General features: G+C 42.4%; 1 protein-coding gene and 2 pseudogenes across 10 annotated transcripts; 1 reads left to right on the top strand and 2 right to left on the bottom strand.

Moving 5' to 3' along the window:
* Positions 1-37,643: 37,643 nt before the first annotated feature.
* TJP2 (tight junction protein 2) lies at positions 37,644-122,503 on the bottom strand (the record flags this gene model as incomplete). Of its 8 annotated transcripts, none has more annotated exons than XM_079705677.1 (23): positions 37,644-38,587; positions 39,842-39,927; positions 41,896-42,225; positions 43,419-43,529; positions 44,699-44,911; positions 46,135-46,235; positions 52,621-52,831; positions 53,246-53,325; positions 54,076-54,171; positions 54,802-54,989; positions 55,836-56,046; positions 57,371-57,479; positions 61,229-61,379; positions 62,440-62,506; positions 63,950-64,083; positions 64,189-64,297; positions 65,838-65,991; positions 66,917-67,020; positions 71,242-71,905; positions 78,067-78,169; positions 79,335-79,459; positions 82,216-82,269; positions 122,444-122,503. In XM_079705677.1, the coding sequence occupies 23 exons, from the start codon at positions 122,501-122,503 to the stop codon at positions 38,422-38,424; spliced, it is 3,627 nt and encodes a 1,208-aa protein (XP_079561803.1). In that variant the 3' UTR covers positions 37,644-38,421. The 8 variants fall into 8 exon arrangements, with proteins under 8 accessions (XP_079561803.1, XP_079561802.1, XP_079561805.1 ...); XM_079705676.1 differs by lacking the exon at positions 122,444-122,503 and adding an exon at positions 90,977-91,048; XM_079705679.1 differs by lacking the exon at positions 43,419-43,529.
* On the top strand, positions 72,450-73,361 carry LOC307055063 (hypoxanthine-guanine phosphoribosyltransferase-like; annotated as a pseudogene). The gene is made up of 2 exons: positions 72,450-72,815; positions 73,052-73,361. The product of its transcript is annotated as a hypoxanthine-guanine phosphoribosyltransferase-like (transcript).
* On the bottom strand, positions 75,480-76,750 carry LOC307055014 (UDP-N-acetylglucosamine transporter-like; annotated as a pseudogene). The gene is made up of 2 exons: positions 76,337-76,750; positions 75,480-75,976 (listed from the first exon to the last, which is right to left on the bottom strand). The product of its transcript is annotated as a UDP-N-acetylglucosamine transporter-like (transcript).
* Positions 122,504-143,977: the final 21,474 nt, after the last annotated feature.

Below are 143,977 nucleotides of genomic sequence, written 5' to 3'. Positions count from 1 at the left end.
TATTAGGCATCACCTGGTAGAACGTAGAATCCCAAACTTCCAAAGAAACAGCCTAATAAAAACATAATCTGTTTTTGGTAATTTATAAGATATATTTAGAGCTTAAAAAACGGACTCGCCTTTGTAAAATGATTTTTCTTAATAGTCTACCCTTCCCTCGGAAGAATTCTTATGTGTTGAAAGTGTTCGTATACATAAAATGATAATAGATTTTTTTTTCAGGTTAAGAACCAGAGCAGTGTCGTTTTGCAGCAAGACAGCCTCTGTATTAGGCTTCTCATTTTATCAGTAAGGTGAGGGTATTTTATATCCTCCTGTCCAGTAAACCAAAGGAAATGTGTATCCGTTTTTATGCTCTGCTTGCAAAGGCTATATTTATTTTGGTCATTACTTACTTCAGCCCACAGTGTGATGCACTGCCAATGTGCATGTGTTTACATGTACACTTTTTGAATAATTAAAGCACCTGTGACAGGGAGATCAGTTCGGTGACCACCTAGAGGGGTGAGATAGGGAGGGTGGGAGGGAGATGCAAGAGGGAGGGGAGATGCAAGAGGGAGGGGATATGGGGATATATGTATACATATAGCTGATTCATTTTTATACAGCAGAAACGAACACAACATTGTAAAGCAATTATACTCCAATAAAAATGTTAAAAAATAAAATAAAATAAATAAAGCACCTGTGATTAATAGTCCCAAGGACTTCTTTTACAGACTCCTCTTGAAAATAAACTTCAAATCCTGGAGAAAAAAATGGACCTGTCTTTTAGAATAAACATTTAAAGTATGTTGTTTCATGCACTTTAAAACATTTTACAGTACATATTCTTAAATTGCAGGTGATGTTAAACTGAAAGCTTCTTGTGTGCTAGTTTGTATATTTTATTTTATGCACAAGCTTAAAGGTATTTAATTTTTAATATTCTACTATATTGTGAAATATAAAAAAGTCTGATTGAGTCTTGGGAAATTCTGTCAGCTTAACAAATCTATTCCTCTGGTCAGTCCCTGACACCTGAAATGTACCGTCAAAAATGTATTCTTTGGGTCTGGGTAGGTTGGTGCTAGAAGTCAGATATCCTCTTCCGTTGGATGGTTAATGGCTGGAAAGGGAGAGCTCCAGGGGAGCTGATAACCATCTGTTTCTTGCTGTGGGTGCCAGTTACATGAGTGAGACTCATTTTGAGAAAATTTATGGAGTTACATTTTGTGCAGTTCTCTGCATTTTATATTTAAACACTTTAAAGTATTTCTAAGTCCTTTATTCTTAAATTTTTTGTCTATTTCCCTATACAGAAATGATGATAGCCGAGGGTAATTAAAATCCATAGATAGTTTTATCCAATAGCTTTACTTATTTTTTCAGGCCACTAAACGTTTTTCAAAGCTGCTAATTCAGAGTTGTTGTGCAGTAATTTTATTTTATGTTGTTGTTATTGGCCACATTTATAGCTGTGAAGATTCTTTTTCATAAACACAAATCCATAAAAAATTGCGCCAACCTTTAAGATTATAACAAATAGCACTCCTGAGTATTTGAGCTTTGACTTTTATAATCCAAGCTTGACCCTTTGCATCTGCCAAGCAGTTGCTTACAATAAGTCCTTATTTATACGTGATCAAGTTGAGTTGTATGTAACTAAATTCTTATATGATGATTCAGAGCCATTGATTTCAGGTTGGCTTTAAAAAATTAAGTGAGGATTTTGGAAAACAGTCTGGCAGTTCCTCAAAAAGTTAAACATAGAATTATCATTTGACCCAGTAATTCCACTCCTAGGTGTATACCCAAGAGAAGTGAAAACATATCCACATGAAAGCTTGGACACAATTAGCTTTATTCACAATAGCCCAAAAGGTAGAAGCAACCCAAATGTGGATGAATGAATAAACAAAATGTGGTACTATGGATGAATTTGTTTATCCTACATAAACAAAATGCAGGATAGCCATGCAATGGAGTATTTTCAGCAATAAAAAAGGGTGAAGTACTGGAACATGCTACGACGTGAATGAACCTTGAAAACATCACGCTAAGTGAAAGAAGCTAGTCACAAAAGACCATATATTATATGATTCCGTTTATATGAAATCTCCAGAGCAGACAAATCCATAGAGAAAGAAAGTAGATTAATGGTTGCTTAGGGATGGGGGCAGAGGGGGTGTATTAGACGATTGAATTGGGGGAAGGTTATAGCTAAAGGGTCAGTTTACTTTTTCAGGTGAAAAAAAGCTTCTAAAATCTATTATGGTGATGATTGCATAACTTTGTGCATATACTAAAAACCATTGAATCGAACACTTTAAATGGGTGAATTGTATCTCAATAAAGATTATATGTGAATCTATCTTTATGTCTCAATAAAGCCCTTACCAAAAAATATTAAAAATAATTAAAGAAGAACACGTGGAAAATTTGACCAGGCATTTCATTATGTAGGTCAAAGTTCAAGGAAACAACGGTTGTAGTGTATTGTTGGGTGAAACCCAGCTGCCAGCTTTCCTCAATATCAAAGCCAAATCCGAGGAGGAGAAATTTCCATCAACTCTTCCCTTCCCTGTACCTCATTTTCCACTCCCTGAACTCAAAGACTTTACCTCCCAGGAATTCAGGTTCTCTCACTCAGGTTACACTGGGCACTTTTTACACAAACTCTTCAGTTCTTCCCACCATTCCTCAGAAGCCCCAATGTGTCAGCGAATTACAGGAGGTTATTCCCCATTAGAGTGAGAGCTGTTGCAGAAACTCCTCAAAACATGTTCCCTGGCAACCTGCCTCCAGTGCTTGCATTTTACGAGGAGAAGAGCTTCTCTGAGTAAGGCAGAATGGAATCTAGAAGTCCTCATTTAATATGGCTACTGTGGAGCAGCTTCGCAAAGTTTGGTCCAAGGACTAAATAACCACTCCGGAAGCAGGTCAAAATGCAGGCTCATGGGCTTCCTCCTCCTGCACGGAATCTGACACTCTGGAGAGGACGGGGAGCCTACATTTTAACAAATTTTTAAAAAATGTTAATGGATGGTAGTAGCCAGACTCGAGAATCTTTACATGAGGGATTTTTATATGAGAGGGGACTAGAAGTGGCAAATTAGTTGGAAGGGGAAGGCAGCGGATTTGGCTTGAAGACAAACTGAGATGTAAATATGTTGGAGGGAGGAGTTTGGCTGGTCCCCAGGCAGGCACTGGTGATTCTAATGCACAGGAAGGACTTAGACCATTGGGTTCTAATGGAAAGGGGACTATATTAGGAGCCAGACATCCAGGGCCCTAGCCCCTCCTCCACTCTGTGATCTTTAGCAGCAAGCTTTTCTAGCCTCAACTGCTTCATCTGTCAACTGCATATCTGTGATGCTTCATCTGCCTGAGGCTGGACCATGTAATCACATGGCATCCCCAAGGCCTGCATTTTGAAATTAAGCCATTCTCATCACCATGATTTGTCAGGTCACCAGTAAGAGAGCAGAGACCAAGAAAAGCAGGTGAATTGGGGTGCAGAATGGTAAACTTTCAGACTCAAAATACCCAGGCAAAATGAAAAGTCCTTCATTCTAAACTTTAAGGCCTCCAGTTCCATGGTCTCCTGTTTTTCCACGAGGTACAATTTTGTACAAGGATTGTGTCCAGGAAATGGAATGGCAGCTTCCATAATAACAATTCCCTTCACAAGGAAAGAGCTATGGAATTTTTTTTTTTTTAATTGAGAGAGAATGGAAGAAAAGAAAGTAACCCTGAGCAGAGCTGGGCAAACCAGGCACCCCATTTTTCTGAAATAATGGTGCAGACTGGTTGTTAAGGATTTCTAACGCCACCGGCCCCAAGACAGACTTATCTGTTAAACAGAAGGGCTGCAGCCATACTTTTCACATTGTTGAAATTAAATACTGAAGAGCTTCTTATAATGCAAATCTCACAAAATACAATTCAAGTCAACTGCCATAAAAATTACTTATGGCTTATAACTTTCTAAGGGAGATAAGCTGCACAAATATATGTAATAAAGTGTGTTTTATAAGTGTGTGTGTGTGAGAGAACTTGTGTATTTGTGTGTGTGTGTGAAACCTTGTAATACCAGAGCTTCCTGCAGGTTCAAGTTTCTGTATAAGTCAAAGCTGTAATTAATTCATCTTTGAGTGGAGACCATTCCTTTGTTTTAAAGAAATCTCTTGAACAAGACTTTTAGTTATGCAAATGTGAAGCCTAGAACTTTTAGGAACAAAGATGTTTAGGAAAATGCTGTAGGATAACAAGGTAGGCTGTGTTTGCCAGATGTGAGCAGAGTTCATATCCTCCACTAAGGGGCTCTTGGTCTGGGGTGATTGTCAGACTCACCAGGGGAGCTTTAAAAATATATCCAACTTCTCCCTCACCTATTCCACTCATCCCACGTCCCTCCTTCCCCTCTGGAACCACCTCTGTATAGATGAGGAGATTAAGAGGTACATACTTCCTGGGACTTCCCTGGCGATCCAGTGGTTAAGACTCCATGTTCCCAATGCCAGGGGGATGGGTTCGATCCCTAGTCAAGGAAATAAGATCCCACATGCCACACAGTGTGGCAAAAAAAAAAAGAGGTACACACTTCCAATTATAAAATAAATAAATCACAGGGACTCTAATGTACAGCACAGGCAATAGTCAGTAATATTGTGATAACTTTGTATGGTGACAGATGATAACTAGACTTATCATGGTGATCATTTTGTAATGTATAAAAATATTGACCAAACGTAAGGTAGATAGATAGTGGGAAGCAGCCGCAGAGCACAGGGAGATCAGCTCGGTGCTTTGTGACCGCCTGGAGGGGTGGGATGGGGAGGGTGGGAGGGAGGGAGATGCATGAGGGAAGGGATGTGGGAACAGATGTATATGTATGACTGATTCACTTTGTTATAAAGCAGAAACTAATAAAAAAAAATATTGAATCACTATGTTGTACACTTGAAACTAATATTATGAGTCAATTGTACTTCAATAAAAACAAAAAAGAAATAATTAATTATATATATGTAATTTCTAAGCCCCCAGTTGCTGAGATACTGATTTATGAGCTGTGTGTTGGGGTGAGGCCCAAGCACATCTATTTAGTAAAAGTTCCCCAGAGGTTGGAGATGCCCTCAAAAGCTATGTCTCAGAGACCAATATACCTTTCCATCTGTGTGCGTGTGTATGTGCATGTTTTCTTCTTTCTAGCAACTATTCACAGAAAACAAAACCTTGGGCCCCCAAAGAGAGTCAGAGGATGGGCGTTCCTGCCCATCAAACCAAAGGAGAGAGGACGAGAGGGATTTGGCCTGGGCTTCGTACGGCCCATGTAGACGGAGCTGTGGATGTCCCCACATGTTGGGTTTTTCAAGACTGACTACCTATGAGAAATGTACAGATTCACTGGATTTAAAATGCATTAGCCATTGACCTACTGAAGACCACTTGGCCATCCAGGGAGAAAGAGGTGGGGTCTCCCCCGCATGGAGAGGGCACAACTGCCGTCAGTCATCCTGTGAGAGGATGTACCTGGGACAGGAACTGAGAATGAGGAACGTGGAGCTTAAGATGCAGGAAAAGGAGCAACCTTGTGCTTTCTCTGAACCTCCTCATAACACTAGCTACTGGTCTTGGCAGTCCGCTATGACCAGGCTTTGCGTGCGTTATTTGGAATACTCACATCTCTATGAGGTAGCTCCTTGGCTGAATTGAGCCAAAACAGAAGAGGAAGAAACGAAAGGAAAACTATTCATCTTTGGGCCTCTTGTGCTCATAGTCACTGTTTGTCTCTCAACAGTCCATAGCATGAAAATAAAGTTGCTCTCCATGAAATGGTATGATACTAAGTCACTCTCCCACCTCTTCTGATTTGAGAAACAGGCTGCCCTTGATAGCAGATGTGACTTCTGTGCATTTGAAAGCCTTTCACATGCTTGCTTGCACACATTGCTCTGATTTTATAAATTGGTATCTAGACATACATCCGTCTCTTATCCCAGGCTCATTTTTACTTTGGGGCTTTTAAAAGTGCTGTTCCCGGGCTTCCCTGGTGGCGCAGTGGTTGAGAGTCCGCCTGCTGATGCAGGGGACACCGGTTCGTGCCCCGGTATGGGAAGATCCCACATGCCGCGGAGCGGCTGGGCCCGTGAGCCATGGCCGCTGAGCCTGCGCGTCCGGAGCCTGTGCTCCGCAACGGGAGAGGCCACAGCCGTGAGAGGCCCACGTACTGCAAAAAAAAAAAAAAAAAAAAAGTGCTGTTCCCTCTGCCAAAAATACTGTTGCATGCTTACCTCCTTGGTGCCCAAACTACGTAACATGTTCCCAGGACACTCCTACTCACCCCTAGTTACAGAATGGAGCGCCTTTGCTCCGGAAAGTTGTCCTTGACACACCCACGAGGGCCCCCAGAGGCCAGGTAAGGTGAGCCTGCTTGGTGCTTTCTTTCACTCTCTACTTCCCAGCATGGTCTTCGCCACACCATATGGTGATTGCCTGACATCTTGTCTAGATTCCTGTCTAGACTCTGCATGTGGGAGACACTCCAGAAAGGTAGCTCATATTTTTGTGGCATGGTCAAGACAGGATCATTCTGGAAACACGGGAGGACTTCGGTTTCTGCTCAGCACTGGCAGTGATCTTACCAAATGAAGAGCCAGCCATGTGTGCCCTTCTTGACAGCTCTCAAGACTAAGTCCACCCAGACCATCTACCAAGTAGCAGGTTTGGCTATGAAGGAGTTGGCTGTGTATTTGTTCAGATTCTTTCCACCAAAGCTCAACAGGCTAATCCATACCAGTTTGACTAGAAAGGGGATGTAGGGACTTCCCTGGTGGCGCAGTGGTTAAGAATCCGCCTGCCAATGCAGGGAACATGGGTTCGAGCCCTGGTGCGGGAAGATCCCACATGCCGCAGAGCAACTAAGCCCATGTCTCACAACTACTGAACCTGCATTCTACAGCCCGTGAGCCACAACTACTGAGCCTGTGTACCACAACTACTGAAGCCCACGTGCCTGGAGCCCATGCTCCACAATAAGAGAAACCACTGCAATGAGAAGCCCGCGCACCACAACGAAGAGTGGCCCCTGCTTGCCCCAACTAGACAAAGCCTGCGTGCAGCAACAAAGACCTAAGACAGCCAATAAATAAATAAATTAATTAATTAAATTTATTTTTTTAAAAAAAAGAAAGGGGGTGTATTGTGGCCATCAGAGACAAGAAACAGGGATGCAACCTGCCAGGACCATCTCTCTACCTCTTGTCATTCTACCAGGCTTGTGTCCATGACAGCAGACATGGCTACAGGAACTCTGGCATCTCATCTTTCTAGCTTACATCCAAGAAGAGAAAAGTCCTCCCATCTCTCTAGCGAGGAGAGTCCTTAGAAGGATCATGATTGGTGCAGCCCAGCTTCTCTGCCCATTCTTTGAGCAATCCCTGAGGCCAGGAAAATAGAGCACCATAACCGGCCATCTTGGGTCACATTCCTACTTTAGTTTAGGAAGTAGGGTCTGTGCTAGGAATGGAGAGAGGAGGGACTGCGCTAGGCAGACAGAACAAGTAGCTCCCATACTGCCATACGAAACCTCGCCACAACCCATCTGGTTGTCATTTTGGTTTGCCGTCCGTCCTTCCTGCAGCAAAACCTTCACATCACGCCTTGACAAGCCGTCTCCCTGGTCACAGGATGTCTTAGGGGCCCCTACTCCCTGCTGATCCCCAAGAATAAACTAGCATACTGTATTCGCTGGACCTTTCCATGGCACTCTAGACTCTAATTTGGGGGACAGTGGGTCCCTGATGAAAGGAAAAGAAGATACTTGATAACCACATATATTCATCACTCAATGCTAGAATAACGTTGTGAGTCAAACAGCCACACAATTTCAGCATGGAGCCCCATTTCTTTTCTTTTTTTTTATTTTTATTTTTGGCCGTGTTGGGTCTTCATTGCTGCACACGGGATTTCTCTAGCTGAGGCAAGCAGGCGCTACTCTTCGTTGCAGTGCACGGGCTTCTCATTGCGGTGGCTTCTCTTGTTGCGGAGCACGGGCTCTAGGTGCCCAGGCTTCAGTAGTTGTGGCTCACAGGCTCTATAGCACAGCCTCAGTAGTTGTGGCGCAAGGGCTTATTTGCTCCACGGTAGGTGGGATCTTCCCGGACCAGGGCTTGAACCTGTGTCCCCTGCATTGGCAGGCGGATTCTTAACCACTGCGCCACCAAGAAAGTCCTGGAGCCCCATTTCTAAGCACCAGCATACAGCTCAAGACGAGAAAGCTCTATTGAGAATCAAAATATATGTGTACCTTTAGGAACACTGCCTTTTAGAATCATAGAGGATTATGTCTCAAGGATAATTTAGTCATTCTCTAAGGCCATGATTCCCCACCTGTAGCTCAAGAACCACTTGGACACCATGCCTTATCTGAAGACTGAATAAATAGTTTCATATGGATATTTTTCCAAATGTACACAGGTATGTTCATAATTAATAAAATAAAGTCATTAAAAGCATAATGACTCCAGGATCTAGGGTTAACAGATACTAAAAATAGCTACTGTCATATGATTTTCTGAGAAATACTTGAACTTTAAAAAAAAGCTCAGACAATTCAACTTCTAAGTATAAACACTAAGTAAAAGAGAAATGAGTGCTTATTGTCCAAACAAAAGATGTGCACAAGCATGTTCATGGCAGTTTTTTCATAAGAGCCCCAAGCTGGAAACAATCCAAATGGCCATTAACAGGACACTGCAGAAACAAAATGTTACACCCATCTAATGGAACACTACACTGCAATGAAAAAAATAGCTACTGCTACTCTCAATAACATGAATAAATCTCAAAAACACAATGCTGAGTGAAAGAAGACAGGCACAAAAAAAGTGCATCCTGAGAATTCCCTGGAGGTCCAGTGCTTGGGACTCCACACTTTCACTGCCGGGGGGCTCAGGTTCGATTCCTGGGTGGGGAACTAGGATCCCGCAAGCCACACGCTGAGACCCATAAAAAAAAAAAATGGTGCATCCTGTATGAGTCCTTCCACATGAAGTTTAAGAGCAGACAAGCTTAATATATGCTGATAGAGGTCAGATGGTGACCTTTGCCAGAGGGGAGGGTGGTGTATTGGGGGTGGAGGGGAATGGGGGAAGACGCATAATAAAGGAAGCTTCAGAGACACTGGAATGCTCTACATCTTGATATGGGTGATAGTCTCAGATATATACATACATAAAAATTCATAAAGCTGTGCGTTTAAGATTCGTGTATATCTCTGTACTTAGTTATAACAACCACAACAAAAAAAGGTCAGGATACATGAAAATTGGGTACTCACTCATTTTAACACTAAACATTAAATTTTAATTAAAATTTTTAAAGCAACAATCTGATCTTCCAAGAGGGCTTGACCTAGATGACTCACTCAATAGAACAGGTCTCCTGATCCCCAGCTCAGAGCTGTTTCTATTATGTTACACTGAGGTACTGGGTCAATGTTGTACACATGGGGGCACAAGTTCTGTTCCAACCCGGGCAGCATGGTGACTCTGGGTTTATATAGTCATCCTCAAACCTGGACACATTATGTGGCATGAAGTTCCTTGGGACACCCCTGAGGACTCAGTGGCAGTGTGGTTTGATGAAGGAGCTCAGGATGGCGAATCTAGACATCTTGGTCTTATTGGCCTCCTTACTGCATCAGGGCCTTTGCACTTGCTGTTCTATCTGGAATGCTCTTCTCCCAGATATGTCTTGTTCCCTTATTTTATTCACTTTTTAGAGAAACCATCCCTGACCTTCTTATCAAATGTGGCACTTCCCCTCCTCCTTCACTCCCTATCTTCATATTCTGGATTTATTCCTGGTACTTAACACCATCTGACATTACATTGTTTATTATATCCATGGAGATATGACAAATGTAAGCTCCACGAGGGACTTTGTGTGGAAGAAGTCTATATTCTCATCTCCTAGAGCAGTGCCTGGTAAATAGGAATCAATAAACTTTTATTGAATGAATGAATGAATGAATGATCTTTGCTTTTTCTCTCACTTGCTGTGTGATCTTAGACAAGTCACATCACCTCAATGAGCTTCAGTCTTTTCCATTAACGAGGGATGGGATAGAGATGGGGCGGGATTTAGACTGGATCATATACACGGTTCTTTCCAGCTCTGACATATAATTCTAAATTCAAGCATGTAGAATTTCTCTCTTCTCCAGGTGCCTTGGTCTCCTTTGAAGAGGAATATCCTGATTACGAATCATCTCAGTGGGAAACTACAAAGAAAGGTGTGTGTGTGTGTGTGTGTGTGTGTGTGTGTAAATGAAGCTGAAAGACAGGCCAGGGCCCCACAGCCCTGGTGTCAGGCTACCTGCCACCCACATATCAGGTGTCCCACTTGTGGTTGGCTATGTTATGTGTCAGCCTCAGAACTTAGCCCAGAGAGCAGGAGCTGTGCTCCTCTTCAACTCATAGGCTTTGCAGCTTAGAATAGGACTAAGGATGAACTTGGCTATGACAGACCTCTGAGGGGACTGATGTAACTAACAACCAAGCCATCTTTGCTGGCATGGAGTGGGTGAGTGGAGACCTAAAGTGGGAGTGGGGTGGGAGGCAGTGGTGCCTGGTTTTCAGTGTTCTTGGAAGTGTGGATGGATGCAGCCTGGGGAAAACCTCTGAGGACCGCAGAGGCCACTGATAATGGGCCTTATAAACAGAGACCCCCAATGGCAACACACATTGGAGGGGTAGACGCTGCACTTAACCAGAGTTAAAACTGAAACAGCTCCAGGAAACAGTGGGTTATGGAGCAACCTTGCAGGACACTAAAAATCAGAAAGAGTGAGAAGACAGACACTGGACACTCATACGTCTCATGTTTGTGCAGATCTTTCAGTCACATCATCTCATAATACACCAACAACCATGCTGGGTAGTAAATGCTCACTCTTTAAATAGAAGAAGAACTTGAGGTTCAGAGAGATAGATTGATTTCCTTCAAGTCAAACTGCAAAGTCAAAGGAAAAACCTAGGCCTCTGACTTTTAATTCAGTCTCTTTCCCAGTATGCCACAGCACTATTTTGTGCACAGCATTACTGATGATTCAGAAAACATGGGAGAGGGCCCACAAAGAGCTGAATTAAGGAAGCCATCTTCAATTCTCTCTGTCCTCATTTCCAGGGGCTGTTCCTTGCTTTACCACAGCCACGCGCTCCCAGTCAGGGCTGCCATGTTCTTGCCTGACTCCACCTCCATCTGCAGATTGGGTCTGGGGCAGGCACTTGATCTGAGGGGACCCTCCAAGCCCCACCCCTCAGGACCACACTTGGTTGGTCCATTTCAATAGAAAGACCTCATCACTGTGGCTGCAAGTCAGACAAATCCATATGAAATGTCCAAATAAAAAAGTAAGCTATCCCTCTAATATTTCCTGAAAAGATGTTTGATCAACTTCAGCATCTATTTCTCTAAGTGAAAGAAGCCAGTCACAGAAAACCATATATTAGGGCTTCCCTGGTGGCGCAGTGGTTGAGAACCTGCCTGCCAATGCAGGGGACATGGGTTCGAGCCCTGGTCCAGGAAGATCCCACATGCCGCGGAGCAACTAAGCCTCTGCACCACAACTACTGAGCCTGCGCTCTAGAGCCCGTGCTCCACAACAAGAGAAGCCACCGCAATGAGAAGCCCACACACCTCAATGAAGAGTAACCCTCGCTCGCTGCACTTAGAGAAAGCCCGTGCACAGCAACAAAGACCCAACACAGCCAAAAAATAAATAAATTAAATAAATAAAAAGTTTTTTTTAACATATATTATATGATTCCATTTACATAAAATGTCCAGAAAAGGCAAACTTATAAAGAAAGAAAGTAGACTAGTGGTTGCTCAGAGTTGGGAGGGAATGGGGATAAAGTTAAAAGGTATGAGGTTTCTCTCTGAGGTGATGAAAATGTTCTAAAACTAACAGTGGTGATGGTTGCACATATCTGTGAATATACTAAAAACCACTGAATGGCACATTTTAAATGGGTGAATTATGCGTATGTGAACAATACCTCAATAAAGTTGTTTAAAAATCCATTTGTGATTTTTAATCTCTTAATAAAATAAATGGCATAATTTCTTAACATATCTATCTCAAATCATCATCAAGAACATACAAAACAGTTTCACTGACTTTAGGAAAAAATTAAGAATGTCCGTGTTCCCCACTTTCTAGCTAAGCAATGACAAATATTTGAAAAAAGAATAATTATTATGATTTCAAATACATGATTTATACCTGGACAAAGTAGGGTAACCTTAAATATCTGGAACATGAAAGAATAAAAGAATCTGTCACATTCAAATATCCTTCAAGTTAAATTTTAAAAACTACTTAAATAGCATAGGCTCCCATCAGTTTTGAGGCTGGATGGAAAAAAGACATTTTCGTACGCTAAAATCAGATAAGTGCAAATCCAATCAAGTAATCATCTGGGGTGGGACTCCTGGATTTTATGAGCGGGCAGAGACTCAAGTATTTGGATAAAGTGAAACCAGCTAGTGGTCTACATGACCCACATTTCTTTTTTAAGTTTGGAAGTCATATCACAAAAACCAAAAAAGGCAACCTCAACATGACAGTGGTGTGGGTGAGAAGAAATGCCCTGGACGTCTGCAGCTCCAGGCCTCAACACAGCCTTCATTTCTAGTCTTAAGTAATCCCAGTTAACTGAGATGGTACCATATCTCACCTAATGTAAGACACCATTATTTTAAGTATCATTGAGAAAGACTACTGCCAATTAAGGGCCATTGATTGTAAGACACATCCCAATTTCAGAGACATTAAAATGTGGAAGAAAAAAAAAAGTGCATCTTAGAATAAGATGAAATTTCCTTAGTGAATGAACATCTTTTAACCCTGGAAGATTAAGAATTAAATATTCTGAGCTCTCTGAAATTCTATTAGTATTCCTTAGTGAGTACCAGGTTTTAGTTCTGGGAAGATTTAAATTAAGCATTAAAAAATTTAAGGGGTGGACTTCCCCGTGGCGCAGTGGTTAAGAATCCACCTGCCAATGCAGGGGACACGGGTTCAAGCTCTGGTCCAGGAAGATCCCACATGCCGTGGAGCAACTAAGCCCGTGCACCACAACTACTAGAGCCTGCGCTCTAGAGCCCATGCACCACAACTACTGAAGCCCACGTGACACTACTACTGAAGCCCGCATGCCTAGAGCCCGTGCTCCGCAACAAGAGAAGCCACCACAATGAGAAGCCCTTGCACCACATCAAAGAGTAGCTCCCGCTCGCCACAACTAGAGAAAGCCCGCGCGCAGCAACGAAGACCCAATGCAGCCAAAAATAAATAAATAAAGTTATTAAAAAAAAATTTCTTTTAAGGGGATCAAAACCATGGTATTAATACTTTGGTGTTTAGAAAGACTCTAAATAGATTTGATATCCTATATGTTTGTAATATTGAAGAGAATTTGTTCCATTAGAGTGACAGTCTTGTAACTCCAGTATAGAACATTCAATTGAATAAATTAGACTTAAGATGTTTTGTTGAAATCCTACCAAGTTCAGGCACAGAACTGGAACACTTATGAGAATTTTAGGTTTCCCTTATTTATAAGGCTAATTTATTGCATTTCTAAGAGTTATTTAACTCTTCAGGAAGATTGCCTTGTTTGGTCAAGCAATTAAAATACTTTAAAAGAAAATCAAATATATTAAATTGATAAAGGATGTTTGAAATGTTAAAGCAGTTTCATTAACTGAGTTTTCAAACAGACCAAATGATATTTAAAGCACTTAAAAAGTGATTGTTAACAACTGCAAGATGATAAGTAGAATTAAAAGTTCTGTAAAGAACAAGAGCTATAATACATTGAGAACAACTTGTTTAAACCCAAACTAAACTTCTGAAGAGTCTTTTTTACAAATAAAATCCACCCTCAGTGTTACCAGAAAGCTTGTGCTGACTGTCCAGAGGGGCACATGACCCCCAAGTGGTCAATCAGAGATCTTACCTAGAATTTTTTCACACTGGAACTGGGGAAAAAGTCTCTGGTGTGAGCTTGGAGTCCAGGGTCTTTTGAGCTGCCCATAGTCTTGTGGGCTTCGTGGAGGAACCCAGCCTGCATGGAGAGTGGAGATGATGGTCAGAGAGAAATGGAAGTAAGACCCAGAGAAAGAGCAAGAGTGAGAGCGAGAAGAGGGGGCAAGGGTAGAGAGGAAAGGAGAGAGCAAAAGAGAGAATTGTCCTAGTGGCATTCAAGTCCTAGTTCCAGCCATTCCTCAGGACCAGCCGCACCTCAGGCATCCTGCATTCAGGGTCTTCAACTCTTCCTTCCGTTACATGAGGTATCTTGATATCTTTCCAACAAAATCGCCTTTTCTGGCTACTTTGATTTAGATTTCTCCCTCTGGCAACGCAAACATTTCAATATTCCCAGGGACCTTGACAATTTCAGGTAAGAGCTATATAGCAGGAGAACCCCAGCTCACAGAGGGAGAGTTGTGTCATAGTCAATATCACCAAGTTGTTAATAAAATGAAGAGCCTTGGGAAATTCTGCAATAAGGAAACTTGTATTTAAGCTGCTTGTCGTGTACAGAATATTAAACTTCCACAATACACAAAAATTACCTCATAAACCTAAGTGTAAGAGCTACAACCATAAAGTCCCTAAAAGAAAACATAGGAGTAAATTTTCCGGACCTGGAGTTAGGCAGTGATTTCTTAGATATGACACCGAAAGGACAAGCAACAAAAGAAAAAATAGATGAATTGAACTTCATCAAAATTTTAAAAATTTGTGCTTCAAAGGACACCATGAAGAAAACGAAAAAACAATCTGCAGATTGGGAGAAATTTTTCACAAATTATACATCTGACTGGTATGCTAAAGAACTCAATAATAACTCTTACAACTCAATAATAAAAAGACAAGGAACTCGATTTTAAAATGGGCAATGATCAGAATAAACATTACTCCAAAGAGGATATACAAATGGCCAATAAGCACATGAAAACATGCTCAGCATTGGGCAAAAATCATAATGAGATACTACTTCACACCTACCAGAATGGCTAGAATAGAAAAGACAGGCAATAACAAGTGTTGGAGAGAATGTGAAGAAATTACATTAAGAAAAGCTGTGAGGGCTTCCCTGGTGGCGCAGTGGTTGGGAGTCTGCCTGCCGATGCAAGGGACACGGGTTTGTGCCCCGGTCCGGGAAGATCCCACATGCCATGGAGCAGCTGGGCCCGTGAGCCATGGCCGCTGAGCCTGTGCATCTGGAGCCTGTGCTCCGTAATGGGAGAGGCCACACGGTGAGAGGCCCACGTACTGCGAAAAAAAAAGCTGTGAAAGAATCATACGGCATGAATGTATGTTACAGGTACAACCCAGTTTGTTGTATAATGAAGACAGAAAATAAGCCATTACCACTTAGATAGTCCTATCCTCCCCTCTTTTATGTTAATAGCTCCTGCTTGAAGAATCCCAGAGCTAATCAGTTAGCCACGTGGCTCTTTTTTTTTCTTTTTTTAACAAAAAATTTTAAGTGAGTTATATCACCCTTCCTACTGTTTGCTACCTCCATATAAGTGCCAAAATGTTTGGCTATGTTCTGCTCCAAATTTCACTACAACCACTAACAAAGTGCACACACAGAATTAACTGTTTCAAAATAGTTTTTTCCTTACAGCCTCATTCTTCTTGAATTTTAAATCTCTATTGAAAAGAGCCCTCCAGAGTGTCTATTTTCTGAAAACAAGCTGAAGAGCAATCACCTTGCTTTTCCAAAGCAGCCGTACCGCGTTTGGTTTCTTCATTCCAAAAATAACAGAAAATTTTGGAGCCGGTTACATAGCAGGGAACCAAGCATTGGAATACAAAACCTTCCTGTCTCTTGTGGAAGGCTCTTGAGTCCTTAAGTAGTTACATTCCAACATCACAAGGAAGCTGAAGAGGACAAGTGCAGTGAGGAGAGGGTTAGAGGCAGCCCTGGCATTCCTCTCCAGGGAGATACCAAGTTTGGTCATGCCCTAGAGACGTTACGGTGCTCTGCAAGAGGTGTTGCCACCGCTATAGTCCTGAAGGCTATCTGGAGGGAAACAGCGTCTTCTCCAGGTTCATAATCAGCTGCATACAATCTCCTGAAACACCCACCTGGATGCTAGCCTGTTTTAGTCCTCACCCTCCTCCTCCATAGAATTACACGACAGCTCAACTTTGCTACTTCACCTAGGGACAAAGATGCAGATGGACTTTTTGCATTCTCTTTCCCACCAATCTTCCTCCCCCCTTAAAAATGGAAAACACATAGATCAAATGTCTCCCTATTTTCCTTAGTTTTTAACAGCACGTAACTAAGCTAATTACTCCCTGGTCAATCCTTCCCTCTTACCTAATTATCATCTTTATCCAGTGTTCCTTTACCTGCCACAGCCTAGATCCAATTACGTCATTAAAATCTGTTTCTCAGGGCTTCCCTGGTGGCGCAGTGGTTGAGAGTCCGCCTGCCGATGCAGGGGACGCGGGTTCGTGCCCCGGTCTGGGAGGATCCCACATGCCACGGAGCGGCTAGGCCCGTGAGCCATGGCCACTGAGCCTGCGCGTCCGGAGCCTGTGCTCTGAAACGGGAGAGGCCACAACAGTGAGAGGCCCGCGTACCTCAAAAAAAAAAAAAAAAAAAAATCTGTTTCTCCATCTGTTGGTCTCCTCTCCCGTTTGTGAACGAAAAATAAATGAAAGTAAGGATCCTTTAAACAAATGGTACTGGATCAACCGGAAATCCCTGGGGGGAAGGGAGAAAGAAAGGGCACTGACCTAAACCTCACACCTTATACAAAAATTAATCCAAAATAGATCACAGGTTTATATGTAATATTAGAGTTATAAATCTTTCAGAAAAAATAGGATGAAATCTTTGGAATCTAGATCTAGGTAAAGAGTTACTAGTTCTGACACCAATCATACAATATATGAAAAGAAAATTTGAAAATTGGACCTCATCAAAATTAAAAACTTTTGCAAAAAGCTGTTAAGAGGACATGAAGATAAGCTACAAATTGAGAAGAAAATTTGCAGTTGTGTATCTGACAGAGGACTGGTATCTAGAATACATAAAGAACTCTCAAAACTCAACAATGAAAAGACAAACAATCCAATTAGAAAATGAGCAGAAGACATGAGGTGACGTTTCACAGAAGAGGATATATACATGACCAATAAACACATGAGAAGAACAGACAAACTGACCACAATATATAAATTACCACGAGGTGTTTTGCAGCAGGGGAGAGGAAGGATTGGACAGAAAGTGTCAAAATACTTTAGGAAATTAAAGTCACATATCAAAGAGGTAACATCAGCAAGATGGTAGACTAGGAGGTCCCAGACCTCATTTCCCCAGAAAAACCAAGATTTAACAGTTTTTGTATGGGATTGAAGTTCAGTTGTTATCAACTTAAAATAGATAGGTATAACTACAAGATATTTTAATGCAAGCCTCAGGATAACTACAAAGAAAAAACCTATAAGCAGATACACAAAAGACAGAGAAAAGAATCAAAGCAAATCACTAGGAAGAACAAAACAAATAACAAAGGAAGACAACAAAAGAAGAGAGGGGCAAAACAACTGCAAAAAAGGTAAAAAGCAGCTAACAAGATGATAAGAGTAAGTCCTCATCTATTAATAATTACTTTAAACATAGATTACACACGCCAATCAAAAGAATGGATGAATGGACTAAAAAAAAAAAAGATCCAGTGATGTGCTGTGTACAAGAGACTCACTTTACATTTAAGGACACACACTGGCTGAAAGTGAAGAGATGAAAAAAATATTCTCTGCAAATGGTAACCAAACAAAAAACAAAAAAAGGGAGAAGGGGCTACACTTTGACAAAGCAGACTTTAAATCAAAAGCTCTCTAGAGACAAAAAAGGCTATTATATAATGACAAAAGGGTCAATTCCACAGGAAGATATAAAAATTATAAATATATACTCACCGAACATTAGAGCACCTAAATATATAAAGCAAATATTGACAGATCTGGGCTTCCCTCGTGGTGCAGTGGTTGAGAGTCTGCCTGCCGATGCAGGGGACATGGGTTCGTGCCCCGGTCCGGGAGGATCCCACATGCCGCGGAGCGCCTGGGCCTGTGAGCCATGGCCGCTGAGCCTGTGCGTCCGGAGTGCCTGTGCTCTGCAACGGGAGAGGCCGCGGCAGTGAGAGGCCCGCGTACCGCAAAAAAAAAAAAAAAAAGACAGATCTGAAGGGAGAAACTGACAACAGTAGGAACATAACACATATTGACGAGGATGTGGAGAAAAAGGAACCCTTGTGTAATGTTGAAGGAAATGCAAATAGTTACAGCCATAATGGAAAACAGTATGGGATTTCCTCAAAATATTAAAGTAGAACAATCTTACGATTCAGCAATCCCACTTCTAGGTATATATCCAAAGAAAATGAAGTAAGTATCTTGAAGATGCATCTGTACTCCCATGTTCATTGCAACATTACTCACAATAGCCAAGATATGGAGGCAATCTAAAGTGTCCACTGACTGATGAATGGACACACATTATATATACATTGTATATATGTATATATTTTTGTATATGAATATGTGTGTATATATACTCACAATGGGCATTTTGATACACAGTATGCAGATTATATATATATATATATACACACACACACACACATATATATCAATATATACACAATGGAATATTATTCAGCCTTAAAAAAGAAGGAAATTATGCTATTTGAGACAACATGTACAAACCTAGAGGACATTAACCATGGAGGAACCTGGAGGCTAAGTGAAATAAGCCAGATACAGAAAGACAAATACTGCATGATATCACTTATATGTGGAATCTAAAATAGTCAAACTCATAGAGGCAGAGAGTAGAATAGTGGTTTCCAGGGGCTGGTAAGAGGGGAAATGGGGAAATTGGTCAAAGGGTACAAAGCGTCAGTTGTGCAAAATGATTAACCTCTGGAGATGTAATGTATAGCAATGTGACTATAGTTAATAACACTTCATTGTATACTTGAAATTTGCTAAGAGGATAGATCGTAAGTGTTCTCACCACACACACACACACACAAAAAAAAGGGAAAAAAGAAAGTTAAAAAAAAAGAAAATGGTGAGGTGATGGATGTGACTATTTCATAGTGTACACATATATCAAAACATCAAGTTGTACACCTAAATATGTACATTTAAAATTTGTCAAGTGTACCTCAATAAAGATGGAAAAATAATAAGGTTGTATATCAAAAGTCAACTTTTTTTATTAAGCAAGTTAATCAGAGTTGTACCTGTTTAAATATATTGGAGGTTGTGACTACAGATTTTTAAAGCAAATGTACCAAAATTTTCATGTGCTCAAATAATGGTCTTTCTTGAAAACTGGTGGTTTTGTGAAGTTACCACAATGAAACATTGAAGTGATGCATCCATGCACAGAGTTGAGGTAAGTTGTTGATAAATGGAATATTTATAAATGGAATGGAATATTTATAAATGGACTATTTCCTGCCTTATCAGTAAACAAAGGATGTCACAGTCACCAGTGATTGCAGCCCTCCAGCGAGAGCTGGTGAGCCTTGAGGAAACTCAGGGCTGAAAAGAATACCTGCCATCTAGCAGCCATCAGACTGCAGCCACTCCCTGCAGTGAGCCCTGAGGAAACTCAGGATGTGAAAATACAGGGCCCAGAGAGCTGAGGTGCATATCAAAGGAATGATTTCAGTAAGCCCAGACTCTGGCATCTTCCCATACATAGAAAAGCGCTAAATTCCTTAACTCGAGATATCTGGTTTTCTTTATTTAACAATAATCTTTTGATGTTCCCAATTACCTGCTCTTTGTTGCAAAACTCCTATATATCCCGGTTCCTCCCCTCGCTTCCTGGGAGCAGTTTCTCAGAGTTATGTGAAACCGTCTCCTGGGCTGCAGTCCTCATTTTGCCCCAAATAAAATTGAACTTGCAACTCTCACGTTGTGCATGTTTTTTTTTTAAAGTCAACATTGTGTACAGACTCATCTGCACAACTCCCTCCTGGCCACCCCCAATCCTCCCTTCCAAAGAACGAGGGGCAGGTCCCCATATCCAAGAGCTTCGGGAAGGGGCTGAGAGGGGACCAACAGTGTGGTTCCCACAGTCCTTGTGAGGGACTCCGTAAGCCCATTGCATTTGCCAGAAGCCAGTCGTGTGTTCTTTGATGAGACCCAATATCTGCTGTAGGGGAGGCAAAGCTCCCCTTTGAGACCTTCCCTTCAACTCTTGGAAGTCCCAAAGACAAGGCAATGCCTATTGATGAGGCTTCTCTGGTCTGGGCTATTTAGGATCCAGGATCAGGATTCTTTAGGGAAGATGTTCCTCCTACGTTGTGCCTGGCACCCAGAGAGCCTGTTGCTTCAAGCGCCTCCTGGTGATGGGTGGTATCTGGTCATTCTCTCCCCACCACTCAGAGCCTACATGGGACACACAGGATCAGGCCCATAAAAATAGCAAGTGTGCAGGGCTGAACAAAATGCCCAAGTGTGGCCCTGTGTTGAGCTTTTGTTAACGACTACTAATCTATAAAACACCAGTGAAACCAAAATTGAAAACAAACTATTATTTCTGTTCTGGATTTTGCACGCAAACGTTTTTGTTTAAATTGATGAAGGTGGTAGGAGAAAAAAAACCTCTACAGTTTATCACTGCCATAAACATATCTGCTCTAGTTCCCAAACAGAAGGCTTTTCTTTTATCACTTCCACTGCCGGGAAGATAACAAAGCAATTTAGAGCCTAGTGGAGGAAGTAGATTCGACCTTGGCACAAACCTTTTTGTCAAATCAAGAGCTATAGAGGCTGAGCATTCTTTGGGAAGTGTCTTTGAATATCTAGTCAACAGAGGATCAGGGCAATACAAGATCTGCCAGCACTAGGACCACTACAGGGACAGGACTTCGGGTTCATGAGGGTTCGCCCCACAGGGTGTTGGGGGGGCCTGGGACAGTACAGTGTGCAAGAAAGAGAACCAGGTCACAGAAGCTTATGCAAGGTTTTCCACACCCAGAGGGAGGGTCCAGATGAGGAGCAGATGCAAGTTCCATAGACAAGTCCCTGAGTCAGTCAGATGGGTCTCCCTATTGTCCAGATTTTGCCAAGGGTATTATTATGGGGAATAATAGGAATGTTACACTATCTGCAGTCCACTTGATAGCCACAAGTTAACCTCGACTTTCAACTGCGTCTGGTCATCTGAGAGCTAAACACCTGGACTGCACCCTTCTGGCCACTTCTGGAGGTTCCTTAACTTTTACTTCTGTGTCACTCCTTTCTCACGTGGAATACACATACAGAAACACAGGACGTGTTTCAATGACACACTGACACTGCCTACTGTTTCTGCTGCGGGGGTGATCATGAGGATACTGTCCCTTACATCACGCAGGGCTTCCTGGCAGTTGTAGGAAGGGAAGTTCCAGGAAAAGTTCTGCCTCTCCCGAATAGCTGATTTATTTTTGTTTTAGCAATTGTGTGATTCTTGTTATCTATGGCACTGCCCACTTTGTTTTGGCTGTCGAGTAGTTCAGAATCCAGTTGGTATTGTACCACCAGCAGAGAGTGTAGGATCCCATGGCATGAAACGTGTATACCCAAGTCATCCCTGGGAACATCTTTTTTTTTCCTATACCAGGCCTTCTTCAGCATGATGGTGTCAACTTTTTTTTTAATCCTATTTTACTGTGACATCTCTGCAAGCCACTATAAACACCCTGTAGGGGAGAGATAAGGTATGAACAAGTGAAAAGACAAATCAGAAGGGTAACTGGCAGAAACAGCTTGTTTTAAAATACGTTCACCTCCCCTTTTTGGGTAATCTTGCCTTGCCTGTCTTTCAACAACTCTATTTACAAAACAACATTTTCCATACCGAGGTGTAGCATGTGTTTTTAAATGACCTTGATAATCTGACTTTTTATTCCTCTGGAGGAGAGAACAGGAATCGGAATGGAGTTGACAGCAAGAAGAACCCTTTTAATTCTCGAAAGGTTTATTACTCATCACTTAAGCACATATTTTTAAATGACTGAATCTTTGCTATAAATGCTCATAAATATCAGCCTGAGTTCTCAGCCACAGTGTGATTCGTGGTTTATCTGAGCTCACTTGTCTTTCCTCCTTGGCCTAAATCTGGGCAACTTCCAGATTTTTCCAACGTAGATGGTTATTTACAGAAAGAACAAGTTGACATTTAAATAAAGGCAATGGCTAAGAAGTTATTTCTCCTTTTATCATAAGTACAGAAAATGTGTGTCAAGAATTGAAGCTGTACACATGTCTAACTTTTATTTAATGAGGAATTTATATAATTTTATTATTTTTTTTGCGGTATGTGGGCCTCTCACTGTTGTGGCCTCTCCCGTTGCGGAGCACAGGCTCTGGATGCACAGGCTCAGCGGCCATGGCTCACGGGCCCAGCTGCTCCACGGCACGTGGGATCCTCCCGGACTGGGGTATGAACCCGTGTCCCCTGCATTGGCAGGCGGACTCTCAATCACTGTGCCACCAGGGACGCCCCACCACTTACTTTTAAGGTAATTTATTAGACAGCCAGAGTAACTGGGACAGCAAACCAAGCAAAAAATGTGAAACCTTCTAAGGTCCTTACCTTGGCATCTGCAGGCTCCTACTCGTCCTGTGTCACAGTAGCAATGCACCGAGACTGGAGGGGTAACCACAGGGAGGGTTCTGCTGCCACAGACAGCTTGGCCACGAAGGAGGCAAAGACATGAAAAATGGGAAGAGACCTGCAGAAGCATAAGAATAATTGGGGGGTCTTCCCTGGTGGCTCAGTGGTTGAGAATCCGCCTGCCAATGCAGGGGACATGGGTTCGAGCCCTGGTCTGGGAAGATCCCACGTGCCGTGGAGCAACTAAGCCCGTGAGCCACAACTACTGAGCCTGCGTGCTGCGACTACTGAAGCAAGCCTGCGTGCCTAGAGCCCACGCTCCGCAACAAGAGAAGCCAACGCAATGAGGAGCCCGCGCACCGCAATGAAGAGTAGCCCCCACTCGCTGCAACTAGAGAAAGCCCGCGCACAGCAACGAAGACCCAACACAGCCAAAAATAAATAAATAAATTTATTTAAAAAACAAAAAGAATCATTGAGAATTGACTGTACACTGTATAGAATGTAATTTACCCAACGCTGACCATTTCTAACCCTGATGCTGTGTCTGCTAGAACCCTATTTTTGGCAGTGGCATTTTATAGTCACCCCGACCCCACTTTTTTTAAGAAAGAAGAAAAGATATATGGGCAGTGGGGCTTTGAATCATTTTATTCCCCTGGGCCTTATTACCTCTAGCTTTTTGGCTTCCTCCAAACCCTCTCTCCTGTTCATACTCATCTACTCATTATTGCTTAGTTTGCTAAACACAGAATTTGTGGAATTTAATGAGCTGAATACCCAACAGTGGTGGCACCATCAGCAATCCTCCCCCCAATAATCCCCAGTCATCATAATCATTGTCAACATTGTTGTCATCATTATCTTTGTTATGACCAAATAATGCTTAATCTTATGAAAAGTATAACTCCAAACCACTTGAGTATATTCTGCTGTTTTTTATTCATCTGTAGCTATCTCACCCTGGGTCCCCCAAGCAGAACCCAAGACAAGGACCTACGTGCAGGTGGTCTATGTGGTAGGAGATCCCAGGGAGCCAGAGTGAAAGAGAGGGGAGAATAGACCTGAAAGGAGGAAAAAACAATAAAAGGGTACATCTTTGAAGTTGCTACTCTAGATCGTGGAGCGTGATTCCATGGGACTTCCTGAGAAGCATATGGAATTTCTCCACTGTAGGATAATATAGGCTAGTATTTGCTGGGCATTGATTGTGTTACATATTTCCAAACACAGTTTAATCACCACAACAACACCGTGAGGTGAGTTTTAATAATCCCCATTTTATGGATGACAGAGCTGAGGCTTAAAAATCTTAAACTGCCCAAGGCCACAGAGCTAGGCAGAGGTGGAGCCCCACCCTCTAACTTTAAAACCTTTTGCCTCTTTAGAACCACTTCTACTGTGCAAAGAGGGCAGACAGTTTCATTGGTCTCTCAGAAGCTCTTAGAAAATGCAAAATTATCTTTTTTGGCCTCAAATCAAAAGGCCTCTGAGGAAAAAGTCCCCAAGTGTACAACAGGAATTGTCTGACACATTTACACCCAGGGCTCCCAGCTGCAAGGCGACTTGAGAAGGAACATTCTCTGAGACCTTTGATAAGCCTCTCCAGCCCATGTTATTTTTGTGATGATGCAGCTGACAAGATTTCACAGAAACATGTGGACAGCAAAACCACAGACCAACGGAAAACCTAGGAGCAAAGAACAAAGCTGAGTTTTGGGTCTTATGGAATCCCTGGCAGGAAGCAAGCAAAGCTCCTCGTGGCCCCATCGCTGTCACCCTTCTTCATCAGTCACAGTCCTATTCTTAGTTTGAGGTATCTCAGTGGTCACCGAAGAGAACTCTCAACTGGCTGAATAATTCCAGTGGCTCAGAATAGCACATCTGAAACCGGGAAGAGCGAGCCAGCAGGCACGCTGCTACATTGTTAAGTGAAACTGGGTGGGGAGGAGGGAGATCCTGTGGACACTGAGAGCCGGGTCAAAGGGCCTTTCTTTTCACTCAGGGAAAAAGCCGGAATAGCCGGTTTTGTTGCAAAAACAATGCTTTAGGGGAGAAGAAGTAAATTCAAAGTAGAGAGCTAGTACACAAAGGCCAAAAAAAAGTCTTCATTCATGTAATGCCTTTTCTTCATTTTGCCAGATTTAAAACATGGAATTAATTAATTTTGTCGTCTTGCAGTTATAAAATCAATATATTCTCATTGTAAAAAAAAAAAACAAAACACAGACATACAGTAAAGTATAAAAATGAAAGTAGGGACTTCCCTGGTGGTCCAGTGGTTAAGACTCCACGCTCCCAATGCACAGGGCCCGGGTTCAATCCCTGGTCAGGGAACTAGGTCCCTCATGCGCAGCTAAGGGATCCCGCACAGAGCAACCAAGATCCCACGTGCCGCAACTAAGACCTGGGCAAATAAATAAAAATAAATAAATAAAAAATAAAAAGGAAAGTAAAAATCAGCAGTAATTCCGTTATCCAAAGCTCAGAGATACAAACACTATTCACTTTACGGTGAGTTTTGCTGTTGTTTTTGTTGTACGTAAACAACTGGTATTTGCTACCCAGAACTTTCCCTCTTTCTCTGGGCAAAATCTGCCCAAATTCCTTTGGCACCTGTTCTCTCCCTCTAGTTCTTAGCCTGGTGGTTAGGGATTGCCTCACTCTCGGTTCCATTGTCCGGTCCTTAATAGCTTCAGCTCACCACTGTAGCCCATCTCCCTGGCCAGAGAATTTGGTTCAGCAGTGGTTATGTGACCCAAGCCAGACCAACCCCAGTGAAGTGTGCGTCTTCTTCTGGGACACTCAAACAAAGATTCTCTCTATGTTCTACTGGAAGTGAATGAGGAAACGTAGCCCCAGGGGCTGTTGGCAGCTATCTTGGGATCATAAGAGAAGAAGCAACTCCACAGAATGCAGAAGAGAGAGACAGAAAGAAACCAGGCTCTCTGGGATGTCACTGAGCCCCTGGCAACCCTGCCTTTTCAGTTACAGGAATCAACTGACTTCGTTATTAAATTAGCTTTGAGTTGAGTTTTCAGTTACTAGCAGCTGGGAAAGTATCCTAATCAATGTCAGTTTCTTCGGCCTTCTTTCTGGCATATACACCGACCCTACTCCCACACATATGGCTTTATGAAAAAAACAGGGATTGTACTATCTTTTCAGGTCAAGAAATATAGGCCTACATAATAGTGATTTCTAATGTCCTTCTTGCCATGTAAAGCTCTACTTAAATGTCATCTCAGTCAGGCTTCCTCTGACCTACTTAAAGTAGCCCCATCCCTAATCACTTTTTATCACAACACCCTTTTCATTTTCATCATAGCACTTACACACCCCAGCTTAAAAAAGTTTTTATCTATTTATTCCAGGTCACCAACGCTTAAAATGTAAGGTCCATAAAAAAAGACATATCTGTATCCCTAGATTTTACAGTGATATTCTCACAAAGTATGTGCTCAGTGAGTGCTTATTGAATGAATGACTGAATGCCTGAATAATATTTCGTGTATATACCATAACTTATTTAAAGCAAGTTCCTATGTTGAATATTTAGATTGTTTCCAAGTTTCTGCTCATAAAAACAGCTATCTTTGTACATTTATTATTTTCTTAGTACAAATTCTTGAAGTGGAACTGCTGAGCAAAGGCAAACATGTTGAAGGGTCTTGATGTATATTGCTATGTCGACCTGCAAAAAAAATGTGTACTGATTTATACTCCAATTTTAAAACATGAGACTCTAAGGCTCCACTTCCTTCCCCACTGATGAAAAATAGTAACTCTTTGTTGTCTTATTTTTCATGCCGTTATTAGTGGAGTTGAATATTTTTTCATATCTTTATTAGCTATACATATCGCTTTTTAAGGAAACTTTATTTTTTGCCCATTTTTCTATTGGGCTTTCAGCTTTCCTTACTGACTTGAAGGAAGGTTTTTAAACAAAATGGGGACTTCCCAGGTGGCACAGTGGTTAAGAATCCGCCTGCCAGTGCAGGAGACACGGGGTTGATCCCTGGTCCAGGACTACCCCACATGTCGCAGAGCAACCAAGCCCATGCACCACAACTACTGAAGCCAAAACTACTGAAGTCCGCATGCTCTAGGGCCCACGTGTCACAACTACTGAGCCTGTGTGTTGCAACTACTGAAGCCAGTGTGCTTAGAGCCCATGCTCCACAATAAGAGAAGTCACCACAATGAGAAGCCCGTACACTGCAAAGAAGAGTGGCCCCGGCTCGCCACAACTAGAGAAAGCCCGCGCACAGCAACAAAGACCCAACGCAGCCAAAAATAAATTAATTAATTAATTAAAAAATTAGATTGAGAGCACTAACCCACACATTTATATTCTATCAACATCCAGGCATCTATATCTGAGCCTTCAGACATTCTTTTGAGGTTAGAAAGTGCAATTTCTGGTCCTTTCCTTGTTGGTGAGCTTCTCAGAGAGGGAAATGATGGGATCCCGGGGTAAGTCTCAAAGACATGGTGGGCATGCCTATGGTAACAGGGAGCAGAGTGGATCAGTAGTCAGCAAACTGATCTGCAGAGATCTTGACATGGGCTAGTTGATCATGGTGATGTAGATGGCTAGGCTTCAAAAGTCTTATTTGATTTGTATAAGCTGAAAAACTTTAGGTTTGGGAAGAGACTTGCATGAATCACAATGAAGAGGCATGGGCCCTCAGTCAATTTCCATTCACATACGAGCCTCCAAAATATTATGCTAAGTGAAGGAAGGCAGAAACAAAAGGTCACATATTGTATGATTCCGTTTATATGAAACATCCAGAATAGCTAACTCTATAGAGACAGAAAGCAGACTCATGTTTGCCAGGGGCTTGGAGGCAGGATGTATGGGAAGTAACTGCCTAATGGTACAGGGTTTCCTTCTGGGGTGATGAAAATGCCTTGGAACTAGATAGGAATGATGCTTGCCCAACACTGTGAATGTACTAAATGCCACTGAATTGTACACTTTAAAATAGTAAATGGTTAATTTCATATTATGTGAATTTTACCTCAGTTTAAAAGAAGAACTTTTGCATCTAGGTTTCTTTGCTTTTGTTTTTTAAGGCTTACATCTGTTGAGCACCTACCATGTGCCAGGCCCTGTGCTAAGAAATTACATGTATTATAGCATGTAACCCTCACAATCAACCTCTTGAGATAGGTGCAATTTTTATGCTTAGTTTACAGATGAGGAAACAGGCTGTAACAAAGAGGTTATAAAACTAATCAATAGCTTTCAGAGAGGGATTCAAACACAGGTAGTCCGCTCAGGGGCCAACATCCTCAATCACTGTGCTTTGTGAATTCATTGCCTTCAGAGGAATTCTACTCCCTAGGCTTTGTCAAAAAAGAAAGGAAGTTGACATACATTGGTGGTAGGTTTGGGCTAATATTCTTGTACTGCCTACCCTGGGCCAGTCACTTAGGTAGACTCCTCATTTAATTCTCACCACCACACTTTGTAGAAGGAACTACCTCAACCCTTATTTTGTACATGAGGAGGCTGAGGCTCAGGCAACTTACCCCAGGTCCCAGGACCAGTGAGGCACTGCAGCCAGATCAGCTGAGACACAAGCCCTTGCTCTGAACTGAGGATGGATAGGACTAGCTCCACTCCAGCCTCTCAGGTTCTCTCTCACAGGACCCTTTTCCTCTTTCAGCTCAATCATCTCTGCAGCAGATAAGAAAGTGACAAACAGGGAGAAGGCACTGCCTCCGTTCCCCATCCCACAGAAAGAACGTTACCATCCTTCCGTCCAGTTAGTAGAAATGCACAAGACTGGAGAGCTGGTTCCCATTCCCCTCTGTCACATCCATATCTATTAATAGATAAGTATTGACTAATTTAGGAAATGTTAATTCATCTAGGCCTGAAGAAGAATACAGGTCCAGGGACAAGTCCAGCAGCTGGGCCTAAAACCATTATCTAATCACCTGTAATGCCCTGGACTACATTCTATTTCTATAGAGAAGTTTTCAGAATGCATTTCCCCAGACCAGCTCCACAAATGTGACCTCTGCAATCATCCTGCTAACAAAGGTGGACAGCCATCCCTCTGAAATCCCATTTGGTCCTTATTCAGCAGAGCTCTGGGAGCTAATTTTCTAAGCAACAAAAATATATTTGTCACCTTCTCCCAAATCTCTATTTCTTATTCCAACACATTTCAACTGTAGTAGACACAGAGAACAGGACCTGAAGAGCTATACTCATGAGTTCTTTCTAGAACCAGGTGAAATTTCTGGCCCGTCTTGTAGAGTAAGTTACAAACCATGCCAGGGAGCAGCAGAGTTCCTTCTGCACGCTCAGAACATGGGCATCCCTTGCAGTTGCGTGGATGCTGCACACTCAGCATCCATGGTGGGGAAGGGATGCAGGGAAGAGGTAAGGGAGGGTTGCAGACTCAATGCCCTCACCTGTCATGAAGGTCATATTAGTAAATGAGCCTGGGTGGGTTCTATATGGGGCAGCAAACACCCAGCCCCAGCCTATGGTTGCCATGCAAAGATGTGCGCCCAGAACTGCCACATCTACCATTTTTAAAAGGAAAGCCCCCAATCTGGACTGGTACGTAAAATCTGCTGATTTTTAAATTAAAAAAAAAAAATTTCATCACCCACCCTGTGCAGGCCAAACAAAACATGTTTATGAACTAGATTAGTTCCATAGGTTCTGGCAATTTGCAGAATCGGCTTCAAAGTACTTTTTAAATTTTAATTGTAAATAGAAAACAATACAACATGATCAACAAACTATTTTGAGAGATCCTATAGAAGGAGACTCTAGAAAGAAAGACTGGAAGACTGGATTCACAAGCAGAAAACTTTGTTTTGAACCCAAACTATACATGTTTTTCGTCAGCTGAAGGATTCTGAACAAGTTATACAACTAAGTTATAGATTACTTATAAAACTGGCATAGCCACACCTGCCATTCTTACTATGCAGGGCTGTTGCAAAGGACAGATCAGATTATCAATTTAGGCATTTCTCAGGCAAAAAAGTCATTTGCAATGTAAACCTCTGAGAGGCAGAGAATAGTTGATATTCAGTACACAGTGCCTGTGTTTATCTGCACACAGAGACACTCAATAAATATTTTTCATTGACTTAGCTTACTGAAATTCCTGCTATAATCCAGATTTAGAGAACTAATCTTTCTAAGGATCTACAAAATAGTTTTGTGTGACTATGAAGCATAATAATTCACATAGTGACTGATGAGGGCTAAAACTATTGATCAAAGTTCCCAGACAGAGTCAAATTACACACTAATGTGTAGATTTTTGTCCGGTAGAGATGCAAATAATTTCTGCCTGGTGGAAAAGACAAAGACAAAGGTTAGCATTTCTTATCCTGTAGGATATTAGCCAGTTTTTATTTAACTCTGAATTCTTATTCTAATATTGCTTAATTGATTGCTTATCTATAACTAGTTCCTCAGATGTTCTTTATTTTTATTTTTATTTTTATTTTTTTTGCGTTTCGTGGGCCTCTCACTGTTGTGGCCTCTCCCGTTGCGGAGCACAGGCTCCGGACGCGCAGGCTCAGCGGCCATGGCTCACGGGCCCAGCCGCTCCGCGGCATGTGGGATCTTCCTGGACCAGGGCACGAACCCGTGTCCCCTGCATCAGCAGGCGGACTCTCAACCACTGCGCCACCAGGGAAGCCCCTCAGATGTTCTTTAAACCAGTCTTAATATCTTATTGGTTCCCTCATTAAGTAATGGGCTGAAAAAAATCTTTGACAAGGATTCATTTTATATTTGCATGAGAATCATTTTATCCTTTTGAAAACTATACTTCAATATTAGCCTGCCTTTTGCTAGCCAAACTAAGTTCTTAATAGTTTTCCTCTACTTGTTTTACTAAAGTTCTCCCGTTTAAATTAGAGCTATCAGTGTTGAAGTTTAAACTGGGCACAATGATAGAAAATCTTATGTCACTGACATGCTTTTGTGACAAAACACAGACACTGCATTTATTTCTCCCTTCATTCATTCATTCCATTTTCCAACAACATTTCTGGAGTATATGCAAGACACTGAAGAGTATACATAGATGAATAACAGACACACACATACAAACACACACACACTCCTTTTAAGGGAGTTGAGAAGTGAGTGGTGAGCAGTTCTGTACATTGATAACTAGAATATCAGAGAATATAGATGAAGGGCTATGGAAACTTATTGAAGGAGTCAGTGTTAAATTGGATTGGGGGTATCAGAGAAGGCCTGCCAGAGAACGGGATATATTAGCTGATTGGAAAAATCCTGGAAAAATGCCTAGGATTTTGAAAAACAGTGAAGAAAAGGGAAAGGTATTCCCAGCAGAAGAAACAGCAGAGAATTCAAGAAATGCAGTGAGGACAATCCTCCTATGAAGTTGGAACATACATGACTTTGCAGGAGAAAGTTACCTGAAAAAGGATTTGTTACAAAGCAAACTACCCCAAACTCAGTGGATAAACACAAAACTTGTGTAATATTTCTCATATATCTGCTGATCTAAGCTGGGCTCAGTTAGAATGTTTCTGCTCCATATCCCTCTCACCCTGCCTGGGACACAGCAGGTAGTCTGAGGAGTTCCTTGGCACAGGATGGCAGAGGTGCAGGACAGCAAGTCATATGGTCAATCCAAAGCCAAGGGGTGGGGAAATACATTCTGAGTCTTTAGAGGAAGGAATTGTAAAGTCACAAGGCAAAGAACATAGATATAGAGAAGGGTGAAGAACAGACTCGACAGGGACAAATAGTAGGAAAACCTGAATGCCATGATTAACGATTAAACTTTGTTGCTAAGAGACTAGATCTTAATTGTTCTCACCTCAAAAAAGAAATTATAATTATATAATATGATAGAGGTGTTAGCTAACACCCAGGTGGTAATTATATTGCAATATGTAAGTGTATCGAACCAACAAGTTATACACCATAAACTCGTGCAATGTTGTATGCCAACTATATCTCAATAAAAAAATGAAAGAAGTAAACTTCGTTCTAGGCAAGGAGAAGTCATCACTGTTTTTTTAAGCAGCAGGGAGACATTCTCAGATCTATGTTAGAAAGATGATTATGCCTGTTGGCTAGTGGAGGATTAGAGAATTTACAACCAGCTGGACAAGGGTAGTGGCTGTGGGAAAAGGGACAGAGAGACAAATTAAAAATAGTTCTTACGTAGAATAAAGTAGGTCATCATTTGGATGAAGAGTAGGAAAATCAGACACCACTCAGATTTCTAAATCGATATGGGAAAACCACTGAGAATTATATCACTAGCTACTTTTATTGAGCATTTATTTTGTGTCAGCTACTATTACAAACATTTTATGCAGATCATTTGATTAAAGTGCCACATAAAACCCACGACACAGTGTTATAATTTTCTATCCCTATTCTATAAATGCAAAAACTGAGCCTTAAGATAGTTAAGTAACTTGCCCAAGGTTCTAAGCTAATACCTGACAAAACCGGGGTTTAAACATAAAACCATTTTGATTCCAGAATCTGAGTTCAGAACCTCTATGGGCTGCCTCAGCAGGATAGGGATAATGAGGGAACCAGCTCTGGGGGGAACTAACATTTGATTTGGGGAAGGGACTGGATTATTGACTTTATATCCTGGCCATCATACTACTTTTGAGTAATAAAATGCCAGCTTATTTATTGGTATAAAACATCATTTTGATATTTTAAAATGCCTGAAGTTTGAGTCATTTACATTTTGGCTCAAAGGTACATTCATTTGGAAAGATTCAGAATCCATCCCTCCGCTCTTTCAAACCCTTCCAAAGTATCTTGCTATAATTCCCTCTTCCTGGGCTTCTAATGAGGTTTATGTGTATTCACCATTTGTTTCTCACAGATCCTTTGGTCCATCTATACTTACAGTAGTCTGCAGTGGACTTATTTTAGAATGGTGGGGGTGGAGGCGGGGAGGAGTGGGTTGTGGAAAGCAAAGAGAGCATTCAGTGGGGGATTTGGGAAGGAGGAGAAAGGGGGTTTGGGAAGTTTCTAGTCCAGCTCCAGCCCCCCCTCATTCTTTCTACTCCTCTCTTCTCTTGTCCTCAGAGACAGATCTACTCTCATTAACTCAATGCATCTCTCCCAGGATGATTTATATCAGTCAATATCTTTTCCCCAACCATCCTTCCTGGAGAGACTTAAGCTCAGAAGGACAGAGGCCCTCTGGCCCTCTCTGAGTTGGAATAGCATCTGAGGACAATGTAGAAGCAATGAAACCACATCTCACTTTTTACTGCACAAAATAAATACCAAAATACTATATTGCCATTGCAACCACTAGTTTGGGGAATGTAGATTGTGCCAATTTTATACCTATGTACATATAGGCATGATTTAAATAAAAGGCAGGGGGCCTTCCCTGGCGGTCCAGTGGTTAAGACTATGCACTTCCATGGCAGGGGGCATGGGTTCCACCCCTGGTTGGGGAGCTAAGATCCCACATGCCACGTGACATGGCCAAAAAATAATAATAAAAAAATTTAAAAAGTAAAAAAGTAAAATACAAGGTAGGATGGCAATGGGTTGTATTTATCTCCCTATTTACTCACATATATCTTAATTGCCATTGAGCCTTTTATTTTAAATCTCATTTCACTACTTATTATTTATTTAATTTTTAAAACTAATTTATTTATTTACTTATTTTTGGCCGAGTTGGGTCTTCGTTGCTGTGCACGGGCTTTCTCTAGTTGCGGTGAGCGGGAGCTACTCTTTGTTGTGGTGCGCAGGCTTCTCATTGCAGTGGCTTCTCTTGTTGAGCACGGGCTCTAGGTGCGCGGGCTCAGTAGTTGTGGCTCGTGGGCTCTGGAGCGCAGGCTCAGTAGCTGTGGCGCACGGGCTTAGTTGCTCTGCGGCATGTGGGATCTTCCCGGACCAGGGCTAGAACCCATGTCCCCTGCATTGGCAAGCAGATTATTATTTGAATCCTTTTTATTCATTTTGTTTCTCATAATTTTTTTTTTTTGGCTGTGCCACACAACTTGCAGGATCTTAGTTCCCCAGCCAGGGATTACACCCAGGCCATGGCAGTGAAAGTGCTGAGTCCTAACTACTGGACCGCCAGGGAATTCCATTTTCTCTTAATTTTTAGGGCTTTTCTACTCATTAAAATTAAATTAACTCTTCTTTATTTAAAACAAAATACAAGTACATATATAATATACGCATATGTGATTATATAAATACCATATAAAATCTATAAAGATGTGTAAATATATGTAATTTTCCTTCTTTTGGTCCATTCAGTCATTCATTCATTTGTTCATTCATTCACTCATGCTTTAACACTGGACAAGAAGTACAGCTGCAGGGGTAGCCTGTAAGCATACTGAGATGATTAATTTTGTGTCTACTTGGCTGAGCTATGGTGGCCAGATTTGGTCAAAGGTTATTCCGGATGTTTCTGTGAGTGTGTTTGGGCGATGAGATTAACATTCAAATCAGTGGATTTTGAGTAAAGCAGACTGTCCTTCGTAATGTGGGCAGGCCTCATCCAGTCAGTTAAAGGCCTGAATATAGAACAATTGATCTTCCCTGAGCAAGAAGGAATTCTGCCAGTAGGCCATCACCTTTGCACTCAGACTACAAGTCTTCCCTGGGCCTCTAGTCTGCCGATCTAGGATTTACCAAGCCTCCCTAGTGGTATAAGCCACTTATAATTCCTTAAAATAAATCTCTATTTGAACACACACATCCTGCTGGTTGTGTTTCTCTGGAGAACCCTGATTAATACAGGTACGTAGGCATTCCCCCTCCACTCTCCCTAGCGGATAGTTCCCTTGTTCTTCTCATGTTCTCCGAGCCCATTCTAAGACACTAGACAGAAAAAAATCCCTCGCCTTGGAGGGCTCAGTAGATTCATAGCCCAATCATCATCACGTTACAAGCAGTCAGGGCTCCTCAGGATTTGTACCACTGCATGCTCCAGCCTGTCAACCGCCTGCCTCTGCATTTCTCCGCATTTCTTTGCCTGAAGGTGGGGGGAGGGGTAAGGAGAGGGAGGAGGGTCAGGACACCCTCTCCCTCATCAATATTTACAATAGCCAGGGCACGGAAGCAACCTAAGTGTCCATCGACAGATGAATGGATAAAGAAGATGTGGCACATAGATACAATGGAATATGACTCAGCCATAAAAAGAAACGAAATTGATTATTTGTAGTGAGGTGGATGGACCTGAAGTCTGTCATACAGAGTGAAGTAAGTCAGAAAGAGAAAAACAAATACCGTATGCTAACACATATATATGGAATCTAAAGAATAAATATGGTTATGAAGAATCTAGGGGCAGGACAGGAATAAAGACGCAGACGTTCTAGAGAACAGACTTGAGGACACGGGGAGGGGGAAGGGTAAGCTGGGACAAAGTGAGACAGTGGCATGGACATATATACACTACCAAACATAAAATAGATAGCTAGTGGGAAGCAGCCGCATAGCACAGGGAGATCAGCTCGGTGCTTTGTGTCCACCTAGAGGGGTGGGATAGGGAGGATGGGAGGGAGGGAGACGCAACAGGGAAGGGATATGGGGATATATGTGTATGTATAACTGATTCACTTTATTATAAAGCAGAAACTAACACACCATTGTAAAGCAATTATACTCTCATAAAGATGTTTAAAAAAAAAAAAAAGCAAGCATACTTGCACTAAGCAGCCCTCAGTCAAAGTCTGAAGCCAGCTGGTGAACAAACAGCCCAGCCCCTGCCTCCAACTTGGGTGGGAAAACTCTGAGGCACGTGTTTCATACCATTGACCAGCATTTCTTGGGGGGATTAAGTTCTGGTCTCCCATTGTAGAGTGTCCTTGTATTTCCCAAACCAACTACTTGAACTCAAAACCTGATCTTGGGGTCTGCTACCCAAATTACCATCTCCCCCAGCCTCCACCCCGCAACTACTGCTGTTTCCTTCACCAGACAAAAGCACGGTTGACAGAAGCAGTAAAGTCAGGGATGGATAGAAGGTTATGCTGCACTTCTCTAACCAGCAGAGGCTGAACACGCTGCTCATGAAGCGGGACTACCATGCAGACTCGGGAAGTCTCAGGTTGGAGGGTAGAAGGTGCCCCAAAGAGACCTGCTGAGGGTACAAAACTTTACATAAGTCCCCCGTTTTATCCTACAAATTCGTGTGAGGTTTGCACTCTGCGGCATGATCTGCCCTGTGTTTTAAACACCCACCACCCACTCTGAGTACAATGGATTTTGCAGAAAGATGGATAACGCATTTTCCTTGGGGCTTCATGCATGTCATGCTGCTATTTGAGAGGGAATGGCCTTGAATGCTCTAGAACTGCTCTCTGGATTAGGTCAGAAGTCAGTGATGCTTCTACACCGCAGTTTTAGGTGCTTTCTCCAGAACATTTACTGAATGGCCCTCAGAATCATGCTACTGCCCTACAAAGAAAAACACAGTAAGAAATGGACCTCCAAGATCCTCCTTGCAAGTAAGTGGTCATGATTGCAAGAGGCAAAATGAGACCCCACAGAATAAAAAGAATGGGGGAGGCGAGAGAATTCTGGGACAACTCCCCCCCTTCCTCCATGTAGAGTGGACACTATGCTCACTCATGTTTGTCCTTCCTATTCTGATATTCTTCCCTTTCCTCATTTGCCTAGCACCATTTTTTTCTTCCTTATACTACACATATATTGTAGGCAGCCTTAAATCCTTCCTAGGACAAAGCTGAAAATGAACTAAAAAGGTGTGGGGCAGACACTGGTGGTCCACTGGGCACCACTGGGACATTCTAGGGAACAGAGGTCCTTCCTTCCTGCCTGCACCACCTAACGCATCACAAAGAAGTGCTGGAGCCAGATGACAGCCCAGCTCCTGATCAAAAGCCTCCTCTCCTCCCTTCCTTGAGTTTGCAAAAGGGCGCATTCCTGTATTTAAAGAACACAAGCAAACTAAACCATCATATATTTAACCTGTTTTTTCCTTCCATCCACAAAAGGTGGCTTTTATTTATGAAATATGCAGATCTGAGTCAGTGCCTTGAAGCCTGCTCAATTCAAGGTAATGCACTGAATGGTATATAAATTACGGCACCAAATTGACAGATACAACCAAGGATAAATTTATAATGTAACTCAGTTATGAATAAGCTGAATTACCAACTCTGCTAAACACACACTTATCATCTTTGTGTGAATTTATATTACAAAAAGCCCTTAATGGAACCAAGACTCTTCTCCTTTCCTAAATTCAGGGTACTTTTGATTCACACAAACCTAAATTCCTAGGCTGTTTTTTAAAAATTCTAAATATATTTTAGCCTTTAAGAGTGAATGCAGGAGTATAAACTGATGCAACTTTTCTAGGAAGCAATCTGGCAGTAAACATCAAGAGTCTCAAAAATGTTCCTCTGCTTTTACTCAGTAATTCCATTTCTGAGTACCTACCTGAAGAAGAGGACTGGAATGCTGATCATTGATATACAAAAATGGATTATATACAAAAAGGTGCATCTCATGTAAAAAGAAGCAAAAAATAGGAAATAATTCAAACGGCCAACACTAGCAGAACTATCTACTTATGCAGCAGTGGTCACAGCATATATTATTATTCTGCAGTTATTAGCAATGATGTTGCGTGAGTTTTACCTACCTGAAACGTTCAAACAGAAAAAGCAGGAAAGAGAACTGCACAGTGTACACCCAGCTATTACACACATGGACATCCACAAATATATAATTGGAGGAAATGCACCAAAATTATCTGAGGGATGGGGCTATAAGTAACTTTTATTTTCTTTTTCATATGTCTCTAATTTTCCAATGTTCAGCGATGAGCATGTCCTCACTTTTATGATCAGTAACTGAAATAAAAGCTGCCCTTAAAAGTAGGAAGTAGTGTAGAAATCCACCACAAAGCACCTTGATTACAATGTCCTCCTTTTTATTAAATTATAAAACTGACTGCAGTCAATACACACAATTTTGGGAATGTGTTTTTCTCAAGTATCTGCTTTCGTGGAACACATGGTTTTAAACAGACAGACAAAATACTTCTATACCAACTTCTTGGTCTTCAAGCTATTTAGCACTGGTAGCTAAACTACCAAGTATAGCTATTATATATACAGTCAGAATTTATGGAAAATATTACAAAGACAAATGTCTTGAAAAGATGACACAGTGCAGAGAAAACCATAGCTCTTAAACAGGTATAAAAATTTAGTCAAAATGTTTTAGTCCATTATGGCTTTGCATAAAGCTTCAAAAGAAGAAAATTTAAGACACTTCTCATCAAAGGCACTTACAGAGTTGTAATAAACTACTTCTTTGAATTCAGTTTGAGTCACACAGTATTTTTATTTATTTTTTTCACATTCTGTCTCTCACTGAAACGGTCCTGGAAGGCAGCTATTAATGAGGAAAAATAGTTATCATTTCTTAATATATATGTTAAAAATACGCAAACAGAATTAATACAGATTTTGGTCCACTGAAGCAGGTAACAGTATCAGATGGTAGTGTTTCTCTTAATTCTGAGCCAAAAGCCATAAGCTCCGCAGACTCAGGCCCCTGGGCTCCCCAGGAAGCGCCCCTACATCTCCACAGTGCATCAAAATTGCAAAGAACCATCCTCCCACGGCTGGTGGGAGTGCTGCTCTGAAGGGGCGGCAGCGGGGCACACAAGAGTTAATCCTCGGGCATCTATAATTCCGTGTCCCGGTATTGGGAATGCTGGCCGTAATAACCGCGTTTTGAGTGTTCCGACAGCTGCTGTCGGTATTCTTCCTCCTCGGCGTCACTGCCATAACTTCCTCTGGGATCCTGATAAAGTCTGGCAGGACCTTTCTGCGGCTCGGGGGGCCTGGAACTAACAAAGTGAGAGGGTTACATGAAGCCGAAAGCTCGGGCCTCCCCGCCCGTGATGCATGCAGTGGTCAACTGCCCAGGATGGCTGGCTCACCTGAGTCGCACTCCGCTGACAAGCCAGGGCCCTCCTGGCCCGGCTCCAGGTTCCCAGAGTGGTAGGAGTGAGGACGGGAATAACAAGGCCAATGCCCACTTGAGCACCGAGTGGGGAAGCCAGCCACGTGCTCCCTGACCTAAGAACTCTTCAGCCGGATGTGGGTGCCTTCTTAAGCTCACTGGCTAAAAGCTCACAAGCAGAGCAAGCTCTTTGCCAGTTTCAGTCAATTATACCAAATCCCCTCTGTTGCCAGGGGCCACCTGGTAGGCTGTGCCACAGTTCAACTGGCAAAGAAGAAATGTGCCTCTAGTTTTCTGTTGCGTTAAAACTAGACTCTAGGGCTTCCCTGGTGGCGCAGTGGTTGAGAGTCCGCCTGCGGATGCAGGGGACACGGGTTCGTGCCCCGGTCTGGGAAGATCCCATATGCCGCGGAGCAGCTGGGCCCGTGAGCCATGGCCGCTGAGCCTGCGCGTCCGGAGCCTGTGCTCCGCAACAGGAGAGGCCACAACAGTGAGAGGCCCGCGTACAGCAAAAAAAAAAAAAAAAAAACTAGACTCTAGTTTCCAGTCAGAATGGCTGTAAGAAAATGTGATTTTTTTCTTTTGTTTCCTATTCTCAGAAGCAGGAAATGATCCAGCATAAAACCTCAACAGGAAGACACTGTGATAATTACTAGTGCTTGTGTAGCACTTTAAACATAAAGCATCTTACCAACACAGGTCGATTGATGTCACCTTCCCTTCAGACCACAGCTCAGAACAAGTGGCCTGACTTTGCTAGGTGACGCAAAGGAATTAAGGAGCTTGGCTAAGATCTAGAAAATACTGGCAATGAAACAATTGGCATCTAAGCCCCAGGAATTTTGCTCATGTGCTATCCTAACATAATTTAACACATCTGTGCTCCAATGGGTCTAATGGGACTGACTTGGAATGTCAATGATTACACTGTGTCAGTTTTAGCACACAATCAACACTACCATAAAATTTTGACTCTACGATCTTTACAATTAATTTGACTGAATAAGCAAACAGTTGACCAGGAAAAAAAAAAAATCTTCTTGTTACTTTGAAATGTAGGTGAAAAAAATTCTTTCTTAGGCATCCAAGTCCTAGACAAGCCCCTTTTTTAGACCTATACCTTCCGAGCAGCTCTTACCTTGTGTACTGGGGTGGGCCAGGCTCCGGCTTGTGTGTTTTAATTGGAACTGCATAGATATCAGGATGCTTCTGAGCAATTTCAATCTGTGGTGATAAAGAAAAAAAGGAGGGAAGGGATGAATGACTAGACAGTCAGCTTGCTCATTTCCTGCTGGTTCCATTTTCCAATCCAATTTCAAGGAGAGGAGGAAAATAGAAGCAAATTTCTAGTTTCTAGGGTTGTACATGATGCCTAGTGGTATATGTCAAATAGGAAAAATGTTTAAAACTAATGAAATTCTGCCGCATGCTACAATATGGTTGAACGTTCAGGACACTATGCTATGTGAAATAAGCCAGTCACATAAAGACAAATACTGTATGATTCCACTTATATGAGGCTCCTAAGCTGTCAAGTTCATGGAGCTGGACAGTAGAATGGTGGTTAAGGGGCTGGGGAAGGAGGTGATGGGGGTCATTAATACTGACATATACAGAGCTTCAGCTGGGGAGAATGACAAAGTTCTGGAGACGAATGGTGGAGGTAGTTCACAGCAATGTGAATATACTGAATGCCCCTGAACACTTACAAATGGTTAAAATGGTAAGTTTTATGTATACTTTACCACCAAACAAAAAAGAAAGGAAAGAAAAAAGAGGTCTCTTGCCTTCTGAGATGGCCCACACTCTGTCTGTGGAGTGTGTTTCTCCCAGGGCCACTCTTGCCTGTTGAGACGAACAGTGTCCTGTCTATGGAATGTGTACCTCTAAATAAATCCACTTCTTATCTATCACTTTATCTCTCACTGAATTCTTTCTGAGATGAGACATAAAGAACCTGAGCTGGGGCTTCCCCGTGGCTCTGGGAAGATCCCACATGCCGTGGAGTGGCTGGGCCCGTGAGCCATGGCCGCTGAGCCTGCATGTCCGGAGCCTGTGCTCCGCAACGGGACAGGCCACAACGGTGAGAGGCCCGCGTACCGCAAAAAAAAAAAAAAATAAAAAAATAACCTGAGCTTTGCTCAGTGCTTTGTGACCACCTCGAGGGGTGGGATGGGGGGGTGGGAGGGAGATGCAAGAGGGAGGAGATACGGGGATGTATGTATATGTATAGCTGATGCACTTTGTCATACAGCAGAAACCAACACACCATTGTAAAGCAATTATACTCCAATAAAGATGTTAAAAAAAAAAAAAATGAGCTTCAGTAAGTCTTGACACCAGGAACTAAGGTCCCCAGCCAGGTGGAGGATGGAATGATGACGTTGACCCTCCTGACTTCAATCAGCTAAAGTTTGGACTCTGTCAAGCTCTGCCCCAATTCTATGCTGAATTCTCTGCTCAAGCCCCCTGATGAATATGCACGTACCCTTAGTTTAAAACCTCCCCAGTTTTGCAGTTTGGGAGACGCTACTTTGGGAGAAAATCCCCAGTATTCTCCTTACTTACAGTGAGTAATAAATCCTTCCTTCTCCCGCCCCCGCCACCAAAAACACAAAAAAGAAAACCAGAAAAAGGCTCAGAAGCACTGCCACTATTGTGACAAATGAAAAAAACTCCCATAACCACTGGGCAGAATATGCTTAAATTCTTCTCTGGCTTCTGAAAGGCTTTTGTGCACATGGCACAAAAATTCAAACAGTATCAAAAAAGACAATCGACGGGCCTTTCAATTTTAGCACCCAAGGTGTGCATAGTTTCTATGGCAAATCTGGGAGCAAATTAAAACTCAGTTATCAACTGTTTTAACAAAAAACAATTTCAAAGAGGCCACTGATTCTCTTGTCACACTTCCCCATTCTAGAACCTGATGAGAAGTTCTGAAGTATGAAGGGCCTACACTGTTCGCCTACAACATTAGGTTTTCTTGACTGGAAGAAAAAGGGATGCGCTGATAGCTGGCCATCTGGAAATGACACACATACAGGATGTGCCTTTGTATCACGCGTGTGAACATCCTCTCATGTTTGTGGCAGGGGCAAAAGGACTGCAAATCATTATACTGCAATGAAACTTCTTGAAAATTCTTACTGATGACACGCTAAGATGACCTAGTGATTGAAAAAGAATTACCCTTGCATTCTGCGCTTCTTGGAGCTCTTGCATTCTCTGTAATCTCGCCTTGTGATCCATCTTCTCAAATATTTTTACTTTGCCCAGGACAGACTTGGGGGCGCTGTCCTGCTCCTCACTGCCTTCTCCCCCCTCCTCACTCTCTGGGGGAGGGATGGGAGTGGACGGCTTCAGTATAGGCCGTCCAAAGGCAGGTTTTGCTGCAATAGGAGGTGGACATCCTTTGGTAGATGTCCCGGGAATTTCATTACCGGCAACAGCTGAGGGCTTTGACTTGTATTCATAGGATCTAGAGAAGTCAAAGGATTCTTCTTTGTTTTGGGTTTTGGCCTGCAGAGAGCAATGACATAGTTTTAACCGCGCGCTTTCGGTTTATTTTCAAATCTCTATTAGTGATTTAATACACTCTATTTCCTGATCAGTTTCCAAAGGTGGTCAACAAACTCCATTCCGAAAAGGAATCAAATACAACAAGGCACACGGCCACTGATCTGGCATCCGGAGCCCTACCTCACTCCCTACAGAAGAGAATTAAGTGCTCAGGAAAGCAAGAGGGTGCTGGGGACGTGCTAGGAGGCCCGCAAGTGCTAGAGGTGGATCAGACCTCACTTTGTACTAGAGGAGATCAGAATTTTGGAGAAAACCTCAGAACAAGTCAGGCTTCAGGATGGAATAGTGGCTCCCGAGTTCACACCACACGGAGGGTGCGTGCCCTGGCCTGGAGGTCCAGCCAGAGGTGCAGGAGACTGGGGTGGGGAGCAGGGAGGGAGCATATCATGCTGATGGCCACTTTATCGTCATACTTCCATCCTAGGCCTGCTTGTCAATTTTCACTGATCTATTTTAGGAGGTCACCAATTACTTCTGAAAGCTCAATCAATTATTACTTTCCTCTTATCTAAAGTATTGAGTTAGAGAGAGAAATTTTATTGGGTTATAAGGAAAAGCCTATAGTCATAGCTTTGATTCAGAGAGGGGTAAACCGTCGTAGGACATACGCCCACGTGTCCTCACATTGATTCTGTTCTGGACAATGATTTATTTAAAAAATAAATTAAATGGTCCCCATAATGAGACGCATTGTCAACAATGGTGGTGATTGTTTTCTTTAGCAAGTCACCAGGAAGGATTTTTCAGGTGCATCTAAATCAGATTGTGGGCAGAAAAATTTAATTGGACAGAAGAAGAAAAACAGATTCTAAGACAGGTGATTCTGGGCATGCAGTATTTATCAAACTTTTATTCTTTCTACATAAATAAACAAATAAAACAAAAGGAAACAAACACTAATAGTACTAAAGTTATACGTTCTTCTAAAACTGCCTTTCCATTCTACTTTTTCACCTTTTCCTAATTTTTGGTTTCACCCAAAAGGCCAAAAGATAGGCTCTAATAGAGAACCTGGTGAGTCAAAAACATAATCCAATGCCATATTATTGTGTGTGCTTCTCCCTGGCTATGCGAGGAGTTCCGGGGGCACGTGCTTCCTTCCTCTTCCCATCCTGGGCTTCCCAGCCACGTACCTGGGGCGGCTCTGGCTTGAATGCCGGGGGCGGGCTATTGTCCCTAAGTTGATCTCTGCTAGCAGCCCTCCTCATCTGAGCTCCTGGCTCTGGGCTAGGTTTCCTTATGCTCTACAAGACATAAAGGTTCATTCATAACAAGAACATCCCAGCAGAAAGAAGAGAGCACTGGTCTGCTTTGCTGGAGTTCTTCGAACTTGTGGGAATTCAGACGTTAAGGTTCATAACTTGCATAAGTTGAGCTACTGACCCAGTGCTTCTTTACTGAAAAGGCAGATACCAGGCATATTCTCCCATTAGCAAGTGCTTAAGATACATTTTTCCAAAACTAGCTGCATCTCTCCCTTTAAAGTACGAAAACAAAAGGTCTTCCTAAAGTCTAAAATCTCTTTTATCACTAACAGCTGTTAACATTTTAAAGCATTAGCTCAGCTGTATCTGCAGACATTCATGAGTTAATGTATTCTTTACAACTTGTCCAGCAGTATATACTAATTTGTCATGGTGAGTTGTTCCTCCTTTCAACTTGTATTTTTGGTACTTATACTTCGTAAAGAATAAAATCATTCATTGAAATGAGCTAAACTGCTAAAGAGAAGTCCACAGTAATAATTATCCACATACATGGAGCATCTTGTCTACAAAGGTAATTATCCCAATGTTCTCTGAGGTATAATTAATAACCGCTCTGATCCTTAGTGCTGGCAATGTGATTCCTAGGATCACAGAAGCTGTCTATTCGCTGGTCAGTGGATGCATAGTACATGAGATCAGACATATAATTAATCAGCGAACTCAATTAAAAAAATTGAAATACAAGAGAGAAGGAAACTGATGGGGAAACAGGAGTTTTTGCAAGATTAGAAAGGTTAAAGGTAGGGTGGAGAAGAAAAAGCACGGATACCTAAGAGTACAGAGAGAGACCTAATCAAAGGTTACAAGTAAATATAACAATACTGTATTTAAAAATAATGTCCCACTTGTAATTTGGACAGCGGGCCCGATATCATGACGTCATGCCCGACAGCATCTGTGTGATGAGTGCTGGTCACTCAACCTCTCTCAGAGCTTAGTTCCTGTCCCACTCCCCCATGGACCACATCCACAATCATACAGGCACTGGCTTGGAATGAGAGGCTCCCTAGACATCATCCGCTCCAACCCTTAGGAATACCTGCCACAGCACCCTGAATAAACAGCTGGCCAGAGGAATTCAAGTGAAACGCCAGAACCTCCTTTTCCTGCCCAGGGCTGGGCAGCCCATGGCCTCCTCGCCTCACCTCCTCGTGCTGCACCGGCTCCGAGGAGCGGGTGATGGAAGACACCAGTGGCTCCTCAGCTGGCTCATCCAGCTCATTGTCAGTGTAGGCACCTCCTTCGCCGTCGGTGTCTTCAAAGTCACTGATGAGGCGGCTGTCGCAACTCAGATAGTCCGCGCCCATGGCGGTTAAGTAGGACATGCGGTCTTCGGGGTCATCATCCATCCCTTCCATCTAGAGGAATTTGTTTTGGAGGGTCAGTGGGATCTGACATGGCCCCTGGGAGTGAGGACTCAAGAAAACTCCCAAGGGCACAGCCAAGTGACTGAAACCTTGACTTGTTCTAGAAAGGGAAGTCACCTTTATCTTCCTGGAATCACTTGGCTTTAAATTACTATGTTAATTTTTTGTGCAGAAACTCAGATTAGAAACCCTCCGCCCTATCTCTCCTTGCCACCATCCATCCTATATACCACTACTGAGCCAGGCTTCCTCAGACTGTTGCACTTTTCTTCCAGAATTTGGCTCTCCTCCAGCTGTCTCTGTTGTATTTGTCTCCTAGCAATAGTGCATGCTGCCTTGAGCTGCACACCTCTCCGCTCATCCATGAGATTCTCAAATCCTTGAGGGCAGAAGCTATGTCCTGTTCAACTTGTTCTCACCACAGAGGCTAGCACAAAGCCATAGTGGGTATAAGCACTCAGTAGATGCTACTAGATACTCTGACTAAACACGCAGTTCCTGAGGGGCAAGACTAGGCTCAACCATCTAATTGGTAATGGAGGCACTTCCGCAACAAAAATCGTACCTCTAACGTCTCACAAACTACCTCAATTCAGCTGGACCACAGAATACCAGCACCAAAGGCTCCTAGAACCACAGGGAATTCTATAGTTTCTTTGTTTCCTCCCTGAAGTAGGGCTGCGTGTAAACTGCCTCCACAGATGAGACGCGAGCCAAGGTTAGGCGCCTATACAAGTACCCAATGCTCTCCCATCACCTACTCAAATCCCTAGGACACATTCTCTGCCAAACTTCTTTCTAAGCCAATGATTCAAACTCCATTAGCTTTTCTTCTTTCTATTAATTTTTAACCATGTTCTCCACATAGCTCAACCTCACCTCTCCACTCTGGGTTTCCCAAGTCCTTCATAATAAGCTGTGGAGCTAAACACAAGGTCTTGTAAGCTCTGATTAGTGTGCTTGGAACAAAACACTAGTTACTACATTAAAAGCAAAAGGGAAGTGAATGTAGGGCTGCATATATCCCATTCTGCTTTTCTTGTAAAGGTCCCTTCATTTTATTACTTTTTCAGAGAATTTATAAATTTTCGAACTACTGATGCACATGTTGGGATCACTTGAAATGGGCATGGTTTTACTACATTCACTACCCTCTGGAGAAAAAACTCAGAACGCGGACTCTCACCTCATAGCAGAGTATCTGTGCCACATACCTTTCCTTCGGAGACCCAAACTGCTTCTCCTTGCTGATGCTGAATCGTGTCCTTCAGGCTGCCAAACCAGCTATCGTTGGCTGAATTTAGGTTGATTGTAGCTATAGAAATGCAAACCAAAAGGTGTGCCTCAATTTCCAGAGAAATTTTTATTAGAAATCCCATTGGACATAATTTATCCTAACTTTCATATTTAAGTTAAAACTTTGGCAGATGAAAGAGAAAGTGTTTACAAATATTTGAACACTAAATCCCTTTAGTCGAATTAGAACTATTACCATCCTCGGGCTTCCCTGGTGGCGCAGTGGTTAAGAATCCTCCTGCCAATGCAGGGGGACACGGGTTTGAGCCCTGGTCCAGGAAGATACCACATGCCGCGGTGCAGCTAAGCCCTTGCACCACAACTACTGAGCCTGCGAGCCACAACTGCTGAGCCCGTGCACCTAGAGCCCGTGCTCCGCAACAAGAGAAGCCACCGCAATGAGAAGCCCGCGCACCGCAACGAAGAGTAGCCCCCGCGTGCCGCAACTAGAGAAAGCCCGTGCACAGCAGTGAAGACACAACACAGCCAAAAATAAAAATAAATAAAATAAAGCTATATTTTAAAAAAACCTATTACCATCTGGCTGTTGGAGTTTACATTACAGGTGGATGTTATAAAGCTAAAAATGGATTAATTTCTTTAAAGAATGTCTATTTTTCAGAAAAGCTACCTTTAAAAATTTTGTTGTTTTTATTTTGGCCGTGCCATATGGCTTTAGGGATCTCAGTTCCCCAACCAGGGACTGAAGCCAGGCCACGGCAGTGAAAGCGCCAAATACGAACCACTAGACTACCAGGAAACTCCCAAATATGTTTTTAAACAGTGTGTTTTCAGGGGCAAAGATAACACATCTGAACCAAATATAAATGTGCTGTATTTTAAAGATCAATACATAGACAGGAACATTATAAGTGAGAAAAACATATACCAAGGTACATGTTATCTCCAATAAAAAACTAAAGATAACATTTAAATGAATATCATTTTGATAGGATTAAACATTTTAGAATATAGACATAGATTAACCAAACTCTACAGGTGTGTATTTACGGAACATACATTTTCTATTCAGAACAAAGTATATCTTATGTAATGGCACTTACTATGATTGACCAAGCAGTTTTCCAAATACCTTACATGGATTAGCTCATTTCATGCTTAAACAAACCTCACAAGGTGGGTATTGCTATTATCCTTGTTTTACAGGTGAGAAAATGAAGCACAGTAGTGAAAGTAACTAGCCCAAGGCCTCGCACCAAGGCAGTGGAAAAGCCTGGATGCAAACTCAGAAGTTTGCTTTTAGAGTCTATGGTCTTGGCCGCTGCATGACAAACATGAATTTAGAGCACCGGTATAAAATACCAACCAAGTAAAACACATGTGATCGTTCTTCAGCAATATGAATTTATGGACCTAAGGGGGATAAACCAGATAATCAAAATTGGGCCTAGCGCTCCCCTGGTGGCGCAGTGGTTGAGAGTCCGCCTGCTGATGCAGGGGACACGGGTTCGTGCCCCGGTCCGGGAAGGTCCCACATGCCGTGGAGCGGCTGGGCCCGTGAGCCATGGCCGCTGAGCCTGCACGCCTGGAGCCTGTGTTCCGCAACGGGAGAGGCCACAACAGTGAGAGGCCTGCGTACAGCAAAAAAAAAAAAAAAGGAGGGGGGGCCTAAAATGAACAAACTGAAGGTAAAGTAGGATTTTAAAAAACTATATCACCATGGCCTGTTATTAAGGGGTACTGCACTATGTGGCACCCAAAAGAAAATTGGAACTTGTTGATAAAAGTTGTTCGGCAGCCTGTCCCACCTATCCTGAAGTCTGCATAATTCTTTGTAAAGAGCCAAAAAGAACCAGTAAGCAAATTTTGTAAGCAATTATGCTTCAGGTTTTCTTCCTAGTAACGTATAGCATTCTTTCATTTAAAGAGTCCTAACACTGACCTTGGAAAATCCTGAATGAGCTTACAGTTTCCTTGGTTATTAATTATTTACAGCATTAGAATAAACTGATACCTTGGACAACTCAAGGAAAATTAACCTTGATTCATTGGATTTCTGTATCCTTATCATGGTATTTTAAAAAGATTATTGTCCTCTTGGTAACAGAAGTGAGATCGGGCACCCTATAGACAAAATGAGTGATTTGCACTAAGTGTATACAGAACATTCAGCTGCCTTTTAAAGCTTTATGTTGGAGCTGTCTGAGGTGCGTACAGTTTGTATTTATCATGAGGAAACCTAAAGGTAAAAGGGGCATTTGTGAAATGCAGAAAATATGTTCATGCCCCCTGATAAAATGAAAAAAGTCAGAAACCTCTTATTGAAACCACATTGAGTCAAGGATATGAAAAAAAAAAAGAACTTTACAGTAACTAATTTCCTAAGCCCCATAAAAATGTAATTTCCAACTAAGTTGGTAACATCCAACTCATGCACTTGACCTCTAACAGGTGGGTGCACAGCTATGATGCTTCCCTTCACTTGAAATCAAGTTCCTTTGGTTTACTATTGGCTTCTGCTCCTTAACTTTTTCAGATTCTTTGACTACAAGCAATACTGGTTAATTCCTGTTGTTCCCAACCTCTGGACTAGACCCATGTTCCCTTGGATAGAACGCCAGAAAGTGAAATACTGAAAGGAGCTTCACTCAGCCTCCCTCTCGGCTGGGAGTCCTGGGATTCTGTGGGCATCCCTTCCCAGCCCCCACACAAGCACGCTCCGTGCTTCTTCTCCTTCTCTATCCAAGGAGGTTGGGGAGCACCGAGAGCAACAGCAAAAGGTTGACATGTGAGGCTGGAAGGGTGGGGAGAAATCGGGAGTGACTGTAATGGGTATGAAGTTTCTCTTCTGGGTGATGGAAAAGTTCTAAAATTGATGGTGCTGAGGGCTGTACATCTCTGAATACACTAAAAACTACTGAATTGTACAGTTTAAGTGGGCGAATTATAGTGTATATAAATTAAATTTCAGTAAAGCTATTCATGTGGCAGGGACCCTCTCTAAATGGACAAGCATCAGCTGAAGTGCCCGGCCAGGGAGCATGGCAACTTCCATCTGCTTCCTGTGGCCCTCAGAGTCCCTACATGTCCTTGGGAAACCAAGAACTGCCTCCTACGGTTTGGGTACTTTTGACTAGTACATGATTCACTCCTCTCCCTAGGCTTTCTCAAACACTATATTATGGCATAGAAAATTTCTTTTACAATATGTAATGTTTATCAAGATTTTTAAAAAGCATAAAATAGCATCACTAATAAATAGCATTTGTTTAGCATTTCCAAAATCTCAGGACTGAATTATACAAATTTCACATTAATGAAATCTGAGAAAACTGATAAAAGTGCTATCCTTTGGTACTTTAAAAATCCCACAATTTCATACAAAGAGTGGCCCTGTGTGGGTCTTTAAGTCCACAATTCCATTTCCGTGGTATTTAAACCATGAACTGAGTGCTTCAGGAATTCCAAGAAAGCATGTAACTTAAACTTCAGGTTTTAAAAAATACTTTTTGCAACATGTGCATGCAAATGTATTCTAAAATAAAATTTTTTAAATGAGGGGGGAGGGTTGGGCAGCCTAATATTTTAATTTACATTGACAAGTTAATTTGCTTTGGGGCAAATCTCAGAATGAAGTTTCCCTGGTCATCTCCACTTAATTAAGAAGTATCTTGAGTTTGCAAGAAGAGCCATTCTATTTTAATTATTTTAGTTTTTATTTTTTAGGTAAAAGGCATTTATTATATTGTAAAAATAGTAATGGACATATGTAAAAAAACAAAAGACCAAATAATTTATAAAATAAATTATAGCTTTCAAAAATGACCAAGACATAACAATAAGTATAACAGTACCAAAAAGGTAAATCAACAAGCACTAGCAATGTTAGCTTTTCCTGTAACCACTATTATTATCATACTAAGCCCTGATTTGTCCTATATCTGAAATACTAACAATTTACCAACACACTAACAGTTTACAAATCTTCAGTTCTTCTACTCAATCACGTTTACTACACAGTAACTTCAAGAAGAGCCATTTTCATACCGTCCTAATTAAATAATCACCTGCAGGAAACAAGATTTTCTTGTTACTGTGCAACAAGGAAAAAAGAAGGATATTGAGCCTGGTGAGACCACCTGCAACATAAGCCTTGATTTTGAATTACTGTTCATCATAGTAGCTCTATTTTTCCCAATTATTAATTCATTAAAATGACATAAATTTAAAATAATAAAAAAAACCCTTGGATTTTGGCCATGGTGCACACAACCAAATCACAGCCTGGCCAGGTTGAGTGAGACACGAGGCATAGAAAGCGCTCAGTGGGGCCATTCACACAGCTCTCAAGAGTTAAACTTAGAAGTCTGGAAGATTGCTGTGAAAGGCCATCTCACAGACAACTGGGGCCTTTTGATAAGTTACCTGGCACCCTGCTCCATCCATCCTGATGACCAAATAATTCCATACTGAAGGCTGGCAACCTATGCTGACAGTGGATCACCTCAAAGTTCTAGATGAAATTGGACACTCACAGTGTCACAGCCTCCAACTTTAGTTATCCTGAAACCTTCAACTTCCTGATTAGCTTAGTCGCAATCATATGGACCTCAGTTCAATGGGCAAATTATCTATTAAATGGAGGAACAGCACTATATGACCCCTTTCAGCATTAGGATAATACGTCTGTGCTGTAAAGTATATAGAATATTGGACCCACAGTCAGAGACACTACAGTGTTAGTCTGGGCTTAGCCATACACTAATGTGTGACCTTGTGGAAATCACCTGGCCTTTTCTATGGCCTAATAAGACAGTACACATAAAAGTCTGTACCACTGTTAGCCATTGCTATAATAAAAATAGTAATGATGATAATAATAATTATAGTAGTAGTAGTAGTAAAAACAACAGAGGAAAGATTATATATGAACATACCAAAAGCACAAGCCCTTAAGATGCTACATTCACAAAAACTCAGTTTATGACACACCATTCCCTTCTTTGCATCTGGCTAGATTACCTACCTCTTAGTTAGAGCACTTCACCATAGTGCTAAGTAGTGCATCTCACTCTTTAACAAGAAAAGCCAGTAAGAGTAAAATAGTGTCTAATGTGGACACTCATCATACATTCACCCCCTCCCCTTCCCTTCCCACTGTCAGATAAGCTAAAAATGACACAGGTTGGTGATGACTGGCACTGAACTCAAAAGAGCTATCATTATCCTAAGGATATTAATTACATCCACACAGTCTCCTCATGTTGCTCCCACAAAACTACATGACCAAAAACTTCGTGCCACCCTGTTAGACCCTTAATTATACCACATTCACAGAACTAGTCATTTTCATAGATAGTGCATATATTCAGTTACTAAAACAGGTCACATTCTTAAATCATTTTACTTTCATGAATAACAGTAGCAGTAGGCAGTAGGTCTTCATTTCAGGAACTTTAAAAAATATTCTATGGGACTTCCCTGGTGGCACAGTGGATAAGACTCCGCACTCCCAATGCAGGGGCCTGGTTTTGATCCCTTGTCAGGGAACTAGATCCCACATGCATGCCACAACTAAGGAGCCCATGGGCCATAACTAAGGAGCCCACCTGCTGCAACCAAAGAGCCCATGTGCCACAACTAAGGAGGCTTGAAGCTGCAACTAAGGAGCCCATGAGCCGCAACTAAGACCCAGTGCAACCAAATAAATAAATAATTTTAAAAATTCTATTATGGAAAACTGTAGACATACACAAAAGTGGAGAGAACAGTTTAACAAACTCCCATGTACACATCACCCAACAACTATCAACTCTTGGCCAGTCTGGCCTATAGTCCCACTTAAGATTATTTAAGCAAATCCCAGACATGATATTAGGTCATCCATAAATATTTTATTTAGCATATATGCCTAAAAAATAAGGACTCTTAAAAAAACCCATAATCACAATATCATTTTCACCTTAAAAATAGGAGTAATAAATCCTTAATATCATCTAATATCCAGAGTGTTCAAGTTTATATTTCAAGGACATCTTAAAATAATGAAACCACGTTCTGATCACCTTGTAAGTCAGCACATGCATGGATGGTAAGCAGAGAACAATGACACAATCCATAACAGATGTGGGTACTTGGTGCTACACCAGGCTTAATCACTAGCTTTGTAGTCTCACCCCCAAATTTGAGCCTCATCAAAATGACCAGGTATTGTGTATTATGGATCTTTATGATCATTTTCAAACAGTCAAAATTACAAAGCTAAATGTACAAACGCCATCAGTCTGGTATACTCACTTTATAGGATTGGCGACTTTTCAAGGAGTCATGAATAGAATTTCAGATTACTATTCTCCATTCTGATTATTTTCCTATTCCTTCCATTCTACAATTCTCTATTTCTCACTTTTGAGCAAAGAGACTACATTCTGCATTTCACTTACCTGTGAAAAGATGTGCACAAGTTTTTTTAAGCTTGTTGGCTTGGTCGAATAACTTCCGAGAACTTTTGTTGGATGATGGATTCAACCTCTGTCTCATGGTTTTGACACCTTGTCTAGAGTCTGGGTTGAAAAAAATCACAATCGGGAACCACTGAGTATAATTCAACAGGTCCACGGCTTTAGGAGTCACATCCAGGAGTGCATGCTTTTCCTGTTAAAAATGGGAAAAAGTTACATAAATGGGTATGTGAATGAATATGTAAAGCCACATAGCATCAAAGAGTTTGTATTCATAAGTAAAGGCTGCATCAGATAAAATGTACCAATTTAAATCAAAAAGCAGAAAATGTTTCCCTCCACTTTAATATTACCAATCTATGAGAACTTCTGAGAAAATGAATTAACAGGTTATTTGGTATAATGCTTAGAACTCAGAGAGAACCAACATATCAGTGCCACAGAACGTCAGCTGGTTTCCACACACTGAAACAGCTTATGTTTATATTCAGCTTTTATCATTAACAGTTAATAATTATTAAAAATATAGATTCTATTCTTGAAAAGACTGCAGCAATCCATGACCCACTTCCTTCTGACAGCATGGCCTTCGGGTGAATTTCCTCACCTGTTCAATAATCTGCCTCACGGTATTTAACCGCACCACCCCGGTGGATTTCTCAGATCCCGCGTCTCTTGGTTCCGTTTCTGCAAAAGCAAAAAAAAAAAAAAAAAAAAAAAAAAGGGTGGGGGGAGAGACTGAATAAAATTTTAGAAACCAGTGACAACCAAGTACACCAACCTAGCATCAGCAAGGATGGGACAGCTGACATTCGCTGTCTCCTAATGAGAGGCAATGGGAAAGACCCACACTACCCGTTTAGCCAAAATCTAACCAGGGGAAACAGGCCAGGCCAACAGGGAACATCCTATGAGACAAATGGCTTGGACTGTTCAAAATATCACATTACAAACCAACTTAGAAAAAGGAGGAGACCAGAAAGACATAAAAATCAAATGTACTGCATGCTCCTTGGTTGCATTCTGAATTTAAAAAAAAAACAAAACAGTAGCAATAAGCTATGAAAGACATAATTGGGATAAATGAAGAAAATTTGAATGAAGGACTATATACTAAATAAAATTATTGTATCAATGTTAAATTTCTTGGCTGTGATAATGGTATTGTGATTGTATAGGAGGAGAATTAGGAGATTCACAGAGGTAGGAAGTGTTATAATGCCTGCAACTTAAACTTTCAAGCAGTGCAGCAGAAATTATAAAAATTTGTGTGTGTGCATGTGTGTGTCTATGGGAGAAGGAGTGTAGATGGCAAAACGTTACCTGTTGACAGTGACCCCAGGTAAAGGGTATGTGGGTGTTAATTATTTTTTCTGTATGTTAGATATCTTTCAAAATAAAAATTGGTGGAGAAAAAAATATCACTGACAGACTTACTAGCAGTTTGGAACAGGTCAGGCAACTCATTTGCCAACTTCTCCAGGGCTATATCTGCTATGGGGCCAAATAAGACCACAGGTCTCTTGAAACCAGCTGAAATGAGATAAGAAAAGCCATGAAATTAGGTATAAAATAAGCTAGAAGGATATATTGTACAACATGGGGAATATAGCCAATATCTTATAATAACTACAAATGAAGTATAATCTTTAAAAATTATGAATCACTATATTGTACACCTGTAACATATAATATTGTACAGCAACTATACTTCAATTTAAAAAAAAAGCCATGAAGACACCTACATGTCCTTAGCTGTTAAGAAGCAAAAGTATTTTATATATTGATAACACAACTAAATGAAAGAAATTGTGTGTTCTCCCACCTCCAGTTCAGACTAGCTCTTTTCTGAAAAATAAGAGCTCCCTCTTTTATTATAGTTCACTCCTCCCACTATTACTAAAGATAAGCTTTGCTCTACAGAATATATAAAAACTTCTGAATGGTAGTATTAAAAAAAATAACTGAGATTGTAGAACTACGAGTTTGCACAGCTCACTTTTTTGTAAGTCTTATTTCATGTTTAAACATGATTCCAATCTGTAAGCTGGCTTGGCCTAAGTGATACAGATAAGTTGGAATGTGATCATTAAAGTTAAAAAACAAAGAAAAACAGGCTCTGAGCCCAGTCGGATTATTTCCTGGCCCACTTGGCTTCCACACCTTCTCGAAGCAAAACCCTCTCGTAAGCCGGGAACTTGGTGCTGACCGACACAGCAACCGTCAGGTCTTCCCGACTCTTCCGTAGGTTCTTCTTCACGCCCGATCTCTGGCCGCGCATCCTCCAGAAGTCTGCCCTGTCCCCAGTGCTGTCTCTCTGGGCAGACTGAACGCTGGCCATTTGTTCTGCTCTGAGAGAAGAAACCGGGGGGAAGTAAAGCTCTAAAGCTAGGAAATGCGCAAATGTGTGGGTCACTAATCAAATCCAGTCAAGGTCACTCATGGACTTAGATTAGAGGTGCAGCTTGACAATGAGCAAGTTTCACGGGGTGAGAAACACAGGGCCTTTCTCTTTTGGATGGAGGCAGAGAAAGGCTAGGTGCACATAAAATCCTGCAGAAATAGCTCAGTAATAAACATGATGACATGGCTTGTTCTGTTTAGGCTGATATATAGACACACCCTGTCTTACTGTACTTCGCTTTATTGTGCTTTGCAGATATTGCGTTTTTTTACAAATTAAAGATTTGTGGCAACTCTGCATCGAGCAAGTCCATCAGTACCATTTTCCCAACAGCATTTGCTCGCTTTGTGCCTCTGTGTCATAGTTTGGGAATTCTCTCAAAATTTCAAACCCTCCACCAGCAAAAGCACTATGGCTAACTGAAGGTTCAGATGATGGTTAGCATTTTTTGGGCAATAAAGAATTTTTAATTAGGGTATGTACATTTTTTTGAGACATAATGCTATTGCACACTTAACAGACTGCAGTAAAATATAAACATAACTTCTGTATGCACTGGTAAACCAAAAAATTTGTGTGACTTGCTTCACTGCGATATCTGTTTCATTGCGGCGGTCTGGAACCAAACCTGCAGTATCTCCAAGGTCTCCTCATACACCAGAAATGGATGATGGGAGAGGTCATGATGACAAATGATGAAGTCATATGGGGCTTCCTTTGTGGGGGGGAGGTGTTGTTTACTTGTGGGAAGAAGGCTTAAAGGGGTTGCGTGGGAGTGTGCAGTCTCAGATACCTGCTTTTGTTGGGGATTAAGCCTTTCTCCAATTCATTTCCAATCCTCACGGCCAGCCAGTGGCCCAGTTTCCCATCGTACAGCGTATCTACCACACGGAAGACCTCCCCTCTGGTGAAGGCCAGGCTCTGTGGAGTTTCTTTCTCACATTCAAAGTGGCTTCTTATAAAAAACGAATCCCCTCTGCCACAAGCCAGTATGTCTCTATACACTGAAAGACAAAAGCATCATTGCATGCGGTACTCAGCTTGGCCAGAGGTCTTTTCTGGAAGAGTTATCAGCTCTCTGAACTCTGATCACCCTCTTTACTTTCTTTGCATTTAGCGAACTCAGCACAGGTCCTCTTTACTTTCTTTGCATTTAGCGAACTCAGCACACAGGTCCCATGGGAACCATAGTTCAAACAGGAAGAAGGAAAAATAACTAAGTTCACGAGTTGCTGTGATGGTTAATTTTATGCATCGGCTTGACTGGGCCATGGGGTGCCCAGATATTTGGTCAAATATTATGCTAGGTGTGTCTATGAGGGTGTTTCTGGATGAGATTAACATTTAACTCAGGCAGACTGAGTAAAGCCAATTGCCCTCCCTGATCTGGGTGGGCTTCAGCCAGTCCACTGAAGGCTTGAACAGAACAAAAAGGTAAACCGTCCCCCGAGTAAGAGAAAAATGAACTCTTCTTCCTTTCAAAGTGGGACATCAGCTTTTCTCCTGCCTTCAGACTCAAACAGATACACTGGCTCTTCCTGGATCTTGAGCCAGTCTGCCTTTGGACAGCAACTACACCATTGGTTCTCCTGGTTCTCAGGTCTTTGGACTTGGACTGGAACTAAACCATTGGCTCTCTTTGGGTCTCCAGCTCACCAACTCACCCTGAAGATCTTGGAACTTGTCAGGCTCCATAATCATGTAAGCCAATTCCTCACAGTATCAATAAATAGCTCACTTTCTCCCTTTCTCTGTCTGCCTGTCTCTGTCTCTATGTATAGAAAGATACACACACACACACACACACACACACACACACACACACACACACACACACACACACACACATCCTATTGGTTCCATTTCTCTGGAGAACCCTAATACAGTCACCAATCAACTGTATTAGTTGAAGCAGACAAGAAGATTCTATTAACCCCCATTTTACAGATGAGAACAATAAAGCTTGGAAAGGTGAAGCAACTTGTCAGACTGATACGGGTTAATATGAGAGCTGATCAGCAGGTGTGGCCCTTTCCATCTGTCATGGAAAAACTCAATAATAACTTCAGGCAGTAATTAAGGATGAATCTCTGTCCAGAAAAGCAGTTTTACTCCAAAATCACACAACTAGTGAAATTCTTTCAGTAGGTGCACAGAAGACATGTGTATAGAAAGTTAAATGGTACCCGAATTCTTTCCACATACTTATGACCTAGAGATCAGGTGTCAGGATCCACTTCGATTTTTTAATACCCAGATTTTCCTATTGTGCTCCCAAGCTACCTCCCTCTCCTACCGCCCACTAAACTCATAACCAAACTTGCTCACCATCAGCTCGGCTCTGGGCTAAAATGGTCACCATTTCGCCTTTGGGGACTTCTAACAGGTAGAGAACAGCATCCTCCCGAACGAGCCCTCTGAAATCCTGTGTGTTCACCTGATAGGAGGGGCAAACAGAAAAAACAAAACAAGAAGAAATAAGAAGTTGTTTTCAAAAAGGTGCCACCTGCTTTTGATCTGTTTGTTTTCATCAGGGCCTGCCCAGAGCAAACCTCAGATGTAAAGAAGTCCTTAGTGCCCTACTCAGGGACTCTTAGCACCCGGCCTGGGCTATGGGCACCACCATACCCTCCTGCCTCCCCACACTGCCCACCCCTTAGGACTATGCCATTCCACCCAGGACTCATCACTGGATCAGGCTAGAATTTCTTGTAGTTGTCTCTGCTTCCCTCTCTTCTTTGAATCTCCTGTAGAGGTGGCCAGGAAGGTAATGTACAATAACTGTAATGCAATAAGGAGTGGTAGGGTCTATGGTAAATGAGCGTGCTGGCCCAGCTTAAGGCATTAATACTTTTCAAATTGATTCAAATAAAAGCCTGCAAATAAGAATTCTGACCAAATCCACCTTTCTCTTACAGCTTCTAGCACCTGAAATTGAAGAACATTAGTCTTATGTGGCAGACCATTAGCCTAATCTATAGGCTTTTAGTTTAAGCTTCTGATACATAATGGGCAAGAAGCTCACATCTATTCCCCACTGAGTAGGGTACACTGTAAATAGCTCTCAGAAGACAAGTTAGAAAGCAGGTAAAATTGAAAAGTGGTACAAAGAAAAACACATTTTGACATCTTTGTCCTGTACCTTGAAAACCACTTTAAAACAGAATAATTACACGTAAGATGTAAAAATGATTTTAAAGTACCTAATATTTTGATAATGTATTACAGAAGTGAAGATACGGAATTCCCCTGAAATATTTTCTTCAGTCACTGAGGACTTGTAGAATCCTTTAATCAAAAGAGTAATGCCTTACTACTGAAAAAAAATTGTTAATTGAGTCTAATTTAATTAAGGTTGGAATTTACCATTAAGTGAAAATAGGCATGAGATTAAAATTTACTTGGTGCTTTTAAAATAGAGTGATTTACTAAACCAATCATGTTAACTTTTCCATTGAAACAATATTTATAGCATTTAAGACAGCTCATTCCCATCTCTCTGTCCCTGAATTAGGGATATTCACGCTTTGGTAATTAATCCTTTCTTGTGCACCATCTGCAGATCTACATCTGTGTCTATATGTGGCCACGTGTATTTTTTTTTCTTTTTTTTTTTGCGGTACGCGGGCCTCTCACTGTTGTGGCCTCTCCCGTTGCGGAGCACAGGCTCCAGATGCGCAGGCTCAGCGGCCATGGCTCACGGGCCCAGCCGCTCCGCGGCATGTGGGATCCTCCCGGACCGGGGCACGAACCCGCGTCCCCTGTAGGCGGACTCTCAACCACTGCGCCACCAGGGAAGCCCCACGTGTATGTTTTTGTATGCACTGTACATGCCTGTATTTGTTTATTTAAATAAGATACGGCCACAGGGCATGGGGGAAGACCTTGGAGGTCCCTCTGTCCTTCTCTATCAGAGACTGACCTTCTGTCAAGCCAAAAACTATAATGGTCAAAATTAAAGCAACACATGGTAGCTAAAATCCACATGGTTAATAACCAAACTTAGGAGCTTTTTTTTCTCTTTCCCTTCCTCTAATAGTTTCTGAAAGAGAAATGACAATCATACCAGGTAAAAAAAATAAGCAAAGAGATAGGTAAAGCCAAGCACTAAAGCATGTGTACTTCTGTTATTTACAAGGCACATATTTCGCCACAGCACACTCACTTTTTTGTTCCATGTGTCAAGCTGTCACCTTTACAAAAGGAAGAGCTGCACTTAAAAAACCCACAGCAGAGTAAAGTGCTTACTGTATGTACATTGTACCCTGATATATTCAATTTGACCATGAAAAGGAGTGCTGAAACAAATTAAAGGAAAAAAGGCCAGGACAGCACTTTGGTTAGGTTGTACAGCCCTCCCCAATAAATATCCTCTTTCATTATCTATTTAGTAGTCTACACGGTCTAGCTGTGTCTGCTGTGAGCCTGAAGAGGATTCTGTGTCAGCTACGCTAAGGCTGTGTCGCAACTTCTCTGCCCCAGTAGGTGAGCTCAATCTTTTTCACCCCTTTGAAGAATTGAGGGCTCCTTTTGTAGTCAACAGAAAATTTCCACACACCCAAGAATGAGGACCATCTACTGCCTGACCTCCAGATGAGACTACTGCAAAAGAAGCTGGTTCCCACAGTTTCTTCCTTGTCGCCAAGGTGATAACAGGAAACAAGACACTTTCTCAAGTAGAAAACATTGTATTTCACGACTTTTACATGTGGAAGTGACTCTCATTTTAACGACTTAGAGAGGTCAAGTCCCTAAGTGAATTTACTTTTTTTTTTCATGAAAATTCTGAAAATCCTTTTCCCCACAGGGTACAAAAATATGTCATCCTTGAACCTTCGTGAGCAAAAGTTTCCAAATTCTTACTTGACTTCCTACGGTCCCACATCAGTTAGGAAACACGCTTTTTCTTCTTTGGCATCAGCCCACGAGTAAATTGGTATAAGCTGGCACTCAAATGGGGTTCTTATCGGTAGCACTTGGTAAGTGGTATTTCCTAGGACCATGTGGTACCCTGAGGTTCTCTCAGGTACACTTAGTCTTCTAGGATCCTGTCCAGAGCCAAAGAGGGTCTAGAATGCCACTGGAAAGCTTCAGCAAAGCTCAAGGTCAAGGTTTGCTCTTCATCGGCTCCAGAAATGAAATCTGAACTACCACCATGAGGCCAAGGGCCAAGAAGGAAAAGGACCACCTCTTTTTGTGCTCTGCCTGCTTCCTTTGGGAATTCTGCTTTTCTCCCCTCTCCTTTGAGGCTAGATGCTCTTACCAGACCACCTAGTACGCATAAGAAATGCAAGTTTACAGAAGCAGAAATTCTGGTGTAGACAATTCCCCAGCATTCTGTGTTTTTATAGTCACAAGGTACTCAGTGTTCTTGAAGTTAATTCTGAAGTCAGTGGAAAATACATGATAAAATGTCAAAGATGAGTTGGTTATCATTTTTTTTAAACCAATAGATTATACAAACATATATATAGTAAGTTGAAAAGTACCAATATTTGATTAACCAGGGATTCTCCTTCCTGGACAATTTTAGAGGTAAGTAACACACTGAGTGGCAGCAACTCGTTAGTTTCCAACAGGATAAAGAACAGACACTGACTTTCCTACTCTGTGCCAAGAACTCTGCTGGGCGCCTTGCAAGTATCATCTGTTCTAATGTTCCCAGGGTGCCTGCGAGGCAGGTATGCTTATCCCCATTGAACAGATACAGAAACCCGAGTCTCAGAGCCAAAGCCAAGGCCACAGACTAATATGAAGCTGGGACAGGATTCAAGTCAGATGATCTGATGCCAATACCCACCTTTGTTCAGTTACAGCACACGGCCTGAAGAGTGACAACCAAGCAGGGGAATCAACTAAAAACCAACCATTAGCAAGATCTTTTGAAAGTTCTTCCACCTAGGCCTTTAGTTGAAGTCTCAATTTTTTTGTTAATCAAACTAATAAAAATCTTTGTGAGGGTCCTGAACACTATAAAGTCCCACAGACATAGGGATGAGTTTTGGGTTCCAGGACTGAGGAGACAGGACCCATTCGAAGGAAACAGAGACCTGATGCTTGGCAGCAACAAACCTGCAGTTGGTCTATTTTCACAAGCTGGACCACTTTCCTGTACCTTATGTAAGACCCTCCAGAAAACCCCACTCTTTCCCAGTAACATTTAGAAACAGGGCTGGGATTTCCTACCTTCAGAATCTGGTCCCCTTCTTGAAGACCTTCTTGCTCCGCTGAGGTACCCTCTTGAATGCCGGCCACAAATATCCCGACATCATTGCCACCGGCCAACCGGAGGCCCACGCTGTCTCCCTTCTTGAACCTCACCATTTTGGTATTGGGGCTGCAATGGGTTCCGTTTCAGGAAAGAAAGATGGGAGATTTTTTTGGGGGGGGCGGGGTAAAGGGAAACCAACATTAGCAGTGAGCAATTTAATTTATTCTATCTATAGAGTGATTTACCCTTTTAAAATCTCTCTCTCGGGGCTTCCCTGGTAGCTCAGTGGTTAGGGGTCCGCCTGCCGATGCAGGGGACACGGGTTCGTGCCCCGGTCTGGGAAGATCCCACATGCCGCGAAGCGGCTGGGCCCGTGAGCCATGGCCGCTGAGCCTGCGCGTCCGGAGCCTGAGCTCCGCAACGGGAGAGGCCACAACGGTGAGAGGCCCGCGTACCGGAAAAAAAAAAAAAAAAAAGCTCTCTCTCATTTTTCTCATGTAATCTATAATTTTATCTTCCTTGGGGCTGTGAGATGAATATCAATCAGTAGGCCACTTTACCAGTGAAGAATAGAAATAGAAAATGTTTAAGTAAACTCATTCAAGATTAAAAGCAAATAATGCGCAGGATTAGAGCAAAAATCAAGGCCATCTGATTCCTACTTCAGGATTCTTTCAAAGGAAAGCCTGCTGACCCCATAGGGATCCTGTCAAATGGAGACACAGCCTGGGTCCAGAGAAGCAGGATCCTAATCCAGAGGCCACTGCTTGGAAGCAGGGGTTCTCACTGTCAAGTGCAGAGCACTGTATCGCTTCTCCCCTCCCTCCACACGCCAGGATCACCCGTCACTACAGCCCCTACAGAGGCACCATACTTAAGCAATACTTCATCCATCTGTGCGTTCTTGATCTGGCAAACTCAAGTATTCAAAATAACATCTGGAAAACTAGCCATGTAAGCAGACAAGCAGACGAAGTTAACATTCACTCACTTCCACATTTTACTCGTCCTACAAATGATTTCTCTTTCTCACAAACACTAGCAATAGGGGTTGGTTAAAGGGCAGCTGATTATATGCAAAATCACCATCTATAGTTTAAGAAAACCATTCTTCCAAATTTCCATTAAGGAGATAGAGCTGTGTGGAGGAAGAAAGGGGGAAAGCAAGAAAGACTGAAATACATACCCATATATTGCTAAATCTTCAGGACTCGGACGAAGAACAGTTCTTGGGGCTGGTTTTGGTGGAGGAGCTGTGGATTAAAAAACATCATTACCAACCTGGACTAAAAGGCTCTGTCTTGTCTCTACATATAAAGACCACAAAATCCACAAAAAATTCAAGTCGGTACCCTATGCTGCATATATGTTATCACGTCAAACAAAAATGTCTTAAGTTTAATTTTGAGGCATTAGTAGGTGTCAATGATTTCTCAAAAGAAGTGAGAAGAAAATGAACCTTTAAAATGCAAGGTGCATAATCACATTTACAAGCAGGTAGCATTTTTTAAATAACTTAAAAGCCATGTAGTAATGCTGGTTTTTTTTCCCATGGATAAATATTTATGCATTTAAATCATGATAATTTTATAGGGTTGGGGGCAGGGGTAGGGAATGGAGTTGAGATCAGAAATGGGACGTAAAAGGACTTCAACTAATCAAACTTGACAAAGTGTGACTGTGACATAATTAGAAGTATGTATTTGGTCTCTGCCCTACCCTCAGAGATCCTAAAGTCCCTATAACCTCTGGAGTGAAAGGGGTGCCAGGAGTATCTTTTGCTCTAATGTTCCGTCTTTGAGCCCAGTTCCTGACACAGAGGTCCTACATCCCTTGGAATTTCCTGGGTGATGGGAGCATCCTTTGTTCTAAAGAGATGACTCCTGGATAGCCTCAGAATGGGGCTGGTCACCAGGAAGAGGAAGCCATGCACATGACAAAGCCTCCATAAACAAGGGGATTCAGAATGCTTCAGGGTGGGTGAAAATATTGAGGTGCTGGGAGGGTGACGTGCCTGGAGAGGGCAGGAAAGCTCTCCACCCTCTCCCCAGACATTGCCCTATGCATCTCTTCCATTTGTTCCTAAATTGTATCTTGTATTAAAAAAAAAAAAAAAAAAGTAATAGTAAATAAAGTGCTTTCCTGAGTTCTGTGAGTCATTCTAGCAAATTATCAAACTTGAGGAGAGGGTCATGGGAACCCCCAATTTAGAGCTGGTTGGTCGGAAGTGAAGGTGGCATCCCGGGCCTCGTGACTGGCGCCTGTAGTGGGGGCATCTTGTGAGACTGAGCCCTTAACCTGCGGGGTCTGCACGAACTTGGGTAGTCAGTGTCAGAACCGAATTGAACTGTAGGACACCTGGTCGGTGTCTGGAGAATTCGAGAACTGGTAGCTGGGCGGAGGACAAAACCCACAGAGTTGGTGTCAGAAGTGTTGTGAGCAGAAAACAGTTCAGGCTGGGATCAGGGATGGGAGACAAAAGGACCATGACTAATGAAATATAACAAAAGGTGACCAACCTGTTGGCACACAGAAAGAGCTGTTATTCTTTATATTTTTTTCAATATTAAATGAGGTAGGAGTGCCTCTTCCATATATAAAAATGATTTTAAAATAATTTCTCTCTCTCTTTCCAGCCACCTTCTAGAATTACCAAGCACTGACACCTGAACATGACTGTTTAAAATGAGCCTCACCTGGGGATTCCTCTTGGTATGTGGGTTCCTTGCTGGGCTCTGTGCTCACTGCAGCTGCAATATCCCCAGTGGACTTAAAGGGAGTGGGTGTGGCGACCATCCTGGACCATCTGCTATGCATGTCCTCTCTTGAACTTAAGCACACGTCATGTTAATGTCTCATCATGTGACAGATTTGCAAATACGTATGTGCGTACACTCACAGGGATGTGTGCAAGGGAAAATACTCATCATCTTACTTTGGTCTTTCCTTCAGCTTTTCATTCGAGGAATGATAATCATAATCGGAATACTGCTGTCGTCTGTCCTCCGGAGAAAATGATCGGTTTGACTCTATTTCTGAGATGTCTGATTTCAAAAATAAGAAAAGATTTCTTAATAAAATATTTGAGACCTGTGCCAGAAATTATTCTATTCTCTGGGCAAGGAAACGGGAAATGGAAGAGAGGGCGGGCAGTAAATGTGCTATTAGTCTGATGGTCTTTCGTTGAAAAAAAAAAAAAAAAAGAATCTGATTGTTTGAAAGGAAAGGCATTAATTAACAAAGAGGGCTCTAAATCCAGAATTTTATGTTCCTCTTTCATCATACCTTCCATCAAAGCTGACACGGAAGAGACAAAATCCAATGATGGGAATATATATATGTGTGTGTATGTGTGAATCTATATTAGTGTATATACACACGTACACACACACACACACACTCATTTTGAGTGTGCACATAGACCAGTGCTTCTCAAACCTTAATGTGCATACATATCACCTGGGATCTTGTTAGAATGCAACTCTTCTGGGCCGGGCCCGAGATTCTGCAATTCCATCAAGCTCCTGGATGACACGATGCTGCTAGTGGGCTGAGCAGCACACTTGGAGTGACAAGGAAATAACCTGTAAGCTCCTAGCACCCTGGCATTATTTCTTGTGCTCTACTTGTTTTCCTGTATTCAGAGCAGTAACCACCTGATTAGACATTTTATATAATAGAAATTAAACCAAGGTTTAAGGTTTTATAAAGTAATTCTTTTAAAAATCAACAAGTCCATTTCTAAACTTGAGAACTTAATATTTTCTAAACGTTTCTGCACAAAGCCAATACTAGATGGTTAAGTAGGAAATAGCATGCCTACTTATTTTTATTGGTAATTTTTACATGGTTAAAATGTTATCGTAGGTACTGTATGTCAACTATACTTCAATTAAAAAAATAAAAATAAATAATAAAGACATGCCCAAGAGCCCCCCGCCCCGCCAAAAAGTAAAGGGCTAAGAAGACACAAGACCATTTTGAAGGACAAGAAGTTGGATTTGGCTGTGGAAATAAATGAAGAGAGACCAAATAAATAAATGTTATCTTATGTAAAATTCATATTCAAATTAAAAAAAAAGAAACGACTAGCTTCTTAACAGAAGAGGTGACACAGATTGCTAACCAATGAATATCACAATATTCAGCCATTCTGATTGAGTCTATTATAGTGTCTACCAGTTTTAACTATCCTCTACATTGTCTTCTCTTAGTTGGAAATATTAATAGTCACTTCAAAAAAAATCACATGATAAAGCACAAGAATGGGCAATTTACAAATGTATGTGGTTAGTTCTGTGAACCACTCCTACATACATTTTTTTAATAACAAGTTTTGTTTTCAATGGCCTAAATCAGAGTCCACTGGGATTCACGAGTACACCAGAATTTCATACTGGAATCCTAATGTCAACAGACCCTTTAATAAGAAAATAACAACCAAACCTGGAATTAAAGTTTAAAAGAGAGGCTTCTGTTAGAAATTTAACTGCCAGGTGAATGGCTATGCTAAATAGAGATGACAGTGCAGAAGCAACAGTCTTACTCTCCTCCAGTTCAGCTCACAGCCTCCCCTTTCTTTACCTTCTATTTCTGAGTCGCTGTCATTTAATGAGGGGATGTTGATGAGCGTCTGCTTGCTGTCCCTCAACACCACGAGCTGGAGTTTTCCTCTTGACTTTTCTATCAGTTTTCGAGCATCCGTTAAAGACATGTTCTCAGTTACGGCTCCATTTATCTGTGTTTATGAAGAACAGTAATGTTCCATGCAATACAACTACCCACAGCAAAATAGAAAATTCTTATTTTCCTCTTCTAAAGAGTTAAGGGCTTTGCTCAGTTACTCAAACAGACGTGGGCTTTAGGATGACTGACTGAATAAAAGTGAATTATCCTTTAAATTAAATATAACCCTGCATGCCTGGAACCCAAACACAGGCCTGAGAAAGCTGTAGTGTACTTAAGTTACTCTGCTAATTTATTTAACTTCCAAGCTCAAGACGATGGTTTGGTTTACTACTGGAACATGTTTCCTGACTAGAGAGGTTTACAAAAACTATTAAATATTCAGCATTCATATACCACCAACTTGCCCTCTCATCTTTCCTTCGTTTAGAGAACAGGAGCTTAACCTTTTAATAAACAGGGAAGAAGAAAGACTTTGTTGAGATTTTTTAAAATTTTATTTTTAATTTATTTTTATTTAAGGCTGTGTTGGGTCTTCGTTGTGGTGCGCGGGCTTCTCACTGAAGTGGCTTCTCTTGCTGTGGAGCATGGGCTCTAGGCACGCGGGCTTCAGTAGTTGTGGCTCGCGGGCTCTAGAGCGCAGACTCAGTAGTTGTGGCGCACAGGCTTAGTTGCTCTGAGGCATGTGGGATCGTCCCAGACCAGGGCTCGAACCCGTGTCCCCTGCATTGGCAGGTGGATTCTTTACCACTGCACCAGGGAACCCCCAAGATTTTTTTTTTTAACTGACACTACACTATTACAAACCTCCAAGTCTGGTTTTCCTGATAAAAATGATCTCTCTGCTGCTCTTCCTGGCTTTGTCTTATTATTGACTCCTATCTCAACAAAGTTTCACTGACTTGGCACTTGAACGCAGAAATACAGACTAGGAAGCTGAGCATGAACCCAGCTGTTCTCCTCCCTTTTCCACCCACCTTGAGAATTATGTCTCCTTCATGCAGGTTGCCATCTTTAGATGCTAGACCTGTTCCGGTCATTTCCTTTATGAAGATCTGACTCCCGAGCCGGAGACCATACTCTAGAAGACAAACACACAAACAAACACATATTTTATCAACGTGTTCAGAAAACTAAAGCTGGCTTTTAGGATGATTTAAAAATATGTATGAAAAATTAATTTTGCATGTGAGACAGTCTGTAAGCCCACTGGCCTTCACTTGTCAAAACAGCCGATGTCATTAAAAAAAAAAAAAGAAAAAGAGGCAGAGGGACTGTTCTAGATTAAAAGAGACATAAAAACCAAATGCACTGCATGAAACTTCACTAGATCCTCAATCCAATATGGGGTAGGGGTGGAGGGTAGGGGTAGATTACATTGTTTTGGAGTAACTTCAAAATGAACTGCACTATAATATATTAAAAGGCATATTAATGCTAACTTTCTTAAGAGTGATAATGGCATTATGGTTATGAAGGGCAATGTTTTTATCCTTGGGAGGTACCTGCTGAAATATTTAGGGGTAAAGGGTCATGTTGCCTGCAACTTACCTTCAGGTGGTTCCAAAGCACCATTTAGAGACAGAGAGATGCGGTAGGGAAGGAAGACGGGGGAGGGAGAAAGGGAAAAAAAGGAGAAATAAAACGAATGTGGCAAAATGTTAACAATTGGTAAAACTAGGTGAAGGCTATTTGAGTTATTTGCCACAAAATTAACACTTTTCAAAACAAAATGTTGGGGAGAAAAAAAAAACAATTCAGTACATCTTAACAGCATGTTCTACTGACAATACAGTTGCCTACAGGAGGGTAGCACAAATAGCAAACCCTCTATCTGTAACAATTCAGATTGTGTGGGATTTGGCACTGAAAAAATGTCACTGTGTGAAGAAAAGGGGTAAATAAGCCAGCAAAGCAACAAATAAAGTATTCAACTAAAACTGGCCTAGCTCTGGGGATTTATGGACTTTGCATTGCTCTCAAGAAAAACCACTGTATTCACTAAGTATGTATATTTTAAAATATTTTAAATACTATTCAGACTATTCTGATTTTACTTATTAAACTTGTAAAAATACACACTTTAAGGATGAATTTTGGTTATTTTAGGAAGCTACCTAAACCTAGCAGGTTTTAAAAGAGGCACATTCAAATTTTATTATTATTGTTATGGACTCAGTGAAGTCAGGAACAGAAAAATAAGTATCGTATATTAACGCATATTTGTGGAATCTAGAAAATTGGTACGGATGAACCTATTTGCAGGGCAGGAACAGAAAGGCAGATGTAGAGAACGGATGTGTGGACATGGTGGGGAAGGGGAGGGTGGGATGAATTGGGAGATCAGGTTTGACATAAATACACTACAACGTGTAAAACAGATATAGCTAGTAGGAACCTGCTGTATAGCACAGGGAGCTCAGCTTGGTGCTCTGTGATGGCCTAGTTGGGTGGGATGGGGGTGGGGAGGGAGGTCCTAGAGGGAGGGGATGTGTGTATGCATATGGCCGATTCACCACACTGTGTGGCAGAAACCAACACAACGCTGTAAAGCAATTATACTCCAATAAAAATCTTATCAATTCAAAATAAAGTAACTTTCTGTCACTTAGAAGTAGATTTAAAGATAAGTTTTAAGTGACTTATAGTAAGTTAGATTCAGATCTTACCACAAGGATTAAAGCTATTAAGGTCCACCCCCGCCCTTTAGGGAGCTGATACTCAAGAAAGAATAAAGGTAAGACGGACAGCATTTTCTTCAGGGATGGCAATTCCTTACAGGTTAAACAGCCTCACAGCCCAGGACAGAAGGCTGAGACAAACTTGAGCAATGACTTCTTTCTCACGTGTCAACAATTCCTCCATCCTCTTAAAAACTGCACTCTTATTGTAAAATTACAAACAGGTTGCTATTGGTATGTTTGTGGGCACCTCTCAAATGAGGAAAAAAAGTCAGTTGGCCAGCTTCTAAGACTTTTACCAGCAAGGCTATCTGATGCCCATGAAACATGTAAAAGCTGGCCATGTGAATGGATCCTATTTTTCTTAATCAAATGTAGGGTTTGCCTACAGCCAGATATTTTTAAAGATTAATTCTTATGCAACTCTGGCCAGTGATAGCTAAACTACTGTGTCATCTTAGCAAAATGTGGCTTAAAAAATCTTTTACAAAGTAGAACTTTGGAAAAAACAAACAAGCAAACACTGAATTCTAAGTTTAAAAAGCAAAATGGCCCGGAAGCAGTAAAATGTCGTATCAGCAAAGGGGCATGAGCCCTCTTTGTTCCTTAAGAGTATTACTAAGACCAGGCATGATGTGGGCAGTTTCTTAGGACAAACATCTTTTTAATTGTGGGTCACAACTCATGAGTGAGTCTTGAAATCAATTCAGTGAGTTGTGACCAGTATTTTTTTTTTTTTTTTTTTTTTTGTGGTACGCGGGCCTCTCACTGTTGTGGCCTCTCCCGTTGCGGAGCACAGGCTCCGGATGCGCAGGCTCAGCAGCCATGGCTCACGGGCCCAGCCGCTCCGCGGCATATGGGATCCTCCCAGACCGGGGCACGAACCCGTATCCCCTGCATCGGCAGGCGGACTCTCAACCACTGCGCCACCAGGGAGGCCCGTGACCAGTATTTTTAAATTTAATGTAATAGAACCTCTCAAAAATCACTACACAGAGTTAAGTACCGTTCCATGAAACACTTGGCCAAGTTTTTCACATATTGGTGCCTCCACAATTATTTGCAAGATGTGGTTCTTTCTGTGGCAGGAGGAGGAGGGGGAAGAGAAGGAGAAAGAGGAAGAAGGGGAAGAGGAGAAAGAGGAGGAAAATACTGCAACGGGGAACTCAAGAATCTGGGTGCAAGTCCTACAGGACATGCATCAGACCTCTGTGAAGGAGGCCTTGTGTCAAGTTATCTTTCTCAAAACTTCTCTACAGTCCACAATCTGGAAGCAGAATGGTTTTTACTCTGCAATTCTTGGGGGCTGATGAATTAATATGTCATTATCCATGGTTATAAAGATTTTCTAGAATTCTTAAATCTCCCAAGATGCACATCCCTCAGAGGTAGTACCATCTCCACTTTCACCTTTATTTTCTGGACCTGGGCTCCAGGTATCCCATTATTCGCATCCTTGCAGTTACCTCAATATCCTTTCAATAGGTACCCAACTGTATAGCTCAACTCTTTATGCTCCTCTAGAAGAACTAAAGAAAACAAACCCTCTCATCTGATAGGCTCTTTAAAATGCAAATTCCCAACCTAAAAAGCAAGAGGTCTTTCACTCTGCACTCTTGGGTACTCTTCATCTTTTTTCCTCTTTGAAGGAGGACAATTAGAGAACAAGAAGAGATAAAAGACGTTACCAGGAATTCAAAAAGTTGGAAGCCAAGAATCAATGCAAGGAATAGCTCAACGTGGGGCTCTAAATCCCTGTTCATTCACCTACTTGCTTCCTATCATCTATTTCCAAGAGATGAAGTTTGAGCTCCAACTCCACCACTTACTTACCAGCTTCAAGATGTGGGCAAGTCACCTCCCATCTCTGAGTTTCAGAAGCCTCACCTAAACTGCAAGTGCTGCTCGCTTGTCCAGCTGCCACAAAGGGGTTTAGTGAATCTGGATGTGCTTAAGCGTATGCAAGTGCTCCAGGCATGCAACACGGGACGGGACGGGCAGCCTGGGCCAGAGCCTGCCTCATCTGTGGACACACAAAAAACCTCTCTGCACCTTGCTATATCCACCTGTAAAAGAGGAATGAAGTCTCCTACCTACCACAAAGGCTTCTGGTGAGGATTAAATTAGAAAGTATTTATTCCACAGAGGGCCCTGGCATAGAGCAAAAACTCAATCAAGATTAGCTGGAGTATTGTCCCCTACTGTGGTTTCATCAGTTTAAGCTGCACTGGGTTCACCAAGAGAGCTTGTTCACACAGAGACTCCAGGGGCCACCCCAGTGCTTCTGATTCAGTGGGGGCTGGTCTGGGGCCTGAGAATCTACATTTCTAATAAGCGTCCAGGTGCTGCTCTGAGAACCACTGGCCTATTAGTTTAAAGCCAGATTTCCACCACCTGGCTTAGCCACTGATGATACAACTTTGTGCAAGTCAATGAACTTTTCTGTGCCTCTAGTTTCCTTGTCTATAAAATGAAGATATGACTAACTCCCACAGTGGGCGGTGGTGAAGACAAAATGAGCTAATCTGTGCAAAGCATTTATTAGGTCAGTGCTTGGCACATAGCAGGTTCCACGTAAGAGTTAGCTATTATAGTGCTTTTTCTTCATCAAGCATGACTACCTTCATTTCCTTTGCTTTTCATCAGAAGGACCCCGATGGGCCTGTCCGAGTCCAGCCGCCCCCGCGGGTCGGGGCTGGGGCTGCGGGAGTGGAGGTGCTCGCGGCTGCGGCTCCGGGACGCCCCGTACCGGGCATCGGGCTGGGCCCTGCGGCCATACTCCCCCTCCGGGCTGTAGGCGCGATCGTAGGTCGGGTCAATGCTCCGGCCGCGGCTGCTCTCCCGGGCTCGCCGGTAGTCATCATCGTCGTGGTCCAGGCCCCGCTCGAGGCTGCGGCCACGGCTGCGCTCTCGGGCTCGCCGGTAGTAATCGTCGTCGTCGTGGTCCAGGCCCCGCTCTAGGCTGCGGCCACGGCTGCGCTCTCGGGCTCGCCGGTAGTAGTCGTCGTCGTGGTCGTGGTCCAGGCCCCGCTCCAGGCTCCGGCCGCGGCTCCGGTCCCGCTCTCGGCTGCGCGCCCGGTCGTGGGGACGACCCCTCCTCTCCGGGCTTTCCTCCCAGCTGCGGCTGCGCCCTCCGCGGCTGCTGGGCCGGCTCCTCTCGCTGTACCCGCTGCGCGCGCTTCTGCCATCAAACTCGTCCATCAGCTCGAAAGCCCGGTCATGCTCGTGGACGGGAGGGCTGCCCTGCAGCGGGGCCAGCTGGACCTTCCGGGGCCTCTTGACCACCTGTCACAAAACAAACAGTGGGGACGCAAGACAAATCACAACCAAACAGAGAGAATACAGTGGTTAAGAGTCCGCGTTCTCCTTCCAGTAAAACTCTTGTGTCGCCACCCAGTTGCTAAGCCTCAGGGTCCTCATCTGGAAAATGAGGACCCCTCAGGGGGTCAAGGATAAAATAAGACAATGAGTATAAAACTCTGAGCACAGTGCCTCCAAAATCTGCTTCTACTCAAAGTGTGAAAAGCACCAAAGGGCTTTAAATCACTAAGTTACAAAAATGAAAATCCAGAAAGTGAGACATTCTGTATACAACTGCGTAGGTTCATCCAAAAGTCAATGTCATTCAAAAGAGGGGGGGGGGTGGGCAGGTAAGGGGAGAGAGGAGGTAAAAGAGGGATCCTTTGAGATTAAAATGGACCGGAGCGGAGGCGGCGAAGAGCGCTCGGGCGGACCACTCTGCTTTCCCGCGCCGCGCAGCCTCCCGCCCTCCGCCTCCTGTTCGGACCGCCGCCGGCTTCTCCTCCCCCGACTGCCCTCAGCCCGCGCACCAGTCGGCTCCGCTATGGCGACCCGCAGCCCCAGAGTCGTGATTAGTGATGATGCACCAGGTTATGACCTAGATTTATTCTGCAGACCTAATCATTATGCTTAGAATGTGGAAAAGGTGTTTATTCTTCATGGACTAATTATGGACAGGACCGAACAGCTGGCTCGAGAATGTGATGAAGGAGATGGGAGGTCATCACATCGTGGCCCTCTGTGTGCTCAAGGGGGGCTATAAATTCTTTGCTGACCTGCTGGATTACATCAAAGCACTGAACAGAAATAGTGATAGATCTATACCTATGACTAGATTTTATCAGACTGAAGAGCTACTGTAATGACCAGTCAACAGGTGACGTAAAAGTAACTGGTGGAAAATATAAAACCGATAGCTAGTGGGAAGCAGCCGCATAGCACAGGGAGATCAGCTCACTGCTTTATGACCACCTAGAGGGGTGGGATAGGGAGGGTGGGAGGGAGGGAGATGCAAGAGGGAGGAGATATGGGAACATATGTATATGTATAGCTGATTCACTTTGTTATAAAGCAGAAACTAACACACTATTGTAAAGCAATTATACTCCAATAAAAATGTTAAAAAAAAAGTAATTGGTGGAGATGATCTCTCAACTTTAACTGGAAAGAATGTCTTGACTGTTGAAGATATAACCGACACTGGCAAAACAAGGCAAACCTTGTTTCCTTGGTCAAGCAGCATAATCCAAAGATGGTCAAGGCTGCAAGCTTGCTGGTGAAAAGGATCCCTCGAAGTGTTGGATACAGACCAGACTTTCTTGGATTTGAAATTCCAGACAAGTTTGTTGTAGGATATGCCCTTGACTACAGTGAATACTTCAGGGATTTGAATCATGTTTGTGTCATTAGCGAAACTGGAAAAGCAAAATACAAAGCCTAAGATGAGAGTTTAAGTTGAGTTTGGAAACATCTGGAGTCCCATTGAAATCACCAGGAAAATTACCAAATGGTCTAGTTCTGTGGCCAGCTGCTTAGTAGAGCTTACTGCATGTATCTTCTAAGAATTTTATCTGTTTTGTATTTTAGAAAGGTCAGTTGCCACATTCCCATACTCTTTATTTGCACTATGAGCCTATAGACTATCAGTTCCCTTTGGGTGGATTGTTGTTTGACTTGTGAATGAAAAATCTCTTAAACCACACCACTATTAAATGAAAATATTGAAATTGTATCTGTAAGAAACATTTAAAGACAAGAATGTATTATTTTTTAATTGATATTTTAATTTTTATATATTCAGGAAAGAACAGAAGTGATTGAATATTGTTAATTATACCACTGTGTGTTTAGAAAAGAAGCAGTCAGTTTCATATCAGTGACAGCATTTAGAGGTATTGTTTTTTTTTTTTTTTTTGTGGTATGTGGGCCTCTCATTGTTATGGCCTCTCCCGTTGCGAAGCACAAGCTCCGGACGCGCAGGCTCAGCAGCCATGGCTCACGGGCCCAGCCGCTCCGCGGCATGTGGGATCTTCTCAGACCGGGGCACGAACCCGTGTCCCCTGCATCGGCAGGCGGACTCTCAACCACTGCGCCACCAGGGAAGCCCTAGAGGTATTGTTATGTTGGAATTACTTTAGTAGATTTCAGTAGCATTAACTGTATTTTCCTGCTTGTTCAGATTATTTCTGGCGAATCTTTGTCAACAGTTCCATTTAAATACAGGTCAATAAGTTCTAAAAACCTACCATTTTTTGAAGTCTTCAATGTAAAAATCCTAAAAATAAAGGCTGTCTCTTTAAAAAAAAAAAAAAAAGATTAAAATGGACTAAAGTGATTAGGACCAAATGTGATGCGTGAACTTTGACTGGATCCTGGATGGGGAAGAAAAATAATCTACCAAAGTCATCTTAGGGTATGGACTGTATATTAAATGATATTGTAGAGTTATTATTACTTTTCTTTTTTTAATTTTAAAGTAATAACAAGGAATTATCTGATTTACAGAAAAGAAATACAATTAAGAGATTAAGGACAAAACTCCATTAGTGTAAAAGTCACTAGCTACTATCAAGCACAAGAACAACTGGATTGCTTCCAGCAGTTTTGAAGCACTAAAATATCTTAAAATGTAGATGGGGAAATAGATGTGTATATTTCTTCACATTAAATCTAAATATGAGTTTTATTCTGAGAAGTCAGACCCAGAATGTTACTTTATCAATTTTTATGCATTTGAACACCTGCAACATATAGCAATCCTTTGTTTAGTAATCTTCAGTATAAATATAAAAATCTGAGATCCATGAAAATGTTTTTCAAATCATACTTCTATTTCTTCACAGCTTTATATGTGCAAAATTATAGGTAATTATAATTTTCAAACTTTGAATATCCATGTTATTTGATATATCTGTACAGAAAGAGTAAGATAAAAACCATTTAATAGGGCTTCCCTGGTGGCGCAGTGGTTGAGAGTCCGCCTGCCGATGCAGGGGACACGGGTTCGTGCCCCGGTCTGAGAAGATCCCACATGCCGCAGAGCGGCTGGGCCCGTGAGCCATGGCCACTGAGCCTGTGCTCCGGAGCCTGTGCTCCGCAAGGGGAGAGGCCACAACAGTGAGAGGCCCGCCTACCGCAAAAAACAAACAAACAAACAAACAAACCAAAAAAAAAAAAGAACCATTTAATAAAATTAAATATATCTAATTTGCAAAATTGATGTCTGACATTTGTTGTGTGCTCGTGCAAAGAGTGCATAGGTTATTTCTGCAGCAATCAAAAACATAAAATCTTTTTAAACTCAGATTTCAAGTTTCCTCTGATAATTATTCTACTCCCTGGAAATACTTTCAAGTTTTGATTTCTAGATGCAATGGGTATTTTGTTACATATACATATATTTTATCCTTCAACTTTTATATTTTCAAACTATGTGAACATTATAATCAGACTCAGCATGGTGATTTTTTCTTAGAATCTATGGAAGTCCTCTGTTCAGGATTAATGTAGAGATTCCCAGTGCGCCAACGTGAAAAACCAGATAAAGATAGTATTACCACTATGCTTTTGTGGGATTTCCTGCATGTTTGCAATCATAACCATGTAGGAAAGTAGTTCTTATTACAAGGATGGCTCCAAGGGAAAAGACACTGGTTGGTACGAAATCTTGTAGTCAAAAATATGATATCAGTGTTGATAATACTATTCACAAAGGGGTTGCAAATCCTTTTAAAATGTTATCCGCATACTTAATAACAGCAGCTATTACAAGGCCTCCCAGTGCCTGAAGAACAACTACTATCCATGTCAGCCGGTTATATCCCTGAAAAAATCCATTCTTTGATTCCAGTTCTCCATCATAAACATATACACCCATTAATCCAAATATACTCCCCAAAAAACCAAGTTGAATATTTCTTATCCACACTGATTGTTTGCTTTCTTTTAAGATTTCCTCAAAGTAAAACCCAGCAAAGCCACTTGAAAAACATGCTGTGCGAACTGCCATGAGGCCTACGAATTGTGAGCCAGGTGAAAGCTCCTTAGAATTAAGCACTTGTGGGGCTTCGATGGCGGCTCAGTGGTTAAGAATCCACCTGCCAGTGCAGGGGACATGGGTTCAAGCCCTGGTCTGGGAAGATCCCACATGCCGCAGAGCAACTAAGCCCGTGTGCCACAACTACTGACCCTGCGCTCTAGAGCCCGCGAGCCACAACTATGGAAGCCCATGTGCCTAGAGCCCGTGCTCCACAACAAGAGAAGCCACCGCGATGAGAAACCCGCACGCCACAACGAAGAGTAGCCCCCACTCGCCACAACTAGCGAAAGCCCATGCGCAGCAACGAAGACCCAACGCAGCCAAAAATAAATAAATAAATAAATTTATAAAACATTAAAAAAAAAAAGAATTCAGCGCCTGAGAATCTGAGGGCCACTGTACAAAAGCAACTCCTGTAATCAAAATTACAAGGGAGAGCCACTGGTACACACCTAATTTTTTTACTAAGCATCGACACAGAAAAGAATGCAGTCGTAAGAATTTTCAACTGATGGGTGACCTGATAAGTAGCTGCATCTAGATTTGACAGTGCCACAGAGAGTAAATTACTCTGAAGAGTATATATCCCTGATGGAATAGCAAGTTTAAGCATTTCCATAGGTTTGTTAAGAATTTCACCATGTAGTATTCAATTCAGTGCTCTTAGACTACATTTGCTGTCTTTGTACTAATAAAATGCAGGCCATTGTCTTCAAAAGTTCAGCAACAGCCACAGCTGTAGATGATAGATAACGAGGCCCCTCCTCTTTTAAAGTCCTAGAATAACACATTGTTAGAACCAAACTGGTAGTCTGAAAGACCAAAATTCCCAAGGAAAGGTATTTTAGGTTGGCTGACAATGTCTTATCTTCATTTGCCTGCTAGTGTTGGAGGGTCTCCTGCAGAGGTGGCAGGCAGCTGAGGCTCACCATGGGGACAAGGGCACTGGCAGCAGCAGTTCTGGGAAGTACTCATTGGCGTGAGCCCTCCCAGAGACCCCCATGAGCCCTGCTATACAGCCTGTAGCTACCTTTCTTAAATAGGATAATAGTAGTATAATTATGCAGATGAATGTCTTTATTTAGGAGACTTGAGAAGTAAGAAGGATTGAACTGTCATGTCTGCAACTTCCCCTCAAACAGTTCACTAAAAATATGTATGTCTTGGGCTTCCCTGGTGGCGCAGTAGTTGAGAGTCCGCCTGCCAATGCAGGGGACACGGGTTCGTGCCCCGGTCTGGGAGGATCCCACATGCCGCGGAGCGGCTGGGCCCGTAAGCCATGGCTGCTGAGCCTGCGCATCCGGAGCCTGTGCTCTGCAGTGGGAGAGGCCACAACAGTGAGAGGCCCGTGTAATGCAAAAAAAAAAAAAGTATGTCTTTATATACATACATAAAGAAAAATCAAGTGAATATGGCAGAATATTAACATTGTAGAAGATATATGTGTTGATTATACTAATCTTTGAACTTTTCTTTTTGTTTGAAAATTTTCATAATATAAAGTTGAAAAAAAAGTTAAATACCACATACCCGACGCATCCCCCCGAGCACTGCCCTAACACACTGTGTTCCAATTCTCGCTTAGTGTGTCCATTTGCCCCACTGGAGTGAACACTCCTTGTAGCTCAGACCTGCTTCAGGTCATTTTCAACCAATGTTTGCTGAATGACTGAGTGAGCTAATAAATGAGTGAATGGTACAGATTGCCAGTATCTCCTAAGAAACAGGAGTTTATGAAGATAGAACAGATCCTGTGAGGGCCTGTACAAATGAGTTTCTGAGCTCATAATTTAGCCTCTAAATGAATGCTGTTTTACCATTGTTCTCAATCTAGTTAATTCTCTTAGGGAATAATTGTTTAACCTGGCTCAAGGCAAATTCACTCTGACAAGAGAAGCACTGGTCTTAAGTTAGGAGTAGGATGAGGAGAAGGCAGGGAGGGGTCACTCACGTACATCTTCACATCACCCTTAACATCACCCTCCCAAAGTACTGAGGATATGGAAATAGTGGTCCCTAGATAGGGCTGAAGAGCAAGTAGTAATTTTCTTCTGGGCATAAAAACAAAGTCCTACCGAGGCGAGCTGAAAACAAACCCAGAACGTACAATGGCAGCGATCTTCCCACTTTTCCTCAGCTGCTGAACAGCAAACGAATGGAGCACGCCTTCCATGGGGGTACCGTTAACCATGACCACCCTGTCATTTTCTCTGCAAATAAAACAGAAAAACGGAATGTGAAAAACTCCCATCTCGTCCCTCTGGATCATTTATTTAGGAACAAATAAAAGTGGCGGATTGACCCAAAATGCTTATTAAAGGGCTCAGTGTCTAATGACTCCTGAGGCTTAATCCATCAACTTGGTCTGAGCTCTTCCGAGGAAGGAACCCAGGAGCCACTCAGCCCACTTTGGACAGTGTCTCCTGGAAACCACCTGGGGAGAAGGACCCAAACCCATGGGGTCCCTCCAGGAGGCACTGGATAGCAGCGAGGTTTGAGCACAAGTGGAGCTTGTGTGTCAGGGCCTCCTTACCCATGGTACACGGTGCGCTTCAGCAAGTCTACAGATCTCCCCAAAGGAAGATGATATTCACTTGTGTTTTGGAGGGGATGAAATCAAGAGCTCACCTCAGATTCTTAAAGAAATTTTGAGGTCACAGAACCCTAACTCTTACTTTGCCTCATCCAAAAAAATCATGTAAAAATTCTACCATGCTCTCTGTATGAAAGAACACTAACTTGGAGAGGGGACCACTGAGATGAAATGCCAACAGAAGCTAAATTCTGGAGCCATGTGGCCAAGGCAGCTGTGTAATTAACTTTAGATTCTGCCCTGAGAAATTATCCTAAGGGGACTCAGACATGCATCTTTTCCAATGGCATTTGCTCTTCAGACCAGAAGCCTGGCAGTTGGAAAACTTGGGTTTCCATTTGGTAAATTTTTCCAACTTCTACATCCCTCTTACAAATTAGATAATCATTAAGCAGACTATCCTCATTCTTAACGAATAAAAATGAAAATAAATATAGATAGTGTGGGTAGGCATTAGGGGAAAAAAGAGCATGCCAATTTTACACTCCATGTTCATAAATGATTCCTAAACCCAGGAATGATAGTTACAATAGATAATTATAACCATCTTCCTGTGGAAATTATTATTTTCCTCTATTCAAAGTCTGGATATTCCCAAAGGTTTGGGGATTGTTAAAACATGGTGTGTTATGGTCTCCATTACTGCCTGAAGACTTTTCAATATACATATATAAAATTTTATTTTCTTTTTGAATTTTAAAAGTGCACACCACTCAAAGCCCCCTGTCTAGGGCCAACCAGTGGGCTGGCAGGGGTTGGGGGCAGGGAGTAAGGACACTCACTGAAGCAGCCCATCGGCGGGCCCACCCGGGAGCACGTCAGAAATGACGATTGATGTCTCCCCATTTTCAAAGTGTGGGTTGTCTCTGCCTCCGGACACTGCAATTCCAAATCCTCTCTTGGAATCCTGTTCATTGGGGTTAAGAGAAAAATTAAAATAAAATCCTTCTATAAGTGGTTTTCAGGATTTATTACAAGCAGTCGATAAAATAAAGGTCAAACCAATAACCGGAGACAGCTCAGGAACAGAAGGCTTAGAGAAACAAGTGAGAAACAGAGTACAGCGTCATCATGGTTAGCTGACAGGTTTATAAGGGGAAATTCCTTATCTAAAAGAAACAGCCTTGTGAAAGCTGGACAAGATTGATAGCACAGACTGGAGTTATCACTAGAAGCTGGCAGGGGATGGGAAATTACATTTTCTGTCCAAATAAGGATGTGTTATTGGATTCACCAATCACACCTGTTCTCATATCCAGGCCTGAGCCAGATGGGCTGGTCACAACTGAATCTATGCTAAAACCATATTTTTAAAGAATACCTTTAACTTCCAAGTTAGGGGAGCTAGTGGTTTCACTTTCATATAGGGTCAAAAAGAAGGAAATGGATTTTAAAGATAAAATCCGAAGACGAACTTAGTTTTGAGATCTCATGAGAGAGCAAAGCATTAAATTCTTTTCTACATGCATGTAAGGTGGAAATACAGATGAATTAGATTCAAGATTAATAGAGAAATGTATAACAGTGAACCCAAATAATACAGAATCCCCACTCATTTCGGTGTTTAAAAAAGCTAAGCTTCTGGATTTCTTCATCCAGATCACAAGGGCATGTACGTGACTATCACACTAAATACGGGTTTCATTACATAAAAATCTTCTCAGAGAATGAAAGAACCCTCACCTCAAGATAAGTTCCCACGTGGGGCCCACTGTGGCAATCGATAACAAACAGCAACACAGACAAGCTGGCTTGTTGTTCATTAATGGCACGGCTTTGAATTTGGCAGTGCTATCCCCTGGTACCTGTTTTTACACAGAGAGAGCTCCATCCTCTATACCAGGCCAAAAACGTTTCTCACCTTTGCTAGTTCGGGGTCCAAACTCAAATGGTATGTGGTGGAAGGGCAGAGAGAAGAGTCAGAAGATGATAAGAGGTGAAAAATAAGACCTAAAGGGGGAAGCCTCTCAACTGAAGAAATCATGATGACTGCTCCAGAAGTTTCAGCACTTGAGCACCAATCTGTGTTTTTCTACCTGGATCGATTTAATACACATTTATTCAAGAACCAAATTTGCACTCAAGTCAAGGGTTGAAGTTCATGGTTGTGAAGGTCAAAGGAAAACTCTCCCTTTGAGGAACTTACAATCCATCTAAGAGGTGACAGAGACTGGAGAGACTCAGAGTGGAGAAAGAGCCATTCAGGGCCCAGGAAAAGCTAGATGCTGACCAAGGCAGCTTGATGGAATAAGCCTTTGGGATCACGAGTGCATGTCTCGCTCGACTCAGCCGCACGCAAGTCACTTAAAAACTCTTGGTGGCTGCGCTTGTTTCGAGCGGGGCTAGCACCTATCATGCCCACCTCAAACTCTGCTGTCAGAATAAAAAGGAACAGAGCTAACATTTATTAAGCAGTGATTATGTGTTGGACTCCAAGTACTAGAAGCTCTTTGTATTACCTAATTTAATCAAGAGGGGCAATACCTGTGAAATACCTTTAAAAATTAAGTAAAATACACTTACATGTGATCTTACTTCTACTTTCAACCCCACTGTGGGGAGGGGGCTGTTGTTTAAAACCTGATTAATTCGGCACCTATTAATATAATCAGGAGTGGGACAAAGACTACAACCCATGTCTCCTGAGTGCTAAACTAACGTTTTAAAATTTAGTTGGGGGAACTCCCCGGTGGTCCAGTGGTTAGGACTCCAAGCTTCCACTGCAGGGGCACAGGTTCATTCCCTGGTCAGGGAACTAAGACCCCTCATGCATGTGGCGCAGCCAAAAAACATTTTTTTTAATTAAAAAAATTTTTTTTTAGTTTGGACTTAAAATTCACTGAGGGAATAAGTTATAAATGCTATAATTAAAATTACAAAAGTTGTAGAAGCTACCTCAACGTCCTTAAACAGAACAGATTATTTCCATTCCTCCCTTCCTTTCCTCTCTTTTTTCATAAACTATTCTATCTGGAGACAGGTGAATACGTTAATTAACCTCTATAATTTTCTATATTATACAGATCTTAGCCAAAAAAATAACAACATGCAAATCCTTGTTAATGCAATAACTGTGTTTGCTTAAAAATAAATAAGATCCATGATCTGTTGTGGTATACATGTACAATGGAATATTACTCAGCCATAAAAAAGAATGAAATAATGCCATTTGCAGCTACATGGATGGATCCAGAGATTATCACACTAAATGAAGTAAGTCAGACAGAGAAAGACAAATATCATATGATACCACTTATATGTGGAATCTAAAAATGATACAAATGAACTTATTTACAAACTTGAAACAGATACACAGACATAGAAAATAAACTTATGGTTACCAAAGGGAAAAGGGGAGGGAGGGATAAATTAAGAATTTGGGACTAACAGATACACACAACCATATATAAAACAGATAAAGGTCCTACTGAACAGCACAGGGAACTATATTCAATATCTTGTAGTAACCTATAATGGAAAGGAATCTGAAAAAGTGTTTGTGTTTGTGTGTGTGTGTGTGTGTGTGTGTGTGTGTGTTTAATGAATCACTTTGCTGTATACCTGAAACATTGTAAATCAACTATACTTCAATTAAAAAAAAAAGATCCATGATCTGTAAACTCAAGAACAGACTGTAGCAGATATGACATGTGTAGTACTCACCTTCTGTAGGGTCACCGTGTACTGTTCCCATATCAACTCCTCCATGCCTGGGGCCTGTTTTAGAACAATCAAAACCAATTTGATTAAAACCACAAACATTTCAATGTTAGAAATAAAACTATAATTCAAAATGTCTCCATAGAAAGGCCAGCTCACACATTCTATACACCAAAGAGTGGATATTTTTTAGGAACATTATACTATTTACTATATTTTCAAATATACTCTCCTTGAATGAAATGGCAAACTTAACAATACTAGAAAATTAGTGAAATACATAGGGAGAGATGTACCCTAAAAAGAATGAAATATTAGGGACTTCTCTGGCAGTCCAGAGGTTAAGACTCTGTGCATCAAATGCAGGGGCCGCGGTTTCGATCCCTCCTCAGGGAACTAAGATCCCACATGCCGCGCAGCACGGCCAAAAAGAAAAGAAAAAAGAACGACTGGAATATTAAGTGTTAAGCTTTTTTATTATCACCACTCCAAAACACTGTGATGATAAAAGCCCTTATCTAGAGTTGCAAACAGATATGTTTTCATTCTTAAAAAAAAAAAAAAAAAAAATCTCCCTTCCTCCAGTCAAAGGTGACCTCCTAGGCAAGTTTCATGCATTTTTGTTGGGGGGGGGGGACGGGCGGGGGGAGGCCCACGCCGTGCAGCTTGCGGGATCTCAGTTCCCTGACCGGGGAATGAACCCGGGGCCATGCCAGTGAAAGCGCTGAGTCCTAACCACTGCACCACCAGGGAACTCAAGTTTTATGGATTTTTATGTCTAAAGGAATCCTTGGCCTTATCACAGAGACTGCCAAATTGTGTAATCTGTGGGACCCCCTTGGCCTTTTCTCCACCAGTATTGTGGGTGTGAAAGATGATGATGCCAGCATAAAGACCACTGGGCTTCAGTTTCTGACAATATTCTAAAATAGATGTCTAGACAAACCTGAAAACAGTGGATATCATTCAATAATAATAATAATAATCCATTAAATGCAGGCTGCCTTTGAGGGGAAATCCTTAAAGGCAAGAAATGCCAAGAAAGCTCAAAGCCAGAGAAATAAGGCAGCACTGAAGCAGGCATTTCAACAGGAGGCCAGGAAAAGAGAGAAACTGTAGGATCCAAACAGGGTGGAGATCAGATCAGAGTGAATGTATTAGGGGCAAAAACACTACCAGGCAATGGAGACAGCAGGGACAGTCGCCTACCTTATTCTTGGCTCTGGGTAGAATGGAAATAACTAAAAATATCTCCATAGAGAATCCCTGTATCAATAACCTGTACTCACTCAGGTTTGAGACTGAAATTCATATTACAGATGTGACCACACCCTCCCCCCTCCAAAACCCTCACACTCAAAGTGGTACTGCATTGGTAGCACCATCCAGGTACATGGAGGAGAATGAAATTCTCCCCCAGAAACACATTAAAACACAGGCTTCAGAGAATCCCTCAGATAAGCATCTGAGGAACATGAGTTCACAATTTAAACACACACACAAAGCAAGTGAGTTAAAAGAAACAAAAAACTGCAGAATCAAAGACTATAAATATTGGAAATATAACCACAGACCAAAAAAAGGATGTATAATGTTTCATGGAAATATAACCATAGACCAAATAAAGGATGTGTAATGTTTCATATGTTTGTTTATTATAAGAAGTTAAACGGGGAAATTAAAAGTATAATGAAAGTACAAAAGAACATCAAAAATAACCAAGCCGGACTTCCCTGGTGGCGCTCAGTGGTTAAGAATCCGCCTGCCAATACAGGGGACACGGGTTCCAGCCCTGGTACGGGAAGATCCCACATGCCATAGAGCAACTAAGCCCGTGTGCCACAACTACTGAAGCCCGCGCACCTAGTGCCCGTGCTCCACAACAAGAGAAGCCACCACAATGAGAAGCCCGCACACCACAACGAAGAGTAGCCCCTGCTTGCCGCAACTAGAGAAAGTCTGCGTGCAGCAATGAAGACCCAACACAGCCATAAATAAATAAATAAATAAATAAATATTTTAAAAAATGACCAAGCAAATCTAAAGAAAAAAATTTTAGAAATAAAAAAATAGGATAAAATTAACACATTTTTGACGGGAGACATATTATGGCCACAGGAGTTAGTTTCTGCAAAAATCCCCCAGTCAATTATGTATTAAATTAAAAAAACGGATTAAACCACATATGACACATGGTTGAAGTCAATAATGAATTAGAAGAAAGATGTGAAGAAATTACCCAGAATACAGCACAAAACATTAAAAAAGTGGGACACATGAAAGAAATTAAGAGTGAGAAAGTCTTACAATGTGTCTAAGATTTCCTGAAGGAGATGATAAGAGGGTGTGGGAGAGATGCAATACTCAAAGTCACAACAGCTCTTCAGGACTTGATGATTTTTCAGGTTCAAGAAGGCTTATACATCACAAGCAGGGTAAATTCAAAAAGAAGGAAAACCACTTTGAAATTCATGGTAACCTTACTGTAGAAAAAGATACAGAGATGAGAGCATATAGGTAGAAGAGGCTACAAAAGAGCAAACAGAATAAGAGCCAACTTTGAAACAGCAATCATGAAAGGCTGAACTCGGTAGAACAGTATCTTTAAAACAGTATCTGTTGATTTAGGGGGCAGAAAGACTTTTTTTAAAAAAACAAAAATTGGGAAAGGTTATTACAAGCAATAAATGAACTTCCAAAGGATAAATTTAAGAAAGGAATAATCCCAGAAGGAAGACCTAAGACACAAGAAGGAATGTAAGCCTGGACATATATTGGCTGTATTCAACTAATCAATATAATAATGTATGATTTGTGAGAGTTAAACAAATAAGACAGAAGGAGAACACTGGGCAACATAGCATGTAAATCCAGAAGACTTTAACATGATTTAATTATTCTAAATATTTTATTCAAGAGTAGAGTTAAACTGTAGATTAATTTTGAATTTCACTGAGTAAAATCCACATGTTAAATTTTCTGGCATATATAATTTCCAAGATAGCAGAGAGGAAAATAAAATGAAAACAAAGCAAAACAAAAGTCAATCCAAAAGAAGGCAGAAGAGACAAAATGGGAAATTTAGAAAAAGCCGGGCAAATACAAAACAAACTGTGACTGCAGAAATGAATATAGAAGAATATAGAAGAGTAATCACAATAAATATAAAGATAGATGGTCAAGATGGATTAAAAACAAGTAGATCCAGTTATATGTTTCTTTTAATAGAGAATATCTAAAACATAAGGACACAAAGGAAAGGAATCTAATTATATGAATAAAAAGCTTTGCTGTACTTATTATATACAAATAATTTAAGAAAAACTATCTAGTTCCTTTACATTAAAATTTTTTAAAAATCAACTGTGCCATTCTGCTCTGCTACTAATGACAGAGAAAAGAATCAAAACATGTCCAGATAATGTGCTCCTGTTTTACCCAGTTAACAAACCCTTAGGCTTGGGGGGGAAAGACGTTTAGCACAAAAGGCAATTCTAACAACTGATATATTGGAGCAGATAATTTATCCTTTGATAGAACGGGATTAGGAAAAGGCAATTTTGTTTGTATGTAGAGAAGAAAGATGAGCCAGCCACTCTTGAGTAGCTATAACTGATTACTCAAATTGAGAGGAATTTATAGTCTTTTAGTTCCCTCCTCCCTCTATGTACTCACTTTAGGGACATTTCCCTGGTTAATACCATCTGGTTCCAAGAACTCTCAGGGAGAGATTTAAAAATAGAATTCAGGGCTCCCCTGGTGGTGCAGTGATTGAGAGTCCGCCTGCCCATGCAGGGGACACGGGATCGTCCCCCAGTCCGGGAGGATCCCACATGCCGCGGAGCGGCTGGGCCCATGAGCCATGGCCGCTGAGCCTGCGCATCCGGAGCCTGTGCTCCGCAACGGGAGAGGCCACAGCAGTGAGAGGCCCGCGTACCGCAAAAAAAAAAAAAAAAAGAATCCTCCTGCCAATGCAGGGGACACAGGTTCAATCCCTGGTCAGGGAAGATCCCACATACTATGGAGCAACTAAGCCCATGCGCCACAGCTACTGAGCCTGCGCTCTAGAGCCCGTGAGCCACAACTACTGAGCCCGCGCGCCTAGAACCCATGCTCCTCAACAAGAGAAGCCACCACAATGAGACGCCCACGCACCGCAACAAAGAGTGGCTCCCGCTCACCGTAACTAGAGAAAGCCCACATGAAGACCCAACTCAGCCAAAAAAAAAAAATATATATATACACAAATAGGGCTTCCCTGGTAGTGCAGTGGTTGGGAGTCCGCCTGCCAATGCAGGGGTCGAGGGTTCGGGCCCTGGTCGGGGAGGATCCTGCGTGCCGCAGAGCAGCTGGGCCCGGGCGCCACGGCTGCTGAGGCCCACACGCCTGGAGCCCGTGCTCCGCCGCAAGAGAGGCCACCGCAATGAGGAGCCTGCGCACCACAACGGGGAGTGGCCCCCGCTCTCAACTAGAGAAGGACCACGCGCAGCCTCGAGGACCCAACACAGCCAAAAATAAATAAATAAAATAAATAAATTTATTTTTTTTTAAAATTGTGACTTAAAAAAATACATAAATAAATAAATTTAAAACAACAAAAAAGGAATTTTTTCTTAAAAGGAAATAGTAAGCAGAAACCCAGCTGATCAGAACTGATCATCTCTTGCCATTTCCAGAGAATACCTCTTAACTTGGCATCTTTGGTTTTCAAAGTGGCTTTTGTACAACCAATCCACTAACACCCGGAAGTGACCTTACTAGCATGTATGTTTTCCAAGTTTCTTCTCTGCTCTTTACTATACCTTAAAGCTGACAAATTTCAACAAAGTGAACTACTCTGTAAGTTATGGTAAATAAATACAGTTGCCAGCTCCTCTTTGAATATAGCTATACTCCCGTATATTAAGAAAAACAGCGCACAGTACCCTACCCCAAAAATGTATTTAAAAGTTATCAGAAAAGAACCAGTACCATGACAACGACCCCTAGGATTGGGCAGTGCTATAGGGTGGAGGGGAGCACAATGTCCAAAAAGAGAGTGATATTTAGGTTAAATGAATCAACACAATGAAATACATAGGCACTGAAATAATCATTTAATTTCTGTCCATTTTTAAAGTTTTTTCTTTATGATGCCTGTGTTTTCAATTAGAAAGAGAGAATTCGTTGTTTTTTTTTTTGCGGTACGCCGGCCTCTCACTGTTGTGGCCTCTCCCGTTGCGGAGCACAGGCTCCGGATGCGCAGGCTCAGCGGCCATGGCTCACGGGCCCAGCCGCTCCGCGGCATGTGGGATCTTCCCGGATCGGGGCACGAACCCGTGTCCCCTGCATCGGCAGGCAGACCCCCAACCACTGCGCCACCAGGGAAGCCCCTGATATATTTATTTTTATAAGCATACAGGGAAAAGACTGGAAGAGTAAATACCAAAAAATATTAAATCTCCCCAGGAGTTGTGGTATGGCAGAGAGTATTTTTATGAGTACCTTGCTTTTAGAATATATGTCAAAAATAAAAACAGCAAACTCTCCATTAAAAGTTTTGGATTTAAATTTTTTTATCATTTCACAAAATAAGTGCATTACTACAAAATTTATTTTCAAAATGTTGTCCAAGCACCTGGCTTTTGAAATTCACTGTTCTTCCTTAATAAGATTATACTGTCTTTAAGCATTCCTGTGCTGCCTGCAGTAGTATTTTAAATTCAATTTGGCAGAGAAAGGATGAATCCCTTACCACTACCATGCCAACAGGACTGAATCAAATTTTTAATCAATCAGACCTTACCAGGTGCCAAAGACTTCACCAACTTGTCATGAAACTGCTCAGCTTATAAGTGACTTCTCCTTACCTAGGGTTAATGGGTTGGGACACAAACCACTGACTACTTAAATATAATATTAAAAGAATATATTAAGTGATAAATTTTAAATCTCAATTTTAAAGGTGAGGAAATTAGAGTAAAATAAATTTTAATAGTGCCTTTGAGAATTAAAAGTACACCATGCTGTATTTAGCCCACAAAGCTGTGACTTTTTACAAAGTCTCAGAGAAAACCCTTTATTCATTCATTCATTCATTCACTCACTTATTCACTCACTCACTCACTCAAAAATATTTACTGAGCATCCATTATGTGCCAAGCATGTGGTTTCTGGCACCTGGATTACACTGGTAAAAAAAAAACAGCCAAAGCCCATGTAGAGCTTACCAACCACAGGTGTGCCCCGAAAAGCCAGTCACTGAAAGTCTGCCTCAACTATATACTATCTTTCCAGAAACACAGACACCCCACACAATCACACATATTCCCCAGAAAATCAGCTCCGGGTACACGGCCGGGGACGGCCTACTGGCGTGCAGCAACTCAGCTGAGAGCTGAGATCAGGCCTTTCGAACTTGGCCAACGGGCTTGGGCCCCACTCAACCTGTGCTGGGCTGTGCAGAGATCAGAGAATTGCTGTCAGTATTTAGACTGCATGAATGCCAGCAGGAAGCTGCTTAGCCTTTGGAGAGCTTTCCAAGCACACATATATCAGAGTAAAGGTACGCGTAGTCACAACGCAGTGATTCCTCTCCTGCGCAGAGGCCCGAGAACAATGTGCCAGTATGTGCACATAGATCCACACAGAGAGTATTCACAGCAGCAATGTTTCAACAGCCCAAACCTGGAGACAACCCAAACGATCTCTCAAGAGCAAAACTGACAAATAAATTGCGACATACTATTAAAATGCAATGTTATACTGCAATGAAAATAAACTAGAGCCACACATCCACAACATAGATGCATCTCAAACATAATATGGAGTGAAAAACATCCCAGAAGAATTTATAGAGCATGCTATCAGTTTTATATAATTCAAAGAGCAAACACTGTTTCATAAAAATGTGAATATTCTTAATATATTCTTGTACACTTAAGAATGACTAAAACGGTAAGTTTTATGTTATGCGTTTTCTGTGACAATGGAAAAAAAATCAAACAAAACCAATCTTTTGTTTAGAAATGTTTGTGTGTATGTATGTGTACGTGACCTGGGATGAGGCAGAGGAGTGAGAAGGGACCTTGGGTCCATTTTGGTGAGGGTCCGTGGGTATGTGTGATGGGCTCATGGGTATATTTTATAATTATGCTTTATGATTTAGACACATAATTCTGATATGTACCAAACATTTTGTAAGTTAAAAAACAGAGGGGAAGGGGGGGCGGGTTCATGAGTGAACAAAGGGTACTCGATGACTCCTGGCCCAAGGACCTCATACCAAATGTTTGTTAATGCAGCACAGACTTTGCAAAGCCAAAGAGCAGAAGAAAGTGTGACCATTTGGACTGGAGGAGGGCAGGGTGGGGATCGTAGCAGTCATTTGAGAGGTGCGTAAAGGCAGGCGAGGTGGAGGAGAGGCTAGCTCTGAGGGAGCGGCAGGCTGCAGAAGATGCCAAGTCTCCTTTTCACCCCAAGAGTCAACATTCCAGCAGCAGGAGGACCTCTGCTTCCCCTCATCACTTTCACTTTTCCTGTAAGTAGTGTGAATAATCACCCCCACAAAACTGTAATGACTCATTCCTAGACAACACAGGATGATAAAAGGGGGCCAATTTTTGTTTTTTTGGTTTTTTTTTTTTTACCATAAATAAAACACTGTGTTAGCAGTAAGGTATTTACATGCAGAATGAGAAAGGGACAAAGACAAACAGTTATTCGATCTTTTAAAAAATATTCTCTAGTTGTTATAAAGTTTCTTTCCTTTGAAAAATCTTGGCCAAAGAGGTAAATCCCATATTTTACATAAAGAATATGGAAATGTGTTAAAAACCAACCAGAAGGCAAACACCAAAAGTCTTCACTGCCCCAACAGGAAATCTTTAAGCTTTTTAAAGTCTACAAATTGTTGCTTCCCAGTGATGGAGGGTCGGAGCCAAAGCTAAAGATTGATCAATATCTGCCCAGAAGGGACATGGGTGATAAAAATCCCACCCACCATAAAAGTAAACACTTATACATGTTATAGTGCTACAGATGTTCAAACTATAAAAGGAAAAAAAGAACAAGGGAAAAACTTTTTTTCTATCATTTAGAATCTGAGATATAAGAATTTTTTTTTTTTTTTTTTTTTTTTTTTTTTTGCGGTACGCGGGCCTCTCACTGCTGTGGCCTCTCCCGCTGCGGAGCGCAGGCTCCGGACGCGCAGGCTCCGGACGCGCAGGCTCAGCGGCCATGGCTCACAGGCCCAGCCGCTCCGCGGCACGCGGGATCCTCCCAGACCGGGGCACGAACCCGTGTCCCCTGCATCGGCAGGCGGACTCTCAACCACTGCGCCACCAGGGAAGCCCAAGAATATTTTAAAAAAAGAATAAGAATATACATTTCTGCAGGATAAGGAAGCAAAAAGTTTTTTCCCCAAACAAGAAATTACAATTACCCAAATACAAACGAACATCTAATAGGCAAACTATTGAGTTATCCCCAGGAAGCAACACCGTGCGTGCTTGCAGATTCCCAACACATGGAAAACAACAGCCTTTGATTCAGAAACCCCATAAGAGGCTATCAGTTTTGCATACGTCTGCTAAAAATAATACAAGTATTTTAAAAACCCACCAATGACTACAATCTGAATCTCACAATTTGTTACTGAAAGCTGCCAGAAGCACAAATAAATCAAAGGAAAAAGGAACCACTGTGAGAAGGCTCCCCCCCCCACCAACTTCCCACAAAAGAAAGGTCTGGAAAGAAAAGGGGGAGAGCTTATAGAGGGACTCACATGGACTTTCAATCTCCCCAACTTTTTAACAGCCTGGATCCACATCCTCTGGAGGACCTGAGTGGTCTTCATGGCCTCTGGAGGTTAAGCAACCAGACCACTGCCTACATCCCAGGCTGCTCACCCATTGCCATCACTCCACGTGGTTACGTAAGGCAGATACAATAGTGGCCCACATTCCCAGCAAATCCTGTTGTCATCTCTCAGTGACACATCCATACAGCAGGGACGCCAAACGCTTTGAAAAGCACCACTTGTGAGGAGAAAAGAAAGCAGTCTGGATTTGCACCGCTCTTTTGGCTTTCTTTTCCTCCCTCTCTCCTGTGCCAGGGAACCAGAGAACTGGAGTAAATATTCCTTTTAGACATGTAGAATGATTCAATATCCAAGTAGAAATTATTAAGTAAGTAGGGCATTCTAGAGACACGTAGAGAAGTTTTATTTACATAGATGCTCACACACACACACACACACACACACACACACACACACGAAAAGCATAAGCTGGCTGAACAGCTACTGGTAATGTTTCAGAAGAATGGAATTGCTACTGTTGCCTAGAAAATTTAAAGGCATGAAGATAAGAAGTTGCTCGTCCTTGGAGATACATAAATCTGTACTTGGGCTGTTGGTGCAGCTCAGAGCCACCGCAGGGATAGAATGCTCACTAAGCAGAGCTGCCTCCTCTCTCTCCCCTTTCTGTAAATTTTGAAGATAAAAGAATAACAAAGAGCCCTGCTATCCAGTTCTCTCTTTGTCTTTACCACTTGTGGGGGTGGGGTGGAAAAGCACATTTTGGGTTTCTGAACAGCTAAGAAAGACTGTATGGGATACCGGGGGTTTGAAAGTTGGGCTTGGGATTTTGGAAGCATGGTCTCAGGGAGCTGGTGGTCCTTCTCACTACCACAGTGTATATGATACCAATGGGCCAGAGCGAGTGAGAGTGAGCCCTTTGACTTATTTAAGATTGAGATGTGAAATAAATGTGGACCATGAGATGCAGACCATATAGGAAGCAACTTGAAGCAGAGGCAAGGACGTGAGTTTTAAAGGCAGACGATCTGGGGGCAATCTGTTCCGTCACTTAGCTGTGGGCCTGGGATAACCTGTCTCCTTCACAAAATGGGGATAACACACTTACACCTTGGAGGGCGAATATCAGCCTGGAATGAGGCAACCTTTCCCTACAAAGTGCACTGCTGAACGGGCACTCGAAAATGTTCACGTCCTTCCCTTGGACTCTACAAGATTAAGTCCTTCAGCAGTGTTGGGACAGCAAAATAGGATAGGAAATGAATGAAAGTTTGTTTCAAATCTTGCACTGAGGAGGGCAGGGAGGACAAAGGAGTCCTACTGAAGCAGGAGCCTTAGAAGCTGAGGGGATGCCCAGGACTCGACCCCAGCGGACCAGCCAGGACCAGCCCAGGGCCCCAGGCGCAGACGAGCAAGGACAGAGGGCACAAAGCAGCTCACTCCTTTACTGTGACTGTCCTTAGGTAAACACTCCTGCTTCCCTGATGAGGAAATAAACACTTCTTTCCCTTAAATTTATGCATATTGCCCAGAAGTCATAGGCATCCTACAAGTTAAGAATTCCAGATTCTTCTTCAATGATTTCCAAAAGTCACAGTTTCTGCCATCACTCACTCTTTTTTAAAAATTGTGCTAAAAAAAACTGCATAACAGGGCTTCCCTGGTGGCGCAGTGGTTGAGAGTCTGCCTGCCGATGCAGGGGACACGGGTTCGTGCCCCAGTCCAGGAAGATCCCACATGCTGCGGAGCGGCTGGGCCCGTGAGCCATGGCCGCTGAGCCTGCGCGTCCGGAGGCTGTGCTCCGCAACGGGAGAGGCCACGGCAGTGAGAGGCCCGCGTACCGCAAAAAAAAAACCTGCATAACATAAAATGTATCATCTTAACCATTTCTAAGTGTTCAGTTCAGTAGTGTTGGGTCCGTTCACGTTGTTGTGAATCTCCAGAACTTTTCTGTTGCCAATCTCCAGAACTTTTTCATCTGGCAAAACAAACTCTATACCCATCGAACAACTCCTCATTCCTTCTCCTCTCAGCCCCTGGCAACCACTATTCTACTTTCTGTTCCTATGAATTTACTCTGAATATCTCATGTAAGTGAAATCATACAGTATTTGACTTTTTTGGTCTGGTTTAGTTCATTTAGCATAATGTCCTCAAGGTTCATCCTTGTAACATGTGTCAGACTTTCCTTCCTTTTAAAGGCTGAATAATATTCCACTGTATACATATGCCATATTTTATGTATTCATCCACCAATGGACACTTGGGTTCCTCTCACCTCTTGGCTATTGTGAATAATGCTGCTATGAATGGAGGTGTGCACACATACCAATTCTTTACTCATTCATTCAACAAATGTTTACCAAGTACAATAGGCCAGACCTTGAGGATCAAATGAAGATCAAATCATACACAGCGCTGCCTTCAGGAAGTCTGACGGGAGCTAGCACCTGACCTACTTGGCTGAATGGGGAGTGGGGGGTGTTTCCCATGAGCAAGGGACATTGAGATGAGGTTTGTAGAATGAATACAATTGGGGATGGGGTGGGGTTGTGCAGGACCCAGAGAACAGCACAGGGCAAAGACCTTGAAAAAGAAAGGCAGGAGGGGCCGCTAGTGAAAAGGCCATCAGAACCACTGCAGCCTGTATTGATGAGCAGCTATTCTACCAGTGGCACCAAAAGGACACTCTGTGGTGGACAGCTGCCTCCATGACAAGATCTCAATAGTTTAGGGATTTACCTTTTCCAAGATCCCTAACTCCCATAGTCACATATTCGAGAAACATCTACTGAGCAACTAGACACCCGCCCTGTGGATAAAAGAAAAATTACCCTACATCATTACCCTCAGGCAGCCATAGTCCAGTGGGGAATTGGGACACGTAAACAGTAATCACAAGTCAATGCAACTACAACAGCAGACGAATATACAAGGCTCATTCATTCAACGAATATTCCCCAAGAACCCAGGACGTGTCAGACACTGCTGTAGATGCTGGGGGGAATACAAGCCAGTGTCCTCCCCTCACAGGGAGGATTTTAACAGAGATAACAGACAAGTAAACATATATTATAATCTCCAGTAGCAGTAAGTGCCATGGGATGTGACACTGGAAAGAATGAATCATAAGAAAACCTGGACCTCTCTCCAAGGAGAGGGAACAGCAGGTGCAAAGGCCATGAGGTGAGAAACAAGCTTATAATCATGAAAGAAAAAAGGCTACATGGGGCTGGAGCAAGGCGACCCCTGAAGTAATGGCAGGTACATACAATGTGAAATTGATGGCATGAATGCATGTTATTAACCGGGATGGGAGGTCTGGGGTGGATGGAAGTGTGCCCCAGTGGCAGGGGAGGCCCTCCTGTGTTCTATGCGAGCTCAGTGCTGAAAGATGACTAACTTGTCGGGGCGGGGTGGATGACCTGGGGAGGGAACCGCAGGCAGAGCAGGAGGGATAACCTGTAAGGTGTGTGCAAGACACTGAAAGCACTCGGTGTGGCTGGGAAGTAAGCTGTTTAATAACACACATGGGATGCTACGTTCTCAGCACAGACGGATGTGTTAAATAACTTAATTACAGCTTGGGAGTCTTAAAACACACAGCCACCCTGGAAACAGGAGACCAGACGGCTATGGGAACCGGCATGGAAGGAAGCCATTAACACTCAGCAGGCACCTCGCCCATGGCTCTCTGTACAGTTTTTCACTGATGCCCACGACCCTGTGTGTTAGCTACGACTGTCTCCATTCTATGAACAGGAAAGCTGAAGCCGTAATTCACAGTTTACGCTGTCAGATACGGATGTGAGGCTGGAGCCCCACCCCAGATTTGATTCCTTTTCTATGTGTAGAATGTGATGTGTGCTTTGCACACACTAAGCCCTTAATAAATGTTATGTGGACACATCATAAGGAAGGAAATAAAAGGAGAGAGGAAGAAAGCAAGTAAGACAGAAGGAGTACAAAGTGAAATAAATCATCAAGGTTCCCAGGAGGCTCCATACACCAGATATGAAATCTTGGGAGACCACCACCAGGATAAACTGGGCTAATGGTTTTCTGCACCAGGATTCCTATGGTGTTTTTATGCTGTGTCCAGTATGTCATTTTAGAAGGCATCTCAAGAGAGAGTATAAACAAACAGCCAGCCAGCCTCAGGATGGGTAGGCAAGCCATATAGCCCACCTACCTCTAGCTGATGACAGGGCTTTTGTTTCACCCTCCCCCAACCCTTCCCCCAGGAAATTGGTCTCAGTTTAATGGCTGTGAATTATTTAGTCAAAATTCTCTTCACCAGACCCAGTTCTGAAACACCTGTCAAATAAGTACACAGGAACCCCTTTTCCCTAGAAAAGGCAAAAAATGAGTTCCACTCTTGCTCTTCCTAAAATGAGTAGTTTTTAAAATTATAAACCAAGTCTTTGGCTTCAAGGCACTTGCCTGTGTCTCTTCAAAGCCAAACCCTTCCTGGTAGCAGTAAACTAGTAAGCAGTGAGTTAAACAACCCCTTATGTGATTCTTGGTTTACAAAAAAAAAAATCTTTCATAGTTTATTCCGTAAGTTTTTCACGTTCAAATGCGATGACAATGCCACCACTAGCTCCATACCCTCCCTTCACAGCTCAGGAAGGTGAGCGCTGACAGGGAACGACTAGTGCGCACGGTGTGCTCACAGCACACAACTCACAGTGGACACAGCCTGAGTGTGACCAGGCTTAAAGAAAAAAGCTACACACAGAAGTTGAAAGAGGGATTCTTGATAGCTCAACAGAATTCACAGGATTAGATTCTAGAGTTACTGTTGACGGGTACCAGAGTATCTACCTAAGGTAAAATTTCAGTGCGTATTTAAGGAAATAATAGAGAACTGGGAGAGGATGACAGTATTCCTAGGGGTGCAATCGGCAGTTTTGAAAGCAGTTGTGCTGAAAGGCACAAAGCAATGAACCCAGACTCCCAGGAAGACACTTCCAGCCAAGACTCTGCCCCTCCCAACTGATCCATGACCTTGGGCACCCACTCAATTCCATTGCCACTTGGTGAAAACAAGTATATCATCATCTGTTTCGCAGGGTGAAATGAAGCAAACTCCCACAAAAACACTGTGAAATCCAGGCCAGTAAACCTTCAATGGGGAGGTGGGGTTGTCATAAATACCCCTGACAATGGCAGCCACATAACACGGTGGGAAGAGCCCTGTAGGCCACTGCACATGCCTGGGTCCAAGTTCATCTCTCACACACTCTACGAGCTCTGTGACCCTGAGCAGTTTGCTTGTTGAGGCTCAGTTGCCTCATCTATAAAATGGGCTCAAAATCCCTACCCTATTATAATTGTTGTGAGGACTGAATGGAGTAATGCTTGTAAAGAGCCTTGCCCAGGGCTCATCACACAATTACCACTCTTCGTAAAGGTCCCCACCATTAGTTCTGCAGCAGCAATGTAAGGTGACGACTCCCAAGTAAGAAACTGTTTTCTTTCTCCCAGAAGAAATCATACTCTCCCAGAGTATGATTAACTACAATAAGAACACATATGGAAGCCAAGGGAAATGAAAATATATGTCCACACAAACACCTGTACACACATGTTTACAGCAGCACTACTTATCATAGCAAAAAAGTGGAAACCATTCAAATGTCCATCAAATAATAAATGGGTAAACAAAATGTGGTGTATGCATATAATCAACTATTATTCAGACTAATAAGGAAAGAAATACCAATACATGCTCCAACAAGGATAAACCTTGAAGACATTATTAAAGAAGCCGGATGCATAATATTTTGGGAAATCACAAAATATTATGATTCCATTTATGTAAAATGTCCAGAAGAGGCAAATCCATAGAAACCAAATGTAGATTAGTGGTTGCCTAGGAATAGGGGAATACGGGGAGAAATGCGGGGTGACTTGCTAAATGTGTACAGGGTTTCCTTTTTGGGGTGATAAAGATGTTCTAAAATTGATATGGTGTTGGTTGCACAACTCTGTAAATATACTAAAAACCACTGAATTGTACACTTTTATTTTGTGAACTATATGTGAACTATATCAATACAGCTTTTTTTTTTTTTTAATTTAAAGAATGCATCATGGATTCTGCACTCAGAAAGTGGGGATTCTTTTCTTTCTTTTTTGGCTGTGCCACATGGCTTACGGGATCTCAGTGGCTTATGGGATCTACCAGGGATTGAACCTGGGCCCTCAGCAGTGAGAGGGCGGAGGCCTAACCACTGGACTGCCAGGGAATTCCCAGAAAGCAGGGATTCTAATCCTTGCTCCACCACTTCCATTACTTAACTGCTCCTTGCCTCAGTTTCCCCCATCTGTAAAGCAGGGGTAGTCACAAGACCCACTCCCCTAGAGTTGTTTTGAGAATTTAATCAGGTAATTCATGTACAGAACTCAGGGTGGTGCTCCACACACAACCAATGCTCTGCCATTTTCAGCTATTATCATTATCATAATTATTGGACTCATTTTACAGAAAAGAAGACTGAAGTCAGAGAAAAAAAGTAACTTGTTGGAGGTTATACAAGTTAAAGGTGGCAGAGGATAGATTCTAACCCTTTTCAGTGTGGCTACAAAGCCTGTCGACTGAAGTACGTTGCCTCTTTCACTATACAGCAATTGTTCCTTTCAGAACTTACCCATGAGTGATGACAGGTCCCTGGCCTTGAAACCAACCAAGCAACCAACCAACCAAAAAAAAAAAGCCATGGTTGTTGGTGCTTGGGCACCAGACCTGCAACGGATCCAATCACTCTGACAACTCAGAACATCTTAAAAAGCATGATGGTCACTTTCAAGCAGTTGGCCTGGGTTCAGTCAATCCAGCTCAGGAACTCTTCCTCAGTGACTTGGTAAGAAGAGAGTGCAGGAAGGAAATAGGGTCGGACTTTATTTTATTTCATTTCTGGCTCTTTCAATAACCAGTTAGTTATAAGTTCCCTAACGGCTGTGCCCCTGTGAAAACACGTTTAAATGAGGGGGCATGACATACACCATTATTAACTGAACGTTACAATGTGCCAGACACTGTGCTAAATGCTTTATCGCTCTTGACCACTGATCCTTCCAAAAACTACAAAATTCCTCCCTTTTTACATATGAAAACATAAAGGCCTGATGATCCACAAAACAAGAAATTAAGAAGCTTCAATTAAAATTAAAAACTTCTTCTCTGTGAAAGACAATGTCAAGAGAATGAGAAGACAAACCACTGACTGGGAGAAAATATTTGCAAAACACACATCTGATAAAGGACTGTTATCCAAAATATACAAAAGAACTCCTAAAACTCAACAATAAGAAAACAAACTATTGGACTAAAAAATGAGCCAAAGACTTCAACAGCTACCTCACCAAGAAGATATACACACGGCAAATAATCATATGAAAAGATGCTCCACATCGTAAGTCATCGGGGAAATACAAATTTAAGTAACAATGAGATACCACTACATACATATTAGAATGGTCCAAATCTGAACAATGACAACACCAAATGCTGGTGAGGATGTGGACCAACGGGACCTCTCGTTCACTGTCTGTGAGAATGCAAAATGGTACAGCCACTTTGAAAGACAGTTTGGTAGGCTCTTAAAAAAACTAAACATACTCTTTCCATACGATCTAGCAATCATGTTCCTTGGTATTTAACCAAAGGAGATGAAAGTTTATGTTCACACAAAAATCTGCATGTGGTTTTTAGCAGCTTTATTCATAAGTGCCCAAACTTGGAAGCAACCAAGACGTCCCTCAGTAGGTGAATGGATAAATAAACTGTGGCACTTCCAGACAAAGGAAATATTATTCAGTGCTAAAAAGAAATGAGCTATGGAGCCATGAAAAGACATGGAGTAACCTTAACGCATATGACAGTTGGCCTCTGTATCTGCAGTTTCTGCAGATTCAACCAACCATGGATTGAAAATATATTAAAAAAAAAAAAATTTCAGGAAGTTCCAAAAAGCAAAACTTTGGGGGGGGGAGGGATAAATTAGGAGTTTGGGATTAACATATAAACATGACTATATATAAAATAGATAATTAACAAGGACCTACTCTATAGCACAGGAAACTCTACTCAATATTCTGTAATAACCTATATGGGAAAAGAATCTGAAAAAGAATGGATATATGTATGTGTATATGTACAAGCACTTTGCTGTACACCTGAAACTAACACAACATTGTAAATTAACTATACCCCAATATAAAATAAAAATTAAAAAAAGAATTTCTTCACAGTGATGCTATATTTCTGTACTTCCAGTATCTTTTCACTAAAGAAAAATAAAATATGAATACTGTAATAAACAAAACAAAAACTTCAATTTGCCACATGCAAGCAACTATTTACATAGCATTTACATTATATTATTAGATATTATAAGTAATCTAGTGATAACTGAAAGTATACAGGAGGAACTGCCTGGGTTATGTGCAAATACTATGGCATTTTATATAAGGGACTTACTTGAGCATCCCTGAAATTTGGTATCCACCTTGGGTCCTGGAACCCATTTTTATATACATATATATATATATGTTTTTATATATATACATATATGTACATATCCTGAGATATTAAGGGACTTGCACACAACCCCACAGCTAGTAAGTGGATGGTCATGATCTGAATCCAGATCTGCATAAGTTCAATTTTAGTAAGATATGAGGCAAAAACAAAAACACGCCATCAACAGATAATTACATTTAAGACCTCTATGTTCACAGTTTTGCTACACTAAGTTACAAAGTAAAATTATAATTTAACAGGCCCTTCTTATTTGTAATCACAAAGAAGCCATTAATAAGCCAAAAAAGAAGGAGCTAATTTGACAACACAGACACAGCCCTGTCTACTCTATGATTTTAAATCTGACTAAGCCCATAAACTTTAAAATATAGCTTTACTTAAAAAAACATACATACGTACAAACCACCATCCATGCTGGTACCAAGGTATATAAACTGCTTTGTCAAAAGGCAGGTTAGAAAACCAATTAGTGTGCTCAGCTAAATCCTGCCAGCAGGATTGGCCCTGTATTAAATACCCAAGGTCAACTGTCCCTCCCAGACCCAAGGCACCATCAGAGGATAGCTCACACAGAAAGGAGCAACATGGGGCTTCCCTGGTGGTGCAGTGGTTTAAGCATCCGCCTGCCAATGCAGGGGACATGGTTTCAAGCCCTGGTCGGGGAAGATCCCACATGCCACGGAGCAACCAAGCCCGTGTGCCACAACTGCTGAGCCTGCACTCTAGAGCCCATGAGCCACGACTACTGGGCCTGCATGCTACAACTACTGAAGCCTGCGTGCCTAGAGCCCATGCTCTGCAACGAGAAGCCACCGCAATGAGAAGCCCGCGCACCGCAACAAAGAGTAGCCCCCGCTCGCGGCAACTAGAGAAAGCCTGTGTGCAGCAACAAAGACCCAACGCAGCCAAAAATAAATAAACTAGCCCCCGCTCACGGCAACTAGAGAAAGCCTGTGTGCAGCAACAAAGACCCAACGCAGCCAAAAATAAATAAACAAAATAAAAATTTTTTTAAAAAAGGAGCAACGTGATGCTTCTTCCATATTTCAGTGTGCCTGGTTAATCCCCAGAAAGTTAGGAAGCCTACAGACAGAGTCCTAAGCCTCAAAGACATGCCTTTCCTATGTGAATTGGGGAATAAATGCAGGAACATAAAGAACCTCACCTTTAGATACTGTATTGCCAACACCTGAGAGCCTCGTAGAAATGCAGAATCTCAAGCCCTTCCTTGGACCCGTGGATAATAATACGCATTTTAACAAGAGCCCCCCTGTGATTAATGTGCACATTAAAGATGGAGAAGCACAGGTCCCCAACAGAACTCTGCACCGTGATGACAGTGGTTTTTTTTTTTGTTTTTTTGTTTTTTTTTGCTGTACGCGGGCCTCTCACTGTTGTGGCCTCTCCCGTTGCAGAGCACAGGCTCCAGACGCACAGGCTCAGCGGCCATGGCTCACACGGCCAGCCGCTCCGCGGCATGTGGGATCTTCCCGGACCGGGGCACGAACCCGCATCCCCTGCATCGGCAGGCGGACTCTCAGCCACTGCGCCACCAGGGAAGCCCCGATCACAGTGTTTTTTCTGTAGCTGTGCTGTCCAATATGGTAACCACGAGCCACTTGCAGCTACTGAGCACTTGAAATGTGCCTACTGCAATTAAAGAACTGAATGTCTAACTTAATTTAAATTAACTGTAAACAGCCACATTTAGTAAATAATTAGCCATATCCCTAGCAATCCTTTAATGTTGTTTCCAATTTTTTGCTACATAACAAATACTATGGCAGGCACTGTTGTGCATGCAGCCACTCCCCCCATAATTTGCAGTATTTCTGAATTAAAGAGCATACTCATTTCTAAGCCTTTTCATGTGTACTGACCTATTACTTTTAAAACAAGTTCTAGCAATTTACAGTGCTGTATCAAGATGAGTCAAATGTCATTTTGAGAACAAAATACTACTTATTTACAGAAGCAGTGCTTGTTTCCATACTTTAAAGATCTTTCTGGTATTCTTTTAAAACTTTTCCTGCAAGAAAAGGAAGAGATTGTGGGGAAAAGAATATTTTGAACTCCTTCTGTAGGCACATTGATAAAACTTAGCAAATGACCCTTTGAAAACACTAATTTAACTAGCTCTCAGTAAGAGACACAATAATTTTCTATTAAATCGTTAATCTATGGATGAGATTTAAAAGTTTACAATTTATGGCTTTAACTGCTAAAGTATTTGTTATACATTTTTTTATTTTTAATTTTTTAATTGAAGTAGTTGGTCTACAGTGTTGTGTTAATTAATGCTGTACAGCAAAGTGATTCAGTTATACATATATATATATACTTTTTAAAATTTACTTTCCCATTATGGCTTATCATAGGATACTGAATATAAGTTCTCTGTGCTATACAGTCAGACCTTGCTGTTTATCCATTCTATATATAATAGCTTACATCTGCTAACCCCACCCTCTCACTCCATCCCTCCCTCAACCCCCTCATCCTGTGCAACCACCCGTCTGTTCTTTATGTCTGTGATTCTGTTTCTGTTTCATAGATAGGTTCATTTGTGTCATATTTTAGATTCTGCATGTAAGTGATATCATAGGGTATTTGTCTTTCTCTTTCTGACTGACTTCACTTAGTATGATAATCTCTAGTTGCATCCATGTTGCTGCAAATGGCATTTGTTCTTTTTATGGCTGAGTAGTATTCTACTGTACATATGTACCACATCTTCTTTATCCATTCATCTGTCCATGGACGTTTCAGTTGTTTCCATGTCTTGGCTATTGTGAATAGTGCTGCTATGAACGTAGGGGTGCATGTAGCTTTTTGAATTATAGTTTTGTCTGGATATATGCCCAGGAGTGGGACTGCTGGATCATACGGTATTTCTATATATTTTTAGTTTTCTGAGGAACCTCCATACTGTTTTCCACGATGGCTGCACCAACCTACATTCCCACCAACAGTGTAGGAGGGTTCCCTTTCTCCACACCCTCTCCAGCATCTGCTATTTGTAGACATTTTAATGATGGCCATTCTGACTATTGTGAGGTGATACCTCATTGTAGTTTTGATTTGCATTTCTCTAATAATTAGCGATGTTGAGAATCTTTTCATGTGCCTATTGGCCTTCTGTATTTCTTCTTTGGAGAAATGTCTATTTAGGTCTTCTGCCATTTTTTGATTGGGTTTTTTGTCGTTGTTGTTGAGTTGTATATTTGTTGTACATTTTAAATATCATAAACTTCACAATGGAATGTGTACTTGCACGGTACATTCAGAATAATGAGTGTGCACTGTATCTCAGGGAATCAACGGAGGAAAACAAAGACCCACTTGGTTATTCAAGAATACACTCCATTCAGGGGAGGGGACAGCAAAGACTAGAGACAGGAAGGGGAAAGGTGAGGTTTCCTACATCCAGCTCCCACACCAATGAAAGGTGGGAACCCAAGCCAAGCTATTAAAAATAATGAAAATGCATATCAGCAAGCTTTACTAATGATTTTGACTTAATAAGAAAACAGAGTAGATGAAATTGAAGCAAGTTGTACCTAAATAGTTAGGCTTCTAATTTTTTTTTCTCATGACAAAATTGAAAGAAAAAGTTCAGATGTTTGAAACAGCCTTATTGCTAAACTTAGAAAGAGACCACATTCTTTGATCTAGTATCTTGTATGGCATTATTATATAAACTGAGTTAAGTGGACAGTCCATAAAAAAATATGTACCCTCCTGTCCCCACTCTTTGCCACTGTTTTCCTTTATTGGTGACATGGGAAATTTCAGATATAGGTCAATATTATTTTTTAAATTCTGAATTAAACAATGTTGAGCTCCTCTCAAAAAACCTGTCTATGCCTAGTAACATAAATGGTTGGCAGAAATTGTATGTGATCTTAAAGCATAAAAAGGCACCCAACATTTCCCTTTTGTGGAATTTGTGGTTATTAGGAAATCAGCAAAGGCCACTGCATAGTAACAGACATATAACCCACTAGGCGGCGCAATGATGCAGAAATAAAAAAGAATGCTGTTTCCTTTCAAATTTAAAACTTCAGAACGTAATTCAGGGAGATTAGAAACAAACTTTAAAACTTACAATAAAACCCCACCATTTATAGCTTTTATAAGAGGTAAGGTACATTTGCAACTCAAGGGAGAAAACTAAAAGAGGAAAATTACACTTTTATTTGTCATTCATTAATATTTTTAAAAAACCACTACAGCATACATATTACAATCAATTAACATCCTATGAGGTTTTGGCCCTGCTCTGGTTGTGGGATAGTCAAAGCAATTTAAACCATCTGGAAGGTAGAAGACAGCACTTTCTAACTGTTAATCGCAGGACCTAATTGGTATGGTGGAACATATTCCAGGAGAAAAAGTTACAGGATTTGGAGTTTCATGTAGAAGGTGGAGTCCATTCACTGGTTCATTCAATAAATATTTACTAAACACCTTTTTCATGCCAGGCTTTGTACTGAGCACTAGAGATTAAACAGTGAGGAAAATAAACAAGGTCCTGCCTTCATGGAGCTTACAGGCTAATGGGGGCCCAGCTGTAAATCAAGGAGCCTGTCAGCAACTGTAGAACTAAAACTGTGACACGTGTTTTAAAGGGCAAGTACAGAAAGGTCTAGAATAGGAAGAACTGGCCTCTCCAGGGACATCAGGGAAGGCTTTCCTTCTTAGTGACACCGTGGAAATAGGGAATGCAACCCACTGAAGGAGGACAAGACGAGAGACCACCACCACGGCTGAGGCACAAAGAGGGAGGCAGATGGGGGAGCCTGGGTCTCAGGAAGGATCTTGGTCTCATCTATGAGTAAAGTAAGTATAAGTCTGAGGCAGATCAATGGCACAGGTGGATTTGCAGTTTTATATATTTGGGTCCAAATTCCTCATTTTACTGAGAAGCAGGGAAGAAATCTAAGCCTAGGTCGATAGCCCCAGTAGATTACTGGGTACAAGAGGTGGGAAGAAGGAAGTAAGGGAGAGGTGCACTGAATTCCCCGGGCAGTAACGGCTTTCTCAGGGCAGCTGAACCCCAGGGCCCGCCCAAGGGTTTAAGCCCCAGTCAAGATCCCCTTATACTGTGAGGAAAGAATAAAGCAAACCATAATGTCTAAGCCACATTCCAAAGCCACCTCTGCAAGTACATCATTTAGGAGTGGGCAAGAAACTGCTATCAGGGCAGGAAACAGGAATGTTTAAAAGGCATTCTGAGAAATGGATGCAGACACCAGAATAAGCCAAAGGACCAAAGGAACAAACTGCACCATCAAGAGTGCTCATCAGGGGGAATTCCCTGGAGGTCCAGTGGTTATTAAGACTCAGTGCTTTCACTGCTGAGGTCCCAGGTTTCAATCCCTGGTCAGGGAACTAAGATCTCACAAGACCCGAGACACGGCCAAAAAAAAAGAGTGCTCGTCTGAAGAAAGGCAACAACCAAAACCTGTCTATTGAAAGAAAATTCAGGTAAGGACTTCTACTGCATTTGCCAGGAAGACTCAGGCTTCTGCTTCCCTGGAGGGCTGGGGTCAGGGTCCAGACAACAACACAACACGCTGAGCTCTCTCCAGCTGTTCTAGTTTGTCAGTGGATGAGCTCCCGGTTTGTCATTAAGCAGCTGTAAAACCTCTAAGTTCGCTGAACATCTCAGGTGTTAGTACCCACCTCACAGGGTTCTTGAGAAGATCAAGTGGAATTTTATGTGGAAGTTTTGTTTTGTTTTGTTTTTTTGCGGTACGCGGGCCTCTCACTGTTGTGGCCTCTCCCGTTGCGGAGCACAGGCTCCAGACGCGCAGGCTCAGCGGCCATGGCTCACGGGCCCAGCCGCTCCGTGGCATGTGGGATCTTCCCGGACCGGGGCACGAACCCGTGTCCCCTGCATCGGCAGGCGGACTTTCAACCACTGCGCCACCAGGGAAGTCCTATGTGGAAGTTTTTACAAACCAGAAGGTTTCACACAAATGAGGGGTACCTCCTATATTAAATAAATCTCACTCTAAAAAGAGGCAGTATGGTATACATTTAATAAAAGATTTTGGAAATAGATTGCATTTAGTCATTCAGCATTTAAGTATCTACTATGACTCAGGCTTTGAAAACAAAGGCCTATCGAAGTAGAACACAGTCCCCGCTCTCAAAGGTTGCCTTTTTTAGGATATAGAAAGGCCTGGAATGGTCTAGAGAACAATGGCAGTGAATGTGTACTGAACTGGGGTATCAGTCAGTCACTGATCTATCAGCCTCAAGCCTTTCCAAATCCCCTGAGTTGGAAAAACAACATTAATTCCTCTTCTGCGTTACATTTCTTCACAACTTTGACCATGATGGTGGTTTATCATATCTCTGAAGTTTTCCCCAGACAGTAAAGAATGAATTGTTTGGAAATGAAATAGCCAACAACTTAGAAATACGACAAACACAATCTGTTCCAAAGCTGGAAATCCAGAGCATAAATAAGAACATCCAAAACACAGACAAATGTTTTACAGTAGAGGGACATCTCAGTTTTATGGCCTTTCAACATCCTAAAACCAAAATGAGCTTTGACATATACTTTCTCCACACTTTCTTGTATTTAACTTACTGCTTAACCAGAGGAAGTCTACACTCATAATTTCTCAACTGGGCTATTACCAGTCACCTTCCGAGACTGAAACCAGAAGCAAACCAGCCTTTCAGTGCTAAGATCCACACTCTTCTGCATCTGGCTTTCCCATAGTCAAGGGGGACCTTGGACAAGAGTGTCCTCATAAAGCCAGAACATTTCATAAGTCAGCATCTGACATACCTATACCCAGATGGCAGAAAAACTGCCTAGAAACCAAGCATCCTGCTTCTGGAAGTTCTAAACTAGTGCCCAGCAAACATTTTTTTTAAAGGGCCACATAGTATATATTTTCGGCTTTGCAAGTAGAGGATATTAAATAGATACTTATATAGCAACTTAAAATGTAACCATTAAAAAAGGTAAGAACAATTCTTAGCTACCAGGCAGGAAAAAAAACAACAAAAAACCAACCAGCCAGGCAGCCGGCTGTAGTGTGCCAACCCCCAGTCCACACTTATGCAAAATTTAATAACTGACTAGTAATAGATGTGCAGGTGTCTGTTCACCAAGCAAGGCACCATGTCTAGCCAGCAAAGTGCTCACAACCAGCACACAGGGAGGTGCACACACTGCTTGATTCCTGCTTTCCTTCATCTTGGTTTTCACTTCTATCCTCAATAAGCCTTAGGATTAGTGTTTGCTTCTTTCTTTCTTTTCTTTTTTTAATTAATAAGGCATAAGTTTTTAGTGGGTACATAATACAAAAGTTAGGTCAATTCAAAGTGAACTCGGGACTTCCCTGGTGGTCCAGTGGTAAAGAATCCACCTTCCAGTGCAGGGGACGCAGATCCCATCCTGGTCGGGGACTAAGATCCCATGTGCCGCGGGGGCAGCTAAGCCCATGCACCACAACTACTGAGCTCGAGCGCCTCAAAGAGAGCCCGCGTGCCGCAAACTACGGAGCCCACGGGCCCTGAAGCCTGTGCGCCACAACTAGAGAGAGAAAACCCGCACGCCACAACTAGAGAGAAGCACGAACGCTGCAACAAAAGATCCCGCATGCCTCAACAAAGATCCTGCATGCCGCAATTAAGACCCAAGGCAGCCAAAAATTTTTTAAAAAGCAAAACAAAACAAAGTGAAGTACACTTGGTTTTGGTAGCAACTTAACTTCTCTGGTTATATTTTACCTAAACAAAAATCTGAACTTGTTCACAATTTCCATTCACATACCACAGGGGAAACTGGCCTGAGATCAGAATCTTGCTTCAGATAATCCTCCAAGTGGATGATTAACTACAGGTGGGAGATTATCAACACTTTATTGGGCGAGAGTGAGGAAATGTGTTGGACACAGAGAAGTAAAAACCTTTGCTCCCGATCTCAAGCTGGGCTGCCGTCTGTGTACCCTCACAAAAAGACAATAAGGATGCGGCACCCACAACCCAAGACAAATGCCACTGCAGAAGAAATGTTTTAAAGAGAACGTGAAAACACTACAAGTTTCCATTGCCCACCATGAAGTCTGACTTAGAGTCTGGTCAGAATTCTATATCCAGCTTGTGTCAGGGCTGAACTTAGAACCAAGAATCAGCATTTCAAATCATGTCAACCTTATTAGACTGTCCATGGAAGCTCATCAAACTCATCAATTCTGAATCCTGGGAGAAGAAAGCCATGCAGTGAGGCAATGAGGAAAAGACAAAAGCACCCCTGATAAGACTCCAGGGGGAACAGGAAAGAAACAAAGTTTATATCTGGAGCCTTTCTAGCTCTTTCTACCCCTTGCTGGTTGCTCTGGCTTTCAATGTCCTCCTACCCCAAAGCGTTCAAAGGTGAACTCCAAACACATAATGTCTGCTCCATCAGCAAAATGTTCTGGCTCCCAAATTCCCTATCTTTATCCCCAACCCAAACTCTCACTGTATCAATGCTTTCAGTCTCAGCTAGATATCAGAAAAAGATGACCTACTTCCCACGAAAGTATGAGTGCCTGGTAACCTACACCTCTTGGTGTTTTTTTAAAAGATGTACTTTGACCCTGATGAAACTCCTGATGGAATTTTGATCCTTAACAGGCAAGTTCACAAACACAGCACATCAAAGATGAACATTCTTTCGAATTCCACAACCCAGATGCTTTGTAGCCACGAGTTTTTCTTGACATTAATTACAATTGTTGTTTTCTGTGGAATGGGATTACACAGCCATTTCTAACTAGAGGCTGTGGACTTGGAGACAGTGGACTCTCTCTCACTTGACAAGACAGTCTTAATATTTTTATAACAAAATTATGATTTTAACTAGCTGTCTATGAAATCTACTTCCCCATAAAGCTGTGTCGTACACACCTTAGCATCTTTGGGGCGTCCTACAGTAATGGACACACATGGGTCACTGAAGAATGAAAACATCTCTTAAAAACATTGATATTTCATTGTGACGCATGATTCCCTGAAGGAAAAATTTCTGTATACTTTCAGTGATAATGTGCAAAATCCTTCAAATCAACAGAGGGCCGTTAGCTTCTCCCTCTTATTTCTCTGCTCATCTGATCCTGAAAAGCAGAGGCTGGGAGTTGAAAGCACCTATAAGTTTCAAATTAAAGGGATCTTGGCTCAAATTCCCTCCCTGTCATACAAGCTATGTGATGCTGGACGAGTTACTTAACATTTCTGAGCCTCAGTGTCCTCACCTATAAAATCGGGTTTTAACCCTACCCCCAATTGGTTGGGAGGATTCAATGAGATCTGTACCAAGGGTCTAACACCGCATCAACCACTTCACTAGAGAAAAGTCTGACTGCATCTTACTTTATGTCCTGGGCCCCCTCACGATTAGGCATTTTACAGAGACATCAGGAGTTCTGATGGACACTTGGGAACTGAGCTGAGGGAGCCAATCCCCAACACACCCCGATTTGCAAAAATCAAGAACACAGCTTCAGAGCCCTTCTATAAACTCCATTAATGCATATTTTACATTTGTTGGTCCAATAAAGGAACGGAATGTTGCAGCTTCAAACAGTCTCCAAGCTACCTACAAAGTGCTTTTTGGGGGGAGGGGCGGGCGGGGGGGAACACAGTGAGCAAGGCAAGAGAAAACTCACCCAGGCCAATCTCATTTCAGTTTTTTAGGACTTACCGTCTCCATTCTCTTCCTTTCACCTTCCTTCATTTAATGAGCAACTATTCTATGCCTGCACTGGTAATGCCAAGAAGCAGACCTGCCCTTGAGAACTCACAATCAACCCCCCACATTAAAAGTGACCCTCCTCCCAACACTAGGCCGAATCCAGGCCTCATGGAGAACACACTGCTCTCCCAAAAGGATAAACACACCCACTAAAGTTTATATCTAATTGAGGACTTTTTTTTTTTTTTGGCAGTTCACTGTTTTCCAAGCGTTCGTTTTGACTAAGCTCAACCCAATCAAAAAGCTTATGTGGCTTCTCAGGAAGATAATGACCTATCCATGTAGCAGACTACACAAATAGAGCCAACATACCCAAGTTGGAGGAGATGAGACAGACAGAAGGACATGACAGCACCCCAGTTGCCAGGGCACTTGGCTGTATAAATCACTATCCCGTATATAAAGCCAAAAGGACAAGTCTGGTGACTGGAATGATATGTGACTGCGGTTTTCTCAGGACAGTTCATTACTGGGATATAATCCAATCAGGCCAACATTTATATGTGATCGTCCAATCACACTCAAAGACAACTGAGAACAACAATGCCATTGTTCCTTGGAGCTTATTACTACGCTAAAGCCAAGTGAGCGTCCTCCCCCAACCCCCGCCCAGTGACATGTGTATTCTCCTTGGCTCCTATTCTATTAATAAGTAAGAGAGATTCTTTAAGGCAGTGCATACTGCCTGCAAATATTCTGTGGTAATAAACAGCAAAAACATCACCGATGTATGATTTCTGGACAAAGTAAATCACAACCACAAAATTTAAGAAATTCAGAAAACTTAGCAATGCCTGAACTAATTTTATTTTTAACCCAGCTCTGTTTCCCCACATTTTACAGAGGAATGGCCCACAAAGAACTTTATCTTTAAAAAAGCAGATGACTAACCAGTCCCCAAATATGAGGTTTCAAGGACTGAGGAGGGTGATGATGCAATGCCAGCTGCCTTTCTTAATTCCCTAGCTTCTGTGGAATATCAGCTCATGCCAGAACTTGACTTTTTTTTTTTTCTTAATTTTAAAGGATATTGTCAAATAAAAATAAAGCTATTTTACAAAAATACACAAAGCAGCACCACACGGCCCTTCCTCAGGCTGTAACACTACTAGCTGAAATATTTATAGACACCTGGATCAGAAATACCTATATGTTCATAACCAATCATTTTTGTTGAGGGAGTGAATTAGGTCAGTGCCCTTAAGAAGCTCCCCTTCAGCTCTATTTTCCACTCTCCAAACAAAGAAAACCTTTGTGCATTGTATTAGCCACTGTAAACTGTTTGGACATCCATTGTTAGTCCTGGCTGACTGGATAAGTCTGGCGAAAAAGAGATAAAACAGGAGATTCTGTCAATATATTTCTAGCACATTCAAATTTAAGCAAGCTTTTTGCACAAAGCCAGCTCACTCTAACTGCTAAACAAGTGGCTGAAATGAAGTTACTGCTCAAGCTTATCTTGGCCCTTAGAATATATGCTTTCCTTATCGCTTCAAATTTCTCTGAGTCTTCAGAAGTAGCACTGTAGATAGAAGCCTAAAATAAAATATTAATCAATAAATTGCTTGGCCAGTCTGCTTCTAGCTACTTACCTGAAAGCAATAATAGTAAGGTCCCTAATCAGTCAGGGTCATAGGGAAAATTATTTGAATGAGAGAGAAGATTCACAGACATTCTAAAATAAGAAAAACTCAGTTCTTTCCACATGAGACATCATTACAGGGAGGATTTTGCCAAAATTGAGCCTATATTTTTAAATGTTTCAAAAACAATACATTACGGCTCATACTTCACAAATAAGTAGAAGTGGGACAGACACTATTGCCAATGTTTTGGTAGACTAGAACGTGCTGTCAGCATGAGATTTGAGGCACAAAATAGGATAAAGATCGAATCTCTTACCATTTAACTTGTCAAAAGATAAAGAAGACAGAGGGAGGAAAGGGGACATTCTCTTCAGCCCATCTATAAACCAGATTTATATATCACCTTTTTATTAAAAACTAACAAATCAGGGGAGGGATAAATTAGGAGTTTGGGATTAAAACATACACACTACTATATATAAAACAGATAACCAACAAGGACCTACTGTATAACACAGGGAATAGTCAATATCTTGTAATAACGTATAAGGAAGAGAATATAAAAAAATAGTATATATATTTTTATATATGTATAACAGAATCACCTTACTGTAAACCTGAAACTCACACAACATTGTAAATCAACTTTTTTTTTTTTTTTTTTTTTTTGCGGTACGCAGGCCTCTCACTGTTGTGGCCTCTTCCGTTGCGGAGCACAGGCTCCGGACGCGCAGGCTCAGCGGCCATGGCTCACGGGCCCAGCCGCTCCGCGGCATGTGGGATCTTCCTGGACCGGGGCACGAACCCGTGTCCCCTGCATCGGCAGGCGGACTCTCAACCACTGCGCCACCAGGGAAGCCCTCAATAAAATTTTTAAAAAATTAAAATAAAAACAAATAAATCAAAATGACTTCAAAAAGAAAATACTCATTAAGTTTCATAAAGTTATATGTAAAAGCAGCAGCTCTTAGAATCAAGTCACTTCTCAGTCTGTATTAACTTGTAGGCTAGCAAACTATAATTTCTCAAGCTTACTCATATAGAAAAGTACCAAGAATCACAGAGCAGTTGAGAAACTGAGGCCCTTCAGAGAAACAATACCTTATGTGACAGGTAGGACTTAGGGTGGCATCCACACTCAAGCAGGTGATTATAAAGTCAAAGGACTGATTTCTATAGTTCTGAACACGAATTATAGAAAGCAGTCCCTCAGTAATGATGATGATACGAGTAAATTATAACTACTGCCATTAAATTGCCATTGCAACCCCAGGAAGCATCTATGCCTTTTGTTTGCTGGCACTCAGCTTCCCCTAGTCCCAGAGACCAGAAGCCCCCAATCCCCTTGCCAACAGGGTACCAATGAGGGGCAAGTATTTGTTTAAGATCTAAAAGGATGAAGGGAAGCAGATGCCATTTATTTTCATTTTCCTGTAGCAGCAGTCAGAGGCAAAAACTGATTTCCCAGACCTGAGCTTTGCAGCTACCTCCAAGCTCCCTACCATTTCAGCCTCCTCTGGGCTACAGAGGCTGGGATGGTAAAAGGGTTTTTTGGAGGTCCTGGCTCAGGGCAGCAGCAGCTTTCTAACTTTCTAGGGGGCAAATCAGAGACTAGCAATGGGCCCTTTTGCTCTGTAGGCACCTAATTCTCTCCATTAAATTTCATTTTCCTTGAACTAGCTAGAACGATGTCTGTTTTCTTCACTGAATCCTGACCCAGAGGGTTTGTAATGTCCATTTCACAGCTGAGAAAACCGAACCTGAGAAAAGTAAATTGCCTAAGGCCAAGCAAGTAAGCGTCAGGACAAGAAGAATTCACACCCAGGTCTGCCTGACTTCAACATCACAAAATCAAAGTTAAACACACAGAGTGAAAGGTAAGCCTATCTCCAACCCATGACCCAGCAATTCTACTCCTAGGAATTTACACAAGAGAAATGGGTGTGTAAGCCCAAAGAACAAACTATAGGTGATTTTCATAGCAGCTTCATCCATAATAGAAACAAAACAAAAACCTGACAACCCAAATATCCGTCAACAAAAGAATGGATAAACAAACTGGTAAATTCATACAAATGGAGTATTTACTACTCAGCAATAAAAAAAAAAAAAGAACTACTGAATTGTATAACAACACAAAGGTTACTGAGGAAAGAAACCAGACACCAAATGCTGATTTCATTTATACAGATCCTCTCAAGGTGAAGCAAGACTATAGGATGGTGAGAGATGTCAGAAGAGAGGTTCCCTTGTGGGTGGGGTGGTGAACAGTCGGAAAAGTGACAAGAGAGAGCCTTCTGGAGTGATGGAAAGTTCTATTTTTTGATCTAGGTGGTAATCACACAAGTGAATACATTCACGTAAAAGTTCATCTGGCTCTGCAACTGGATAGTGGTGGTGGCTGCAATTAATTGCCACAATTAAATGCCACTGAGTGCACACTTAGAATGGTTAAAATAAGGTTGGGAGGGAGGGAGACGCAGGAGGGAGGGGATGGGGGATATATGTACACATATAGCTGATTCACTTCGTTATACAGCAGAAACCAACACACCATTGTAAGGCAATTATACTCCAATAAAGATGTTAAAAAAAAAAAGAATGGTTAAAATAGTGGATCTTATTGCGTTTTACTACAATAAAAAAAATCAAGCTCTCCACTTGAGAGTTGTACATTTTACTGTCCGTAAATTATACTTCAATTTAAAAAATAAAAATAATAATATAGAAAAAGCTCCATTGTGAGTAAGCAGGCTTTGGAGGACAGACCCAGGATACCACTGTTCCCACAGGAAAATTTTTCTCAGCTTCAGGCAAATGTTTTTCACCTCAGTTCTTTGGTTAATTGAGTCTACCTTTCCTGCCTCTTCCTGATCCTTGAGTAAAGACATCTGCAAACTGTGCGCTTAAGCAGTATAAGCAGACCAAATACTTCTCCCAGACCTTTGATCAAAATCCGAATTAGGTTCTGCTAGAAAGAAGACCACCAATGTTCAAAATGAACTCCTTGCCTCTTCATTTCAATGTGTCGCCACTTGACTGTTTTTAGACACTTAACAATAACGCCAGAAGGAAAAGCACGAATGTTTCCAGTTCCATTTCTGGAAAATTTCAATGGGTGTCTGAGATGCCACAAATCTCTCTCCCCTCTTAAAACTCACCCAGACACTAAACAGATCGGGTCAAGGCAGGCGAAGTGCTCTCCCTGAAGTTAGGCAGAAAAACTTTGATGTGCCTGAGGTAACCCTGAAACATGGCTGCTGGCGAGTGACTTCACATCAGTCAGTAACAGTGAATGAGGCCTTGCGACAGTCACCAGGAAGCTCGTCTTCAGCGCATTTGTGAAGAACAAATCAGAAAGGGTTCCCAGTGGCAGGCCTGCCTTACCTTCCGTGCTCGTGCTACAGGCAATGCGGTCCCTGGGAGAGGAGTCCATGGGGAAAGGAGGGGTGCCGGAGGCTCCCAGGATGCAGCTTTTACTAGGAAGGATGGAGGGAAAGAGGAAGGCGAAAGAACGATTCTCAGGAAGCCCTGGGAGATGGTTGCAGTTGCTGGCTTGGGGCTGCAGAGTGAGGAAGAGAATTCAGCACCCACTGAGCTGGTACATTATTTAAGCTGCAACTGAATAATAGATCTTTCCACCACTTCATGAGCTGAACAAGACAGCCACTCTTTGGAAACTGCTTTGCAGACAGAATGCATTGGCTCTCTTCTTAAAAGAGAAAACAGAAAGAAAACACACACGCAAGTTGTTTAAGGAGTGTGGAAGCACTTAAAGATGGCATGAACCAAGAGAAATTACCCAGAATGTTCTCTAGGCTTTATACCAAACACTCAGAATCTTAAGCACTGTAAAAGACTTCAGAGTTGATCAAATATAATTATTCATTTCCCTATAAAGAAACTGAGAACTAGAATTACACGCCTTAGCTAGAGTCACCAAGCTAATCCGTAGAATAGCTTATGCACCATTAAAGAAAGGGTGTGTATAAAATTCTACACCTTTTTTTTTCTTATGGACAAACTATCATCCACTCACTGTATCAATGTCAGGAATCCACTTTTCTAAGTTCTCGATGTCTTCAATTCTTACTAGTTTATGCAACAAGCCTTCTAATCAAGTCAGTACAATGTGGTCAACACTTAGTGCATGTGCTTGGTGCCCTGTCAGCTTCTGGGGTGACCAAGATGACTCAGACCAGGGAGGGGCTCACAGCTGACGGGAAATGACTGGCATGTGGCAGATGTGATAAGGGCTCGAATAAACACTGGCATGTGCACGCTAACCTGTCACAGGCCAGGAGGCAACTGATTCAGCCTGAGTGAAGAAGGGTAAGGGAGGAACTGGACTTCTAAAAATGAGCTCATCAGGAAGTTTCTTCTAAACTATTCATTCTTTTCAAAAGCAGAAATGACGAGTTTTGTTGTTTTTTTTTTAAAGATGGGTTTTTTAAAATTGTTACTTTTATTTATTTATTTCTGGCTGCATTGGGTCTTCGTTGCTGTGTGCGGTCTTTCTCTAGCTGCGGGGAGCGGGGGCTACTCTTCGTTGCAGTGCTTCTCATTGCAGTGGCTTCTCTTGTTGCAGAGCACGGGCTCTAGGGCTCAGTAGTTGTGGCTCGTGGGCTCTACAGTGCAGGTTCAGTAGTTACGGCACACAGGCCTAGTTGCTCCACGGCATGTGGGATCTTCCCAGATCAGGGCTCGAACCCGTGTCCCCTGCATTGGCAGGTGGATTCTTAACCACTGAGCCACCAGGGAAGTCCGGACGAGTTTTGCTAATACTAACTCCTTCAAAGAATTTCATTCTGCTTTGCTAGATATATTTGGCAACAGCCTTCCTAGGATTGAGAACGGGCTACTTGCCTCGCACAGCTACATCACCCCTCCTCCCCGTCACCCAGGCTCTCAGGTGCTCCGGGCAAGAGGAGGCAGAGAAGGAACCCCAGAGCCTAGGACTTGGAACACTTCCCTTATAAGAAATGGCTCTCAGCGAATGGAAACAAACAGCTACACTTGGAACATTATTTCCTCCTCCGAAGAACAAAGCTCCAAGAAGCTACAACTCTTAGAAGAGGAGTTCAGTAAATCCTACTGATGACTAGAATGCATTATTTCCCAGGTTCACCTTCAACTAAGTGACAAAGTATAGAGTATCTGCAGTGTTCTCTCATCTCTATCAAAGGTTTTTCTAACACATACAATGGCAAACATACAACTGGATTCTGGGATTCCCTGGTTGTCCAGTGGTTAGGACTCCAGGCTTCCACTGCAGGGGGGCCAGGGTCCAAAGATCCCACAAGCTGCGTGGCATGGCACCGCTCCCCCCCAAAGAAAAGAAAAAAAAAAGATACAACTGGATTCTAATCATTATCTATTAATTACAGCCTAATAACTCTTACCGACCAGCAAACTATCCCAATAATTCTCTCCCACAATGTATTACATATATTCTCTCTAAATGCCTCTGACTTGTCACTAACTATAAATATATAGCTCTATATTTAGTCCCATGCTTATATAGGGTGTCTGTCAGATGAAGCATACTATAATTAGTTTTCAAAGATGATGTCATTTTCTCTTGTGAACGTAATGTATATATTTCAGATGGCTGAGTAAAGTCTACAATACAAATAATAATTATCATATTAACTCTGAAATCCATGTTTACATATGCATATGGGTAAAATTCAGTAAACATTTGTATTCAAGGATGTGACATGAAGTCTTTGCTATAATTAATGGTATAATTTGAAATTCTGGGGTCAGTAGAGCTTCCTGTGTAACACGCAACAAATATTTTACTCTCAAAGGATCTATCAAGAGTCTTTCACCACTACTACCATTCCTGCCACCCTCCAAACTCTCCAACCCCTCAACACTCACATACAATGATGGGGGAAGAGAAACACAAATAGAACCTATAATCTATGAATATTCTAATCAGGCTAAATATTTAGTTTGAAAGTTAAAATAAACATTCATGATTACTGGAATTTATACTGCTATGGTTTGCAACACACAATGGTGTATAAGTGACTAAGAAAAGCTGCACTACGTTTTTAAGGTTAAAGACCTGATTTAACTTTAACCATCTGGCAGAGGCACTAAACAAATAACTGTACTGATTTTAAATGACTAAAGTTACTAATTGAAGGCCTAGGACTTCTCATAAAGAGTGTGCACGCACACACAAGTAGGGATTTTGCTGACTGAAGCAAAGTGTTTTCTACTGTGGTTTTATTCACCTATCATGAACATGAACTTCAATTGCTCATTTCTCCAGGTCACGGCAGGGTTTCTTTTTTCCTACCTCAAGACTTCCAATTCCTACAACAATCCTTGTTAAAGCCTATTCTGCAGACCCAATAAAAGCTCCATTTTTAAAGAGTTAGATGTATTACATGTGAGGCTGCTCGGGTCTCTGTATTCTTAGGCGCTGACGGATGGTGACTGCGATACACTTGGTAACATGGTGATGTCCCCCAGGAGTGCCAAAGCATTTCCCCCCTTTTCACTCTATCCTACCACAAATGTCACACCAACAGACTTTAAAATTGCAGAATGGCTTGCGGGAAGCAAAGAGAGGAATGAGACTTAGGGAAGACTTTAAATCGCTTCACGAATACACTGTCTGCAGCAACAGAAAAGAGAACTGGGTGGACAAGAGCAAGATGTACACATTAAGACACAAAGTCCATCAAATTCAACTTTCCTGGCTTTTCTGGGCCATCCTGTGTCTGACTTTCCTGAAGGTGCAGTTGAGGTACACCTAGCGCTCCATACCTAAACGTCACACTCATATTTTAAGAGTATTTTCCAAATCTCAGATTTCAAGGGCCGTCTTCACAGTTTTGGCCTTATTCTCATACCACTCATCCTGATAATTTACTATTTTTCTTAAATCGAACTCACCGTTTTATTTAATACTTATTTTTGTCTCATTCTAAGCAATCTATCCATGAAATAAATGAGTTTGGTGATCGGCTTTATGTTTTTTAGTCCTGAACTACAAGGCTCATGCACAGTAATTAAAGATTGGGCTACGTCCCTCCCTGTGCCACCTGTAAATCTGTCTGCACAGCACACTTAGGAAACAACACTGTTTTGAAGACAGCAAAAAAGGCAGAGAAAATGTTTAATTTAATAGGCATTTTTTCAATATGACAGCCCTGAGTCTCCCTTTTGAGTTCACAGGTTATCGAGACTGACACAGCTTTGGAAGATGGAGGCGCGAGCCCCCTTAAAAAACCCGAATGAGGGCTTCCTTGGTGGCGCAGTGGTTGAGAGTCCGCCTGCCGATGCAGGGGACACGGGTTCGTGCCCCGGTCCGGGAGGATCCCACATATCGCGGAGCGGCTGGGCCCGTGAGCCATGGCCGCTGAGTCTGCGCGTCCGGAGCCTGTGCTCCGCAACGGGAGAGGCCACAGCAGTGAGAGGCCTGCGTACCACATTAAAAAAAAAAACAACAACAAAAAACCCGAGTGAAACAGTCACCGTCATGGGAAGGCCCATGCAGGCCTGTCCAGGCTCTAGCAGTCAGACGCTAAGTTCCAAGAAGGGCATTTCCTAATCAAGCTGCAAAAGTGGAAGCAGGTACTTTCCAACTCAGAACTCTCTTCCTCACACGGTGCCATAGGCAGTGTACAAAGTTAATCGACTGCTTTCCTAGGTAACCTTCAAACCTGGAACTAGCTATTGCCAATACCGGATGTTAGGACTGAGTGGCTGATAACTTTTCTCCATTGCTGTTATACAGTTTTTGCAAAATTTTTAATGGGAATACCACCTCAGACCCTCATAAATTTGCTAGCTATACGAGCTTTCTCTCACAAGGGTCGTCATAAAAATTCCTGTGGGGATGAAGTAGGTTCTAAATCGTTTTAGGGAACATTTCTTTTTTAACCTTAAAAAAGCCCATTGTAGGGACTTCCCTGGTGGCACAGTGGTTAAGAATCCACCTGTCAGTGCAGGGGACACAGGTTCGAGCCCTTGTCTGGGAGGATCCCACATGCCGCGAAGCAAGTAAGCCCGTGCGCCACAACTACTGAGCCTCTGCTCTAGAGCCTGCATGCCGCAACTACTGAGCCTGCGTACCACAACTACTGAAGTCCATGCGCCTAGAGCCTGTGCTCTGCAACAAGAGAAGCCACCGCAATGAGAAGCCCATGCAGCCCAGTGAAGAATAGCCCCCACTCGCCGCAACCAGAGAAAGCCCGTGCATAGCAACGAAGATCCAACACAGCCAAAAATAAATAAATGAATACATAAATTTTTTTAAAAGCCCATGTAAAACATCGAAGTTTTTAACCCACTAAATAGGTGTTAAATCTGACCTCTGTCTGACTGTATGTTTCTGACCCTGCCCCTTGGATTTAGGATGAAGAAACAATTCAGTAAAACACGTGAGATAATCATTCTGCCGCACCCACCCAATTTTCAATGGAAAATGCCTCTCAATACCAAGGCTGGCTGGTCCAAGGCCATTCCAGCCAGCACTTGTTGGCCCCGATTACTGCTTAGAGCCTGATCAATAAGGCATTTTATAGGGTGTCAGCTCTCAACCTCGATAAGCTAATCTGCAGCCACAACTCCTCAATGGGATTTGTTTTAGGGTTTAGGCAAGGAATTCCCGGATGGCTCATATTCGGTAGAGGTATGTTGAAAGTTTCAGCGTGATTACTAACCCTTCCTGAGTCTTCACCCCAACAGCCCCTCCCATACCTCAGGCCACACCCCCGCCAAATCTGCATAGCTTTTAACTACAGAACATATGACAGTACACAGGACTACAGTGGCCCCGCCTAGTTTCAAAAACTTTTCTGTCTCCTAAAAAGAAAGCCTTCTTCAGGAGAGAAAACCTTGCTAAGCTCAAAAGTCACTGTAGGGCTTTTATCTCCCTCGGAATTCCCAGGAACTTCTCCAGCATAAGAGCAATGTCTGGCTGTGACCTTTTGTCAATGTACAAAGAATCAGATTAAAAGGTAAACAAATGTAGGCAGAAACCCTTGCAAATGGAACTCCCCAGGGGGTGATGCTAAAATATTTTGGGTCTTAAGCATATGAGAGCCCCCAAAAGAGTAATATTCCCTGTGTAGGGTGTGTGGGGTAGCCCTGTTTACTGGGAAACTGGTTCACTTCTTTATAGGAAAAGTCAAGTCATTAATACATTAGGGATTTCTGTGACTTTTTTTTTCCTTTTTCTCAAAGTTCTCTTCCTGGCATTTAAAGCCTTTCAACAGAGTGTGAGCATCTCTTGCTCTTTCCCTCAGCAACTGCCCTAACATACCTGGCACCTCCTATCGGTCCTTAGTAACCCAGAGCCCAGCACTTAATAGAGTTTTCAGCACCTGTTCTTATTACAGTTGGCCCTCCATATCCAAGGATTCAACCAACTGTGGATCAAAAATATACAGGGGGGGAAAAAATTCCAGAAAGTTCCAAAAAGCAAAACTTGAATTTGCCACACACCAGCAACTATTTACACAGCATTTACATTGTATTTACAACTATTTCCATAATATTTATATTGTATCTGGTACTGTAAGTAACCTAGAGAGGATTTAAAGTGTACAGGAGGATGCCCTTAGGTTATAGGAAAATACTACACCATTTTATATAAAGGGCTTTGAGCATCCTTGGATTTGGGTACCTGAGGGGGGTCCCAGAACCATTCTCCCCCCCATCCCGGGATACTGAGGGATGACTATACTAGCTACTGTCTACTTAGCATCCACTAGCCAGGCACCCTATGTCATTTCACTCAGTCCTCGTCTTAGAGACGCGTTATTAGCCCCATTTTCTAGGCTGGCTTACCCTGTGAGGTATCTGTTCAAATGGCAAACTTTCTTCCCAAAAAGAAACCCTGAAGGGAGTGTGCACAGAACAAACCCACACTTTGTTGCATTTCTGTATTGCAGAGTGTGCATCTGTATCGCATACTCCCTCCTTAAGCCGCAGGTATCCCAACAGAGAGAGTTTGCAGGGTCTTAAAAAACATCTAAACTTTTCAGATCAAACAGACGACTCTTGACGGCAGAAGTTGAGTCTTGCTTATCTTGTACCCCACCTGCTCACAGTGGACCGGCACAAGTGGGCGCTCATTAAGTTATCAGCTGTGTGGTCCTGAAAAAGCTACAGCAGCAACTCAGGGGGAAAACAATCTCCCTTCATTAATCTCTGACAGCAGCTCTGAAAAAGCTCAAGAAACACCTCAAAAGCCACCGTTGCCTTAGTAAAGCACCCTCCTTCTCTCGTCTCCCCAGAGAGGGGAAACTACAGCATCCTGTTCATGCTTCTAATTGGAATGCATCAGAGTCTTAATTATTTGCATTCTTCCCCAACAAGACAGTGTGGTAGAGGCACACTCTTAACATTTGTATTCCCCACACTGAAGCGAAGTTGTTCATGAAAATTTATTGAATAACCATATTTCATTCTCTCAGGCAAGATATTACATGGCATTTTGCCACAAATGCAATCACTACTAGTAACTCCTCACTTAAAATGAAAATGGTCCACTTCCAAGGTTTGCGTGTAGACTGTCTCTCCCAGGAATAATCCTGACACAGGTGGACCTGTTCTCCCAAGGTGACTGTCAACGCACCCAGCACAGACCACCTAGAGATCTGAGGAAAAGGGCCTCTTCTCTGCTGGGATTCCCCTAGCTGAGGGAGGGAGGAAGGGAGGGAGGGAGGGAGGGAGGAAGGAAGGAAGGGAGGGAGGGCAATAGGATGGGATTTGTCTACGCTGAGAACTGCAGGGAAACCACAACCATTACTCAGGCCAGACAGCTGCCAAGGAAGCAGCGCTGCTAAGAACTGAAGCTAAAATAGAGGTGGGAGGCTGTATTCCTTTCCATTACTAAGCCCTGGAGTATTCACTCCCAAGTTCATCCACATTTCAAGAATGTTAAAACCCTGTAGTCAAAACCCTGATTATTTATAACTTAAAATAACCTACTGTGTAAAGCAGAAACTTTACAAATGAAGACACAAAAGAAAAGCAACTGGTGACAGGTAAGATAATACCAGAGTACACATCCATTCCCTACTGCAAATAACTTTTACGTATATTGCAGAGGCAACTGATTAAAAGGGAAAGAGAGGATTCTGGTCTCCAGAGAGTTGTCAGTTTGTCTCACGCACACACGCCTGTAATTTTGCATCAAGTAGAGAGTGCGGTTTGAAACACAGAAGGAAAACACAAAGGCATAGGGCAGGCGACACAACAGGAACAACGAGATGCCCCCGAAGTAGTAGCGATCCAAGACAGAGTTCAAGACAGTCTTCCCTACTCGCGACTTAACCTGAAATCCAAGTGACTTTAGAGAACAGAGAAAAGGGTCCAGAAGCCCTGGAGGCCACAAGCCACCACCTCTGTCCGGTGAAACCTAGTCCCTGCCCTCAACCCCACCTCCGGATGGGAGAATTCCAGCCACCTAATGAGCATCTGGGAAGCCCACCACGCGCTCCCATGCCCCGTCCTCAAGACCCTTCTCCCAACCAAGCGGGACGCAAGAGGGCACTTACTCGGAGCCAACCTGACATCTCCCGCCGGGGTGGAAACCCGCGATCTCCTCGCACCGGCATCTTCGGGCGCGGGTCCCGCGTGGGCGCGCAGGTCCAGGACCCAGTTCCACCTCCTCCTCCTCCTCCTCCTCCGGGCGGCAGGTCAGTCCTCCGACCCGCAGCCGGGTTTTAGCCAGGTGCCGGCCCGCGGGAACCCACCCCTTTGTCCCTCCCCCCTCGGCGCGGCGTCGGCCCGCCCCCGGCCCGAGGCAGCGCCTCGGCGCCCGCCGCCTGGCCCGGGAAACTCTCAAATGGGTCGCTACCACCCCCGCGCGACCCGGGGGAGGGTTCGCCGGCGCCGCGCCCTCGAGGTCCCCGCAGAGGGCCGTGTCACGCGCGACTCCCGGCCGGGGACGAAGGAGGGCGGAAGCAGCAGGGGGACCCCGAGGACAGAGCGTCCCGCGGCCCCGACACCCAACCCCCCCACCGGCGGACCTGATGGTTCGCTCCGCGGCGAGCTCTGCGAGCAGCAGGTCCGGCTCCGGGCGCCCGCCGGGGGAGCTCTGCAAGTTTGCGTGTAGCAGCGAGCCCTGGGCGGCCTGTTTGTCCACGGGTTCTTCCCTCAAGGTCGCGTGCGCATCCTGTACGAACCCTTTCTGGAGAGGTTTGCAGAACCTCCTTCCGAGTTCTCTTCGAAAAGGAACCGAGAAGTTTTTTCTGTCCTGCCTAGAGGACACACACACACACACACACATACACACTACCCCTACGTTTAAAACACGACTTTTGAGAAAAATATACTCCAGGTTATCTCTTTGGCACATTTCCAATAACTCCAGTAAAGAGATTAAAACTCCTCTCCCATCACCAGCTTTTCAAAGGCTTTCTTTAAAAAAGTAGGTCACAAATGCTTATCAGGCAGGATTCATCGAATTCAACTCAGTACATTTATTCGTTTTAGAGTCCTCTATGTATAAAGAATTGTGCACGATAAATAAACGTTTCCTTATTTTAAGGGCATGTAAATTATTTGGAGAATCAAAACAGGTACACTGATTACAAATATAATCTTGGATTTGAAATCTTAAGGAAACCATGTTGTAAGAGAAAAAAGTATGGCCCATCCTGCTCTTAAGTTGAAAAGTGAAACTCGGCCTAGACTCACAAGAAGGTAAAAGGTAAAAAGGTCTGATCTGACCAGCTGACAAGATACAGATGCCGGGCTCTCTCCCCGAAAAGTTGCTTCACTTCCTGCCTAATCAAAACAAGTTTGGCAGTTTATGTGGAAAAACAAGTACAGCAGATGCCTCTCTGAAAGTGTTAGGCTTCTGGCCTCCTTTGGAATGGCTAAGTGCCTGCCTCTGAATAAAAAGCACTGTGAGTAACATTTCCCATTTTCCTTCAAGTCTCCAGAATTAGACGTTTTGGCTGTATTCCTGATGTAAGGTGTCACTCTCCTGTTGAAAGAGCCATTTAAAAAAAATGTTTCCCAAATTAGGCGGTGCGGACAAATAATAACAATGGCAGCATTTGTGAACTGGTCACACCTTAGTGGCATGAGCTTACACCACTAAGCATTTAAAGAGGAACAAAGGAACCCAGAATGTAGCAATTATATCTGCTCAATTTCCTTTTTCTCTCTAGAGTTCCACTGTCCAATATGATAACCACTTGCCACATGTGAGTATTGAATACATTTAAATTTAAATTAACTAAAATTAGGGCTTCCCTGGTGGTGCACTGGTTAAGAATCCGCCTGCGAACGCAGGGAACATGGGTTTGAGCCCTGGTCTGGGAAGACCCCACGTGCCGCGGAGCAACTAAGCCCCGTGCACCACAGCTACTGAGCCTGCGCTCTAGAGCCCGTGAGCCACAACTACTGAGCCCGTGTGCCACAACTGCTGAGGTCCACGCGCCTAGAGCCTGAGCTCCACGACAAGAGAAGCCACTGCAAAGAGAAGCCCGCGCACCACAAGAAAGAATAGCTCCCACTCGCCGCAAGTAGAGAAAGCCCGCACACAGCAACGAAGACCCAATGTAACCAAAAATAAATAAATAAAATAGATAAATTTATTTTAAAAAATTAACTAAAATTAAAGGAAACAAAAAATTCAGTTTCTTAGTCACATTAGTCACATTTCCAGTGCTCAATCAGTAGCCACATGTGGCTAGTGGTTACATTGGACAGTGTAGATATAGAATATTTCCATCATTGCAGAAAGTTCTGTTGCATCACACTACTCCAAATGATGACATATTTTTACAGTAGAAATACAAATATTTTGGCACAATACATAGTTCTGACTCAGATGTTGAAAAAAAGTGATTCAATTGATACAGTAGCATTGCTGGTGGCGGTATAAATCAATACAACTCTTTGGAAAAACAAGTTATAGTAGTACATATTTTACACATGTGGGCTTGCACATGTGAACCCCACTCCTAGAATTTTTTTCTCTGAAGAACTTCTATCCAAGAAGTAATTACCAAACACCTTCTGTCAAGTCAGAACCCCCTCATAAAAGACTTAGGCTCTATCCTCAGAGAGTTCAGTTTATTGTAATAGACAATCAGTAAATAATAAGAAACCACGTAAGTGTTGACATTCCTGGCAGACTCAGGGTAGTCTGGGGGCTTTCAGGAGAGGTGTTCCTCACCAGACTAGGGGTATGGAGTTTAGGGAAGGCTTTCCAGAAATGGGGTACTTACACATTCTAAAGGACACGTAGGAATGAGTGTGAGACAAAAAGAGGGGCAAGAGCTTTCCAGGTGAAGGCAATAAATAACAAGTGGAGAAACAAGGAAGGAAGACCATGGGCTTGCTCTTGAGATGCCAGGAAGTAAGGCTGTCCAGGCAAGCAGGGGCAGTGTTCTACTGTGACACAATAGAAGTGGAATTAGACTGGCATTTTATAAAGATCACTCTGTCAGCTTCTTGGAAGATGGATGAGTTGGGTGGGAGCTGTGGGGAGGGACATCAGTAAGAATGACAAGACCAGCAAAAAAAAAAAAAGGATTTTTGTGGGAATGCAGGTGAGAGATGATGTGGCTGTGAAGTCAGACAAAAGGAGCCACTTCAAGAGAAATTAAGGAAGTGTAATCAGCAGACTGGGTGCCTGCCTGATCAGATGTGAGGTAAGGAAGAGGGAAGTGAGCCTATGGTGACTCTTAGGTTTCTGGCTTAACTAAGTAGATGACGGTGCCTTTTGCCAAAATAGGAAACACAGGAGTGGGAGCAGATTTTGAGAGGGGCTTGAGGAAGGATGGTGAATTCGGTTAAGGACTGATTGAGTTTTGAGGACTATGAGTTCTCCAGGTGGAGATGTTCAAGTATCTACTATATGCCAGGTATTGATGAGTGTTTGGGTAGAGAGATTTGAAGTGGAGGAAGAGATTTGGAAATCGCCAATGTATCAAGAAAGCTGAAGTCATGGGAGATAATGAGACTTTTCAGAGAAGTGATGAAGACTGAGGCAGGAGAAGAGTAAGGATAGAACCCATCCCTGGGAATGCCAATATTTAAGGGGCAAGCTTAGGTCCTCAGAATAGAGATAAAAGAGGAACTGCCAGAAGGGGAAGGAAAAAATCCTCTGGTGCAGGGTGTCCAAAAAGTCAAGAGAAGAATGAATTTCAAGAAGGGAAGAATAGCCAACATGGAACTTTGAGGAGCTCAACTAAGATAACAACAGAAGACATTCACCAGGAAGAGGACCACTGCTCATCCTGGCCAGCGCTCTTTCAATGGCAAGATGGGACTGGAGATTAGATGACAGAGGGTGACTGGGAGGTGGGACAGCACTTCACTGTATGCCTATTTATAACACAAGATGGAAACCATCAATGTCCAAGGATGGAGGGCTATTAAATTACAGCAAATCAACTTAATTGGCACAGCAAGCCATCATTTAAAATTATATAAAGAAGCCTGGGACTTCCTTGGCAGTCCAGTGGTTAAGACTCCACGCTTCCATTACAAGGGGCATGGGTTTGATCCTTGGTTGGGGAACTAAGATCCCACAAGCCATGCAGTGCAGCCAAAAAAAAAAAGTATCTATTCTGCTGATGGCAATAACCAAGAAATTACAAAAGAAAAGAAAAGAATTGGAAAGTATATGAGAACATGCTTTGATGAATGGATAGGATTGTGTGTTTTTCTTTTTAAATTGTAGTTATTAAAAAAATTGTAGTTATTGTTTGTGCAATAGATAATTTTTCAAAACTCGTCATTATGTATTACAGTGTAAGATCCTTAAATTATAGTCAGAAGACCTCAAATAAATGGAATAAACTTAACACTTTTGGGCTTCCCTGGTGGCGCAGTGGTTGAGAGTCCACCTGCTGATGCAGGGGACGTGGGTTCGTGCCCCGGTCCGGGAGGATCCCACATGCCGCGGAGCGGCTGGGCCCGTGAGCCATGGCCGCTGGGCCTGCGCGTCCGGAGCCTGTGCTCCGCAACGGGAGAGGCCACAACAGTGAGAGGCCCACGTACCACACACACACACACACACACACACACACACACACACACACACACACACACACAAAGCAGGGGGCTTGCTCACAGCATGAAGAGAAAGACATGTAAACAAACAATGACAAGGCACAAGAATTGCTCAAGTACATGTACGACTGAAGTGCTGACAGTTAAAACTCTGCCTGAGGAAAGGGCACTTTTCAGGAGACAAGGCCCGGCATCCCCTTAACTTTCCAAATCAAAGGACCATGCCAATAACTGTGCATATTCACTTAAAGGACTCCTTCCACAAGCAGCCACCCACAGCCCCTAAAAGAACATCCAGGAGAGAGGCACTCAAAGTTTTGCTCTGCCCTTCATGGCTTCACATTTTGTTATTTAATGTTACACTTGCTCACTTTCAAAGTTTAACTCCACGTACGTGCACCTAGGAATGGCCCTGTAAGCACACAGCGAGAAGGTGGCTGTCCACAAGCCAGGAAGAGGGCCCTCACTAAGAACCAAGTCTGCCAGCACCTTGATCTTGGACTTCTCAGCCACCAGAACCGTGAGAAGTAAATGTCTGTTGTTTAAGCCACCCTCTCTGTGGTGTTCTGTTATAGCAGCCTGAGCTAAGGCAGCCTCCACGTCCTACATGAGTGGACCCTGCTGCCTTCTCCAAGCACAGCTCAGGCTGCACACTCCCAACCTCACTTCCTGGAGCTACACTGGCCTTTCTTTGTAGTTGTTGCTCTTGAGACCCTGCCAAGCTCATTCCTGCCCCAGAGCCTTTGTTGGAGCTTCTCTGCCTGGACCACAGAGCCAGCTCCTGCTTAGATTTCTCTTTCCATCTAAAGTAGGAAGCATCCCTTGAGGTGGCTATCAGGAAGCAATGCCCTCAGGAGAAAGCCGTCTAAATTAAAGCAAGGAGGTGGAGGCCAGCTGAGTGTTTCATTTACTGTGAATCAAGGGTTTCAGAGAGCCCAGTGCAGGGGTATGAAAGGGGGTGGGGGGTAACGGGTTTGTTTAGGGGAAGCGAAGACCAGAGAGGAACAACAGCAGGAAGGGAGAACAGCCCAAGAAAGGGCCCCCTCTTTTTTTTTTTTTTTTTTTGGTACGCGGGCCTCTCACTGTTGTGGCCTCTCCCATTGCGGAGCGCAGGCTCTGGACGTGCAGGCTCACGGCCATGGCTCACGGGCCCAGCCGCTCCACGTCATGTGGGATCTTCCCGGACCGGGGCACGAACCCATGTTCCCTGCATTGGCAGGCGGACTCTCAACCACTGTGCCACCAGGGAAGCCCAGAGCCCCCTCTTTTTAAACATCATCATCATCATCATCATCATTATTACCACTATTGGTAACATGTTAGCATTGCTGCTATCATCACTACAATGAAAAGGTGTCAGAGTAAGAGCAAAAAGGATGAAAAAACATCAGGAATCAGACTTAACGGGGAGAGAAAGTTCTCAGTTCTAAATGGATGCTGCCTTCTATTTGCCTCTCCTCTCCCTGCCAGTGGCACAAACTCCAAACCCCAGCATCCCCCATACCCGCCCCGCCCTGTGTAAGAACTCGGCAATGGGTTCACCTGGCCACAAAGTTGTCAAAAGAATTAGCTGTGCAACTCAGAGTCAGCTGCATGGATTATAAGTCTGAGGAGGCCCCAGCCTGGCGTTACGGGGGGAGTTCTGGCTGGAAGGAGGTGGCTGTGGTCTGGGCTGACCTTGGGGTGCAAGGCTGTCAATGGGCAGGCTTCTAGGAGACTTACGGGGCTGGTCTGGGTGTGCTCAGGCTGGCAGGCAAGGCAAGGTGTACTCAGCCTGATTAACAGGGAATTGAGATAGAGCATAATCCAACTCCAAACCTGGAGATCCTAGAAGCACTTTCTGGGGTATGGTCTCATCTGGGCAGACCCTGCTAGAGAGAGCGCTCTGCCTGTGGGGGAACCCTCCCCTCCTGGCAAGGTGCCCTGGGTCCTAGAGGCACTGTGCTCTGTGTTTTGACATTTTTAAACATTATTTTACTACTATCTACATTGCCGAATATATAAAATCCACACTCTTCAGGGACAGGTGCTGCTTGTTAACCCTCCATTAAAAAACAAAAACACCTGGATAGAAAGTAATTGATCAAATGCACATTGTGTGCCGCAAATCTTTCAACCACTATTTTAACTCATTTAATGCAAACCCTCCCATCGTCCCTGTATATTTGGCATTATTGCCCTACTTTAAGATGAGGAAGCCAAACTTCCCGGAGGAAAGCAGCTTGCCCAGGGTCATCACCGAGTAGATGGTGGGTAAGACTCCAGACCTATTGGACTCAAAGCCCATTCTCATCACTGCTCTCCGGCCCCTCCCCTCTACAGCAATAAAACAACTGCACACAGCTGGGGTAGAGGTAGGTCTTTGGTAGTTATTATTGTTGTTTTCCTTTTGGCTCCTTTTAACAGAACTTAAGAGGGGTTTTGCTGACACAACAACTGAACAAGCAATGCTGGGGAATATTTGTGAAAATCTTCCTGTACAATATTAGAAAGGTAAATGCCGCAAATGTCGTTTGACTCCAGCTAGTGAGCCAGTAATTAGAATTCTCAATTCAAATATGATTCTGGTGCTAAGAATTCCAGTGGTCCCTCTCCCAGAATAAGTTCCTTAAGAAAAACACTTTAATAAGGTAATAATTTTCCTTTTTAAGGAAAAATGCCCTCATCTCCCATGCAAGGGAGGGAATCTAAGGTGAGAGAGGCCCAGGGGACTGTCCACGTGATACACAAGTCCTCCAGGGAGACCAGAGGGGACCCTGGCAACACCTGAATTTCTTTTTAAAAATTATCACCGGAATCCTCTAGCCCTAAGAACTCAGTACCCTGATAGACACAGATTGAAATTGTTGAAGTGTCTCCTTAACTGTCAAAGAATCCTCACACCTGAAAGGGGCCTTAGAAAAAAGCTGCAAACAGTTTTCCAGGGCAGCCATGCAAAACAGTGCAGGCCTCTTAAAACAAAGGAAGCTGGGCCTGGGAAAGGCACTTCCAAGAGGCATTCAATAAAGCTTGAAACATGGCTCGTAGCACTTGTTTCTATAAGAACAGCTTTCTAAATTTTCCTGATGATAAGAATCACCTGAGGCATCCCAGGTCCCTCCCTGAGATACTGATTCAGTGGCTCTGAGAAGGGCCCTGGGGAAATTTACATTTTTAGCAGGTACCCACCAGGCTGAGTCTTATCATCAGAGAGGTTTAGGACATTCTGCTAAAGGGACATTGTTACAGTTCTCTGACCCAAGATAGGAAGGTTATCATTTTGAAAGTAGGTAAAACATTTCGAAGGTCGGAAAATAATTCTCTACTTGCAAAACGTCTTTGGTTTACAAAAGAAAGGGTCTGATATTATAATCCTTTGGTATGCTGATTTGCATACATATTTGTATATACACATATGTTTGGATTTCAGTTATTTTTAAATAAATGATACTTGTTTATTTGCACAAACCATACAGTAGATCACACAAAAAACAGTAAAATGCAACTAAAGTGTCATCATCCAGAGCAAACTACTGTTAATAATTGGATGAGCATCCTTCCAGGTACCTCCATGCACAGGTAAGCATATAGGTATCACACATAATGTTATACCCCTGGGACTATACTAGACACGCTCTTTTGCTACCTGTTATTTCTACATAGGAATATTGTTTGACTAATTTTTTCATGGCAATATAGATCTATATTATCATTTTTCTAGCTGCATAATATTTCATTTGTATGAATATACCATAATTTGCTGAATAAATACTTTAAATTTCTTTTAAAAACTGGTATAGAGGACAAAGTAAAAATCAGATGGATGAAACTCCTAAGATTTTCCATAGACACTGAGAAAACAAGTAGTTTGTAAGACTCAGGTACAATTCATAAGATGTGTAGAGTGTACAGAACTTCCCTGGTGGTCCAGTGGGTAAGACTCCGTGCTCCCAATGCAGGGGGCCCAGGTTTGATCCCTGGGCAGGGAAGTAGATCCCACATGCATGCCGCAACTAAGAGTTCGCATGCTACAACTAAGAAGTCCGCATGCTACAACTAAGAAGTCCGCATGCAACTAAGACATGGTGCAACCTAAATAAATAAATATATATATTTTAAAAAGATGTGTATAGTGTACATAGTATGTTAGTAACGTGTAAGACATGTTAAAAAACAAAATAAATGGAGTGTTTTTTTATGTTAAATATAGATGAAAAGAATGAAACAAATAAGAATGTTACTTATAAATAGAAGGGTTCTGATGGAAGGACAAAGTAAATCATAAATATTCATATTGAATAAAATATTAATAAATGTAATAATGTCTAATTTACAATTGTATTTATTTAGATATAATATAAGGTAATAATAATATATTTTTATAACTTTATATTATTGTTAATAATAAATATTCCCTATCTAATAAAATATTAACGATACATAATAGAGCCCAGCTCATGTTGCCTCCAGATTGACAGCTAAATCATCCTAAATTGATCACCCATTGGTGACACCCATTATGTCCAATTCTGGTCCCATGTATACTCTGCCCCAAAACGCAGACAAATTACTAGTGAGCTATAGCTACTGGCCAGGTATACTTGCCCTGCATCCCTCCGATGGAGCAAGCCTATGCTGGCTTCAGACACCTTTTATCTGCTAAGACCACTTGTTCAACCACAGGTCTGTTCTTTGTGACCACACCATCACTGGGGAAAGCTGACACCGCACAGAGACAGGACATATAAAGATTGCAAGCACAGGTTCCAGAGTATGGACTTTTCACCCTATTAATATCCTAACCTAACTATGTTAAAGTGTTCGAATCTTTTCCCCTTGCTTCTCACTGCATGTTTTCAAATTGAATAAATCGTGTGACTGCAACACCCGACTTTGGTGTCTGAGCCTTTCTGTCTCATAATCTCTGGGAGAGCTTGCCTGGCAGTGTCCTTGGAGGCTAAGGCTGCATCAAGGTAATTTCCCACATTCCTAGAGTAATGGAGAGAAGCAAGCAATAGGGAATTCCTGTCCAGGGTATTTTGTCTAATCTCGCCCTACAATCAGATTACCTCTAAATGAATCAAAATTTTGGCTGAAGTGAAAATCACTGTCACCAACCACTGAACTAATGAAAATGTGAAGTACCAAAATCAGGGCTCCAGTGATGACACTCCTCCCAACCAGAAGCTAATTGCATTATTTTATTATAATGGGAATCATAAAATAAGCTTACTCCAGCCTTCCCCACACAGCCACAGCACCAGGGGCCCAATAAAGGCAGCACACACACACACAATGTAACTGCTGATTGAAAATTCAATTGCATATCTCAGCCACGGAAGAGCCCTTGTCCATGAAAATTTCCTTAGGTAGTGCTGTGCTTAGCCTAGAGGGTACCTGAAGCCAGTTACTGGATCCCTGAGTGTCTGGAATAGGTGGAGGATGAAGTGCTGAAGAGAGAGGCAGGTGGTGGGGAGGAAAAAGGGTGATAAGTACAGAGATTCCTTTTAAGAAATGTGGCTGTGAAAAGTAACAGAGAGGTGGGGCTCTGGGTTCACAAGCCCCTAGTTATCTTTGAATTCTTGGGTTCTGGGCTCTCTAAAACATGCAGGAGTATAAATTTATGTTTCAGAACCTAGATGGAATATTACTCATCTATGTCCTATACTTAAAATGTCCAGACATCTCAGATTTCCAGAGATAGGCCAATGGCCACCACTCTGTCTTGCTGATTTCATAAGTGAACCATGCACTCTAATTTTTGTTTGGAAAACATGGTAGACTATAACTAACACATTCAAAAGTAAAAATAAACACTTCTTATTTTTATTTTTCTTCCACTTCAATGGTACACCAATTTCTCACAATGAAAGTTTGCTTAAATTCCTAAAATGACAAAGTCTTTGTATCTACGTATTTGGAGCAATGCTCTTTCATTTTAAATACTTAGAGAAGAAAATACGGAATTATTCTTTGGGTACTGACAAAACTATTTGTCTGAAATCTCTAGAGTTAGACAATTAAGTTGCCTGAACCCCTGAATGCTGAAATAATTCCAAGAAAATGTATTTAAAATACAAGTGCAGGACTAACACGTTGCTTAAAACATTTAGGCTGGTTTGAGAAGGAAATTAAGAATAGAACATCTCGTGTCTGCTTCCAGGTCAGCTGAGGGCCGGGAAGGAGGTGCACCAGCCACGAGTGACAGGCAGAGCCCGACAACACTGGAACAGCCCTTGGGCTGAGTGGAGGTAGTTCCTCCACTGAAGCCTTGAACCCCTCAAACTCATCAATGAGAACTGGAATCAACTTCTTCCAAACTTCCATTAATGTGAGAAACAGGCTGAGGGAGATTTGGGCTGTGCCTGGGTTCCACAACCAGCAAGTAACTGAGGCATCACTTCATCCAGTTCTTCTGACTTTAAACCCTTCTGCTCTCAAGCGTCAGGGGCCTGCCACAGTTCCCCAACCAGGGATCGAACTCGTGCCCCCTGCAGTGAAAGCGCGGAGTCTTAACCACTGGACTGCCAGGGAATTCCCCAGAATCTGCTTTTTACCGAGACTCCTCCCGCCAACCAGGCAGGTGGCTGACAGTTTTTGTGCTTGAGCCAGGTGTCAGGCCTGAGCCTCTGAGGTGGGAGAGCCCAGTTCACGACACTGGACCACCAGAGACCTCCCGGCCCCACATAATATCAAAAGGCGAAAGCTCTCCCAGAGATCTCCATCTCAACGCTAAGACCCAGCTCCACTCAATGACCAGCAAGCTACAGTGCTGGACACCCTATGCCAAACAACTAGCAAGACAGGAACACAACCCCACCCATTAGCAGAGAGGCTGCCTAAAATCATAATAAGTTCACAGACAACCCAAAACACACCACCGGGCGTGGTCCTGCCCACCAGAAAGACAAAATCCAGGCTCATCCACCAGAACACAGGCACCAGTCCCCTCCACCAGGAAGCCTACACAACCCACTGAACCAACCTTACTCACTGAGGGAAGACACCAAAAACAATGGGAACTACGAACTTGCAGCCTGTGAAACGGAGACCCCAAACACACAGTAAGTAAAGCAAAATGAGAAGACAGAGAAATACACAGCAGATTAAAGAGCAAGGTAAAACCCCAACAGACCAAACAAATGAAGAGGAAATAGGCAGTCTACCTGAAAAAGAATTCAGAGCAATGATAGTAAAGATATCCAAAATCTTGGAAACAGAATGGAGAAATATAAGAAACATTTAACAAGGACATAGAAGAACTAAAGAGGAAAAAAACAGTGATGAACAACACAATAAATGAGATTAAAAATTCTCTAGAAGGAATCAATAGCAGAAAAACTGAGGCAGAAGAACGGATAAGTGACCTGGAAGATAAAATAGTGGAAATAACTACCACAGAGCAGAATAAAGAAAAAAAAAAAGAATGAAAAGAATTTAGGACAGTCTCACAGACCTCCGGGAAAACATTAAAGGCACCAACATTCAAATTATAGTGGTCCCAGAAGAAGAAGAGAAAAAGAAAGGGACTGAGAAAATATTTGAAGAGATTATAGTTGAAAACTTCCCTAATATGGGAAAGGAAATAGTTAATGAAGTCCAGGAAGCACAGAGAGTCCCATACAGGATAAATCCAAGGAGAAACACACCAAGACACATATTAATCAAACTATCAAAAATTAAATACAAAGAAAAAATATTAAAAGCAGCAAGGGAAAAACAACAAATAACACACAAGGGAATCCCCATAAGGTTAACAGCTGATCTTTCCGCAGAAACTCTTCAAGCCAGCAGGGAGTGAAAGGACATATTTAAAGTGATGAAAGAGAAAAACCTACAACCAAGATTACTCTACCCAGCAAGGATCTCATTCAGATTCGACGGAGAAATTAAAACATTTACAGGGCTTCCCTGGTGGCGCAGTGGTTGGGAGTCCGCCTGCCGATGCAGGGGACGCGGGTTCATGCCCCGGTCCGGGAAGATCCCACATGCTGTGGAGCGGCTGGGCTTGTGAGCCATAGGCTGCTGAGCCTGCGTGTCCGGAGCCTGTGCTCCGCAATGGGAGAGGCCACAACAGTGAGAGGTCTGCATACGGCAAAAAAAAAAAAACCCAAAAAACATTTACAGACGAGCAAAAGCTAAGAGAAGTCAGCACCACCAAACCAGCTCTACAACAAATGCTTAAGGAACTTCTCTAGGCAGGAAGCACAAGAGGAGGAAAAGACCTATAATTACAAACCCAAAACAATTAAGAAAATGATAATAGGAACACACATATTGATAGCTACCTTAAATGTAAATGAATTAAATGCTGCAATCAAAACACAGACTGGCTGAATGGATACAAACACAAGACCCGTATATATGCTGTCTACAAGAAACCCACTTCAGATCTAGGGACACATACAGACTGAAAGTGAGGGGAGAGAAAAAGATATTCCATGCAAATGGAAATCAAAAGAAAGCTGGAGTAGCAATTCTCATATCAGACTAAAGAGACTTTAAAATAAAGACTACTGCAAGAGACAAAGAAGGACACTACATAATGATCAAGGGATCAATCCAAGAAGAAGATATAACAATTGTAAATATTTATGCACCCAGCATAGGAGCACCTCAATACATAAAGCAAATACTAACAGCCATAAAAGGGGAACTCGACAGTAACACAATCATAGTAAAGGACTTTAACACCCCACCTTCACCAATGGACAGATCATCCAAAATGAAAATAAATAAGGAAACACAAGCTATAAATTATACATTTAACAAGGTGGACTTAACTAATATTTATAGGACATTCCATCCAAAAAGAACAGAATACACTTTCTTCTCAAGTGCTCAGGGAACATTCTCCAGGAAAGATCATATCTTGGGTCACAAATCAAGCCTTGGTAAATTTAAGAAAATTGAAATCATATCAAATATCTTTTCTGACTGAAATACTATCAGACTAGATATCAATTACGGGAAAAAATCTGTGAAAAATAAAAACACATGGAGGCTAAACAATACAATACTAAATAACCAAGAGATCACTGAAGAAATCTAAGAGGAGATCAAAAAATACTTAGAAACAGGGACCTCCCTGGTGGCGCAGTGGTTAAGAATCCGCCTGCCAATGCAGGGGACACGGGTTCGAGCCCTGGTCCGGAAGGATCCCACATGCCGCGGAGCAACTAGGCCCGTGCGCCACAACTACTGACACTGCACTCTAGAGCCCGTGAGCCACAACTACTGAGCACGTGTGCCACAACTACTGAGCCTGAGTGCCTAGAGCCCGTGCTCTGCAACAAGAGAAGCCACTGCAATGAGAAGCCCGCGCACCGCAACGAAGAGTAGCCCCTGCTCGCCACAACTAGAGAAACCCGCATGCAGCAACGAAGACCCAACGCAGCCCTAAATAAATAAATAAATAAATTTATTTAAAAAAAAAAAAATACTTAGAAACAAATGACAATGAAAACACGACAACCAGAAGCTATAGGATGCAGCAAAAGCAGTTCTAAGAGGGAATTTTATAGCAATACAATCCTACCTCAAGAAACAAACATCTCAAATAAACAACATAACCTTACACCTAAAGCAATTAGAGAAAGAAGAACGCAAAAAAACCCCGAAGTTAGCAGAGGAAAGAAATCATAAAGATCAGATCAGAAATAAATGAAAAAGAAATGAAGGAAACAATAGCTAAGATCAATAAAACTAAAAGCTGGTTCTTTGAGAAGATAAACAAAATTGATAAACCACTAGCCAGAATCATCAAGAAAAAAAGGGAGAAGACTCAATAGAATTAGAAATGAAAAAGGAGAAGTAACAACTGACACTGCAGAAATACAAAGGATCATGAGAGATTACTACAAGCAACTACAGGACAATAAAATGGACACCCTGGAAGAAATGGACAAATTATTAGAAAAGCACAACATCCAGAGACTGAACCAGGAAGAAATAGAAAATATAAAGAGACCAATCACAAACACTGAAGTTGAAACTGTGATTAAAATTCTTCCAACAAAAAAAAGCCCAGGACCAGATGGCTTCACAAGCGAATTCTATCAAACATTTAGAGAAGAGCTAACACCTATCCTTCTCAAACTCTCCCAAAATATAGCAGAGGGAGGAACACTCCCAAACTTATTCTATGAGGCCACCATCACCCTGATACCAAAACCAGACTAAGATGTCACAAAGAAAGAAAACTACAGGCCAATATCACTGATGAACATAGATGCAAAAATCCTCAACAAAACATTAACAAGAAAAATCCAATAGCACATTAAAAGGATCATACACCATGATCAAGTGGGGTTTATCCCAGGAATGCAAGGATTCTCCAATATACGCAAATCAATCAGTGTGATAAACCATATTAACAAATTGAAGAAGAAAAACCATATGATCAACTCAATACATGCAGAAAAAGCTTTTGACAAATTTATGATAAAAACTCTCCAGGGCTTCCCTGGTGGCGCAGTGGTTGAGAGTCTGCCTGCCGATGCAGGGAACACGGGTTCATGCCCTGGTCCGGGAGGATCCCACATGCCACGGAGCGGCTGGGCCTGTGAGCCATGGCCGCTGAGCCTGCGCGTCCGGAGCCCGTGCTCTGCAACGGGAGAGGCCACAGCAATGAGAGGCCCACGTACCGCCAAAAAAAAAAAAAAAAAAAAAAAAAAAAAATACTCTCCAGAAAGTAGGCATAAAGGGAACTTACCTCAACATAATAAAGGCCATATATGACAAACCCACAGCCAACGTCGTCCTCAATGGTGAAAAACTGAAACCATTTCCACTAAGATCAGGAACAAGACAAGGTTGCCCACTCTCACCACTCTTATTCAACATAGTTTTGGAAGTTTTAGCCACAGCAATCAGAGAAGAAAAAGAAATAAAAGGAATCCAAATCAGAAAAGAAGAAGTAAAGCTGTCACTGTTTGCAGATGACATGATACTATACATAGAGAATCCTAAAGATGCCACCAGAAAACTACTAGAGCTAATCAATGGATTTGGTAAAGTAGCAGGATACAAAATTAATGCACAGAAATCTCTTGCATTCCTATACACTAATGATGAAAAATCTGAAAGAGAAATTAAGGAAACGCTCCCATTTACCATTGCAACAAAAAGAATAAAATACCTAGGAATAAACCTACCTTAGGAGACAAAAGACCTGTATGCGGAAAACTATAAGATACTGTTGAAAGAAATCGGAGATGACACAAACAGATGGAGAGATATACCATGTTCTTGGATTGGAAGAATCAACACTGTGAAAACGACTATACACTACCCAAAGCAATCTACAGATTCAATGCAATCCCTATCAAACTACCAATGGCATTTTTCACAGAACTAGAACAGAAAAGTTCACAATTTGTATGGAAACACAAAAGACCCCGAATAGCCAAAGCAATCTTGAGAAAGAAAAACAGAGCTGGAGGGATCGTGTTCCCTGACTTCAGACTCTACTACAAAGCTACAGTAATCAAGACAGTATGGTACTGGCACAAAAACAGAAAGATAGATCAATGGAACAGGATAGAAAGCCCAGAGATAAACTCACACACATATGGTCACCTTATCTTTAATAAAGGAGGCAAGAATATACAATGGAGAAAAGACAGCCTCTTCAATAAGTGGTGCTGGGAAAACTGGACAGCTACATGTAAAAGAATGAAATTAGAACACTCCTTAACACCATACACAAAAATAAACTCAAAATGTAAGGCCAGACACTATAAAACTCTTAGAGGAAAACAAAGACAGAACACTCTATGACATAAATCACAGCAAGATCCTTTTGACCCACCTCCTAGAGTAGTGGAAATAAAAACAAAAGTAAACAAATGGGACCTAATGAAGCTTAAAAGCTTTTGCACAGCAAAGGAAACCATAAACAAGACGAAAAGACAACCCTCAGAATGGGAGAAAATATTTGCAAACTAAGCAACTGACAAAGGATTAATCTCCAAAATATATAGGCAGCTCATGCAGCTCAATATATAAAAAAAAACAACCCAATCCAAAAATGGGCAGAAGACCTAAATAGACATTTCTCCAAAGAAGATATACAGATTGCCAACAAACAAATGAAAGGATGTTCAACATCACTAATCATTAGAGAAATGCAAATCAAAACTACAGTGAGGTATCACGTCACTCTGGTCAGAATGGCCATCATCAAAAAATCTACAAAAAATAAATGCTGGAGAAGGTGTGGAGAAAAGGGAACCCTCTTGCACTGTTGGTGGGAATGTAAATTGATACAGCCACTATGGAGAACAGTATGGAGGTTCCTTAAAAAACTAAAAATAGAACTACCATACGACCCAGCAATCCCACTACTGGGCATATACCCTGAGAAAACCATAATTCAAAAAGAGTCATGTACCACAATGTTCATTGCAGCTCTATTTAGAATAGCCAGGCCATGGAAGCAACCTAAGTGTCTATCGACAGATGAATGGATAAAGAAGATGTGGCACATATATACAATGGAATATTACTCAGCCATAAAAAGAAACGAAATTGAGTTATTTGTAGTGAGGTGGATGGACCTAGGGACTGTCATACAGAGTGAAGTAAGTCAGAAAGAGAAAAACAAATACCACATGCTAACAAACATATGGAATCTAAAAAAAAAAAGAAGTGGTTCTAATGAACCTAGGAGCGGCACAGGAATAAAGACGCAGACGTAGAGAATGGATTTGAGGACACGGGGAGGGGGAAGGGTAAGCTGGGATGAAGTGAGAAAGTGGCATGCACATATATACACCACCAAATGTAAAATAGATAGCTAGTGGGAAGCAGCCACATAGCACAGGGAGATCAGCTCGGTGCTTTTTGACCACCTAGAGGGGTGGGATAGGGAAGGTGGGAGGGAGACGCAAGAGGGAGGAGATATGGGGACATATGTTTATGTATAGCTGATTCACTTTGTTATACAGCAGAAACTAACACACCATTGTAAAGCAATTTTACTCCAAGAAAGATGTTAAAAAAAAAAAAGGTGGGGTGTAATTCCCTTCTTCAAAAAAAAAGAATAGAACATCTATACTCAGATAACCTGTATATTTATAGGTATTTAACATTTTACTAGCAATGAATTTTTAATTTCACATACTCTAATAATTTCCGACCACTCTCCTTAAACAGGCAGTATAGAAAACTGAAATATAAGAGTATCTCATCCAGAAACTCAAGAACCAGAAACAAACAGGCTAGCGCCTTGGTATCCTGATCTCCATACCACTGCTTTTCCCCGTGAACCATGAGGAAACAGCAGAAAAAAAGGAAAAGCTAGTAAACAAATTGAAGCACTGGGTGAAAGAGCACAAGGTGAATCAGACCTGGGTTTCAACAAGCCCCAGTTCTGCTACTTCTTAGGTTTAAAGTATGACATTGCCCCTATTCAACTGTTTCTGAGCTATAAAAATGGCAAGTTTACATGGTTGGACCCAATGGTTGTGTGATTTGGTCAGCTTATCTAAACCCTCTAAGCTTCCGTTTCTGCATCTGTAAAATGGTGTAATGAGTTGTTTCGTGTTTCCTCAAATTCACGTGTTGAAGTTCTAGCCCTCATTACCTCAGAATATATTATTTGGAGACAGGGTCTTTACAGAGGTAATCAAGTTGAAGTGAGGTCTTTAGGTTGGGCCCTAATCGAGTATGACTGGTATCCTTATAAAAAGGTTAAATGTGGACACAGAGACAGACACATATAGAGGGAAGATGACCTTCGACAAGCTAAGGAGGCCTGGAACACATCCTTCCCTCATAACTCTCAGAAGGAACCAACCCTGCCAACAACTTGATTTCAGGCCTCTAGCCTCCAAAACTGCGAGACAATACATTTCTGTTGTTTACACCACCCAGTCTGCGATATTTTTTTTTTTTACTGCAGTCCTAGGAAACTAATACAAATCAAGATTACAGTTGGACCTACACCTCATAGGGTGGGTATGAGAATTAAATGAAAACAATGCAGGTAAAACACTCAGTGCAGTACCAAGTACACTGTAATAAGCACCCAAATAAACAAAAAGCTTTCCTCTTTATTACTGTAGGTTGATACTTCACTTCCTATCAGAATTACAATGGAATCCTCACCACAAACAACTTTTCTTCTCACTCAGTGCAGCATCTCCAGGCCTCTGATGCAGTCTTGCTCCCCGCGTTTCTTTTCCCCTCTTTTCATACCTGGCCAACAACTTTCCCTCCTCAGGTTCCTCTTGAATATCACCTCCCCCCAGAAGGCCTCCTGTCACATAATCACTGCCTCAGGCCTTCTGCTTACAGTACAGGGTGAGAGCAGCCCTTTTCACACAGCAATGTAATTACTGATCCCAAATTAGACTCCCAGATGCCCCACAAGCCTTTACATTCCTCTAAATTTCCCTCAGGCAGTGCTGTGTGAGGTGCTCATTAAATGTTTGCGGAAAGAATCCCTTCACCACAGGTAGGGAAACTGGCCACACACCACCTATAAACAAACCCATGCTCTACAGCAACTGTTAAAACTACTGTCCAGGGACTTCCCTGGTGGCGCAGTGGTTAAGAATCCGCCTGCCAAGGCAGGGGACCTGGGTTCGATCCCTGGTCTAGGAAGATCCCACATGCCGTGGAGCAACTAAGCCCATGCACCACAACTACTGAGTCTGTGCTCTAGAGCCCGCGAGCCACAACTACTGAAGCCCACATGCCTAGAACCTGAGCTCCGTAGCAAGAGAAGCCACCACACTGAGAAGCCTGTGCACCGCAACGAAGAGTAGCTCCCGCTTGCCGCAACTAGAGAAAGCCCGTGTGCAGCAATGAAGACCCAATGCAGCCATAAAATGAATTAAAAAAAAAAATACTGTCCAAGTTAGTGGTTCTCAAAGCATGGTTGGGAAACCAGAAGTATGAGCCTGAATGGGAACTTGTTAGAAATGCAAATTCCTGGGCCTCACCCCAGACTGACTGAAGCTGCAACTCTGGGGGGTGGGACCCAGGAATCTGTGGTTTAACAAGCCCTCCAGGTGATTTTGATGCAGTCAAAAGTTTGAGAGCTACTGTGATGAGTGTCTCCAATTCCATATGAAGAGCTTGGGCTGCTGGTGTGAGCTCCCCAGGTATCCCTACTGATGAGGACCCCCCAGGGGAGAGGGCACTGCAGAGGGGCTCCCAGGGGCGCAGAAGTTTTTAATTTTCACCTTCAACTCACTTTTCTATGCCCATATTATGGGACGAGCTGGTAATAACTCTAAAGTATCTAAATTACCTAACAGTGAGAATCCATATCTAGGAAGTGAGTCTCTGCCCAGACTCTTAGCATCCTTCCTGAGAGCACAGAGGCAAAGGTGATTTTGCCACATCAGAAGAGTGAACACCAAGTAGCAACAAACAAGTGCCAGGCAAATAGTGCTCTCCAGAGACCCCAAGATTGTAAAGGAGGACAGCTGCAGGTAGAAGCTGATGATCAGAAACCTCAGGTCAAGAGCGTGCTCTACAGGGACCCTCCTCCCCCCACACCAGACATTGCTTATGGATCACAACATTCGTACTCAACAAACGTGGATGGCACCTAGGAATCCTTAGCTCCAGGCAGCCACTATCAGTTGATCAGAACTGGCCCTTGAGAAAAAAACCTGTTACTATCCTAGTTTAGGAGTTAAGTCTTCAAGCTCTGTAAAGTTAGTATAGAAAACAGCTGCTACTATAGGAATCTCACTGAACTTAGGAATCAGAGGCTATGCAATCTTGGGGAAACCATTTAAAATCTTTGAATCTCAGTTTCCTTATTTGCAAAAGGGAGCTGGCAATATCTCCTCAGGAATGTTCTGAGGATAAACAAGATGGGTGAAAACACCTTGCCCAGTGCCTGGCAAATAAAAGGCTCTTAATAAATGTTTGCTGGATTTGAAACTACAGCCATGTGGGGGAAAACCTCACCACCCAAGCTCACCTGAGGCTTATTTACCCAGAAACCCAAGCTTCAGTGTTTACACATGAAAGAGCTTTGGAGTAAGACTGACTTGGGAAACCAAACTGACATTGAAGGGAGTGTGGTCACTAGTGTAGGGAATCTGACCAGAGAGATATTTATCAGAAAGGGCTTGCTTGAGTCAGAAAGATCCTTCCCTCCAAAGACAATGTCGGCCCCAACCCCTCCTTTGCCATACTCCATGCCGCCCCTCTAAGTCATTTGACTAAAGCAACAGATCCTACCTAGAAATCTACTTTCAGGAAAACCACTTCCAGGGTCTGGGCAAGCATCTGTCTTATGTTTGGAACCTTTACGAGCTCCATAGAGAACATCTCAGTAAACAAAATCCACTCCCAGCCCTGTCAGTTCAGTGGACACTAAGGACTTCCCCACGCAAGTGTCCCCATTTGGACAACTAGACTCCAAGAAAGGCCTCAGTTAAGGCCTTGGTTTGTGCCCAGTGCTTGCTATATGTTAACTCATTCAGCTTCATGTTAACACTCCCTTTTTTTTTTGGCTGCTCTGCGTGGCTTGGGGGATCTTAGTTCCCTGACCAGGGATTGAACCCATGCCCTCAGCAGTGAAAGCACAGCATCCTACCCACTGGACCACTAGGGAATTCCCTAACACTCCCTTTTTACAGATCTGGGGCTCTCAGACATTAAGATGTGCCCAAGATCACAGAGTCGGAAGGCAGGAACCCTAGGATTTGAACAGCTATCTGCTATTCACACTCCACTAAACTCCAATGCTGACATGCAGTTGGAATCCACCCCAGCAGGATCCTCGAGCTTAAACAGACAGGAATTATGAAACAAGCACACGGAAAAAATCCTAACCCCATTCCAGCCGTCCATGGTCAGGCCTATCATCAGTGGTTAAAGTGTAACTAAGAACAAATACATCCCAGCATCTGTCAAAATAAAATTTAATACCTTGTAAATCCCACTTAATTCGTACTTAAAATTGAATCAGTAAATAGGTAATACTCACCTATTTTGCTAAAAGCCTGTACATAATTAATCTTTAGAAGCCAGTGTGACTGATGTCTTTTTTATTTTCAGCAAAGTGCTTACCGCTGTTATATAATTCTGCTACCTCAAAGCTA

The sequence above is a fragment of the Hyperoodon ampullatus genome (assembly GCF_949752795.1).
Source record: "Hyperoodon ampullatus genome assembly, chromosome: 6".
Classification (NCBI taxonomy): Eukaryota; Metazoa; Chordata; class Mammalia; order Artiodactyla; family Ziphiidae; genus Hyperoodon; species Hyperoodon ampullatus.
This window is presented reverse-complemented; position numbering and strand designations above follow the sequence as displayed.